The 112,517-nt window shown below is 45.6% G+C and overlaps 9 protein-coding genes across 21 annotated transcripts; 2 read left to right on the forward strand and 7 right to left on the reverse strand.

Moving 5' to 3' along the window:
- Positions 1-1,851: 1,851 nt before the first annotated feature.
- FUNDC2 (FUN14 domain containing 2) lies at positions 1,852-8,149 on the forward strand. The gene is made up of 5 exons (XM_067004788.1): positions 1,852-1,966; positions 2,120-2,270; positions 2,984-3,059; positions 4,318-4,452; positions 5,064-8,149. The coding sequence occupies exons 1-5, from the start codon at positions 1,948-1,950 to the stop codon at positions 5,139-5,141; spliced, it is 459 nt and encodes a 152-aa protein (XP_066860889.1). The 5' UTR covers positions 1,852-1,947; the 3' UTR covers positions 5,142-8,149.
- A 685-nt stretch (positions 8,150-8,834) lies between these two features.
- CMC4 (C-X9-C motif containing 4) lies at positions 8,835-19,593 on the reverse strand. Of its 3 annotated transcripts, XM_067004790.1 has the most exons (4): positions 19,536-19,588; positions 18,093-18,138; positions 13,858-13,925; positions 8,835-10,322 (listed from the first exon to the last, which is right to left on the reverse strand). In XM_067004790.1, exons 3-4 carry the CDS (start codon positions 13,913-13,915, stop codon positions 10,153-10,155), a joined length of 228 nt encoding a protein of 75 aa, XP_066860891.1. In that variant the 5' UTR covers positions 13,916-13,925; positions 18,093-18,138; positions 19,536-19,588; the 3' UTR covers positions 8,835-10,152. The 3 variants fall into 3 exon arrangements, with proteins under 3 accessions (XP_066860891.1, XP_066860890.1, XP_013039201.1); XM_067004789.1 differs by lacking the exon at positions 18,093-18,138 and having other exon boundaries at positions 19,536-19,593; XM_013183747.3 differs by lacking the exons at positions 18,093-18,138; positions 19,536-19,588 and adding an exon at positions 14,934-15,073.
- MTCP1 (mature T cell proliferation 1) lies at positions 10,183-15,806 on the reverse strand. Of its 3 annotated transcripts, none has more exons than XM_013183745.3 (4): positions 15,674-15,806; positions 15,402-15,572; positions 15,197-15,248; positions 10,183-10,322 (listed from the first exon to the last, which is right to left on the reverse strand). In XM_013183745.3, the coding sequence occupies exons 1-3, from the start codon at positions 15,779-15,781 to the stop codon at positions 15,201-15,203; spliced, it is 327 nt and encodes a 108-aa protein (XP_013039199.1). In that variant the 5' UTR covers positions 15,782-15,806; the 3' UTR covers positions 10,183-10,322; positions 15,197-15,200. The 3 variants fall into 3 exon arrangements, with proteins under 3 accessions (XP_013039199.1, XP_013039198.1, XP_013039197.1); XM_013183744.3 differs by lacking the exon at positions 10,183-10,322 and adding an exon at positions 13,858-13,925; XM_013183743.3 differs by lacking the exon at positions 10,183-10,322 and adding an exon at positions 15,033-15,115.
- Positions 19,594-19,796: 203 nt separating the features above from the next.
- Positions 19,797-24,948, forward strand: BRCC3 (BRCA1/BRCA2-containing complex subunit 3). Its single transcript, XM_067004786.1, has 8 exons — positions 19,797-19,955; positions 20,066-20,185; positions 20,671-20,758; positions 21,399-21,487; positions 22,129-22,184; positions 22,763-22,894; positions 23,460-23,503; positions 24,167-24,948. Exons 1-8 carry the CDS (start codon positions 19,851-19,853, stop codon positions 24,316-24,318), a joined length of 786 nt encoding a protein of 261 aa, XP_066860887.1. The 5' UTR covers positions 19,797-19,850; the 3' UTR covers positions 24,319-24,948.
- Positions 24,628-35,202, reverse strand: GCNA (germ cell nuclear acidic peptidase). The gene is made up of 10 exons (XM_048076868.2): positions 34,880-35,202; positions 33,840-33,886; positions 33,046-33,097; positions 32,559-32,656; positions 31,538-31,978; positions 31,031-31,202; positions 30,099-30,243; positions 27,876-28,014; positions 27,116-27,320; positions 24,628-26,357 (listed from the first exon to the last, which is right to left on the reverse strand). The coding sequence occupies exons 1-10, from the start codon at positions 35,185-35,187 to the stop codon at positions 26,105-26,107; spliced, it is 1,860 nt and encodes a 619-aa protein (XP_047932825.2). The 5' UTR covers positions 35,188-35,202; the 3' UTR covers positions 24,628-26,104.
- A 290-nt stretch (positions 35,203-35,492) lies between these two features.
- On the reverse strand, positions 35,493-59,192 carry OGT (O-linked N-acetylglucosamine (GlcNAc) transferase). Of its 2 annotated transcripts, none has more exons than XM_048077948.2 (22): positions 59,036-59,192; positions 55,332-55,482; positions 54,090-54,333; positions 52,869-52,937; positions 49,784-49,900; positions 48,288-48,367; positions 46,849-47,044; positions 46,520-46,660; positions 46,178-46,278; positions 45,830-45,983; positions 45,626-45,727; positions 45,219-45,398; positions 43,840-43,998; positions 42,406-42,495; positions 41,403-41,528; positions 40,348-40,518; positions 40,077-40,193; positions 39,830-39,997; positions 38,393-38,545; positions 37,432-37,684; positions 37,120-37,243; positions 35,493-36,534 (listed from the first exon to the last, which is right to left on the reverse strand). In XM_048077948.2, the coding sequence occupies exons 1-22, from the start codon at positions 59,070-59,072 to the stop codon at positions 36,360-36,362; spliced, it is 3,108 nt and encodes a 1,035-aa protein (XP_047933905.1). In that variant the 5' UTR covers positions 59,073-59,192; the 3' UTR covers positions 35,493-36,359. The 2 variants fall into 2 exon arrangements, with proteins under 2 accessions (XP_047933905.1, XP_047933897.1); XM_048077940.2 differs by having other exon boundaries at positions 55,332-55,512; positions 59,036-59,157.
- A 468-nt stretch (positions 59,193-59,660) lies between these two features.
- On the reverse strand, positions 59,661-92,326 carry TAF1 (TATA-box binding protein associated factor 1). 5 transcript variants are annotated; one of them, XM_067004775.1, is made up of 40 exons: positions 92,157-92,326; positions 91,853-91,970; positions 91,150-91,266; positions 90,065-90,184; positions 89,355-89,596; positions 87,067-87,285; positions 86,414-86,632; positions 86,029-86,230; positions 84,626-84,742; positions 84,217-84,384; positions 82,508-82,635; positions 82,262-82,369; positions 81,276-81,449; positions 80,999-81,172; positions 80,810-80,914; positions 79,452-79,652; positions 78,537-78,678; positions 77,890-78,020; positions 77,400-77,480; positions 76,848-76,997; positions 76,579-76,698; positions 76,228-76,403; positions 75,357-75,598; positions 74,259-74,466; positions 73,615-73,780; positions 73,234-73,445; positions 72,857-72,965; positions 72,574-72,672; positions 71,113-71,290; positions 69,597-69,664; positions 69,102-69,224; positions 67,920-68,012; positions 67,760-67,844; positions 67,177-67,244; positions 66,943-67,095; positions 64,459-64,587; positions 63,119-63,217; positions 62,690-62,840; positions 61,748-61,925; positions 59,661-60,621 (listed from the first exon to the last, which is right to left on the reverse strand). In XM_067004775.1, exons 1-40 carry the CDS (start codon positions 92,280-92,282, stop codon positions 60,405-60,407), a joined length of 5,916 nt encoding a protein of 1,971 aa, XP_066860876.1. In that variant the 5' UTR covers positions 92,283-92,326; the 3' UTR covers positions 59,661-60,404. The 5 variants fall into 5 exon arrangements, with proteins under 5 accessions (XP_066860876.1, XP_066860875.1, XP_066860873.1 ...); XM_067004774.1 differs by lacking the exon at positions 64,459-64,587 and having other exon boundaries at positions 66,979-67,095; positions 89,355-89,428; XM_067004772.1 differs by lacking the exon at positions 64,459-64,587 and having other exon boundaries at positions 66,979-67,095.
- A 427-nt stretch (positions 92,327-92,753) lies between these two features.
- Positions 92,754-105,966, reverse strand: LOC106037699 (rho-related GTP-binding protein RhoG-like). Of its 4 annotated transcripts, none has more exons than XM_067004967.1 (4): positions 105,829-105,966; positions 105,213-105,363; positions 98,973-99,043; positions 92,754-97,090 (listed from the first exon to the last, which is right to left on the reverse strand). In XM_067004967.1, the coding sequence occupies exon 4, from the start codon at positions 97,067-97,069 to the stop codon at positions 96,494-96,496; it is 576 nt and encodes a 191-aa protein (XP_066861068.1). In that variant the 5' UTR covers positions 97,070-97,090; positions 98,973-99,043; positions 105,213-105,363; positions 105,829-105,966; the 3' UTR covers positions 92,754-96,493. The 4 variants fall into 4 exon arrangements, with proteins under 4 accessions (XP_066861068.1, XP_066861069.1, XP_066861070.1 ...); XM_067004968.1 differs by lacking the exon at positions 105,829-105,966 and adding an exon at positions 105,463-105,645; XM_067004969.1 differs by lacking the exon at positions 98,973-99,043.
- A 173-nt stretch (positions 105,967-106,139) lies between these two features.
- ITGB1BP2 (integrin subunit beta 1 binding protein 2) lies at positions 106,140-111,966 on the reverse strand. Its single transcript, XM_013183698.3, has 11 exons — positions 111,612-111,966; positions 111,403-111,452; positions 111,260-111,316; positions 110,704-110,849; positions 110,444-110,556; positions 110,277-110,335; positions 109,616-109,686; positions 109,394-109,496; positions 108,190-108,309; positions 107,722-107,784; positions 106,140-106,506 (listed from the first exon to the last, which is right to left on the reverse strand). Exons 1-11 carry the CDS (start codon positions 111,673-111,675, stop codon positions 106,210-106,212), a joined length of 1,143 nt encoding a protein of 380 aa, XP_013039152.2. The 5' UTR covers positions 111,676-111,966; the 3' UTR covers positions 106,140-106,209.
- Between the last annotated feature and the right edge of the window lie 551 nt (positions 111,967-112,517).

Genomic DNA, 112,517 nt, shown 5'->3' on the forward strand with positions numbered 1-112,517 from the left:
GGAGCAACAGGACTTGGTCACCTGGACTACAGTGGCGAGTGGGAAGGAGAATGTCTGCATCGCCCAGGCGGCCACTTCGGTGCCATTTGCTGCGCTCCGGGCTGGCGGCACCCAAACCAGCACTTCTCCGCAGGAGGGATGGACCGAGGGGCGGCCGGGGCTCGCTGCGGCTCGGCACAATGCTCTGCTGTGCCCAGGCTGCTCAGCTCCCATCTGCAACCAGAGACCCCAGCTGCTGGCCGGAGGGATAACAAAGCCCCTTCCTCTGCGGTGTGGAAGTCAGGGAGGCTGGGGCAGAGCTGAAAAGTCCCCCTAGCATCTGGGGAAAGGAGAAGGGCTGTAGCCCCCACCCAAAGCAACCGAGTGGCACGAAAAGCTGGAGCCCATGGTTGGTTTCATTTCCAGAAAATGAGAAGAGAGAGAGAGGCATGGGCAGAGAGAGAAACCCCGCTGAAAATCCCCGCGCTCTTGCTTTGACGGGGCTGAGCTGCAAATTTCCTATCTGCGAGCTGCAGCGTGCCCCGGCCGGCCGCGGTGCCGGGGCTGTCCCTGTGCGTCTGCGTGACACCAGCGCGGATGTCCCAGCCAGGGGAAGGGGAATTCAGGCGTTGCTTCTCGCCGTACTAAAAGCAGAGGCTCCATCACAGCCTCGGCAGAGCGTGTGAACCGGGACCACGAGGCTGAAGGCACCTGGACGTCACCCCGAGACACCGGGGTAGCAGCCTGGGAGCTCCCCATGTCCCTGTGCGCTGGGGACATGTGCTTTCAGCGGGGGACCCTGGCATCTGGTGGAGACGGCCAGGTACAGTGCCTCTCTCAGTGGGTCTGAGCATTTTGGGGGGAATTGCTGGGAGCAGATGGGTTTGCTGGGTGCGTTATTGCCCGGTGCTGCTGCACATGGCCGCTGCAGAGCCCACGTGGGCTGGCGAGCAGGGGGGTCACCGGCCACGCTGGCTGGGAGGTGGTCACTGGGAGGGGTGGGAAGCATTTGAGATGGGGAAAGACTTTTGGGGCTTGCACCCCCTGAGCCAAACGGGACTGGTAACTTGTGGGGAGCCCCGATGGCTCGTGGGGTGCTCAGGTGCCAGTGCTGGGCTCTGCAGCTGCCCCCCAGCCCCTTAACGCCCTCCGTACCGAGCAGGAACACGGCGGCCCCCGGCCCCCGGCATCACAGCCCCTGCCCCGCCGCGGGAGGAAGCCGAGCGCCCGCAGGATGGTGCACGTGTGCCGGGAAGGACGGGGCCATGCGGCTGGAGCTGCGGGCGCCCTGGGACCCCGCGTGTGGGGCTGACCCAGCTGGCACCAGGCAGGGGGAAGGCGCGAGGACAACCCCGCCCGGTGCCAGGGCTGGGAGCCCACCACGTCCCAGCCACGCCGGGACCCGGCCGCCACATCTCGTTTTCCCGGGGGAAGCCGCTCCGCTCGCCGCCAGCCCTGCCCGGAGCCGAGGCCGGAGACACGGTGCCGTTGGCCGCCCAGTAGCCGGTGTAGGATCTGTCTGACCGTCCCGCTAACAGCTACATCTGATTACTGGGTCACCAACGGGCCGCCGCCACGCTGCGCCCGCGGGAGCTGCCCTCGGCGGGGACGGGGCGGCGGGGACGGCGGGGGGCTCGGTGAGGGGAGAGCCTGACTGACGCCACGGTGCTTTGGCGCTCGGCAGAGCAAACACAGGGGGGTTACGCTCGGCAGAGAGCAAATAAACGTTCAGAGAGCGCTGTTTCCTTCTCCACGTGCTTATGAAGAGCGAAAGCCGGCCGGCATCCCACCCACACGGGCACCGGGGGCGTGCACGGGGCTGCGCACCCCGCCCTCCGCGCCTCACGCTGAGGCGCCCCGGGGCCCCCCCTCAGCCCCCGGCGCCTCCCGAGGGGCGGGGCCACGGCGCGGGGCGGGCCGCGCTGGGGCGGGGCCGCGCGCAGGCGCAGTGGCGGGCGGAGCGGGAAGATGGCTGCGGCGGGCGGAGGTGGGCGGCGGGGCGCGGGGCGCGGGGCGGGCGCGTCGCCATGGCGACGGCGGGGCCGGGGTTGGGGGGGGGGGGGCCGAGGGTCGGGCCCGGCCCGGTCGGGCCCGGTCGGGCCCGGTCGGTGACGGCGCGCGGTGTGTTGGGTGCCCGCAGGCCGGCCGGAGGACGCGTTCACCGTGCTGGAGCTGTCCGAGTACGCCAAGAGCCGGCCGTGGTGGCGCAGGGTGTTCGCGCCCGCCTCGGGGTCGAGCGCGGAGAAGTACAACGTGGCCACGCAGCTCGTCATCGGCGGCGTCACCGGCTGGTGAGCGGCACCGGCACCGGGCACCGGGGGGCGGCAGGCGGGGGGGGAGCCCTCCCGGGGCCGGCCCCAGCCCCAGCCCCGGCCCCGGCCCCAGCCGCGGGCCGTTTGCTGACAGCCAACGCCAGCCCCCTGCCGCGGGGCTGAGCCGGGGCCGGTGGCTGCCGTGGGTGTCCTTCGTGCCGGGAAAGCGTCAGCCCTGCCAGGGGGGCGGCACGGCTTCAGGGCGCTCCTGCGTGCCCGCAGCAGGAACGAGAAGGAAAAGCGCCGCTTGTTTAGGCCGCGAGGAAGCCAGCCCTGTGACCGGCCTCCCGCGCTCCTCCGTGGGGGGACAGCGGGTGTGCTGCCGAATCTCCTTCTGGAGATGGTGATTAAAAATAATAAAAAAAAAAAGGTATCCCACCGAAATCACGTGCTGATTTTGGTTAAACCACGTGTTTCCGACTACGCTTTCGGGAGAACACGATGCTGAAGAGATAAGAATCAAAGCTGCGAAAGCCTGAAATGCCGTAGTGAGAAGTAAAGAGCTGCAAAGTGTCACGTCTGGCCAGGCACAAATTCTCCTTGTTTTTCTCCGCTTGCGTGTGGCCTTCTGCTGTCAGCCAGCCTGTCTCCAAGCCCCAAGCAATCAGCACCGAAGGCAGGCCTGTCTGTAGGATGCGTGATGTGCGTGCTTGGTGTCGCGTTCTCCTCACTGGATCCTGGTTGATTTGCAGGTGCACTGGCTTCATCTTCCAGAAAGTTGGAAAGCTGGCAGCAACGGCAGTGGGAGGTGGCTTCTTCCTGCTTCAGGTGTGTACGAAGAGCGGGCCAGGCTTTGCGAGAACGCTGCTGGTGGGGAGGAAGGGCTGTCTTAGTGCTCCTTACTTGTTGGGACGTGTGGGGTCAGCTCCCTGCTCTGCCAGAGGCCCTGTGTGCCTGCGGATGCCATGGGCGTATGTTCCCTGGCACAGGTCGATGCCCCACGTCCACAGGCAGCGTAAATAAAAGCGTGTTAGAACCAGAGACGTGCTCAAATGCTGCTCATGGAGTCACGTTAGAACATCATAGAAACACCCTAGATCACCTCAGGGGTGCTTCTCAGCTCTTAATAGCCAGGGCTGATCAAGTCTTGTCGGTCTGCAAAGACTTGTTAAAGTTTTGTGGGGGGGTTGCTGCTGACGTCTTGCAGGGCCAATTCAAATCCCTGAATAAATTTCCTCCCTGCTTTAGTAGCAGCAGAGCAGGAGCATAAGCTTCAGGATTGCTGAAAGGTGCTGTCTGCTTGGGGCTGGCTGACAAAGGCCAGGCCAAGGCACGTGGGTGCCGTTGCTGCAGAGGCACCTGAGTGAAGTGGAAGCAAGCTTCGGCCGCGGTGATCTGCACTGCTGCTGCAGGAGGGGCTGGTCAGAGCTGGCTGCTGTAGTTAGGCCGTTTCCTCCAGCCATTTCTTCTGGTTTCTAAGAACTCAGAAACCGAGGGGAGCCTCTCAGATGCTGAAATCGAGTCCGTATATCCTGCAGGAGGCAGAAAGCTCTCAGACCTCACGCAGCAGTCTTTGGTGGTTTGCTCCCAAGGCGCTCTATCTCGTGTGACTCGTTCTCACTCTTCTGGTTCCACTCGTTCTGCTGAAAGCCAAAGGCTCGCTCTGAGCAGGGAGAGTTTCACCCCGTTGAATCATCCTGACCAGACGAAATAGTCAGGGAGGAACAGGCTATTAATAGCAGCGTCCACCCGCAGCAGCAGGAGAGCTGCGGAGCGTCCCAGCGATGTGCATGGCAGTTGTGAGGGGGAAGGGGGGGGCAGCTTTACGCTGGAGAGGCTGACACAGCTAAGCTGCAGTGCGTGCCCTTCTGTTAGAGGATTACTGCGGGAGGCAGATGTTGCAGGACAAACGTAACCACGGGGATGGTGCTTTGTCCGGTTTCTGAGCTTGTGTGCTCATCTTCTCTCAGCCTGCTGGTCCAGGGTGTGGGGGCGGCGTTGGTCTGGGAAGGGGTGGGTGGGCACGGGGTTCTCTTTAGCCGGGATTTCACTCCAGGAGCTTTCTTTCCACCCCTCAATGTTCCAGATCGCAAACCACACGGGATACATCAAAGTGGACTGGAAGCTAGTAGAACGGGATGTGAACAAAGCCAAGCAGCAGCTGAAGTTTCACAGCAGCGGTAACAAAATGTCTCCAGAAGTGAAAAGCAGAGTGGATGAGGTGAGCCAGTTCTTCCAGGGTGTGAGCAGGTGCCCTGCTGGAGGCACGGCAGGAAACAGGATTGAATTCTGCGCTCCTGTGGATCCTCCACCATGCAAATACGAGGAGGGAGTGCTTGTGTAAAAGCAAAGCTACCTACATGAATTTGAGGCAGACAGGGCGTCTTCTAGGCGTGACGCCTACTCACCATTTGTTGTGGCAAAGTCCTTGGGGTTGGAAGAAAACGTGCTGGGATTGTGGGGAGCTCGAGAAGCATCTCTGCAGGCTGGGAAGGAGAGCTAAGCAGGTCTGGCGGCACAGTGGCCTGGTTATTCTGGGCTCTGCCATAGCATGATCTGACTCACATGTGCCATCAGCTGCCCTTCTGTCAGGCTCAGCTGCACAGCGCCCGTCAGAGGATCCGGGCTGCACTGGGATTGTTTCACAGTTCAGGTGCCACGGATACAGCAGGGAGGCCATTAGGGAGGATGCTGAGCTGGTGCTGAGCAGTGGCCGCTCTCCCAGTGTTGCCCACCTGAAAGAACAGCCCGAGAGGTGCCTTACTGTGGGGAGGGTGGGTGAGTGGCTGCTGCTGTTGGAGAACACTCTCGCCTCTTCTCTCCCATGCTTAGGTGATCATATTTCTGAAGAAGAACGTTATCCTGACTGGAGGGTTTGCTGGAGGATTTCTGCTTGGAATGGCTTCCTAGGAACTACAGTTGACTCTCCCTTCGTGCCCAGCCTCCCTTGCCCTCCTCTCCTTCCCGTTCCCTTTAACGTAAAAGTCAGTGGATGTTTCCAACAGGCTCAGCCCCCTGCTCACAGGTTCCAGCCCTTATTTCTTACAACGCTCCTCCAGACTTCCAGCTTTTACCTGTCTGGGCTGTCTGGGTGCTGGGACTGGCCTGAAATTTTTGACTCCCAATGCATCATTGTGATTTCTTTCCCCTCCAAATACACCCAGTCCCAAGTCCTCAGATGACTTGCAGCCTCATAAACGTGTAGTGGCAGAGAAATCTCTTAAACGTGCTTCTTTTCAGGTGTGCAGGACCTGTGCATTTGTCTGCCAGTACATGTGTACAACAGCTGCCAGCCGTTGACTGCTGTTTAGCTTGCACTTTCCCTGCTCCGGTGCCTGGAAAGCCTGTGCCTCCCTCTGTGCAGAGCTGGGTGTGAAATGCAGATATTCCTGCATGTCCTGGAGTGGCTGCAGAGGTGTCGGGGGCAGCTTGGGCTGTGTGGGTAAGGAGCACGTTCATGCTGTGTGTGGCGGTGGGGGTTCTGCCCTCCCCCTGCCCTGCACGTGGGTGGCTGTTTGGCTCCTCGCCTGCTGTTATTTATAGCCCTTACTGGAAGTGCAGCTCTGGCACTGCAGATGGAAACTGAGCACCACGGGTGGCTCCGGACTCTCTCCTTATCCTGCGTTCTGAAAGTAGAGCTCCTTTCTCGCTTGCTGGCTGTCGGCCTGGTGCTGAGGCGCTCTCGTGGTGAGCAGGCTCGCGGGGCGCTCGCCCTGTCCGTGTCAGCCTGCCTGCCGCGGGCGGCGTTTCAGCTGTGCCGCTCTCCGCAAAGCACCTTGGGGCTCAGAGTGGTGTTTGTAAGCCTGCTGGGGCCTTCTCTGGCCACCTTGGAGTTGGTGGTGCTCTTACAGCCACGTGGGACGGGATTGTAGGTGGCAAGTGTTCAGGGCCCGTTGTGCTGGTCCAGGATCCCCGTGGCCAGCTCCGTTGTGGTGTGTCTGGGGAGGAAAGAGAAGGTGAAACCTGGTTAGAACTACTTCGAGCACAGTCCCCTACCTGTTGCTGCAGGGTACAAACTCCAGCTCCCTGATCTCTTTAAGCAGCTGGACTCTTTAGTGCTTCCAGCATCTGTCTGCACCCTGGTGGCTGCCGTGGTCAGGGGGCCGGCTGCCTTCCTGCAGCAGCTCCTGGGACTCGCAGAATCCTTTGACTGCATTTGGCAACAACTCCCGTTTGTTTCTCCCCCAACCTGAGGCTGTGGTTACGAAGATGCTATGCGGAGCAGCTCAGCCTGCCTGCTTATCTGTCACTCTGCATACAAAAACAGGGTACTGTAAATAACAAAAAGGGTGGGGAAAAAATGGGTGTGCCCTTGTAGGAGTAGATCGTTTCCAAGCTCTTTGCCTTGGTTTTGTTTCTTCTTTGACTTTACCATTTCCACAAAAAAAAACCAACCTGCTTGCTTAATCCCCTTGCTTATTTCCAACGGCTGTAGCCCTTCTTCTGCAGGTAATGAGGCAGCCCAGATGCAGAGCTCAGGTGTTCGTGGGAGGTCTGGCCCGGTGCAGTTGTGTGCAGAGCAGAACTCTAACCTACAAGAAAAATGAAAAAAAAAAAGTTTAAAAAAAAAAAATCTTAGAGGTGTTCTGCACTGGCTGTGCTTGGTTGGCATTAGCACTTTGCAGAGCGTGGGGACTTGCACGGTGTAGGGTGATGTCCTCCAGCAGGTACACGCAGGTGTTCGTGCCCAGAACGTTGATGTGAAGCCCACCTTTCATGGGGAACGTGATAGAGAATGGTGATGCACGTGGGTGCCCAGGACACAGCGGTCAGCAGCTGCACCCCATCTCCCATGTCGTGTGATGCCGTTCTGAACATAGACTGTTGGCTCTCGGTATGGGTACAGGGGGGATCCTTCCTCAAAGAGCTGCTGGAAGGGCTGGAGCTGGGGGTTCTGCCACCAGAGGTTTTGGGCCGAGCACAAGGCACTTGTTCGTTTTCTTTCACTTCTGATTGAAGTGTCAGCATGGCAACACTTCGATTTAGCTGAGGTTTTCTCACCTTCTGGAGATGAATAGAGGCTGCAGGTAATCAGGAAACTTAAGTTGGTGTCTTTGCTCCTGTCCTACCAGGGAGAATAAAGGAGCAGCTGGGCTCACATCCTTTTAACGATGACTTTTAGGAAAGCCATCAAGGGCTGCAGGAGTGATGCGATGCAGCAAATAGGTCCTTGATAAATCGGTGTTTGGGAGTGGAGTGACAAAAGCGTTTTCTTTTTTTAGTAACCCTGCACAGCTGGATGTGGCTGAATTAATACGTTTGTATTGCAGAGTATCTCTTGTTCCGGTAGGGAAACAGCATTGCTTCCCCTCTGCCCGGTGTGCTGCATAACCCAGCTTCTACCGAGGTGCATCACAAATCTTACCCAACGGCAAAGTTCAAAGTAAATCCGAGCGGACCTTAGGGCTGTTTTTCGAGCTCAGATAAGTCGCTTTCTGCCCTTTGCAGGGAGGGGTGCACTGGATTCTGCTCCACAGGGTCCCGACTTGCTGCTATGGAGAGGAATGGCCCGGAGAGGGAGCCAGAACGTCTCAGTTCCTGCAGGAAGCGAGTGGTTGAGACAAATTCATGTTGAGTTTGGTGTGAGCACAGGCAGGGAGTGGACAAGGACATCAGCATCTGGCAAATCTTTCTGCTGTGCCAGTGTCGGGCTCACGGCTGGCACTGTTTGACGCTGCGTGCCCACACTGGAAGGTTTGATGCTCTGTGGGAATGCATTTTCATTGCTGCAGGTGCCAAGATGAGGTGTTCCCCCCCACACTCCCCAACACACTTGCTCCTTTTGGTCTCGTTTCAACAACTTCTGGCATCTGTACCAGTACGGGAAGGTTTAAAACACACTAGGCTTTTAAAGTCTTTTTATATATTGTATGTAAATGCTTGTTGAAGTGATATTTTATTAAACAGTTTTGCTCTAATTTCCGTGTGAGGTCTGTTGGCTTCTAGGGAACCAGCACGTTGTGTCTTCGCCTCGCCCTGCGTGTTGCATTTTATTCATGGGCGCAGTTGCAGTCGGTCTGGTGGCACAGGACGACCAGCCTCCCCTCCTCTGCAGGTGGCCCTGGCTGAGGGTGAGCTGCCTTAACAGATCCCTCTCCCTGGTGATCCTGGCACCCACTGCCCACGCTCCCAGAAGCTGGGATGCCTCCGGGGCAGGAGGTGATTCTGCTGCCAGCCTGGCCTCAGAGGTTTCTTGCTCATGGAGTTTGCTCTACCTGAATAGAAATGGGCGTGGATACAAAGATTTTGGTAGGTGCAACAGAAGCCTAAATATTTTTTTGATCATGTATTAGTGATTTTCTTTCTCTTGCTCAGATCGGGCAAGAGGGAAAAATGAGCTACTTGTTAAGTGTTTGAGCTGCTTCACATCGTTGGCATGATTTTCTACTGCTTTTCAAGAGCATTAGCCACCCTGCCACCCCTCTGTTTTGTTGTCCAGTAAGGCTAGCTCTGAATTATTCATAGCCCAGCCTGTGAAAATACCAAGCAGCTTCTATTTAAACATGATAATGTCACATGTAGCTCTGGACAGTGAACAGCAGCCAAGCTGCCCAGCTTACAGCCATGTTGGGTTCTCAATAAACAACCACACTGAGACTGCAATTTGTTCCAGTCATTTATTTTGTATTATGGTATTTCAGAGCAGTGAATACAGATGGTTTGCTCTTCTAGGCTTCAATACACTCATCTATTGTGCCTAGACTACAGTGGTCTGTTTATAGAAGCTGTATTTCATAATTAATTGTACTTGATCACAGCACAAAAGTCCTTACGGCTAGATCTAATGACAGAGTTAGTGGCCTAGTGGGTTCAAAGTCTGGTATGTGGGTGCCCTGGACTTGGCACCCACTGAGGTGCCTGGACTCCTGCTACAGTGGACGGAGAGACGTAGGCAGCTCTAAAGGGTGATGCAGGAACCTGTCTACCAAGCTCTTCCTACAGGTCACAGGAAATTCTGCTGCACAGGTGAGAGCTTCTGAAAAGCCATCTCTCCCTGGGGTCCAGACACAGACGGTTTGTGTGTGAGTCTGAAATGCTGTACCGAAAGTGGGTGCCTACAACTGCTTGTTCAGTAAGTGGCACCTAAGTCGGTTCTTGGATCTAGCCCAGGGCTTTGTGATAGGCCCCTGGGTACCAGCGCACTGAATTACGCTGGATTTATAACATATTGCTTAAAGGTCTTCAATTATACAGAAATTTATAAATTTTATATCAACAGTCAGATTTCCCAAATGAATATTGCTTTTTTTAAAAAAATCCTATTCCTGTAGCAATCCCTGAAATAATGTTCCTGTAACATCTTTATTGTCATGCAAATAGCAGCGTGTAGGCAATTCAAATATAGTAATCAAAACTCTGTCCAGTGGGAAAGTGAGGCACTTAGGCAAAGTGACGTGTAGTCACTCATGAGCTATGCAAAACCTAGGAACGAACCCCGGACCTGATTCCCGTTCTTGAGCTTGAACCACTGGACAGGTGAATGTTGTCTGGAACTACTGCATGATGGCAGCAATACCTCTGCGGTGTCAAGATGGACTTTGTTTTATGTGTCACGCTTAAACTCACTCTTATGAGCACATTTCCTGTACCTCCCACTCTAGAAGCCAGAGTAACTTGGTTCCAGCCCTCCATTTTGAGAGCAAGGATGGGTTAGAGTAAGGTGAGCATTCTAAAAACATCAAACCGATTTTTCACAGACACAGTTGCAATGCGAAGACAATGTAGATGATGTTTTGGTACAGAAAATACAGTCTGTTAACCAGGCCATCTCTTGGTACTGCGTTATACTTTTTGGTGCACGGGATGGTGTGTTCTAGGAGCCTTCTGGCTTTCCTGAAAGTCTAGAGAAGGCTCGAAAAAAAAACACACATGGGCTCTGCAGGTGAGTCCGTGCTCTCGCACCTGCTGGAGCTGCATTGTGTTACTGAGGTGGTGGAGGAATTCCTTCTGAAGTAGTCTTAAGCTTTTCTCTCTCTCTTTCTTCTCTCTCAAAACCTGAACAACAGATGGAGCGGCCCTTGGGGTACCGGGCGCAGCACTTCCGCATCTCCTGAAGCACAGCTGCACACTTAGACTCCACGTAGTTGTTCGCTGGAAAATAAAAAGGAGACACAAAGTCTACACAGGGGAACTGGTGCTGACCCCGAGGGGCTCTGTCTAGCCTTTGGATGCTGGGCAGTGTGCTGCTCTGGCAGGCAAGAACTGCTGACAGGCATTTTGTCACTTCCCTGCTCTACAAAAAAGGCTCTCCTTAGTGTCAGCTGTTTAACCCAATGCTAACGCAGCCTTGCTGGTCTGGACGGAGCACCTTCTGTCCCCCAGGTTTGGGGCTACCTCACCACTCCAGTAGGAACGAGGCTTCCCTAAGGCTGCCCTTTGCTCCCTACTTTCTTCAGCCTGTGTGCTTTCAAGCCGGATCGTGTGATCCCTGTTCTTCCACTCTGCTGCCTTGTCGTGACAAGGTTTATAGCATCTAAGGGCACCCCAAGAGGAGCTGGTATAAATGGGGACGAGTGGGCCCGCCATCCCTGTAGGGTTGGCAAAAGGAAGGGGTGGGGCGTGTGGCTGCAGCCCTCCTCCTGCGGGCTGCCAGGGGCAGGATGCGGTTAGCAGGGAGCGTAAGCCAGCCGGCTGCCGGGGGCAGGGAGGCAGCGACATGGCCCCCTTCCGCACAAGGGTCCCCCCTGCAGCTCGGGCAGCCCCTCAGCCACGTCGCTGGGACCTGTCCTCTCCCTGTCCCTTTCCTTCCTAGGCGCCTGCTCTCGGACACTGGCAGAGAGGGGACACGGGGCTAAACGGGCTGCTAGCCCTGCCGCGGGGTGACTGCGTGTACACAGCCACCTTCGCGCAAGCACCAGCCGGGCCCATCCGGCTCCGTATCGCCTCTGTTTCAGGCTCAGCGAGGTTCCCGCTGTGCCGGCGGCTCAGGTGCCTCGTCCAGCCCTAGCCCCTTGCCTGACACCGCTATCCTCGGCGGCGTGGCGGTGTGACGCTGTGCTTTGTGGGGCCGGCTCGGGAGGGGAGCCCTGGGCTACATGAGCAGGCCGCAGGTGGCTCGTGCGGCCCAGCGCCTGCCGGCCGGCCTGAGAGGCACAGAGACACCCGCCTCTGCCGCAAGGATGAGCAGCACAGACGCTGCACGGCCGCACTCAACCCCACTGCTGATTTTGGAGGACTAAAAGCAGCAGCAGCCCGCAGTGAGACACACGTAGTGCTGGCTGCAGTGGATGCCTCTTTCTGGGCTCTTTTAAGGGGCAAAGCAGCCCACGCTGAGCTCGGGGCTCTGAATTCCCTAGCCGGGTTGGTGAGGGACGTGTAATACAAGCACAGAGGTCAGCCCTGAGGAAAAGACTACAGTGATGTTACTGCTTTGTACGACAAAAGGCTTGAGCCTGCCCAGGGATCCCAAACGCGAGCCCTTTGCAGGCCTGGCCGGCCAGTGTCACCTCCAGATTGCTCTGAACTTACAGCGGAGGTGCTTTGGGCTCAGCGCCCACCCTCACCAGTGACTGGCCCTCATCAACTACCTGCAGCAGCTGGGGCTCAGGCCCAGCAGGGCTTCTGCCAGGCCTAGGAAACTAAGACTAATCAATCCAGGTGGCTTGGGAAGGATACCTGCAGCTCCATCCACCTGCTCAAAGCCCCTGCTGCTCTCCCTTGGGTTCAAGAGGAAGAAGCTGGCAACCTAGGTGTGGCAGGGCCTTGGAAAGGAAAGCTAATCTCTCTCTGTCATAACGTTCCTATGATGAGTGCTCCGAGGGCTCTCCTATCTGTTCCTGTGCCTGTGCAGGTTTGTTTCTAGCACTCCTGCTACGTTCAGGCACGCCCTGCTATCCGTCAGGGATGCATTCCTGTAAAGCACAATGGTTAGTCATACATCGGCCAGCAAAACACGAAAAAGATTTACAGTGGGCATTCAGTCTCACAGAGGAAGCAGGCAAGATCTTTTGAAACAATGACCCACTGCAAAACAGCAGGCTTGGAAAAGCCAGCATCTCCCAGTGCTCCTGCTCCTGCCCTCATCCTCCGCATGGCATACACTGTGGGTATTAGTCAGCTAATGTTCTGTGTACATCCTCTATTAAATTAATTCTTGCAGGAAAAATTGCTTCGCTGTCTGTCAACTCAGCTGCTTCATCTGTGCAGCTCAGACAATATCACAGCAGGGAAATGCACGCACAACAACAGCACTCCAGAACGTTAGCTAAAGAAGTGGAGGATGGGGGCGTGTGCGTAGCAGCGTCTAGAAGCTTCTCTGCTAACACTTAACCAGTCAGATCAAATCTGTACACAAACCTACGCAGGTAAAACGCTTGGAGTAACCTCCACGAGTGTTATGAAAATAACGTTGTCATAGCTGGGACCACAACACTGTTAAACATGAGCTTTTAAGTGCAGTTACTATGGGGAGAGAAGGCAGCTCTTCCCACCATAACGCTTCAAACTATCAGGACACTAAGAGCAAATCAGGCAATGTATTCACACAGGGAGGGGATTATTTGAGCCCTTGCTTTGAGCTGAACACAGCTTGCAAAAAACAATCCTGGGAAAAACAGACATCTACCTGGCTGACTTGCTTTTCCCTACTTTCTCCCAGATGCTTTCCCCCAGCCAGCAGGGGCTGTTGTGGCACCTGCACTGGTTGCGATCTCCGTGTTTGCAGCAGGCTGCAAAGCCATCCCTCAGCTTCCCCACAGGTCTCCTACCCAGCTCTCTGTATTTCAGCTAACCTGCTTGCAGTCTGCAAACAAACTAAAGGCAGAAATGAGCTGTCGTGGAACTGGCTTGGCTGCTTGAGCTGTGGCACCGCTAGCTTCTTGCCTGTCTGCCCTGGGCCACCGCAGTGAGTTCCTGAGAGGGGCTCAGCGCGCGCTAAGGGCTCTGCCAGGTGAGTGAGGAAGAACTCTTTCCCACGTGGCGGAGCTGCCTTGGCACACGGGAATGTTTTCTCTTACTCATTCTACGGGGCAAGTTGTTTTCCAAGAAGCAACCAAATTTTTTGAAGAAATATTTTTCTCCGCAACTAACAAAGCTGCTCTCCCCAACTCAGGCTCCCAAAGCACATTATCACATAATCTCCCCCTTCCCTACAAATATTTGGCAAAGCTATTACAAAACAGCTGTGAAAGGTCTCCAGAGGACACCGGTCCATCTCCTACCTTGAGGCCAGATCACATATACCACATCCCTTCCTGCCAGACATCTGTCTGACCTGCTCTTAAGATATGCCTCGAGCTAAACGCTCTGCAGTCTTCTGCAATCCACCCACTGCCTCACTACCCACTCTGCAAGAGAGCTTATTATAATGTCTAGCTCTCCCCGCCTACAGCTCGGTCCCAAGACTACACACAGGCTCTCACTACTGGCAAGGAGAACACGCCGTCAGAAATAAACACTTTGCTGTTACAAACGCTCCGTTTTGTACTAATGGTGTCTCGTTACTTACAACCAAGCACGAAGGAACTGTCTTAAAACCAGACATTATAATTTGGTTTGCTTTGCAATCAGGTCACGCTAATGTGCTTGCTTGCTTCCTCCTCAAGGTGAAAGGAGAGCAGGGTTAGGTTAAAAGAATCAAGTTCCACCAAAACTCAAGACACCAAAAAGACAAAATGACACTTGGTACCTTGCAAGCATTTCTGTATTTCACAGGCTTGTTTCTGGCAGGGATCCTTCTGGGACATGTTCAGAGAACTAAAATGATAGGAAAACGTTACTGTAGAAATAATGTCTGGGGGGTGGGAGGGAAAGACACTGTCTTAAAGCCAGGGCTTTAAAGAGTTCCCAATTTCCCTCTCTACCACAGACAGTTCAGAAAGCACCTACTGCTGCTGGCAGATGCCTGCCAACACAGACAGGGCTTCCCCAGCCTGCCCGTGAACACACAACGTTCACAGCACACCTCTCCCAGGGGCAGCTCGTTAGCGGCCTCCATATGTGACAGCTCTGTGTCTCGCTAAAGGATGTAGGCAGTGAGCACAGGGAGGTTTTACAGTGCTGTGCTTGGAGGCCTTTTCCTTTTCTCTGGTCAGAATGTGTCCTGCTCCACCTGGAAGCACAAAGATTCCAGCCACGACTGAAATGAACACGCCTGTCTTTTTTAACGGTTCTATGCCTCTAAACCTTATGCTAAAACATGTACTTGTGTAAAAGCCCTCTCTGTGAGCTCTACACGTCCAGGAGTTTGGTGTTACTCATATAACCGCATCTGGAGGAGGAGTTTAGGGAAAAAAAAAATACAAGAAAACAATATAGTTACGTATGTACTGTAAAAACAACAACAATGAAGGGGGATTTTTTTGTTGCAGGAGAAATCCTCTCAGAATTCCGCCCAAAAGAAACCACAATCAACCTCAATCACATCCCCGAAAAGCAGGATTTCACACAATCGATTGGACTTTCTGCAGCTGTGACACCTGTAACCACGATCTCTCGTGAGAAATCAAAAGAGAAGCAGAAGCTGGTGGGAGCAGCAGTTGGATGAGAGACCTCTAAGGGAAAGCATCGCTGTGGCTGAAAGTGGTGGTGGGACTTGCGCTCCCCCAGAGCCACAGTTCAGCTCTTGCCCCTGCCCAGAGCTAGGGAGGTGCTGCCTTTCAAACCTCTGGCCATTCACCATCCCACAGCACTTGGCAGTACCGCTAGGACATCACTTCCAGCATCCTGGCCAAACTCCACTTAGGGCAATTCCATTCTGCCTACCTAGAACTCCCCCTGACGTTTCAATTGGACACGATACTCCTCTTCACTGCCTGTCCTAACTCTTGTGTGATGTTGCTGTGTGTTGTTTAAGTGCCTCCACCCCAGGGGTGGCTGCATTTCAGTGGAGAGAGAATCATTTATTGTACAAAACATACAAGGACATCTTCCTAGAGCGACTGCTCCTGAAAGACAAAAATCGGTATTAAAGAATGACTGGGAATAAACAGAGCACAGTACAAAGCAGGGGTAATGTCTCCACGTACCAGATTAATCACCAGGCACGAGTTTAAGCAGCAGTTCTTCAACACCACCGAGCTGTAAGCGACAAGGAAAAGTTCAATACGTCTACAGTTACCGGGGCTGAGCTAACGGACTTCAATAAAACAACAGTCCTTTGCCGTCCCTCAAGGATCTCAAATGACTTCACAAACAGGAATGACTATGGTCTATTGTCGCCACCATCCTTACCATGAGATGGTGCTCTATCTCCCAAACGCGAGAGTTACTATCCCTGTACTGCTCACCCTGGGACAGCTGCCACATATGAGGCAGCCGGGATGGGGGGAGCTGGCTGGGTCGCAGCGCCTCACCCAGGGGAACCTGAACTCTTTGGATCCGAGCCCTCAGCATACCTTCCTCCTGGGGGAGAGCAACAAAGAGAGGAGGCAGTTACTGGCAATGCAGCAGAGGCACCTGCAACATCAAAGCCACAACCACGGCGAAGCCCAAAGCGCACTTGCCTCTTCCGCAGCCACGAGCCACGTTTTGCGGTGCTCATCGCAGTAAACACCTACGCGGCGCACCCAGAGGCGGACGGGAGGAGCGCCCGCGTGCCCTCCTTCTGCCATGCCCTCGGCCGCTCCTCGGCGCTCCGTCAGGTGTGCGGCATCGGCGCGCGGGCTCGTTAGCTCTGAGCGCGTTCGCGGAGAAAGCTCTCAGACCTGAAAGGCACCTCGGGGCGGCGTCTGACTTACTGGGTGGGATGCTATGTGCTGAAGGGTCCCTAGAAGGCAGCCTGGGGAACTAAGGTGATGCCTATGTGAGAGGAGGTTGCACGGCAAGTTGTACGCTGGGACGTGCGCACTATATGGCGTCTGTAAGGCATTCTGGGGCAAAAGGTGCTATAGGTACACGGTTAAACCCTGTGAATATTGGCTTTGCTTATTCCACTAACAGTCCTATTAACAGTCTTCGTGTAAAATAGGGGGAAAAAAAAAAAGAGGAAGATGAAAAGAAGAAAAAAAGTGATTTACGCAGGAGTTCCGTGGCTACTGATGGTCTAAATCCCAAAAGCAAAACTTGTGGCAACGGGTGAAATTAGCTTAACAAGAACGAGGATCACTCTGGATACAAAGCACGAGACTCCGTACGCTTGACTCTCATATTTGGATCTTGCAGAGCTGTCATTGTGCAGGGTCCTTCGTCTCATCTCTTAAGAGGGTAGCAGCATTGTCCATTCATACACAGGCTTCTCGTGAACAGCTCTTGTTACTCTGCGTAGTTCAGATTTTGGGTGCTTACCGAGAGCCAACGATAGCAGCAGGGGCAAAGGAATTTTGGACATGGAGGCGGTTCTTCCTACCAGAATGTTTGGTTAACGGCAAGTTTGTCTGTATGCCAGTTAGAGCAAGCTGAGCCATTAGCAAATGGAGGTCAGGGAAAATGGTTCTCTCTTTGAACCCTAGAAGAGGTAATCAAAACGGTACAGACAGTCTTCATCCTTTATCTAGGTTTAAAGTAGAACAGAATTAAGGTGCGATACATGTAACATCTTCCTGCTATGAAGCAGATGCAATACTCCTATCCCAGTGAAACACAGTGATCTTCCGAAAACTTGTGGAGTTATAAGGCATATTTCGGACAGAAGCAAGAAAATCTGGGTACAAAATAAAGCAGGGAAGGTCAGGGAGAGAAAAATATTGTTATACATTGGGGTACAAATACAACAGGAAACACACGTCCACGTTGCCTCCTCTACCTTACAGCAGCAGTTCCCTGCCTTTCCCAACCAAAGGGCCACCGAGCGTTTTTGAACACAAAACACCAACCACGGATCAGCCTGAACAGCACTCTCACAGTATTGCAATTTACACCAAGGAAAACTTTGAACGTTCTTTTATTATTTCTTTTTCTCCCATTCTGTTTGTTTCCTTGCTTGACGTGTGGCAATGTGTGTGTGTGTTACAGAAAGCTCTGAAGACCATCCCGTGGCGTGTTACAGCCATTCCAGGCAATGCCCCTGCAGCCAGCACTTAAAGGAATGTGACAGCAGACTGACAAGCCTCACGAGGCCTTCAGCAATGAGCTGTGAGGGTTGAAGTGACACCTCTGTAAGTCCTATTTGTTCTGCTTCATCCTAAGTTGCTTTACAAATTTAAGCCCACGTGTGGAAATCACTTTGCCCAACAGTGAAGTGCAGCAATCGCCACTGCTCACTTTCAGTCAGCAGAATGTAATTACCCAGGCTGGAATTTGGCCAGGACACTCTCCTACTCTGTGGAAAAATGCCAAAAGCTCCATCATGACCAAAAATGCTCACGAACTTGCTTTCATACCCCACTCAAAGTTGGAATTTCTACAGCTCATCATCCCCAGGACGAGAAGATGTTGTCAGCTCAATATTGATTCAGTTTTGGAAAAATATTGCTCCGTAAGTGAACACCACTGCTTCCTACAGCAAGTAAGCTCTCCCGGAAGGTCTCCTATCCAAATACTAACCTGGTTCAGCCTCGCTGAACTTCAGGCAGGAGGACTAAAGCACCACATGTATGTTTGTGTTTCCTGTGTATGAGCATGGTGGCAATGAGAGGTACAGGGCCGGCAGAACAAGGTCTGAGGACACCGTGCAGAATGGGCAGCAGTTAACAACATCGACTTTTCAGTCTTTGCCCCCAGTAATTTGACCCAAACTTCCTCCGAGCTCCACAGCTCTGAGTTCACAGGCTCGGTCTGGCCTCGCTTTTCTCCAGTCTCTAAGACTGTTACGAGGGTGCCCAGTTAGAGCCGCAAATAAAATCTCGAGGTCAGGCAAAACCGTCAATTGGGTTTGAAGTACGACAGGTCTGTCTTTGGAACTCAAACATACGAAAGGAACAGGAGCTTTGAAAAAGCATGCGCTTAGACATTTGTACCTAAAACGTCAAGACAGGAAAAACTTACACGATTCCTACTTTTTGCTGATTTTATCAGAAAGCAATAAAAGAGCCTGAAGGAAGACAGAGTTGAAAGAAGTAAGCTTACTTACATTTAAAACAAGTTGTAAAAACTCTTCCTTATATTGCTCGATTCGTTATCTATACCCCAAAAAACCCATCCAAAAAAAACCCAATCATCTTAAATTTGCAGGATTGCAGTGTCATCCTTTGACGCTGATTTCAGTGTTGCCATCAACATAATTGCATAAGACTGAGCAGTTTGAGGTTTGGGGCTGGGCAGATTTAAAGCCCAGCCCCACGGACATCCACAAGACTTGCAGGTATTCTGTCCATCTCGGTATTGGGCCTTGAAGTTTAGTGCTGCTCTGGGACCTGGGTGGCTTTCTGAGCCACACAACATGAACAAATGTGAAGATGGCCAGCAGGAGGACTGAACCTTGTGACGAAGATAATTTATTTGCTTTTAAAGTGGGTACATTAAATTATTTTAGCAAAACAACGAAAGAAATTGCTCCAGCTGCAGCTCGGACCATCCCCAGAGCTGGAGCTCGGCGTGCTGACCAGCCCCCCCTGTTCTGTTTTAGAGGGGGACGGGGTCGGACTGGTAGAGGAGCTGAGCTGCCATGTAGGCACCGAGGGAAGAAGCGATGGTGAAGCTCAGCGCACGGGGCACAGAGCTGTGCTAACGTGGCTACACGGCTCCAGACCAAAGCCGGCCAGTTCGGCCCCGCGTGCACGGCTCCTGGGGAGCTAAGTGGGAGCTGATCCTTCCCCAAAAAACAGCCTGTGTACATGACAGGGATCGGACGAGCTGCGTGCTGGGCTAAGGGCGCACTGACATGCGCTGGAACTTCTCTGTGGGGTTTGGACACTTCAGGGTTTGGACTCGCGGGGTCTGGACTCTTGGGGGCTTGGACGCTTTAGGGCTTGGACTTTTGGGGCTTTGGGGCTTGGACGCTTTGGGGCTTGGACTTTTGGGGTTTGGACTCTTTGGGGCTTGGACGCTTTGGGGCTTGGACTCTTGGGGGTTTGGACTCCTGGGGGGTTGGACGCTTTAGGGCTTGGACTTGTGGGCTTTGGGCTCTTGGGGTTTGGACCTGTGGGGTTTGGGCTCTTGGGGTTTGGGCTCATAGGGGGCTTGGCCGCTTTGGGGTTTGGGCTCTTGGGGGCTCGGACCCTGCCCTGCCCGTGGCGCTGCCCCCACCACGCGCCGCCAGCAGCCGGCTCCCGGCCCGCCCGCGGGGCAGCGGCGGCTGAGGGCCCGTGCGGGCTGCGCGGCGCTCAGGGCAGGGCGGGGGGGGCCGGGGCACGGCGGGGGGGGGGGGGGGGGGGGGGCACGGCGGGGTCCCGGTCCCGGTCCCGGTCCCGCCCGGGCAAACAGCGGGACCGCGGCCGGGGGTGTGAGGGGTGTGCGCAGCCCGCCCCGCGGCGACCGCCCGTGACCTACCTGCAGCCCTTGCCGCTGACAGCCCGCGCCGTGAGAGCCCAGCCAGGCCGGCCCCGCCCCCCCCCGCCCCCCCCCCCCCCCGCCGCCCGCCGGCCCCGCCCCGCCCCGCCCCGCCCCGCCCGGCCCCGGTGCGGGCGGCGGCGGCGGCAGCGCGGAACCCCGGGGCTTCGCCCGCGCGGGCGACACGGAACCTCCGCCGCGGCGCACCGCCCGGAAACCGCCCGCGCCGATTGGCCGGCGGAGGCGGCGAGCCGAGCAGCGATTGGCTCCGCGCCGGTTACTTCCGGCGTGGGGGGGGGGGGGTGAGGAGACAAGATGGCGGTGCAGGCGGTGCACCTGGAGGCCGACGCGTTCCTGGTGTGCCTGAACCACGCGCTGAGCACCGAGAAGGAGGAGGTGATGGGGCTCTGCATCGGGCAGGTACCGCGGGGCGGGGCGGGGAGCAGGGGCGAGGGCTAACGGGGCGCGGGGCGAGGCAACGGAGCGGGCAGCCAGCGCCGTGCCCCCCCCCCCCCCGCCGCACCCCGCAGGTGGACGCCGGCCGCGTCGTGCACGTGCACTCCGTCATCATCCTGCGGCGCTCCGACAAGAGGAAGGACCGCGTCGAGATCTCGCCCGAGCAGCTCTCGGCCGCCTCCACCGAGGCGGAGATATCCTTGGATGGCGGCGGGCCCGGCCCCGCCCGCCTCTTCTGGGCACCCCTCAGGGCTGCCCCCTGCCTGGGCCGGGCCGGGCCGTGCTGCGTCTCCTCTGTCGGTCACAGGGGGAGCGGGGCCGTGGGGTGGGCTCTGCCCGGCGAGGAGCCCGTAGTAGGGACGGCGAGCTCACGAGGCTCTGTGCCCGGGCGGTGCGCTGGAGGGCCGCTTCCCTGCGTCATCTTGGGCAGCTTTCTGACCCGTCCCCCGCTGCCGCGTGCAGACAAAATTCGCTTTGCTTCTGCAACGACAATATCCTGGTAGTGCTGGGGGAAGAGGCTTCCATCAGTTTCTTGCGCCTCGTCACCCCTCTGTGGGAATCTGACGTTGGGTCGGCCCGTGAGAAGCTTTTAACCTGTGCGTCGTGCTTGCTGGTTTTCGTGTACAAAGTTTTTCTTCCCTCCGCTCTGTTGCTTTGGAAAGCACCTTGACGCACACACAGGTTGGCTGAGATGACGGGGCGCCCCATGAGAGTGGTGGGCTGGTACCACTCCCACCCTCACATCACCGTCTGGCCCTCACACGTCGGTAAGAGCGGTCTTCGGTCTCGGTTCTGTGTGAAAGCTCACAGCTGGCTAATTATCTTTCTTAATAGTGGGCTTTAAGAGCTGCACAACCCAGCTATCGATGTTTGGTTTCCCAAATGTCCAGAGCACGGGGGTTGTGCTCTGGTACTCGAGCTGCCCGAGCCCCAGCAGCCCCAGAGTGGTGCCCAGTGGTGCCAGTGGTGCCCCCAGCTGGTGCTGGTGCCGCTGTTCTTCCAGACAGCAGAGCTGGACCTGGGGTTGGGTAACAGCAAAAAGCTGTGGGAATCCCAGTCCTGCTGTAGTTGTTCTTGACATCTCCAAGTGTTAATGCAAAAACTAACGCTTTTTGGAAAGAAGCATGGATCTTACACCTGTTGGACGCTGCGGTTGTATGGCTGGTGTGCAGCACCGGGCTGATGCTATGATCCTTCCTTGTTTCATTAACTCATCTCATGTTTTTAAGACTTGCATTTAACTATTTTTAAAGGGGATCGACATTTTTACTTAATATCCTCGAGTAAGTACTTCAAGATAAAGCACGGGGCTGTTACAAACTGCAGGGTCACCCTTCAGAAGCTGGAAAGTCTTTTTCCAGTCCTTCAGGTGACCAGTGCAGTTCTCGTGGTCTTATTTCTTTGTAGATGTCCGCACACAAGCCATGTATCAGATGATGGACCAGGGCTTCGTAGGGCTCATCTTCTCCTGCTTCATTGAAGACAAAAACACAAAGGTAGGCAACCTGAAAATGGCAATAAACCCTCCAAGCGCTCAGGAGAAACGTCAGCCCCAGGGCAAAGCTGAAATCCTGCGCTTGCCCTCTGACGCAGCCTGCAGCAAGGGCCGAGCTCTGCTTGGAGCACACTCAAAGCGGGGCTGAGTGGCAGCGTTTGGATCGTAATCCTGATGACAAAGGAACGTGTCGTTAATTATTGTGTGCTGATCCAGGGGGCGTTAATTATTGTGTGCTGATCCAGGGGGCGGCTCTCTGGCCAGCAGCCGTGCTGGTGTCAGGGCTCTGGGGCCGCATCGGATGGCCGCAGTGCGTGTGCGCGCCGAGATGTCCGAGTGCCCTTCAGGCCAGCAGGAGCAGCGTAGTGCAGCCTCCCGAGACGCTGCCGCAGCACGGGATGAGCTGATCACCGTGTCTTGGCCAGGCTTTCCTAGTAGCCCTGGTCTAAGATACTTTTTTTTCATGCTTAATGGGTCTGTCAATGCTCGCAAACGGTTCCAGCAGACCAATCCAAGTGTGAAGTGTGTACTTCTGCGAACTGTTAAATGCTGTGTGAACGCATGCTGTGCTCCCTGAAGGATTTTGGGGGTTCTAGGTGATGTTTTGGTACTCGCAGTCTGACTTCCTGCTGACTCTCTTAGACAGGCAGGATTCTCTACACCTGTTTCCAGTCCATTCAGGCCCAGAAGAGCTCGGAGTGAGTACAACAGAGGAATATTATGTTTAGTTTGGATTTCATTTCATTTCTCCTTTCTGGATTGTCTCGGATAAGTGGTTTCTGGGTTCACGGTGAGCAACAAATAGGTACAGAGATGCCTGAACAAGGTCTCCTTCTCTCTGCTAATGCAGGCTGCTTGAAGAGAATCTGAATTCAACTGATTTAGCTGAGATAATTTAGTAATTTAACTTAAAATCTGATGTAGAACATTGTAGTTTGCGTATGAGTCTGTGCTGTACTCTGTCGTGTGAAGGCCCACCCTTTCACTTTCAGCTCTAGAATTCAAAGCTCCAAGGTTGCATGGGGTCAGGCCTCTGCCAACAGTACACGTGCTGTGCAGCGTATTGGCCCTCCAGCTGCTGTAGTGTTTTTATCATTAGAATTTGAAGTAAGAGTGTGGCTGTAAAGGCTTCCCTTTTCTGTCAATTCTGGCACATTCTCAGAAGTAAACCTGCAGTGAGCCCATGAGCTAGGCAGCCCATTGTAGGTTTTCTAAAGGATTATTATTATTATTCCTTCTCTGCCGCTCTGCAGTTAATTGTCTGATACCCTTTTAGATACGAAAGGATTGAGATTCCTATTCACGTTGTCCCGCATGAAACCATTGGGAAGGTGTGTCTGGAGTCAGCTGTCGAGCTGCCCAAGATCCTGTGTCAAGAGGAGCAAGATGCCTACAGGAGGATTCACAGGTGAGAACACGGGGGCTGCAGCCCTCTGCGAGGCTCTTCGCTGACGCGTTCTGCTATTGCCGTGCCTCAAGTGCCTCAGCAGGGGTACAGAAATGAGAAGCCTCAGCACCTTGTGTGCCTCTGTAGGAGAGCTGAGGGAACACGTGTTAGATGTTACGGAGTTCAGGTGCTCCTGACCTTGTACTCCTGCGTGTGACTTGCACGTGAGCTAAGGGAACAACTCCTCTGATGCAGTGAGAGAGCTAAAGCACGTGTGAGCGAGTGGTGGTGCTTCACTGATGTGTCTGTGTGTGAGTAACTAGTGCTTAACCAGGGTGAGAGTGCGGAGAGGTCAGAAATGGGATTAAATGTCAGTTTTGTCTTTCTCCTGTCCCTGGTGCTCCCCACAGAGTGCTGTTTCTGTGCAGTAAGGTCTGTTAGCCTTGTGAAGGGACGGGGCTTCTACCAAACGATGAGGTTTAGAAGTACCTGTGCTGTCAGCTGTGGGTAGCTAGTTCTACAGCCTGGATGGGCCTGATAAGCCATTCGCTGCTTTGTCACTCATTTGCTTTGGTTGTTCTTTTAGCCTAACCCACCTGGACTCCGTGACCAAGATTCACAATGGCTCAGGTAAGGATTCAGCCCTTCTTTATTCAAGTGCAGGATGCGCTTCTGGGAGCTGGGACACTGGAGCCCTGAGCAGCGGTTGGATGGCGCTGCTTTCAGGGGACAGTAGGCCACAGTTGTGTAACAGCCCTTGTGCGCTCAGCGCTGCCTTTGCTATGAAGAGCAGTTGGAAATAACCATAAAAGCACCAACTTGTTTTTTATTTGCTGGGCAGCTCAGTTTCAACCACAGATGCTGTGTAACTAAGAGGATTCCCTGTTGCATTGCTTTTCCTCTGCTAGACTGTGTAATACTTCAAAGCAAAATACCAAGGGTTGTAAAATAACTTAATCCTGGGGTTTATAAATGCCATTCTGTCCTTGTGGATTCCTTAAGAACCCTCAAACAATCCGTTAAAATTGCAGTAATTTTTTTTTTCCTGCTAGAACAGCAAGGGGTATGTGTATGTAGTTGTGGTGAGTCTTCAAGTAGTGTGTCTGATCCATGCGTGCTTGTATCTCCTCCTGCACGTAACTTACAGGAAGCATACGGCCTCTTAGCTCTTGCCAGTGAGCTTGGGTGAATCCTAAGCCTCTTTCTGTTCCCTAGACCATACCCATACCCCCTTGTGCTTGTTGTAGCACACAGTCCTGCGTGTGCACTGACATGTGTTCTTGTTCTTTGCAGTGTTCACAAAGAACCTCTGCAGCCAGATGTCCGCCATCAGCGGGCCCCTCCTGCAGTGGCTGGAGGACAGGCTGGAGCAGAACAAGCAGCGGGTGCAGGAGCTGCAGCAGGAGAAGGAGCGGCTCCTGGAGGAACTCGCTGCTTTAGAGTGAAGGAGGAAACGCAGACCCTTCAGAAAAGACTTTAAAAAAACTCTACAGGACCTACCTGTGGCTGAAGGGCGGCCCCACACTGCCTTCCCATGAAGATATTAGGCTGTGCTTCCTGTCTTGCCCCACGCAGCAGAGAGCACTGCTGTGGGATAAAGGCTCCTGTCTGCCCCAGCTTAACGGGAAGCAGGGATCTTTAAGTGCTGCATGATGCAGTGTAATTCTAGCTCAGTGTTGGGGTTAGGCAGCATCTCTTGGTAGAAGAGACTTCAGTTCTGGAGGGTGTACACCCAGGGAACGGGTTGTTTCCCCCCCCTCCCCTATATTTTGACAGAAGGCTTTTTGCTTTACTTGTATTCCAGGAGCCTAGAACAGGAGGATTAGAGGGGGAAGGAGTTAGTGTCCCCACAGTCGTATCTGATGCTGCCAACTTCTGCCTTTCAGTAGCTTCAGTTGACCGTGATCTTGTATCTAATAATGTTCTGGATTACTGGTTATCCACCCAGGCAGGTAAGAGGTGGGAGGGAAACCTGGAGAGAGACCTGGAAGAGCTTTGACATAGGGTCTGTGCTCAGTGTACTTCAAACCAAATAAAAAATTCCAAAGTAAGAACTACTTGGAGTAGAAATGAAATGGATGCTATACTAAATTAAGTATCAATACCTGCACTTTATGGACACTTTTATTTCATGTGGTGCTGTTGCATATTCAGCACTGAGATTCCTTACAAAACGGACCCTGCAGCCTTCCTGGCAGCCAGGACTGAACCTCACAAGAGGCAGGCAGACCCGCAGGGTGACCCACTGTGTGTGAAACTCACAAAAAGAAGAAATCAGAAGCCTTCACGTACCGAAGGTACACAGCCGTGATTAAATTGCAACACAACCGCCTGTGTTTTGTTATGACAATTGGTATAAAAAATATTTATTGATTATTCAAAATGTAATAAGCACCTGAGCAAACTTGTTCACAGCAGTCAAACATGCATTGAATCACGTTCCACATGAAAAAAATACATCAGACTAGATCTTGTCATTCTGTGGTCCAAAAAAGTGATAGAAGTTCATTTTTTCTACCTGTCCTTTTGCATCTATTGTAGCTTCAATGAAATCTCAGCGACAGAAGCACAACTGCAGTCAAAAATTAATCAGGAAGAACTCTGATCTCACTAGGAGCCAGAGAGCTTTGCAAAAACTCACTATAACAGATTTGAGGCACTATTTACCTACCACTTTAAGAAAAACAGTCAGGGATCACTTGAGGAATGCCTGAATCTGTACCGAGGTCCTTCCTTAGGTCTGCCTCTTTGCCTGTCTGGAAGTGATCCAGACAGAATCAGAGGACTTTGCTCACGTGCCTGGATTTTTCTCAGAGCTGGCAGTCCCAGACAGACGTACACGTAGCACACACAGAAGGATGTACTGAGCAGATCAGCTCCTCAGAAGGAACAGTAAATTAATAGTTCACTGGAGTCACTGAACACATGCTACAAAGCACTGCGTGTAAATACAGATCAGAAAACTCCAGACACAGCAAGCCTAATCCCAGGAAGGGTCTAGAACTGCATCTTCTAAGAGGGATACCCTGGCTGACTGATTTGCCACAGCCCTTCTATCATCATCATTACTTTTGCTCACTTAGCCCTTAGGGTCTTCCTTATTAAAACTAAAGCATTAAAATTGTCTGGAATCCTCCAAAACACCTTCTCACAGATTCCATGTTAGGCCCACCTACTTTACCGCTACATACCAATGTTGAATGGCATCAAGAAACAAAGTGCATCAAGCCATTACAAGGAATCTTCAAGCCTAGTTTTTAAGGCAAAATCAGCACTGAGTTTCCGCATAACTTCTGCGTGGCTCAACCCATGCTGCTCTCTTTTAGTGAGTCCATAGTTTTCTTTCACATACTTTGCAAAGGGTGTGAGATGTGTCCTAGCAGGAGTGCCGTCCTTCTGGGCGGGCTGACTCAGGACCAGCCGCCCCCCGCAGAGTGCACACACGAAGCGTTCTGTGTCCAGAGACTTGGAATGACGTCCAATCCTGAAATGGAGAAATAATTTCTTTAATTTCACACTTGTGGTGGTCAGTACTTTTGGGAAAGGGCTCCCTTTCTGCCAGCCCCCTAGGTCAGAGTTTTAAGCTAGCATTACAGAACTGGAAACAGACTACGTCCTTCACAGAGTGAAATGATCAAATCTATATTAAGCATTTCTCTACCCTAGAACTTTCTCCACTTTTTAGCTTAGCTCCTTCCTCTGTCTCTTACTTTCAGCCTGGTAGTATGAAGTGCTACACCATTTAAACGCACCTCCACAGCCCATGAGTCAACTCACCTTGGAGTTTCTCCTCAAAGGCATCATATTTTCAGTGCTCTGTTGCATCTAAGCAATTAATGCATTACATAGCCAATGTAAATACTTCAGGAAGACTGTCATATGTGATTTTTTTTAACCTCTAATGTTCCTGGAAGCAGCACAGATGATCCTGAGAAAGAAATTCCTTTGATGTTTTCAGAGCATGCACTTACCCCCTTGTTACAAGGGGAAAAACTACCACTAATAATAATATAAATAAATTTATAAATAATAACAAACATAACTGGGAGGTGCCATCCTCTACCACAAAGCTTGTAATAGGATCAGTGTTGATCATGAGATTGGGGTAACTGGAAAAAAAAATTCCAAGTTCACTCAATATTAACACAGTTTAAGAGCCCCCTAACTTACAGAGACAGGAAACTGACAAATTAGAGATGAAAGTTAATACATAATAATGTACAAGATCAAAACATTACTCACGTGGTTTTGCACAGAACACACTCATAGATGAATTTGTATTTAATCTCATAGTTGTGGCATCGTGTTACCATTGGCAGCTCTGGATGAATCATAGCTGATTTTCTGGCATAGTATCTCCAGAATCGCCCATGCCCATCGCGAACACCATTGATCAGCCAGGTGGCTGCATGGCAAACCTCATGAATTAGCGTGTCTCGAAGACGATCTGCGGGCAAAACAAACAAAAGACATTAAGGTCAAACACATATGGGGAAGCACCAACCCCCACCCTTAGCTCGCTGCTTCACACCTCTGACGCTGCCTTTCTTATCTACCCCCAACCCCCCGATGAAAAAGACCAAAACTAGATTTGGTATGGAAAAACTGCAGGCACACCAGGGCCCTACACAGCAGCTTTTTGATGTTTAATTTGCAGACAGATGTCATCTAGTAGCTGCCAGGAGTAGTTAACAAGAATAAACCCAGAATAAGCTCTCTCTGAAATATAAGATGTCTTATAAGATGTCTTCAAATCAGTAATGTAAACAAAATAACGAGGTTGACACGAATAGACCTTTGTTCTCACATCTTGTGAAATTTGCCCAGCCTCTTAGAAGGGTTGTGAGGACAGGTGCTATAATCAATGGATTTATTTGTTTAAGGTAATGTGAAATTTCAGAGCAGGACCCAGCCCCAAATCTCTTACTCCTCCACTCCAAGCTTTTAACCTCTGGAACATGCTTTCTCATAGAAGAATCAACACAGATGTTCTTGTACCTACCTGCAGAATCACAGACTTTCTCAGAAAGCTCTATTCGAGCATAACGCTGTGCTTCAGGACCTTTTGTTTGCCCAGTTACACAGTATCCTGCTGTTTTTCTCATTTTCTTGTTCCAGATTATTACCATATTCTCTGGTAACTGAAAAACAAAACCGTACACGTAATCTACCCTCTCCTGTCTCTCCCTTGTGTTCCTCGGGCCTTCTGGCTTCCCTGGTAGGTACTGCAGTCAGTACCCTATGTCTCTATTTGTGCCTTTAACATTGCCATCACCAGAAAATCCTCTCCAGGGCTTCTTACTCCCAACCCCTGTATTTCTACAACCAACACATGGCGTTTCACAATGCAGGATGAGACAAAGAGTCCCTCAGGTCCTCTGTTCTGCCTCCAACAGTAGCTAACAGTGCTGCTTGAGAGGAAATACAAGGACAGGTGAGGAACACAACAGAACTGCCTCTTCAAAATACTCTTCCCAACTGCTAGCCATTTGCAAGACAATGCCTCGCTGAGACAGAGGTGACTTCTTTGCATAAAATAGCTTCCCAGTTTTTTTTATTGCCTTTTTAAATGCATTTAAATTTCTAGCATCCACAATAGTCTCTGATCAGAAGTTCTACAGCTTAATCGTTTACATGTCAAGTACCATCTGCTTTTGATTGTTCTGAACTTGCAATTTGCCATTTTTGCTTAATGTACCTTCACATCGTGAGAGGATGAATAATCACCTTCTGCTTATTCTCTGTGCTGCTCCTGATTTTATAAGCCTTCATCACATCTCAGTTGCCTTTTGTTCTTCTGCCAGTTTTATGTCATTTGAATTAGTTGAACGAGTTTAAGTAATTGTTCCAGCGGTATATTAAGTGCCAGCACATGTACAGGGCTGAAGCACCAGACTGCATGATCTTTCAGCCTGTTCAGCTCAGCTTTATGTGAAATCATGACCTTAGCCTGTCCTTGGTCAGCTCAACAACATTTTCCTCAGATAGAGAGGCTCTCCTTCCTGAAGGAAGTTCTGTTGGAATTACTGAGGGCAGCACCCTGCCTTTCATGGATGTTTCTCACAAGAGGAGGGCCTCCGGCATCCCAGAAGATGCAAAGATCGTGACAGTGGCTCTCTGAAATTGAATTTTCAATTTGAAACACAAATTAAAGCTAAAGTTCATCTGAAACTGTTATTAAAAGGATATGCAGCTTCTTAATCTGTTCAGGAATGGCAGACAGAAACATGCAATAGGAACGCATGAAGACTGCACGCAGCATGACTAAGCATGAGGCTACAGCTCCTGACACCAAAGGGAAGTGCTTTTACCCTTCAGCTCCCTGATCCCCAACGTACATTCCCCACCACTTGCCTTTTGCAGCTGCGAACAGGAAACAGCATTACCCCCCCTTTGGTGGCTGTGAACTGTTAGAACAAGGTTACACAAGAACAAAAAAAAAAAAAAAAGGCCACAGTTCTAAAGCAGTTTGAGCCAAGTGAAGCGTTGTCTGCTGTGGACATGTTTCCAGCTCACATTACTTTTTATGAGCAGATTGCAGCAACCCAGCTAAGCTCCTAAACTACTTGCAAGTACGTGACAAGAAACTGGGAACACAACAACCAGACCAGATACGACAGCCAGCAGATCTGCTTGTGCTACCGCAAGCAGCTTGTGGCAATGCTGCAGTCTGCTAGCACATGCTGCTTCCATAAGGGCTGGCTGAGCAGTGATGGTAAACAGCCTTGAGCTTCTTTCAGCGGCAGAAAACCATAGCTGCCTTTGCTGAGGCCTGCCACTGCACAGGCAGCTACAGAAACACTCACGGCTTGCTGAGTTCATGACCATGCAGGTGCTAGAAAATACACGAGGATAACTATCAGTCACCTCTTCAAAGATGAAACTGATCCAAGGCAACCTCATGTAGCAGTTTAATCTCATCAAGGACTCTGCTGGACACCATCCAAACTGCTCACTTAAGGATGGTACAGCATTACAGCTGGGAAAGCAAGCCAAGCTGAAAACTGCTGCATCACAGTGGTGAAAAATCCCTTTCAAAGAAGTCGCTTGAGCTACCAGAAACAGAAACCATTATTATAACATGTAACTTCTACTAACTGAAGAAAATAAAGAGGCAAAAACATCAAAAAGTGAGGAGCAACATATTAACTAGGTTTTTATAACTGTAAAAATGTAAGTTGCTTTGTGTTTGAGGGTTTTGTTTTGTTTTGTTTTTAAAGCCTACCTTCTGCTCAAAGATGGTGCTATTATAGAGAGAGTAGAGCTTCTGTGTCAGCTCCTCTTTACTTTTCTTAAAATACTTCACATACTTGGAAGCTGGATTTGAGAGATCTTGCAAGAAACAGCCAGGCACCGAGCACACGGTAAGCCTACAAGAAAAGACATAAAGCAGTTTACTGAAGTTCAGATAACTCATTGAAACATAACGGTCACTTTATAGCCAATAAAGATCTCCGGGATGCTGCCATTGGCATAAACCCCTCCTGACTATTTTCACTACCTTGGCCTCACGAGGCCACTGAGGTCCACATGCTTATACTGCCTCCTTGCCTCGTCAGGGGTGCGAAGGACAGAACTATTGCAATAGCCCTACAGTTATTCATGGATTCAGAAAACTAGCTTATGAGGCTCACAACTTCATTACACAATGAGCCACCGTCAAAGCAAAACTTCATTAATAGATGAACAGCCCTAACATCACCACCCACAATAAAAGTATCTTTTCAGAAACGTATCCAAAGATACTCTGGGAATCCTAAGAAAAGCTATTCATTCAGGGAAAGTAAATATTCCGCTAGGATGGTCACTCCTGCATTTGTGACAAAGCATCAGCTTTGAAGATGACATTTAAATGTTTTGTGTTGGTATAAACAACTACAAAGTGACTGGAAAAAAAACATCACATGGCTAGGAGGCAGGATACAGGCAGCTATTAGAAATGAAAAAGACATTCTTCTGAAAAGCTTATATTCTCCTTGTCATATGGGAGACTGAAAGCCCAGACTTCCAGCTACTTAACCATTAACAACTACTGAACTGGTAGCAGACCTTTCCAAGTACTAAAAAAATCAGAACACGACCCTAGACAAAACACTTAGCATCTCTTCATCTACCTATGATGGTCCTACAACACAGTAAAGATGGAGAAATACGTACTTTTTCTCTGTCTGTGCTGATTCTGAGCAACTGACTGACTCATTCCTAGGAATTCTCACAGAAGCCGTTATCCTGGAAGGCGTTTCTTGAAGTGAAATGGAGTTTGACGTTGGTGTCTTGATTCCGTTCCCTTTTGAGGACTGGGCACCTTCACAGGGTGGCTTGATGTTTTCTAGTTCAACAGAAAAAGTCACAAGATTAGATGCTGTCAAAGAATCAGGAGCATAGACATTAACAATCAGGTAACAGATGATGAAAAAAGTCTTATGTTCCATTTCAGCATACTCTTTTTGTACATACAAAGGCCTTTACAACTGATAGAAAGATAATTTGCTGTTACATACTATAAAAGTTACCACTCTGCTGACGGAGCAGCAGAGTCCAAAACTGCAAAATGCTGGGTGGCACTTCCAAAGCATATGCCACGCCCGTGAACAGAATTAGGTAATTAGCACTACCATTGCTTCCAAAAGATAATTTGCAAGTTAGCTAAGAACTATTTCTTACCTATTGTGCTCGGCTGGTAGACAGTTTTACTTGTGCTTAAGAGCGGTTTTCGGGGTACGCTTCGTTTCCTTACCCGTTCTATCAGTGATTCAAATTCACTGTCTGAGCTGTCTGATTCTAACCCTGCACTTGGTCGTAGTGGAATGGCTGGCGTTTTATTTTCTGTACTAGTTTCACAACTTCTTTCTTTCCTTCCAGTGAGGAAGTCTGGACTACCTGTGGCAATTGACTCTTTCAGATTTTGTGGAGGCGGGAGTTTCATGCACCTCTGACTCTCTTTCGAGTCTTTCACTCCCCCATTTCGGTAGTCTTGCCACGAACTTCCCACAAAGACGCAATCTTCACTGTCACTTAAAACCTCTGGATACTTAAATTTTGGGGAGCAAGCATTTTCCTTTCCAGGAGTCATCAACTTCTTTGGGGTTTGAAGATCCTTAAGTGCTGTAATTCAAAGGAAACAGCTTAAAGTTTTGGTAATTTCACTTAGGAGATTCAAATTCGTCTTAACACAAAACGATTCCTTGAAACAGGACAGGGAAACACGAAGGACAGAAAGGCATCTTCGCACTTTCTTTATTACACACTGCTCATTTACTGTCATACTGAATGGACGGTCACTGAAAGATGTACTATCATAAGCTTTATTCCTGGTAAGAAAAGCTACACACGTGTGGGAATATAGCTGAACATTTAATGTTAAAGTCTTATGAAATTAACAAGTGAAAGCTAACTGAAAAAACACTCAGCCTTAGCTGACTGGAACATAGTCTACAGCATAAAGCACGCACTTGCCAACAAGGCTTCTGACATCTGAGGTGTGATCTACTATGATCAACAGATCACGTCAGATCTAACAGTGATGACCGTTCACTTTTCTGGTCCATGTCGCTTCCCCCTACCTTCTCCCCCGCCCCGATAATTCCTCCAGAAATAATTTAATTAGCTTTTTGCAGTCTGCAGATGGCATTTATGAGGTCAGCAGTGAAGGCTAGCTTTTGACCCAAGAGAATATCTGCTTTACATTTGCTGTTGGATGATTCCTTGCCCTTCTTTGTTGTGCTCTTTCTCACTTCACGGTCCAAGAAGAAATCATCTGAGTCATCGATGAAGTCCTTTAAACTGCAAAACAAGCAATAAAACAAAGGCATAAGCAGGAAAATGGAGGAGTAAGATTGCCATATTAAAAAAATAACCTCCAAAAAAAATCTAGCGTAACACGTACCAGTTGCTCATAAGTGTTGCCAACTATATCCACTAATAGAAATGGCAATAGAATACGTACACCTCCAAACACGGCATTTCACGTGAGCTGAACATACACAGACCGAACACATACCAGTTCCTTCGTTCACACTCACTTCCATACACTATCAGCCTGATAGTGATCATTTCTGATCATTTTTCAGTATTCATTATAGTAGATACGATACTAATTGAAGCTAATACATACATTACTAGTTTGAAGGCTACTACATAAAGACTGAGAAGTCATTAGTTACAGCACCCACCTTGCATGCTCCTTTCTGGAGACTGGTTTGGGAGTTTTCATTCTAGATAAAACTGAATCAAAAAGAAGATTAAGAACAAAGTTCTAATGACCATTTTGTTACACTTTTTTTGAGGAAAAACTTGCAGCTGATAAAAAATTAATCCAGACTTAAAAAAAAAAAAACACAAGAATCTTTTAAAAGTAGCTCCAATTCTTGAATCCTCAAAGCTCACAATAGCACTTTTCCTTCAGTATTCAGTCCTTAGCTGTATCAGAAATGGGAAAGAAGTACAACTGTTTTGAACCTTGCAGAATCCAATATAATATATGTCAAAACACATCCCTCGCCAAAAACGTCCCTCCAACTGCTTAAGAGTAACAGAACAGAAGTTAAGAGACATGAGGGAATTCTGACCAGTTCCGATGTGTTTGGAACAGACACAGTTTAGAGAAAATGCTTACTGAAAGATACACGGTAGGCTGAGAAGGAAGTAGGGACCAGACAGAACTGCAGCAACAAGAAACTCTTCGTCCTGTCTGGAAGTGTTAACAGCAAACATAGCTGAGAAGAACAGAGAGAGCCTCACATACAATGCAAGGCAAAAGGTGTATCCAAGACCGAGATACGAAATTCAAGAGCTCTCAGCACGGCACATAGCTACCACCAGTGCACTGTACAGGAGCAATGTAGCAGAAACAATGTAAGACTAACACGATGGAAGAAAATCATGCTGAAAAACTACTTTATTATATGCAGATAAAAATATGACCTTCTTACATTCATTTAGAAAACAAATGTGCGCTATTACTTACACATTTCAAATTCATCATCACTGCTTGATGAAAAGTACAGGGCAAGGCTGGAAAAAAAAAGTGGAATATCATTAAGAACATTAGGTCAACAGCAAGCAGACCTGCATTGCTAGCGCCCTGAAATACCAAGTCTATAACGAAAACATACCAAATCTATACTGGAAAAAAACCACAGTGAACATCTCAATCAGGCTGCAAAGTTTTAAAGTGTTTAAAAAAAAACATTAAAACTTGTATATTTAAGTTTGTATCGATATGTTCGATACTCAAATAATAATCAATCGCTGTCAAAATCTGAGATTGAACCATTTGGTGACACTAGCTTAGGAGGTTATACCGGTTTAAGCTCAGATTGGGTAACAGAGCTCTAAAGGGACGGGAAGGTTGTTTCTTGTCTTGTACACGGTACGTAATCGGGCAGAGAACACTGAACAGAATTAAGTGTGAAACCTCTGAACACACAAAGGAGAAACGTTCATTTCATATAAAGCACACTTGAATGTGGTTGCCATGAATACTTAGTAACTGCAGTAGTTTTTAATAAAGATGTTTCAAAACACACAATGGACACGTTACTACTCAGACTGCAATTGCCATGCACACGTAGGCGCAAGCTGCAATACTCTGCTTCACCAAACGTCTTAAATCATTTTCAGACATAAAGCAAAAGCTAAGAACCTGAAAACACACAACGCGGCTTCTTAACAGACTGCTTAAAACCACGAAGACGGCTCATGTGAATCGCATTCAAGTTACTTACACCCTAAAAACTTTATACAGCACGCTCACGCCTACCGATCTGCACACAACGCGCGGCCGAAGCCGGGATTAGACATCACCGCTAAACCACCGTAACCCACCGGGTACGGCGAGCGCTTTCGGGCGGAGCCACCCGCCGAGGGGGCACACAGACGGGTCGGTGTCAGGACACCCCGCCGCTACCAGCGGAGCGCCGCACGCCGGGCCCGGGACGCGCCCGCCTTCCCCTGCCCCCCCCCGAGGCCGGTGCAGGCGGACCCCCCGACCCCCCCCCCCCTCACCTGCCGCCGGGGGAGCGGCGGCGGCCCCGGCCCGGCCGCAGCGGGGTGGCGGTGGACACGGAGCGCCCCGCCCGGCCCCCCCTGCCCGCGGGCCCCGCCATGGCGCCCGGCCCGGCCCGCGGCCCGCTTCCCTTCCGGGGCACGGCGCCCGGCCGCATGCGCGCCGCCGGCCCCAGCCCGGCGCCCGGCCGCCATCTCCCGGCCCCCGGCAGCTGCTGCAGCTTGGGGCCGCGGCCCTCGTCCCGTCCTCGGCGGGGCTCAGTGGGGAGGGACCGGTCACGGCCCGCGTTCAGCGCGCACCTTGTCATTCGCCCGCGGGCCGTGCCCTGCGGTGTGACCAGGGATGGAGGCACCATGAAAAGCACAGAGCTGCTGCACGGGGCCAGAACGCTTCAGGAATGCGTACACAGCCCTTCAGAGCTTCCGCATTGTTGGGTTTAGTCTAACACAGTGGCGATAAAGATATCTATACTTACCTCGAATTACTTCTGCTGAAATAAACAGCATTATTCACAACAAAACTGCAGAAATGAACATAAAAGGCCAGAAACCCAGGATACTTTCCTGACAGCAGCGCAGGAAGGGTAGCAGAAAATGCAAAACGCTGGTCAAATCAGTCAAACTGGCAAACCAAAGCTTTATTTTTTGTTTAAAGTCTTTGCTACAGTACCTAGGACTGCGCCTCTATACATAATTAAACATCATTCCTGAAAGATCTGTATTTGGCACCAGTTTGTGTTTACCTCAAACACTTGTGGGGAGGATTAATTTTAAATCGAATTTGGTTTTCAAACAGAACAGGAGCTGCCATCATGAAGCCAATTAGCTGAGTTATTGGAGAAGCTTAAAAACAAAACAAAAAACCCGAAGTCCTTATCTAAACCAACACATTACAGAGAGCTCCAAAACAGAGGTCAAACATTAAAAGGCTGATATAGGCTCAAGTGGTTTATAAAACCTATAAAAAAAGACTACACCAGCAAATATGCCCTTTCAGTCCGCACAGTTTAGAATTTAACGCAGGGAGCAACACTCGCTAGCTGGAAATCTTGTCATGGGAGAACCACACGTATACCAACAGGAGTACCCCAAAATCAAATGTTAAAAAGCTCCAATTCCCAATCCGCGTAAGAGGAGAGATTCATCAGAAGATTGAATCAATCCCTGAAATCATAACTGGTTGGGCAGTTCAAGCTTCCCCACCAATCACTACATCTCTCATCCATACAGGTTCACATGTACACGGCTCAATCCCATTCAAATTCCTCATGGAATAAAAGGATCCCAGGCTCTATAGAGTCTTTCCCTATCATGCAAGAAGTAAGTCTGGCTGTGCTCTAATCACCATCATGTATCACTTCAGCCACAGAGTACCAGGCAGATTAAGTAGAAATGCACAGTTTTTAGCTCATCATCTCTGCAGAAGTGTTTGAGAGGCTCAGTTCCTGGAGAGTTCTGGGTGGGTGTACGGACAGTCTCTTCATGCAGATTCACTGGCCTCTACTGGCTTAATCATGTGGTCTGGTTTGTTGCCGGCAGCATAGTGATCCCACATCTGAAGATAAAGTCGCTCCAGGTCCATTGTGTACTGCTTGGTGTTGAACAAAGGACTGGATATTCTCTGCTTCCAGACTTTGCCACGTATTTTTTTCAGGCTACAAAAAGAGTTAAAGCCAGTCATGAGCAGTTTCAAACACTATTTTTATATCTATTTCAGCAAACCCAGAACTGCCAGTACAACTGTTTCAAAAATACCTACTCTCCAACTCCCACCAAGTTCATACCGCCGTTTCATCCCCTAATTGCCTCTGATACATACTGGCATTACCACTTCAAAAGAGCTGCGACATTAATAGATTAACTTGTCGCATTATCTATACTGCAGGAACTTTTTACTGCACAGTTTTAACTTTAAATGACAAACTGACTAATCTTCAGACTGCCTGATCTTCAATTTAAAAAGAACAATAAGTGAACTCTTGCACTTTTTAACAGGTAAGAGCCTGCACTTGAGCAATTTCTTCAGAGTAGGCAGCACTGTTACTCAGCCTAATTGGAGCACTATTGAATTTACTGTAACAGCAGAAGCAGAGTTAACTGCACAACAAGAGACCTCTAGATGAGAATTGCCTTCTTATTTTAAAGTACCTGCAAGATTATTAATAAGGCTCAGCGCTGTGCCCAACAACAGCGCTTTATATTCCTGATGTTACCACGTTACATGGTACAAGTTCACTTACTATTCCAGATCAGTTCCCAGTTTCACAGCAATATCTTCATATTCCTGCCTACTTTTTGCAATGAGCTCAAGACAGCCAAGACAAGTAAGCTGGGAGGCAGCAACTCGGGACGCAAGCGTTTCACCTGTAAAAACAAACAAAAAAGATGACAGGAATCAGCTTATCAAGTAACACACTACCAAGTATGAAGTTACTTTCCTTCTGCCTCCACAAGAGGAAGTAAGAAAATCCATTAAGCCAGCTAGCTGTTATTGTTACGGCATAAATCATCATCAAATTTACCTGCTCTGTCTAGGTTCCCCATCACGTTACCTGGCATAGTGACCATAGGAGTCCCAGCCCACAGTACATCCATCCCAGTTGTGTGCCCGTTGCAAAGCGGAGTGTCTAGACAAACATCAGCCAATTGCCCTCTCCTCACATGTTCTTCTTTGGGAGCAACAGGAGAAAAGATGATTCGGTTTTGGGAAAGACCCAAGTTTTGTGCATACTGCTGAATATTGGGTTCTCCTACAGCTGGGAAACGTAGCAGCCACAGCACACTGTTTGGAACTCTTTTTAGGATCTGTAAAAATAACCAAGAAGAAAATACAAACAGTTCTGTCAGAAACGTTTCTTTTTCTGGGTAATGGCAATAAACTGCCATGTATCAAGACGAAGCAAAAGACACAATCATTCAATATTTGAATCTTCTGAGATAATAGAGCAAGGAAAAAACAGATTACAGTTCGTAGTGGAATGATATTCTATTCTGAATACTGCTGCAAGATACAGCAACTCTGAGCAATACTTCACAAAATAGTACTTAAAGAGTAAGTCTCGAAATTGGTGATACCATTTATTCATAGGCTCACACTCTGGAATATAAAATAATACCCCTCAAAGAACTCTGCAATGTACTTACACGCTCAAATCTATCAATATAGCAATTGTCAAGACCAGCTATAACTTAAGCGTGCAGGCTAGAAAAGACTAAGCTTATTTCTCAATGGAGTACCAGCACATTTAAGCTGTCCAAGATTTAATTCTCACTGACTAGAAGCACAGATGTGATTTTAAATCTTTAAACTTTAAAAAAAAAACAAACCTATATCCTATTAATGCCAAGCCCTGTAATATGAGCATTGTAAGGATTCAAATGGCTCAAGGTCAGTATTTTCCACAGAACAGTTGAACTTTTAACTTGCATGACATTTCTCTTGATTTAAACAGTAGAACTGCTGTGTTCCAGAGGTCCAACCTCAGTCTCCATATCAGACACACAGACACTTACGTTAGCCCACATCTGTAAAGTGGAAGGGTCAATCTTATACAGCTGATTAAAGTTGCAGTATACAACAGCATCCTCTGGCAAGCCATATTGAGAACGGGTAGTAACAATTATAGTTCGTGGAACTTCTTCTCCAGTTGCTGCTTTGTTGTTAATCTAAATGGGGAAAAAAAAGCTACTTGAACACTGAAATCACAAGAAACAAGCTTATGCTCTACGGAATGTTCCTGAGGCACAGTGCAACGTGTTGGCATCATTAACTTAAAGCATGTCTTTGGCTTCTTCTATGAAAACAAAATTGTCTACTTACCCAGAACAAGAATTTAACTGGTACATGTAACATGCTTGTGACTGTCATGATGTTGCAACCACCAAGGAATAAAACGCTTGGCATTTTCACGCCCTGGCTATGTCTCTCTGAAATTCCAAGTAATTGGAAAGAACCAGCACATAAAGAGGCATTACACATGGACTCTTCCCCTCCTTAAGGTCCCTTCACTGCCTTGAGACTAAAAATGAAATTAAGACTTCAAGGAAGAAGAAGAAAACAGTATTTAAGAAGCAAAAGATTTTTTGTTTTGATTTGAATAAAAGACAATAGGCACAATAGAACAGATAGCAAAAAGACAAGATAAAAGATGCAGGCATGTATCTAACTGTGAGACTGTAAGGAACTTACTGACAGGGAAACAACCAACTCCTTCTGACTTAGTTCTGATTAGCCAGGATGGATGAAAGGTGCATTTTACCACAAAAACATAGAAGGAGTCACATTTCAGCTGTATGCTTATATAGAACACTTGTGACTGCACTAGGAAGCCTATAGCTCATTCCTTCCTGTACCAAAAGACTAAACTGAAGGAAATGTCAATGTCAACATTTGTTGTTTTTTTTTTTTAAAAAAAGGAAGAACTGCTCTACAAGGGAAGAAATTTTGAACAAAAATAACAACTGTCACTCTCACTCAAATCCCAGGAGCTGTAAGCACAGAGATGGTGGCATAGTGCATAGTTGAGAACGATATAAAAAGAAGCTGAATAAGCATTGTTGAAATACAGTGAAAGAACTTGGCCTGTATAACTAACAAAATCTTTTGATAGGAAAAAGAAAACTGAACAACAGCTTGTAAACATCCTTTAAGCTGAAGGGAATGATCACATCTTGCCTTCAAATTCTAAATAACTGACAATCTTTTCTGTGCAACAAAATTAAATTTCTTTGAACTTCAGATACCTGTTGACATAACCCCTCTATCTTTGGGCAAAGACCATCTTCCAGAACATCTGTGGCTTACAACACATCTGGACTTTCCTTCAGTATGAGAACTAAACAAATCGACATGACAGAAGACAGGCATTTGCTTGGAGGTTTTTGTTCCTTGTTATGTTAAAATACGCATATGTATTATAAAACCAAGAGGAATGTCTTCAAGTGCCTCACCTGAGTAGTTGCTAGTCCATTACTAATGTTGAATCCATTGATAGTTATCTGAATTTGTCCACGATTAATCATCTCAATCACAGCTTCCGCAATTGTATTCATAGGAATGACTGGCATACTGAGGGCAGCATTGCTGTCTGCATTGTCTCCACTATCAGGACACTTCATCTATGAGAAATCCCGTAAGTATCAGAGAAAGTAATAGCTTCAGTATCTAATATAGAACACACAAAGGCATCGCTCTCACCTTAACAATCTTGACATCAGGGAGGCTGTCAAGGAAAGCCTTCAAGTCAATACCATTCAAAACAATTCTGTTATCATAAATGTGACCATTGGACTTGAAATCAATGACCGCTTTTTTCTGTTGAAAACAAAAAAAAAAAAACAAATAAAACCCCAACAGTTACAAGATCCCTTACCAAATATGTACTAAGAGTCATTTTTATCACAACAGCTGATGGAAAACAACAGCTATCAACACCAGCTTTTCTTGCCCTCTCTACTTTCCTACATACCTTCAGATGGGGAAACATGTTGGCATGGTCTCCAATAAAGAAAGTGTTTGGCATGTAAGCTAGTTTCTCTGAATACTGCTCAGCCACCTCAACTGGAGAAGTTTCTTTATCCGTAATGATGTAATCCATGAACAATGCCCCACTGGTTCCAGGATACCCTAACCACATTGCCTAAAGAAAACAAACAAAAAAGCAAGACTTCAGTCTTTTCCTTGTTTTCACCAATACAAGAAAGCAGTAAACAGGAACCTTACAGAATTAGAGCTCTCTTTCAGGACACAGTAAACTGCACGTGAAGCACGGGGAAGAAAAAATTACAGCGCTTCAACAGAAACAATCCTATTTGTCTCACATCTGCTAATCCTCAAAAAGTCCCTCTCCTTTAATAACGTGATATTCAAATTATTAATATTCAAGAGGTCTAGCTAAGAATTTTATCCTAACTAAAAGAACACTTCTTTCAACTAGAAAACTAACAGTCTGTGATTGACTCCCAACTCCCCTCTTACTCCTTTATACTCCCAAGAGACATCTCTCGGTATTGTCACATTCAGTATTTGAATCCTTTTTGGAACTGTGGTGATTAGCAAGCTACTTAAGGAGACCATCCTGAAGTCCATCCCGTAACACCTGGGAGGGATGAATACCTGGCCTTGTTAACATTTGATTCAACATTAACATTCAACTTGACATCAAAATATTAACATTTTTCAGGGAAAAAAAAGTGAGGAAAGAATATAAAGGTTGCATTTCTGCATTCACTTTGTAGAGAACAAGGAAACAGAAGGGGTAGATGCTGTCTGAATATTCGCTCACTGTGATCACAATTAACAAAGCTTCTGTCTGACCTGTTCTAAATTGTACTTGCATATTACACACTTGAGAGTCCCCAGATCTCTGACAGTGATCGAACATGAGCTTTCATTTTTTTTTCCACTCTGCCAGAGAGGAGAGAAATGAAGGAAGAAAAAAAAAAGAGAGAGAGAGACACTCCTCCTACTAAGAACTGGTGTTTGGTTTTTTTTTGGAGATACAGTCCTCTTCAACTTAGTTACCTGAATAGGTGCTGGTCTCAAAGCAAATAATTCATTTCGGGCTCCTTTAGTGTAGCCATTCATGTTAATGAGAATGTGTATCCCATCCTGATGGATGCGATCTGCTGCTTTTCCATTACATGGTATCTGAAAAATAAATAAATAAAACTTATTTGTGCTTTCAGTAACAAATGCAATTAGTCATTGGTGTACCAACGGACAAATGTCAAATGCGTAATTTGGTGAGACGTAATTTTTGTCACTCTTGGTTTTACAGAGGTGTAAATCCTCAACTCATTCTAAAAAAAAACAACACCAAAACTGTTGTAACAAGGCAAAACATGATTTTGCTATAGACAAAAACAACAGGAAAATCTCAGCTCTGCCAAACCCATCTCAAAAAATGGTTCTGCTAACATCAGTTTAACATTTTTACTTATGAGAGCAGATCCTGAACAACATGAAGCATTTAAAAACTACGTACAGGTTTTATCTATCATCTAATTTATATATATTATTCCATATACACAAATCCCAAGTTGCTTTAGGTTCTTGTCAGTTATCTTGAGGTAATGTAACACCTTCTGTGTATACTGAAGTCCCTACCACATTTTTCACAAAAAATTAAAAAAAACAAAAAAAACAGATACAAGCTTTTGATACAGGGGGAAAAAAATCCCTCCACCAAGCAAGCCTCTACCCCACTTCACTTGGGTAAAGTAACCTTAAGCAAGCTTAAATATATTTGCAGCTGTGGTGTCTTGATTTATCCATGACATTCAGGTATGACCATTATCTTAAGACCTAATGTAAAAGCTACTCAATATTGTTTTAATATTAATTTTTAATAGTATCACAGAGGTGACACAACAGCCACTGTATCCCAGGTTAGGCATAACACCAATACATCTACAAACCCCCAAATTCTTAAAATTATCGTCGGCCTAATTCAAGAAGTCCTTGCTGCGAAAATCTTAACCTGTAGGCTGATCTCTCTTCCTTCTGGTTTGCTAAGAAAGCTCACCTGAGATAAGTCAATGAAGTGATTTGCTTCAGCCATCACTTTTACACGGAAGTTTGTACCATCATCAGGACTCAGGGCATAACAGAATACCTAGAAGAGAAGGCACCACAAATTGAGTACCTGCAATAATTTATACCTTTACTATAAAGCTCCTATTGCAAAGTTATTTCGCAACAAAATAATTTTGCTATAAATATATGGTATTGTAATTTTTAATTACATAAGTAAAATTGTATCTAGTTCCAGACGAACTACATTATATTTGTGTGGCAGTTACTGGTTGAGAAAGAAGTAAAGAAAAAAGGACATTGAACACATTAGCACCAGGCCCCAGATCTACCTAGTTCTGGGACAAGTATAATGCACTACATCTTGCATAAACAAAGATAAAAAGTTCTCATCAATGCCGAGTTAAGCAATTTTAACAAATGAATTTGAGTGTTTAATTCTGTAAAAATGCCTTTTACAAGACACCTTTGAATTTGTAACCAGTGAGAATCACGTAATTATGACTCAGTTTGAACAGATAAGTCGTGGGAAAGCTTTCTAACAGATTCTTTAAAAAGTGACTAGTCCTCTCCATTTAAGAAACTGCAAATGTATCCGAGAAATGTAAAATCTTTAATCTTAACTCTTTAGCTAATTGAGCACAGATAAGCTATAGACAAAACAGAACCAACATGCAGAGAACTGGTTACCTTGAAGGACAAAAGCATGGTTTTAGTAAGACAGCAGATTAATTTTTATTATTTAAATTAAGGTCTGCAGAGCTTTATAAATCTAGAACAAGAAAGGCTGCTCTCAGGCTAATTGAAGGGGAAGTGGTACACTCCCTCCACCCCATAGGTAACTCAGACCGCTAATTTGATTGTTTCATGAAAGAAAACTGCTTCATAGTGACACTTCTGATAAATCAAGCATGCGGCTTCATCACAAGGATCTCAGACTACAAGGACTGCGTGACCAGGAAAAAGTAGAGAGGACACAGGGGAGAGGGAAAAGAAGAAGAGAAAAAATAAGGCTTGTAAAGGGCTTGTTTTGTGTTCACTCTGCAATGCAGAGTAAACACAAAATGGATGCGTGTCTGTAAGTCTGAAGTAACAAGGCAGCAGCCTGATGTTGAAACACATCTATTAAAAGAACAGTAGATGAAGCTTAAATAAAAAGAAAAAAAAATATTTTCCCATAGTCTTTGAATCCTACCTGCAGTAATTCTAAGGACAGGTAATTCCTACCATCTAAATAACACATTGTACTGGTAAAAAGAAGAATTCTTAGGCTGCAGAACTCTCCCATCCCATAAAAATAAAGATCACTAACCAACACATACTAGCAACAGAAGATTTGCCCTTCCCTAATTTATCTGCCTGCACCAAGGAAAAGAAAGTGCCTATTACAGCTGTATTTTAAAAGCTTCAGCATTTAGATTTTTACCTCAAATTTGTCTGGGTTATGCATGCCTGGGATTGACTGCATTAGGTGTGATGTTGGATGGTTTCCGAAATCAGAGCTCACATAGCCAATACGAAGTCGACCTTCACTGGCCTTCAGATCCTTCGGATGCTCATATGGCGGCTTGTGAAGAACATTAATCTGTCAAGAAAATGTAACACAAATGTTTATAAACTCAGGATCGAAACCCAAATGCTAAACATAGACCAAAAAAAACACATGATTTTTTAGAATTAGCCTTATCCAGCATTTAAGTGGGCTATGAGCATCTGCTATTTCAAACCTGCATTACATATATTCCACTGCAGCCAAGTGCAATTTTCACAAACTGGGTTACAAGATGTCATGTGCCTACGTTTAGACAAATAAAGACAGACATGACTGCCGAAAATTATTAACATTTCTGCCTTTCTATCCCCTGCATATTCTGAAGTATTCCATCCCTGATTATTAAACATAATGATGCCACACCACGACTATCACATAGCTCTTGAACTACAAACCACTTGTAACCAGAACAGTGTTCCTGTGAAACATCACAGCAAGCTTTCTGCTATGCTCACCGTCTTCCCCAGGCATCAGCTTGTAACCACTATCATCGGCAAGATTACAAGGCCGCAGAGACCCTAAATTCAAGCCAGTTTAAAGGCACATGTTATCTTCTAAAAGTTTCATATCCATACATTTCTCATGCTAACTAGACCCTTCCACTGGCTGACAGAGCATTTTCAATTATAACTGGCAACCTGCTCACGTAGTCTGTTTCAACATTCACAACTGCCAACAGCTGTGACCCTCTGATTCAAAGGGAAAACAAGCTACGTTATTTTAGTCAAAGAATTTGCCATCAACTGCAACGACACTCTAGGCAGCTTGAGATGCTGTGCAGTTTCGTGGAAATAGCACAGTTAAGTCATTAAAAGAAAAGAAGACACCTTTAGTGAATGAAACTTTGGAAGAAAATACGTTACTGTACACAAAGTACCCCAGAGCAGAATAAAAAATGAAAAATCTAATACTTCCTATTGAGATACATCCATCCTGGAACACTGCTGCCACCACGGAGGTGAGTGCATTTGGAAATCCCAGAGCCAAGCAAACACAAAGCTTGCACGTTCCAGCAAGGAACATATGAGGCAAGGTCATGTACCAAGTAGTATTGATGCTGGACAGGTGCAGATTTCAGGAAATACTACCACACAGCTGCCTGGATCTATTTTACTGTTAGGGAAAGAATCATTTACTCACTCTGCATCTCCACAGGTCAGTGACTAGTAAGCCTTACAAAGGCTAATACTAACCATGTGAGTATCAGATTTTTGATAAGAACAGTCACAACAGGGCTTTATAAAACCTCATACCTTATCCAAGCACAGATTTCCATGTCTCTCAGCAATAGCCTTCCTAAAACTGTGAGAAAGGGGATACAGCATGCTGTGATGAGGGTGGACGGAAGGCAGTCTGTTTTTCTCCAGCTGATCAGCCACAATGCTAACCAGCTTCTTCATTCTTTCATCATAATCTGTCCAGTCACAGACGATCTAGAAAAGGTAAAATTAAAAAAGATTAATTCAAGAAGCCGAGACCAATGCTTCTCCCAAAAATGGAAGCAAAACCTTCAGTAATTACTGTTGATAACTACAGTCTTCTAATTTAAGACTTGTTTACTCTTTCACTACGCTTATGTAGTCTTTGGTTAAGGTGATCAAACTTCGTATTTGATACAGAGGAATCTTGAGAATTACATCCAATATCTCCCCCTTCTCACCTGCAAACAGTGGGCTAAGTTACAGTAGGCATCAGGGAAGTCAGGTTTCAGTTTCAGAGCAGTGCGGTAGGAGGCAATGGCTTCTGGTATATTCCCTGAATCCTGTAAAGACAAAGGAATGAGTCAGTAGATACCAACATATTCAGGGTAAGTACCCACAATGCCCCCACCATATTCTAAGAGTGATTCATTCACATGTGTTACCTTGTGAATAGATGCCAGGTTGCTATGGGCATCAGCAAAAGCTGGGTTTATCTGAATGGCACGGGTATAGCACTGTAGAGCTCCTTGAACATCCTGCATTTCCTTCAAAGTATTTCCCATATTAGAATAAGCATCTGCAAATGTGGGGCTGATTCTGAGAAATCAAGATAACGTATGTTATGAATAAAAGCTTCTCCTCCATTCAGGAAACATACTCATAGCCACGCTTTCGTGTTTGCAAAGCAACTATCTGAATTTAAATATGCTACTGTAAGCCACATCCTGTACAGGTCTATGGCACTTTCCTGTTATGGAACACTGGGACTATTACAAGTAGTATCCATTTACCTAATAGCCTCTTTGTAATGCATCAGAGCTTCCTGTAACTTTCCTTGCTGTTGCAGAACACTCGCTAAATTTGAATGTGCAGCAGCAAACTCTGGAAACACCTGGAGGGGAAAAAAAAATAAAAGCATAATCAGTCTCTCAAATTCCCAAATTCTACCATAACAGAGGAAATTCCTGCGCATTTCTTACTCTTCATTTTAGGACTCAGGTCTCTGAGCAGAATTTCCTCTGCTTATGATTAAGAGATGGAAAAAAACAAACAAAAAAAACACCTAAAAACTGTATGTCATATTACATGTTCTCAGCTTTAATTCCCCACCTCCTGGCAGCATTCAACTGTACCTCAAGAGCCTTCCGGTAAAGGCGGACAGCTTCCTCGATGTTCCCCTGCTCCCGTTTGATGTTTGCTAGATTGTTGAGAGAATCTGCATGAGTGGGACAAAGTCGAAGAGCTGTATTGTAGCATTCTTCTGCTTCAGCCACCTTTGAAAAGGAAAAAAAAAAAAAAAAAGAATAAAAAAGGAACTGTTGATACGGTAAAATTTCTTGTAACAGCACTGTTTCTGAGAAGTTATTATACAATCAGTTTAACAGTTTCAAGGTGGATATTTCCTGGAGGATATTAAATAACTTTAAAAAAAATGTAAGGCAAAAAAAAAAGCACTCCTTACACTGCCTTTCTCCTTCAAGGCATTGGCCAAGTTACAATAGGCATCAGGGAAGTGGGGTTGTAGTTCAATAGCCCTCCTGTAGGTGTCTATTGCTAGGTCTATCAGTCCTTGCTCATAATACACACAAGCAAGGTTGCCGTGCACAACTGCATGATTTGGACTCAAACTCAAGGCTCGTAGGTAAGCTGCTACAGCTCTGTAACAAGAAAAAGAAGGTAAACAATCATCCACAGAGCAGCAGTCATATTTATCTTGTCATAAAAACACACACAAAGAAAACCTTCAAGGGATATATACCACCACATACACAAAACCCACACCCCTGTTCTGTAAGATGTTACTGGAAACACAGAAGTACTGCCTGAATCAAAAAGCCAATAAAGGAACACATTATTATGCATGACATTTTAAAACTATGCTCAATTTTGTAATGACTGGCAGGCTAGAAGACAGACTTTGTTCTTTTCAGTTAAACAACCTGAGTTCCAAAACTGCATTAATAATCAGCGTTCACTGCTCCACACGAGATAGCTACTGTCTGAAACAGACTTCAGCTGAAGAGATGTGCAGTACTCCTGTTCAGAACTATTTTAATATGGCTTGTATTACTAGAACATTTGTGACAGTGCAAGACCTTTTCTTCATTTGCAAAATTAAAGTTTTATTCAAAAAATATTCTGCAATTATTTAATCTATAGAGGAACTTGAAAAGCAAGAATTTCATGTGTTTACAATGCTTTTCTGGAGTAGTCCAAGGAACTGGTGCCATGCTTTTCCCAGGCTGCTACTCCTGTTACAAACCACAGTTACCAGAAATTACAACCAAATCAACAGATGCAATGCTGTACACTGCATGGAAACAACACAGCCTGGATCTTCTTCCAGAAACAAAAGTAAGATTGACTGAACAGATTAGAGGTCTCGAAACAAGTTAGTCCAAACGACAGCAAATGTACTACTACAACCACATGCAGTAACACAACGTGGACACAACAAATACAGAATATTCAGCCAGATGCTAAACTGGAATTCAGCATTTTAGCTCGTCCTACATAAAGGGAAGCTTTAGATATACCTGTAGATCAGAGGTCTAGAAACACATAATGAAAATGGTAGTTTCATGCCTTTCTCACATACCTTCTCCTCACCCTTTTCCTGACTTAATTTCAAATCTATTTTTGTCTACACCTTCAGTAGTAAAATGTTAAAAATGAGAATTAAGTACAGGAGAATAACTAAGGGATACATTCCACATGATTTATTTATTTTTAGTTCCAGTATCCAGCTTTCCGAAGCCATTTACTTTCTCAGCTCATGGCACACGTTTTCACTATGTCTGCCCAAAGAGATTTTACATCAGGAACTTAATTTGTATCTTGGTATGTATGATACGTATGATATGTACACCACTGACAGAGTGATTCTACTTATCTGCTTACCTGTCAAATATCCTTGCTTCCTTCAGGACATTTCCCAAATTGATATAAGCATCCAAAAAGTTTGGGTCAAGCGTTACAGCCTGGAAGTATTTTTAAAGTTTTGAGCATTAGCACAAAAGCTTTCTCTATGATACCTGAAGTTAATTTTTGTTTATATATGTATAGACATGATTTATTTTTAAAGTCTCTCAAACTTAATCTGTAAGCATCTAAGACTATCAACAACCTAGTAAGGAAAACTTAAGTTATACAAATCAATCATAGAACACTGAAGTTACTTATCTGAAGAAGGGACAAAATATACTACCTTCAGATCGTTCATTTGCTTACCTAAGCCATGACCTAGTTCCCTCCAAATTCATGCGTATTAGAATAGATAGTAACTGACATCAGTTGTGACTACTGCAGAATAAAATGTTAAAAATTTATTTCATGTTAGGTAGATCATACTCAAGTCTCCTGCCCACTCTTGCTATGCTGTAATTTATTTTTAGGGAAGAAAAACCTTAAAAATAAAAACCCACAAAACTGATCTACGTCCTTTATCTACTGCAAAATGAGACCTATTTTAAAAATTTAGGAAAGAGATCCTAAAGGAAAAATAGAGCCAATTGCACAGGAGCAAGAAAGCAAATACATCATGTGTATAGGGAAAAAGAACCGTAGCCATTTGACTAACAAAAAACATTTTCACTTTGCAGTAATAAGCTACAGATGTGTATTTGGAAAGCCACACTCTTACAGTCTTTCCCATGGGAACCATTATTTCTAAATTAAAATACTTTTTAATTATCATTTACTAGATACAGGAACAAAAACAAGGAGTTAAAATTACTTTTGTAGATCCGAGTCAAAAATACCAGGAAGAAACTGTCCACCGCATCTTAAATCTGGTTTTAGGTCATGTTAGAGACTTGAGAGGAATACAAATCGAATTCAGATGCTAACTAAAAGGTATGAGACAACGATTTAGAGTAAGAGCTAATGACAAAGATCTAGAAAAGTCTGAAACAATAGTGGTGAAAAACAATCCTGGAGAAGAATGAGCGTCACTTAAAACTGTTCTCCTCAGTTACTCATAGGAAAGTTAAGGACACCTGAAATAAAAACTGCTACAAAAAAAATGGTTTTAAGCGGAATTGTTTCTCCTTTTTACGTACAAAAAAAAAAAACAACACAGAAAACATTATTCCCAAACTATACTTGTAAAAATTCTATTCCGGTAAAGGACTGTAAAACAACTTAATGAATTTCTTATCTTTGACATGTGTGTGAAGTCCTTAGGCGCAATTCTAAACATATCTCTTTAGTAGCATACAGGCAGTCTGAAACATCAGGAAGTAAACAAATTATTAACACAGGACGTCAACAGGATTATAAGAAATTCTGCTGATCAAAATATTTTTATCACCTACCAAAGTACTCATCCATAAGCAGACAATTAATTGCCTGTGCATTAAAATCTAGCAGCGAAGCTGACTGGCTTAGACAGTTACCTTTTCAAAGTGATGAATTGCAAGCCAGATTTCTCCTTGGGCATTGAAAACACAGCCAAGATTACTCCATGCCACTGCAAAGTTTGGTTGAGTCTCAATTGCTTTTAAGTAACAGGCCTTGGAACAGTTAAAGAAGAGAGATACAAGGGAAGGGGAATATTTGTAAAAAGAAAAAAATGAGAGAAAACAATTGTTAGTATGCCTTCTCTAACCAGCCAAAAGTGACCCTGCAGTATAGGCTAGCTTGCGCCAAAACTAATGCGCTGCAAACTGCTGTTGATCCTGCGCCAGCGCAAACCAAAACCCAGGTGCAAGCCCACCATTTTTCAGTTATGCTGATAACAAGTTAACATGCCTTTAGACACCAGGTCAGCACAGAAATCATCTTCAAAATAATTCATGTAGTTCAGAGGAAGTATCTGCCTCTCTCGATGTGCATAAAAACAAAAAACTGCTATGCAAAAACTACTTAGCTATGAAATAAAATTATTAAATTGTGACGTACCCTAAACAGGATAGAAATCACTCTGAAAATCAGAAAGGCTACTGAAAAAGATGTAGCTTATCTTCACTTTTAGTCGTCCTTGTTAAGTGAGATGGCACACCCCACCCCAGGTTCTCCGAAGACATTCCATCAGCTACAGCTTCAAAACCTCAAATGACAGGATTGCATGAAGGTTTAGGTCCCTGTAATGCAAGCGCGAGAAGTCGCTGCGCATCCTAACCAGCACGGCGCCACGCTATCGCTGCGAACTGCTTTGCTATATTCATTGCCCTAGGTGCAGCGAACGGCCAACCAGAATCATTAATCTACCAGACAGGCCCACACAAAAACTTGCACGTTAAATTTGATGTCTGGAGTCTAAAAGCGTTACAACCCAATTGTGTCCAAAAGGCCAGCGCCTGGAGCTTGGGCAGGCACCCAACCCGAGATTAATCATCCAGTCAACCGTTCGCGAGGGCTTAATCGCACGCAATGCGCGTTACCGCTGCGCAGCCTTTGCGCTACTGCAGGATCACAGCGCATCATCAGAAGAGCAGAACGCTGCAATCCAAACAAAGAAGAAAAAAGGAAAAAAATGAACAACCAGAAGAGTTAGAAGCTTTTACTATTAACTATCTCCAATTACTTCTTTAAAAAAATATTTTAATTTACTTTTACTTTATTTCTTTGAAAGAATTTGTGGCTACTAGTATAAAACATTCTTACATTACTTGCTTGTAATTAAATATTTTAAGCTGTTTCTGAAGCCACAAGACAGAAGATTCAGGCATGGAGGCAAATGGTTTTGCTGTGGCAGTTACAAACCCGTTACCATATTTCTCATCATGTGACTTTTCGGTGCGTTCCTTGCTGGAAGAGGAGGAGGAGGTGTGTGTCTGCCCTAGATCCAGGCCTCGAGCTCCCTTCAGCGAGGCACCTTACGCATGGAATAGGAGGTTTCACCCACCTGAAACCTTCTAAATACAATATCAGTGGTGAAAAACCAAAAACAAGAGAGAAAATAAAACAAGATCATTAGTAAAAGTTCAACAAAGCAATTGCAATTTTTTTGGATATGTCTTAACACATGGGAATGAGGACAATCTGTCTGTAACAAGGGAGACATGCAGAAGGGAGAGGGTTAATCAGGGCAATTGCATACAGCAGGGACTTTTTTTTTTTTTGGAAGAAAGGCTCTGAAGTATCTACAAAGAAATTAAATTTTAGTTCAAACTGTAAGGAACTTGCTGGCTTGATCTTTCAAATGGACTGATAACCAAAGAAACACATTGCAATTTACTCAAGATGTTTTTCCTCGTTTATTAAGTTCTCACAAAACGGAATAACACTTTCAAACTAGGTGTCTCCAGAGCTCTGAAACAAAGAAGTCAGCAACCTAAGGCAGGCGCAGTGTCTTGGCCTATACCAGTCACACTAAAGCTGCAGTGAAGTGCAATTCATGTTAGCTGTCCGCTTGGTGGGCTGAGAACCAAGTGTCTCAAAGACTGTTCAAACTGTTAGCGCTACTACGAAACATTTTCAACCTGGATCTGACCAAATCGATTACGCTGTCCTAGGATGGTACGCGCATCCAAGTTGTTAGGAGAAATCCAAAAAAACAATGAACTTTGAAAACTACGCGCCCCTTACCCCACAAAGACCCTAACCCTCCCCGATGGTGCTGCAGCCAAACAGACAGCTACGCTGTTCATACACTCCACTTTTTAGCATGCGCGTGGGGCTTGGAGCGACAGACGTGGAGTCCAGAGTGTTTCTGATCTCTCCACACTCCTCACCCCTGCAGCGCGGACGCGTAAGGTGGCTTGTAACAAGACAATTTCTTTGTGCAATCCAAGTTTTAACATGCCAAGAATTTTAAACTCATCTTGGTGTTCAAATTCTCAGTTTAGGAAACACAAGACTGCTAGAAGCCACCTTTCCACTACAGCAAGTTTTCTTTCGATCAGTTCATTTCCAAACAAACCAGCTTTGTCCTTCTGATTTCTTTATTTTAGGGAGGGGAGAAGGGAAGACATAAAGAAAAGTTATTCGGGGGTTCGCATACTGCAGCTATTGATCATTTACTAGCCTTTCTTCCACTATCAAGGGAAGGGAAAAGTTAAAAAGAATAAAAATCTTTAAAAGCCAATATTACAAGGTAACATTTGGATAAGTTTCTTCTCCACTTACAAGCCACAAAGGACTTTAGAAGAGCAGCATTTTCAATAGCACCTGCATCGTACAGGGATCTCGAGCTAACCACAGGCTCTCTGCTTGGCACCAGCAGGCAAGCCTCAGATTTGAAGGACTGTTACTTATTTCCACATAAGAGCATGGTGGAGCCCCTGCCCAATACTTCAGAATGGTATCAGATAGTCTAGTTCAGCAGAAAGGCTTGGTAATGTTCCATTTCTTGACTTAAATCAACTTTTAAACATGGACATGCCATATCTTGCCCTGCAACTACTCTGGGGTGTTTCAGTGCCTTCAGTTTTCAGCAGTTTCTCAGACTGTCTGTAGATCAACGCAGATTTGAAGACTTGGTGCAAAGTTCAAGTTTTCAAAACACTGGCGTTTACATGTATTCTACTCAACACCTACCTTGGCTTCTTCCAAGCGACCCAGGGCTTTGAGCAGGTTCCCCAGGTCACTACGAACACAGTACAAGTCCTGAAAAAATCAAAGTCACACCGTCAGCTTCGGGACTTCACCGATGTCCCCATGGTCTTCACATAGGCCCTGCAATGGAACTCCCCAGTTCTCTACAGCTCAGTGTAAATTCCCAGTAAATACATTACAAACTCAAAATATTTTTTCATGACCTAACATTACTAAAATCAGTCAGATCTGTTGGCTATACTGTAAAAATACAACAATAAGAAAAAAAGAAATTAGGAACCAGTTCATACAATTTCTGTTTGTACGGAGATATGAAAGAACAGAAAGTTCAAGTGACCCTAAAAGCAACTTAAGTTTTTTTACCACATAAAAGTATTTGAAGCCTTTTTTAATCATTGCTGGTTTTTTTTTGTTTGTTTGTGGTTTTTTTTTTGGGGGGGGGGGGGGTGCGTGTTTTTTTTTTTTTTTTTTTTTTTTTAAAAAAAAAAAGCACTACTATTAACCTGTATTCTTAAATTACACAGTTACCATTATGGCTTTTACCTAGATCTCAAATTATATATAATGACCTTGCTTCCTGCATTCTCAACAGTTTTACCCCTGTTTTTCCCCATGAATCCATAAGCCACTTGCTCTTTTTCTTTCATTTGTAGCCACAGCATATACTGCTGGATACTCCAGTTGCAGTCTATTGTAAGACCACAGAGAATGAGAACAGCTGTGTCAACATTAACAAAGAAAGTTTCTAACCTAAGTAAAACTCAACTTTTGTAATAAAAACCATCTTGCAGTACTCCTAACCGATGCACATTCTACTAGTCACACTGCTTAAGGTGAATTTGACAAGTTCACATAGGCTGAAGAACACAGCAAAAGATTCCAAGCTCTTGTTGGACTGGTTTTGCATTTGCTTTTGCAAAGGAAAAAGGATGCACACACCGGACCAGTGCTGCATTTTAAAGATTTTTGACAAAACAGGCACTCGTGACACAATTGCAAGCAGACACCTTCATCATGCTGCACAGCACTACATAGACCATTTGCACAATGCAAAATAATCAGAAGATAGCACTCTAACATAATTTTTACTAAAAAATTAGTTTTAAACGAGTTATAACCCCAAATCTGAACAGCAGATGATTTTATAGCAGTCACTTATAGACATAAAAGTGACACAGCAGCAAAGTAAAACGTGCTACTTACAGGGTTGTACTGAAGGGCAGACACATATGCCTGTACTGCTCCTTCCATATCTCCTGCGGCTACCAGCGCGGCAGCCAGATTAATATATCCATCAATGAAGTCTGGTTTGAGGCGTAGTGCATGTCTGTAATGTTCGATAGCTTCTTGTAGCTGTCCACGTTCCTTGTACACATTGCCCAGATTCGAGTAGGCTTCGGCCAACAGCGGATTCTGTTTAATAGCCAAAGTGCTGAAGTGAGCAGACCTGGAAAAAATTAAACAAGTTAACAAAACACCTGACTTTCAGTGTTTGCCTGTTTGCTTTATTATTCAGTCAACATTCATGCTTAAGCAAGCCAAACCCACAGCCAACAAATCTGGATTTACAGATTTAGCTTCTCCTAGTTTCAACTATCCTCTCTCCTACTCCTGTTTTAGATTCTATTGAAGAAAGACAAGTCAGTTGCAATCGGTAGGCTTCAAGCCTCCTCACCAGCCTGAACTCAATGCAGCTGGAGAAAGCACTGCAGATACTCTGTTACACCCCTTCCAACAGTTGTATGCTACTTTTCTAGGCAATGTTTCACTTGACAGTCTTTTCAAGAAACAGGATATAACAGACAGATCAGAAGTAAAACTCTGTCCTGTCCTCCTCCATTTTATTATCCCCTATCTGAATTGTTATTACAATCTCATCCAGAAACCTATATAGAATAAATCCTGATTTCAAGTTTTGACTTCCTTCACCAGCACACACAGATTTACAGCTAGAACAGTTACACTTCAAAATGCAAGATCAGCAACAGGCAGGAAGAAAGAGCACAGAGACAACCTTCACAAGACAGAATCCTTATCTAAGCAATGCCATTCTGCTGCAAACAATCAGTCTTAGAATTAAGAAAAAAATAAACAAACCCCACACTGCAAGTGGCATAAAGACTTTTGTTTACTTGTGCAAATAACTCTGGTACATACAAGTGTGGCTGATACTCTGATATTAAAGCGTACGATACGAAAAAACAAGAGTAACAGCAAGATCTGTCGTTTGTTGCAAAGCTAGCAATTCCCATTTGTATTCCTCTTACCCTGAAGAATTCAAAAAACACGTTACTTTTGACGAGTCCTTACGGCTACCATGAAGTTAGTCAGTATTTGCATTCAGAGATAAAGCCAATGTTAGATGAGTATTTTTTCAGCTGCGCTCAATACTATTGCAGGCACAAACTCAAAAGAAAACTTGACAGAACCCCTCAGTTCTCCTACCTGTCCAATCTGCGGCACTGGAAGTGAATAGATGATAGTAATAAAAGCACACCAGTATTATCAGGCTCTTGTCTCCAAAGCTGCATGCAGTGTCTCTCTGCTGCTTCAAAGTCTCCTGCCTGATATTCACGATGAGCCAACTCCGCTAACCCTTGGAAGGAAAGCATACGTTTCGTTGGTTCTGGAGAATCACCAAAACATTTAAGGGGGGAAAACAAAAAGTTAGATAATGGAAACAAAACCAAAGAAAGAAAACAAAAAAAAACAAAACAAATGTGAAAAAAAAAAGGTGTTTAGAACTAAAGGATGAAGATGTCTGAAGTTACATAAACACTACAGCAAGCGACAGTTTGAGCTCTCAGATCTTCAGGCTCCCACCTACTGCTATGGTATTTCTAACATTGTGTGTACAAGCGCGTGACTTCATCAGTTAGTATCTGGAAACACAAATATTCACAGCTATTACAAGACAGCAATCGACCGCTCTCCATGAACCTGAAAAATATTTGAAGATATTCCTGACCTAAGATTTTACTTTGGTTCATAACAGTAGCAGCGTCAGCAACAGAACAATGAATTTCCTTACCCTCCCCCCAAGACTGTAAATCTAGTGCTTTATAACATTGAAAGTTCTGAAAAATTAACAGGAAAACGAAGGACAGCAGACAAAGACTTCAAAGGACTTGAACAAAAGGAAGTTTTGCTATGCCAGTAGATCGGTATCGTGTAAAAGCCCTTAAAGAAAAATGCGTAATGCACAACATTCCTTTAAACCTCTATGCTGCCTGGGTTATCTACAACAAATAACAATTCCTCCACCGAATAAAGTGCTGGCCTGAGAACGGTATCAGATGAGAGACAAACACAAGCTTCAGTGGTTACGCTGTTGGCTTACAGAAGGAACCGCAAGAAGGAGAGGGTACAGGAAAGCAGTTCCTACTTCGGGAGGCTTAGCTGGAATGGGAGGGACAAAACGTTTTTAATATTTAAGATACATTCATGAAGAACAAAGTACTTCAATAAAACACCACATTTTAGTTACAGCAACCTTCTCTGTGAAAAGCGAGTTAACTGTCTTACAAAGGCAGCTCTGTATTAGAATACAGACAACTGCAGCTAGGAAAAAAACCCTCAACTGTTCATCCTAGAAAGTGCCTTCAATTTCTGCCTTTATACCACTTATTCTTGCTATTAAAAGCTTTTATTACTGCAAGTATTTCTCATTTTTCCTTCTGAAGTCCAGCATTTCCAGTACTCTGCAGTCACTTAATTCCGTTTCCTCAATACTTCCCACCTGCACCTGGGGAGTTCTGCATTTCTGATGCAATGAAACAAATAAATCCTACCAAATAAAAGCAAATACCTCAATATCTGAGTGCACAATTTTGCAGTTACATACTACAAGAATCTTCTGAAACTATTTTACGAGAATTTTTAAAGATGGCAAAACAATCACAAAGACATTAGGTTCAGAGTTGTTATCTAGCGTTCGTTTTATGAGCTCGGTCGGGGTCGATGGCAATTATTTCCACTATTTTCATGATTTTCTTTTAGCGCTATCTGGTTTTGAGAATAAAAAAATTGACGTGACCCAACTGAAGTTGTTTTTCCAGATAATATTGTCTCTGTGCTATAAACTAAAGGTTCATTTTAAGCTGGAACCATCAAAACTACTGACTGTCAGCTACTTGAGACATTACTAACCAAGCGCCTGCAAACAGGTTAACCCCTGTTTTCTAGGACCCTGCTTCACAGCTTTCTGAACCGCAGACTAAGGGAAAAGCGGACTTCAGTGCCTGGTTAACCTTCGGGGCAACGGACGGACGTAACTGTTACTGAGCGTGGAAGCGACAGCAGCACTGCGAAGGCCGCAGGCGGCTGACAGCAGAAGCCCAGCGCACAGCCGTGCTGCTCCTGCTCCCTCCTGCGGCAGCAGCCACACAGGCTCAGTGCGCTTCAGGCGCTGCTCACAGCACAGACACGGCGAGGCTGGACAGGGGAAGCACGTGGCCCACGGGCAGGAGTAATTTCTCCTTTAAGTACCAATAGTGGGATTAAATTTCAGTGCTAAAGCAAAAAAAAAGAAAATAAAATAATAAAATCCATAGAGGTTTAGACTGGGAGTCTCGTGAACACTTGGGGAGAAACTTCCAGCTGCTACCTGAACAGGACACCTGGCCTGCTCAAGCATGGAGCGAAACTGAAGTTGCAACTCCTCAGGCAACAGAGAAAGGACGCTGCCGAAATCCTGTATTTAATGTAACAGCACTGGGGAATAACAATCCCTAGCTAAAGTGACAAAATGAGGGCACTGAAATTTTCTCTCATTTATCAATATCTTCCCAAAACAATCCCCGCTTGCTCCCCTGAGCAGAGATAAAGCGAGTCAATCCCTCGGCATAAAATACCCAGTCATCTACCTCCAAGTAAACATTTTAGCAGAAATCCCCTCGAGAAGCACAGTCGGTGCTGGGAAGCAGACAGCTGTAATCCCAACGTTCCAAATGAGCCGAACTTCCAATTACACTGCTGCAGAACAGAAGTCACGCTACCCAACGAACCCATAATGTGGCCGCTCACCAAACCCATTTCTAAAGAAAGCAACAGCAGCAAGGAGCCACAGGCAGAAAAATCCCTTATCAAGACGTACTCGCATGAATTCCTGCACCTGTGCTAGCCTGCACTACGCGCTTTGACTATGACCTTGGCAAAGCCCGGTGCGTGCCACAACCTCCCCTGCAAGCTGTAGAGAACGCAAGCAGATTAAACACCCGCACAGAAGCGCCACGAACCCACACGAGCCCTTTTCTCCCCCCACAAACAACCAGCTGAGCGCTTAACTCCTGCTCAGCCTCGCAGTTCGACGAAAGCTGGAGGCAGGCAGAGCAGCAGGTGCGGGTGACGAGGAGCAGGTGACAGCGCCGGGCCGGCGCTCGTCCTTCTCAGCTCCTCCAGGAGCTCGGGGCTCCCAGACGCTGCGGCCTCGCTGTCCGGAGGAGCGGTCCCGGCCGAGGTAGCACCGTACCGCAGCGCTCGGCCTCCCCTGGGCCGTCCGTCCGCCCCAGCCGCCGCCCCGCTGCCCTCTCCTCTCCTCACTCCGCTCCCCCGTCTCGCCCCACACATCCTGTTCCCCCCCCCCCCCCCTCACGTTTTTCCTGAGGCATTGTCTCAGATTTTCACGCTCTTCCTTCCCTTCTGCTCAGAGGAGACCCTAAAAATCCGGAGGGTGAAGCCGCGCTTCCCTTTCACCAAGAAAACACACACATGTATATATACGCATATATATTTTGTTGTGCGGGGGAGAAAGCGAGCTCGCTCCCCTCGCGGGCAGGGCAGCTCCGGCAGCAGGAGCACGCGTGGGGCCCGCAGGTGCCCGGCCCGCAGCCCCCGGCGGAGCGGCTCGGTGCGGGTCACGCCGCCCTGCTCCCCGCCGCGATCAGCAGCACCCGAGGAGCCCCCCCGCGGCTGCCCAGCCCGGGCCGCCCCCGCCGGGCCGAGCCGGGCACAAAGGCGGCGGGGGCCGGCCGGGAACCGCCGCGGCGAGGCGGCCGCTTCTGGAAAGTTCCGCCGGGAGCGGCCCCCGCGGGCAGGGAGCGCCGCGTTCCGGCCGAGGCAGGCGCGGCCCCCGGCGGCGGAGGGCCCCCGGCGGCGCCCGGTGAGGGCAGAGCCCGGCCCGGCGGGGCGACCCCGAGCGCGGCCCGTACCTGTGCTGTCCGCCACGTTCCCCACGGAGGTCGCCATGGCGGCGGGCGGGCGGCGAGGCGCTGGCGGAGGCGGCGGGGGTGGGGGGGGACGCGGTCGCGGCGGGCCGGGGCGGGCGGAGCGGGCCCGGGCTGCCCTCGGCGCGAGCGGCGCGGTGAGGCGGCGGCTCCCGAAATGGCGCTGGCGGCGGCGGCGAGCCGAATGGCGGCCGCCGGACCTAGCTCCCCGCGCCAAAGAGTCCGCGCGCGGCGCCGCGGAAGGATCCCGCAGGAACCGCCTCCGTCTCCTTCCGCCCAGCGCCCCTCAGGCGGGAGGGAGGGCGGGGAGAGCGCCGCACGGGAGGCGTTGTCACTCGGGTATCCTTCCGCGCGGAGCCATTGCGACAAACGCGGCCGCACTGCGCGTGCGCGCGGGCGGGGCACGCCGGGAAAGCGAGGCTGGGCTGGGCTGGGCTGGGCGCCTCAGGGCCGCCGCCCGCTCTGAGGGGAGCCCCTGAGGCGGCCGGGGGGCTCCGAGCCCCCGCCCGGGCTGCACAGCGCCCAGCCTGCGCCTCAGCCCTCCTCTGCCCCGGCCCCAACAGCCCCAGGAGGCGTGGGGGGTGAAGCAGCAATAAAAGGAGCAACGCTCGACAGCTTCTGGAGTTTTATTTACACGGCTCGAGCCGGCAGTGCAACAGCGGGGCTCTGTACACAGTCTTTGTTTTCGGAGGGCTAAAAATAAAGAGGCTCGCTCCCGGGAATAATGAGAGCTATTTTTAGAACACAAGTAGCCTGAGAATTGCTGAAGACTCAAATTAGCAAAGTCTGATTTTCTGGGGCTAATTGCAACTTAGGAAAAAAAAATAGGGCAGCTGTTCACTGAAGTACTCAAGGCGGTTAAGCAATTACCAAAACCAGCCTGGGATAAGTTGTTAGCGCATTCATATTGTGATCCCAAACAAAAGCTTTCCCTTTAAGATATAAGAAATGTTTTGTAATTGTTTATCAAAACAACAGCATGAATTTTACTCAGAGCAACCATTTTTTGCCTCTGATGAACAATGCATGAATTCACCAGGGCAGTATTTACGATAAATTATTCTACATCTATTAAAAATGAAGAACAAATTCATGAAGTCTTCATCTGGATTCTAGAACTACGAAAGGGCACAGCAACCCAATACTTCAGCAGGCCATGCTTGTCTAAAGATCATTCTTCACCACGTACTTACTCAGCCTCACGTTCTGTAACTGATTAAAATACATAAAAAGGCTACTTCTTGTTAACAGTCTGCACCACATTGTTCCTTGTACCAAACCGGGACAATAGAAACACTGGAGCCAAGAGCAGCCCGAGATGACCTTCATCTCAGGGAAAAGGATTTTCCTTAGGTTATTCATCTGAGTCCAGGTCACTGTCTCCTGCAATGGAATGAAAATCTTCACTGTCTTCCTCATCCTCAGACAGATGGACCTGACTTAATACGCTTGGTCCACAACGCTGTTCCTCTTCTTCTTCCTCTTCTTCAGAGATCTCGTATCCTCCAATACTGCTGAAACTAGTATCTCTTGTGTTGGATTTTGGGTCTGGTTCTTCATAGCTGCCATAGCTAGAAGAAATGATATACTCTTATTACACCATAATTTCAAATCAGCTATTGATGTCAGCAATTCTCCATTTAACTTCTATCTAACTTCTGTAAAAGGTCCCTGGCCTCAGGTCCTTGTGGAACACTTGGAACCACTGTGTACTTTAATTCTGTCCATGGCCAGTTTTTTAAAAATAAAAAACAGTTCTGATGAACAATTCTCTACCGGCATCCTCACCCCCCTCTGATATACTCAGGGTAGGAAAAGCAACTGATTGCTCCAAAACCTTCCATCTGTCACCGTTACTGGAGACAAAAAAGGCAGACAGCATAACAATCACCACCAGAGCAGAGCCCCTTCACATCCTCTCCAGCCTCTTCTGCTGGCTGTTGTCAAGGTACTGGGCTGGACAGATCATTTGCCTGACCCAGCATAACTAGTCTTAAGAGCAGGTCTTGATCATCTCTGTTACGACAGAGCTTGTCCATATAATTATCTTAGGCAAATATCAGTAACAGCATTAAGGTACTGAATTCCATGAGTAAAAAACAAACAGAGAATCTAATGCTAATATGTTACAGAACAGCCAAACAGGGAAAAGTAAGTCAGTACTTTCTCAAGACAATGCAGAAAATAAAGCTGTCCTTGTCATTTTCTAAGAATGGAACTCCTTCCAAAATACAGAATATGCATATTTCTATTATTTTGGACATGCATATTCCTTTCAAGGAAGGAAATACTTAATTCTTAGAGGAAAAAAACAGACAAACATGAAGTTAATCAGTTAATCGGCTAAATCACCTTTTAACTTCAAAGGCATCTCAGTTTCCGAGACAATCTATAAAAAGCTTTATTTGCATTGCTTTTAAAAAACACTATGGAAGTTATTTAACTTACAAGAAAAAAAAAACCAATTATTTTACTTTTAATTTAAACTAAGTTTTTTTCATTAGAGTCTAACAGCAAAACCAAAGTTCTGTCAATAAGTGGTAAATTGCAATTATGGCTGCAACATTAAAACCAGTGACAGAATAACTTAAAAAACAAGATATTCTTCAGCTTTTCATGATAAACACTTCAGAAACTTTTAAGAGAACAGATTTTGTTTTGAAGAATTACTGTAACAAGATTCTCAGCTCTAATTACCTGATATTACTGTCTTCCATAACCTGAGATGTCTCCCCACCATCACCTTCGTAAGACATCATGCTTTCTTCATTGTCCATGCCCATGCGCGTGTTCTCTTGAAGAACGTGAGGTTGTTTAGGTCTCACTGGATTGGTCTCCACATCTGAATCACTGCCACTCTCACTCAGTTGGATAGCTGTGTAATAAACAGACATTTGGTCATAAATCAACAGGTTTGTTCTGTCAGTTACATACCCATTGTCTTTCTGGAAAGGATACAATATTGACTGTAAGGAATGTATGCAAAGCAGTTTATTGAAAATGTACTAGAAATGGTATCTGGGAGGTCATACCCATTTCTGACATTCAGAAACAAACTAATTACCCCCACTACTCAAAAGGCCTGGTCTACTTGTCAGTTCTGAACAATTCTCCACCACCATCCCCTAATAATTTTCAGAAGCCACCTCAAAATACTACCATATGCTATCCTGCATGGCAACTTCTTTGGTAGAACAGGGAAACAATGTGAAGAACCTTCACACTCCTCTTCCAGTTCTCGATAACTTTGTCCCACGCTGTTTCATACCAAAATAAGTGTTGCACTTTAACTAAACTCTGCCCAATTCTATTGTGCACACCAAAGCATTGTCCCGCCTTTTCTGAACCATGTGCAAATTCACCATGAGATACATTTGACCCGATCTTTACTCTTTCTTCTGTATCCATACTCAAAACACTGCCGTTCCACTTTCTTTTGAGTTCCATTTATGTGTTTTTTTGTTTCATCTTGCCCTTTCACTCTTCCTTTATGACTACTAGACCACATGGCCTACATATCCCTGTTTTGCTTTCTGCTCTCTGCTGTGTGTCTTTGTGATGGTAAGGAAAGAAGATTAGCTGGGTTTGTGAATGACCGGTTCCTATTCAACTTTTTTTTATATAACAAAGGAAACATACACGAGAAAGGATTATCTCCTTCTTCATCACTCCCATCATCATCATCCTCTCCATCTGACATGAGCAAGTCTTCATAGAGGACGCTGGCCTGAGGCTGCTGGGCTGATCCTTCCTCTTCATCAGCAAGGTCACCATCTGCATCTTCAACTTCCTAGGTCATACAGGACAGGGACAGTGAAGATCAAACAACATATAAACTACTGCCACTTCCAGCACATGCCTACTCTTTATCATACAGTTCCCTCCGAAGTATTCTCTCGCTTCATAATGCTAACATTTAACACTACATTTAAGCGTCTAGCTATTGCTATGAATACTGCTGTCTTTCAGGGTGCCAGACACGGAAGACAACCCTTATTCTATGGAGCCTTCCACCACAAGGACACAAGTCAACACATAGACTGGCTGGGTTTCTGGAAATATACTCACTGGGGCTGGAGTCTTAGGTTTCCCATCATCATCCTCATCAAACCCTTCAATATCTACGTCAGAGTCTTCCTCGCCCAGCCTACCTCGCCCCTGGCGCATCTGAATGGGGAACACAAATAGCAATACCATTGAGGAAGGTGCTATTCGACACAAGCCAAAGGGTATGACGGACGTCCAGACCACAATGATGGGTAGGGAAACAAGGGAGGTGGGAGGGTAGGGGGAAGTATATATTTAGCTCACTCTCAGAGCAAGGATCCTCTCTCTTTATTCCAAGATCAGAGAGCACACAGTCTCCACACACTTTTACCTGATGTGCTCATCTGTGAAAAGGAAATTTCCAGCCTTAAAAGTGTCCAAGTTCTTTGTTTACCTAGCCTATTTCTGGAAAGGATCACTACATCTTAAAAAGTGAATATTTTCGTGGGATATTTTCAAAACGGACAGCAGTTTCCAACACATTTTCTCCTGCCCTTCTCTTCCATTAGAGAGGTAGAGAGGACATGCAGATTCTGTCCTAAAGACTTTAAACTGGAAATCTATAGAAAACTTGAAGAACTTCCAAATCTAGAAGGCATTCTCAAAGCCACAGACAACCAAAATAATAAATGGAACCATTCATATTCAATCTCTATTGGTCTGGATTGCTCTGAATAGCTCCCCATGTCTTTACGGTAACAACTTCAAACTCATGGCCCTCCTCACCTCCTTTCTCCTCCTTATCATTAATTTTCATGCCTTTATTACTTTATCTCCTTCTGCTAGTCCTTCTCCTCTAACCTACCTTTTTTTTCTTGTTTAATACAGAGTAAACACTGAGAAAAATATTCTATGGTTATTGTAACCAGTTCATTTGTAGCGATTTAATACCTCTAACCTGTCAGCTTTTTTTTTTTTCAATGAGAATGTATCTACAGTGGCAGCCTAGACCTATCTCTTCCCAGGTGTTTGTACAGATTCTAATCATCACTGGATGAAACCACAGTAAGCTAATTATCATCCTCCAGAACCGTAGGATATACTTCACCATTTCCCTATTCAGAATCAATAAGGGATTGCATATTAGCACTCTGCATTGTGAGTCACCAGGTTTCTACTCCCAGAAGTAGTGAAGCAAACAAATACCTGGCCTCAGGCAGATTCTTTTGCAGCATCAAATTTCCCAGTGCTCTTTACATATTTGCTTTCCCATCAGAGCACTCAAAATGAAGGAAATTACATAGCTTTTGAAACAGGTTCCCTTTTCTGCTTGGGAAGCCTGCTGATTTTCATCACCTGTTTCCTACCAAGTAGTTGCCTCCTTTCAGTAATTTGCTTATACAACCCAACTCTCCAAGCACATGAAAAAATGGAGGATTCTGAGTTCCTCGTTTCTCTGGGGTTGTTAAAGGAGTGTCCATAGCAGGCAAATTGCTCTCATCTTGACAGACTAAAGCATCATGTGTCATACTGAGGGAAGGGTTGGTATCCTACAAATGAGGTGGCCAACACGTGGAAACAGGACATATAATGTTCTCGGGCACTGAAGTGGCATTAAAATAATATCTAGAGAGGCAAGACTGGGATTTCAGAACCAAATGCAAAATGAATTTGTTTGGCACAGTGTTTATATTACTAAACACTGGTTCAACAAAATAAACATTTATCCTTAAAAGATCAAAGATGATAAAACGCAATGGCTTTCAACCTCAGGTTTGAAGTTTGCCAAATAGCAGATTTTAAAATGGAAGGCAGTACTTCTATGCGGTGCAGTCCGGCAGAGACCAAAATTGTAAATGGACTCCAAAAGGATTAAATAGGTTTATAGAGAATAGGCCTCTCTGCAGCTCATAAAGACAATGGTCCAGACGCAACTCCAGTTTAAGGTGCCTGAGCTGCCAATTGCCAGGAAGGCTTCACTGTAAGAAGAATCACCACCGTACCTTTGCATCCACTTACTTCTGGTCCCTGCCAGGCACAGAAGACTTGATTACATCAACCTTTGGTTTGACTCAGTATGGCCCTTTTTATGTTTCTACAATGGAAGTGGTGTAACCACAAACACTGCTATCGGAACTGGAAGAAAAATACTTCATCACATATTGAAATAGCAGAGCTTCAACTTTCAGTCAATTCTGTGTAAATCACTGTCTCAAGACTCCCTAAAACTAACACAAGAGATAAACAGGGGTTTGGATAAAGTGCTCTAAAAGCCTATAGTTTGCATTCAATTTGACCTTTGGACAGTTAATGAGGAACTACAGATTAGGATTTTGATGAAATGCCCATTTAAATACACAGTTTAAATATCATGACATTCCTAGAAGTGTTAAGAGCAGAAGTAATACCATTTAAATTAGGCAAAACAGGTTTCCTAAGAATTTAAACAGACATGTAAACCATAGACAGCTCTCTACTTGCTGTATTTGCTTTTTATATCCTGGACTCCAGCTCCTGAAGACACATATGGGGAGATAAGTATTAGTCATCACAACTACATTTGAACGAAAGCCAAGCAACCATCAGCAGACCTGCCATCTGTGACAAGTTTGGGAGTGTAGGAAGCAGGAATGCACCTTCAGCCAAGAAGCACGGGGAAAGGGTGGCCATCAGATGACAAGTTCAGGGGAGGCGCTTGCTTCAGCAAGCAGAGAGAAGGAGATCTCAGAGAAGGAGCAGGAGAAAAGACAACTAATAAGCAATTCACTGCTCAGGCCTCTCTTCCTCTCCTGATCACCAGCTTGGAAAAAAATCAGAACAGATAACACTGCTCATGGGAAGGAAACCATCAGACAGAGAGAAGAATGATATTTTAGTCCCCTTTTCTCCGAGGCATTGGGATAGTTCTCCATTCCATTTAATCTTGGTTGAAATGCATCAGTATTGTTTCAACAACTAATCTCCAAAGACTCCATTGCTGCCTGGCACTTCCCATTGTCAAGGTGGTCTCTTTCTGTGTCACTCAGTTTCAGTACTCCCACCCCATTAAACGAACTCATCATTTCTAGCAATTTCTTTCTAGCTTATTGAATAGCATTTGTTTTGTTTGTTTTTGTTGGTGACAGTGGGTTGTGTTTGTTTTTTTTTGTGTGTGTTTGTTTGTTTTGGTGGGAAAGGATAGTTACATTAAATATTGCCCACAAATTTTAGACTGCTATCCCGGCTCCAGCCATGTAACGTTTGTATACGTATTGCCTATACAAATTTTAAACTTGTTTTTCTTAAAACTAATCTTCATAGGTCCTTAAATTGTTCTTGAACATCAAGACCTTCATTTTTGCTCTGACTTAACTAAAATTAAATGCAGCTTTCCAGATGTAATCACACCAGACGTGCACAGAACAGAAAAATTAGTCATCCACAGTTGGTATGTACAGAATAACTACAAAGAAAGCTTTGCTCTGTCTTCCTACACTGGGTATACAACATTCAGATTTTCATCATTCAGATATTAGCAGACCAATCTTTCAGGGCTTGTGAACTTCAACAGTTTTTCTGAAGAAAAAAAGGACACGCCTCAGACACTAGGATGACATTCCCTGAACTGTTTCCTAATTTATCAGGCAAATTCCAAATAAAAGAAGCGATAAACTTTTTCAGCAATAAGAATTTAAGTTCCCCTTGATACTGCAAAGGCAATTTTGTTTTTCAGGAACGAGTCGGTCATTCCAAGAGAAAGAAAATTTTTACTGATGTTTTTAAAAAACAGCCAAACAGCCCAAGTCAAGAATAAGAACTAAAGAAAAAAAAAAGCCTAAAAGATAAACTTCAGACTTTGAGAAGAGTAAACAAGAAGCACCTCGAGATCAAATATCCAGGAAACCGAAACTTAAAAACAAAGAAACAAACAAAAAAAAAGAAAACTTTGCATGGTCACTTGCCTGTGGAGTGTAGGGACCAGGGGTCATAGGATCAAGACTTTCCAGATCTGCCTCCTCTAGCGCTGCTTCCTTAGCAGTAGAGATGTCTCTCTCAAGTTGAGTCAGGTGCTCATCGTACTAAGAACAACGAAGTTTGCTAAGGTTACAGAACAGAAAACTCAAACATACAAAAATATTACAGTAGGCTTGTCCACATACCTCAGCTAAAGTCTGATAACAGATGTTTACGATCTCCTGGGCTGTTTTTGTGTACTGACTGTCTGGCCCTGTAGTAATAAACAAATCTCTTTATGCATTCTGACATTTGCTCAGCGCCAGCTGGTGAGACAGAAAGACTGTTTTTGGTTACACAGCTCTGATAAGACAGGTCCCCAAATCCCACCACTTTCTGATTTAAGGAGAAACATAAGGCAGGGTTCAAATTCCGCTAACAAAGAGCAACCAGTTTGTTCCAGCATTAAAAATATTATTTGGGAAAGTTGTACCATGTCAGCTTCAAGTAAATTCCCAGAAACAAATCACTGAAAGAGAAATGTGTAGTGCACAAGTGGGAAATCCTTCCGAAATGTAACTGCCCCAAATCCACAGAGCAAAATAGTAAATAAGGCACCACGTGACAGCAAAAATGTTACTGTTTAAGCATCTCCTTCCTCAGCAAGAAAGGAAAGCAACAATCAAACTCAGGATTCATAGCTTCAGGCTTTGACAACACTACAGAAAGGTGCTCAGATGTATTCATTTAAGGACAGAAGAAGGCTGGAGCCTTATTTTCACCACCTACCATTGTACTTAATGCTGTTGGCAAGGATGAGGTTAACATCATCCAGGAAAGTCTCTCTGTTCTGGTACTTGTGTTTGGAGATATTCTGCAAGAGATTGTCAGCCAGTAAGTAATCAAGTCTAAACATTTCTCAAGCGCCTGCTCAGTTCAAGCTACACACCTTGCAGATGGTCTCTAGATCCATTGGATTGGCAATGACCTTGTAATAATCAGGAACAAACTTTTTATTAACTGGATGATGAAACGGCCAAGACTGAAAGAAAGAAAAAAGACAAGGTTAGAGAGCTTCCATGTAAATTTTATTACAGCTTGAGCTACGAATTTCATAAAGCAAGTCTCCAGAACAGATTAACATTCAAAATGTACAGGAAGTATTTATCACATGGCATCTTGAATCCAGAAATTTAACTTCAGGGGGGACACAGAATAAAAATATACTAGTTGTAACTAGTAACTAGTTTAACTAGGCCTGTTGATACCTGTTTGATATTGTAATACATAATACAAAATAATAATAATACAAAAGATTTTTCTATTTACTATCACTGTTTCTTCCACAATATAACTAGAGTGCTCAGCAAGAACAATCACTGTACAGTAAACAAACAAACTTAGATCTAATCTCACAACGGGGGGCCATAAATAGTTTGTACAGCTCAGTATGGTATGATGGCACATGAAAACTCTAAAATCTTTTTCTAAACATCAGAAATGAAATGAACAGAGAATGGAACCAACAAAATATTAAAGGGAACTGGCATTCAGGCTAACCACTACAGTCTCTTGCTTTTTACTCCATTCATACAGAGTATACATCATAGATAAATCAGTTTTATTGGTTAAAGTGTTTTTTTTTTTTCTTTTTCTTTTTTTTTCTTTTTTACTAACAAACTAGTACAACACTGGGTGGAGTTGATCAATGAGAAATCAGCTTGTGTTTGGTTTGCACCTGAAAACTGCACAGAGTGCTTTGCAACCTACAAAGCAAGTGCTCCAATCAGTAGAGAAAAATGTGTTTTACAGTGAAAACTGTTAATGAAAGACAGTGACTTTCTACTAATGAGAGGTCGACATAGGCATTATTAAGGAGTAAGAGCAGCAGGAAAAAGGAGAGGAACCCAGATTTCACTTCTGGTCCGTTACTCCAGTGAATGGGGTCAGTACAGGAATGTCTGCCAGTCAGAAAATCACACGCCAGCACCCTGACACAGCTTTTTTTTTTTTTTTCTTTTACAGCGCATTAACAGCCACAAGATGTATATTCCACTGCGATACACAGCCACTAGACTATAATTATAATATTTTGCATATCACACACACACATTCTACTTAAGCTACATACATCTGGAACTGCCATCATCTTTTGAGTGACAATGTTATCCAAAATGAAGGAAAAGGCCACTTGGTCATCATCATCCAGGAGGGGATTAATTGCTTTTTCTAATCGAGCCAGTTTATCTTCCTTCTGCAATAGAAATACAGAATGCCAATGACTCACCCTAGATTAATAACTCTCAATATCAGAACACTGTTACAAAGAGATTCTCGTTCACCTTTTTATGAAGACCCTTGTAATTAAGAGAGGGTAACAACCTAGATATAAGCCTGCACACAAGATAAAGTAACTAGAGTAACGAATGAACAACTATTTTTTGAGAGAGACTCCAACAAGAACTGTTTAAAATTGTAAAAATTCAAATATGCCTTATGAAAAACAAAGTTCCCTTATTGTCTCCTTTTTAAAGCCCCATTATTTGCCCACTCATGTCCTCTATCCTCAACCACACTGACCACCCCTCCCTCTCCACTCTGATCTCAGCTCATTCACAGGACTTGCCTCTTTTAGCTTTTCATCGCACAGGTCCAGCATGGACTGAGATATTTGAGTCAGCGAGTGCTTTGGCCCTGCAAACACACAGCAAGTCCAGTGAGACAACTCTGGCCCTGATGGAAGCTTTTAAAACCCAAAAGGAGAAAAATAAGAAATAAAACACCAAACCACATCAATGAATACATTCTGATAATGTAATATTTCAAAGTATTAGACAGACCAACAGTAAGAATTAACCAGTAACGCTTAGGAGTAAAGGTTATATTTCTATTGCAGTTAGGAGTCAAATCTTAAATATATTCTCAATATGCATAATTACTGAAGTTTAGAATAGGTTTTATGGCAGGAAACAGTTATTTGTAGCAAATATTTACACTTCTGGTATACATTTTATTAAGTTTTAGAAACCATATGGGAAAGCGGCTGCGGCTATGGAAGACCGGCCACTAAGCCCTTCAACTCTTCTGAGCTTTCAGAGTATAAACCTTAAGATGTCTGTTTGTTTCATTAAAACCAGTCAGTAGAGCAGAACTGTTGAGGAACGCAAGATGGACATTCAAGGAATACTCAGAAAACCACAGATACTAAAATAATTTAATGATTCCTCAGACAAAAAAAAAAAAGTATTTGCAACAGAACTATGAAAAAATCTCTGTAATTAGGATAAAACAGGGACTTAGCTGTCAAAAATAATGACAAGGAAGCAGTAAAGGCACAAAACCAACGCTGTCAGTATCACCCTGACTGCTGTGCAGCCCAGAGAGAGACTCAACACAGCTGGGAGATTTTTAGCTGCCAAATGAATACTTTTTGGACAAAGACTTTTCTATCAGCAGTTAGAATACAGTTGATCTATAGTTGCTCAATGAATCAGCACTTTTTCCCAGCAGCTGCATGCTCTACTGCAGAATCTACACTTCTAATTTTTTAAGCTAGTTTTCTGACCTTCCCAAATAGGGAAAAATTGCAACTAAGAACCAAAAAATGCAAAATCATTACAGTAAGCTCTACTCAGAGCTGCATGTTCTAAGGCAATGGCTCCAAAAGGCATGAATTTCTACTCAAAGATTCAGTGTTTGCTTTACTAAAGCATAATACTGAGAAAATAAATTCACAAGTGTCTCCCCACCAATCCACGTCTCGAAAGAAGGATGCTCATAACAGTCTACTGAAAATGATGTTTTGTTTAGCTTCACCCTATATTAAGGGGGTATGCAGAACCTTGCTTCAGTGCAGTCTGACTTAACGCATGCACCGATTTCTTCAGTCATTGGTAGGTCTATTAACTGAACTTCAATTACTACATTAGTCATAATTTAGATTTTTTTTCAGTGACGGAGTCCACTTTCTTATTTATGAATTAGTCCATTGACATTTATGAAGTCCTTCAGGTATATCTGGAAAACGTTATTTACTGTTGTCATCTGACAGTTACCTTATTCTGCTTTTCTCTTGCTCTCATTATTTCTAAAAGTAAAAGCGTTAGCAGAAACAGACTTCCCCTGCATTGTTAACAGCCTACCATTGTATGTCGCACTGTTCTTCACAATTAGTTCCAGGTGTTCTCTGAACTCTTCCCGTGATGGGTATTGCCGCTTACGAACATTTTCACGCAATGTCTGCAAATCCATAGGCCGAGTAATAATCTTATAATAATCTTTGACAACTTTTGGATTTACTGGCGTGTGGAAGGGATATGTCTGAGGATGAAAAGAGAAAAAGGAACGCTTATTAACATAGTACTAGCACAGTTAATCTCAGTTTAACTTGCATAGTTGAACATGTACTAACATATAAAGCTTTTACACAATCACTTCTTTAATTGCACCAAGGAAAATATGATGAGCTCAGCTCCATGGTGGCTATCATTTTTTTCTACAAAATGTTCTTTAATACCATTAAAATAAGTATTCTGGGATGAAATTTTTGGTTAGGCATAACAGTATTCAAGAACCCAAACCTTTAAATTCTCATTTCAACACAAATCTTCACTTTAACCTTTTGATTTTGCAAATTTCTGGTAAAATCTGAAGTAAGAAACAGAGAAGCACTCTTAAGAGCTTTTGCCAGTGCCACACACACAAAAAGCAGTCCGTATTGCTACAAAGAGTGCTGCACATTTTTTTCTAGTTTTGTTGAAAAAGCACATCCCAGGTTTTGAATATGTATCCATACGGAACTATTCAACATTATTTTCTGATATGGACATTTGCATCTCAAAAAGATTCTGAGGTGAACTAAATTATAAAGTAACACAAGAGAACTGGAATAAAGTTGTCCTCCAATAAACAGACATAAAGATGCATTAGTTTTTTAGCAATTTGTTTTCATTGATTATGCTACCTTAATGTGAATTGCTCATACGTAAGCAAGCTTTATTCTTGTATTTTTAAAGAATTTGCTTGTCCTTATAAATGAAAACTTAATTCCCTTAATGTGAAACAAATGTAAGCCCATCTACTGACATTCAAAAATCAGTGTTTTTTCTGTAGGTGGAAGACTGCAACATGAGTTGCATTTATCAACAAGATTTACAGTGTTCCTGTTAAGCATACGTGGTAAATCAACACTGAGAACTACTTTCTGTCGACTGCAGGATAAATCAACATGCTCATAATAGCAGAGAGCAATCTGAAAAACGTACAAAGTTCCGAGGAAAAGCTATTTCCCAAATCTTCTAATGACGCAGAAAGATAAAGCAAATACATGATTCTTTCTGTGCTAAAACACCACAATCACTTTCACAAAGCTCAAAGGCCTTACCTAGTAAACAACTGAGACAACCTACATGATTCAGTTTTCCCAAATACCACTTGCAATAGAGTAACACAGAAAACTGGGAATAAAAACATCAAGGAATACTGGTTTAGTCTTCCCATAGGAAGCACTCATCTGAGGAAAGGCTAACATAAGTTTGGTGTCATATAACCCATTTCAGCTGTGCTGCTTAAGGCAGGTTTTTGGTCTCTTAGCTTAAACTCACATTAGGAAGATCCCTCATATCATTGATGATGCCCTCTAAGATGGATGACAGCGTCACCATGGGATCTGTTCGCCGTCGGTGGATGGATTTATGAGGACGCTAAAGAAATCAGAGACAGAACTGTTAGGGCAGCTCTAAACTGCAAAACATTAATATAAAGAAATCTTAGGCAATTTAGTAGGTGTCTGTAGTTGCATGCTGAGGACACACAGGAGTAGTAAAGGAACTGACCAGCTGATACAAACAGAAATGCTGCAATCAGCTCAGTAACACCTTCACTCACATTCAGATAGTCGCAGTGAACGGTTGTTCCTACTCGCCGCTTCTTCTTTGGAGGAAGCTGCTGTTTAGGAAACTTCAGAACCAGTGATTTCCTGCGAACCTCATCCGCACTAGATAAAAACAAAACAGCATAAAACTTTCTCTAGCCCTGCTGTGAATCAAGCCCATGTGTCCCCTCTTTAGTATTGGCCATGGTCCCACCTGCCATAACATCAAAAACACAACCAAAATAACACCAAATCCATAACCAAAATCCCACCTGCTGCAACACCAAAAATACAATCAAAATACCGTAATTAATATACACGTGTATATTCTGCACTAAGCTCTAAATTGTTTTTTCTCACTACCTATCTGTAACTCTCTTTCTTCCCTTACCTCTCAATCAGTTGCTTTCCAAGGACGATTTTTGTTCCTTCTACTTTGATGAGTTCTTCATTATCATTGTGAATGACTGTTTTTTCCAGCTCTTCCTCCTGCTCTTCTGTCATTGCAACAGGATTAGAAGGTGGGGCATTTGTTTGGTAGTAAAGAGGGCAGAACTTATTAGTCCTCATATGGCCAATTGCACCACACGCTCCACATTTCAGCTACAAAGATATAGGAAAGATGACAGATCAGAATTCATTCACAGACTCCCAGTCTAGAGGCAGAGAGGATCATTAAAATCCCCTAGTCAGAACTTTTGTATATCACAGAGCAAAACACTTCTCCAATACCCAGGATTCGTTAGCATGCTTAACATATGGATACGCTTACTTTTAGGTCTGGACGCTCTTTCATTTTCTTGGGCTTCTTTTCTGGAGGGCCCTTCAGTTTCTCTTTTTCTTGGTTCCGTTTTAACCGTCTTAATTGTTCCTGGATCCTACGCCGCTCCTTCCGCATCTCCTCACGGTGCTGTTCATCAAATAGAGCAAACTTTCGTCTGAGGAAAAACAAAAACCAAAAATAAACAGAAGATTTTCAATTGAGTTGATGATTTACCAAGTGTTTTCCTTTTACCTGGTACTGAATTTTCCTGGGACTTGAATCTCTATCACAAAAACTCTGGAGGAGCCAGGGTATCTAAGGTTAAGTTCTTTAGCTTCCAACATCATTCAAGTTGTTCAGAACTTCAATAAAACACAGTTTTCTAGCATAAACATACTACAAATAACATTAAGGTTATAAAATAAGCTACTCATTTCGTCTATTCAATCTTTAACCAAAATTGCATGGCTTTAGATGCCACAGAAATAGAATGCCTAGTGCCACTCTGTACAGCGTTTTGAATTTCGTATCTCAAAAGTGCAAACTCCAAGGACTTCAGACACAGAAGAATGTGCTTCTAAATCAGACTTCCAGTATTTTAAAACTTAGACATAGAAAAGTGAGGCAAAGAGAAAAAATCTTAGAGGTCTTACATGAACTCTTCATCCTTTGTAGTCCGTATTCGGCAGTAGGCATCAATAACAGAGGGCTTTCGAACTGTCTCACACCTCACATATTCCTTCCCATCCTCATCTCTAAACGTGCGATAGATTTTGAGGCGGCGGCCAGTGGCAGAGGAATTAAGGCTGGTTACAGAGGCAGTGTCATCATCTTTGTGAGAGTTTGCTGAAGCTCCTGAAGCTGATGTTAAAAAAGAGTGTTTTATTTGCTTTTAATTTCTTCCATGCTTTAGAAACACTATTGAGTAAAGATGGTAGACAGTTCTAGCTTAAAAACTTCCAAGACACAAATTCAAGAAAACCTAAGGCAAGCCTGTGTGTTTCAATCTTCCACAAATCACAATTTCCAATCTGGGTTTTCAATGGCACGAATAACATTGACCCAGGTTCAGCAGAGCTCCGCTTTGCTCTCACACATGCAAAGAAGGAACAGACATTATGAGCACCCTCATACAGATAGCTCACTCACGGGTCACTTCTACCTGCCAGCTAGGGACATGTCAAGTTGTCTCTCAGAATGCACTTAAAATACACAAGTCTACAGCAGATCCAAGTCTGGCAGCTGCCCAACTACCTCATTTACCACCAATTAACAAATTACAAACTGCTACAGCACACAGTATTACAGACACTGCTATCAGCCTATGTACTGTGCCTATCTGTTTCACATATACAGCTGTGTATACACAAGATCCAATTAGAGTACCACAAACTGGTTACAAGAACACTCTTCTACTTGTGAACCTCTCTTGGGAAAATTACTTCAAAAATAAGTGTTGCGGGGGGAGGAAACGAGGGACACACACAACAGCAAGCAGAAGTAAATACCTAAAGAAATACCAGAGTGAGCTTATACTTTAAAATAACCAAATATCAGGCAAGGACAACACTTCAAATATATATTCAGACAGTAACTGCTCAGGAGAAGGAAAAAGACCTAGATATGCATGTCTGTACATTCACACTGTGAGGAATCCACGCCTTTCTCTGACAGGCAGGACCAGCACCCATTGCAGCCTGACAGCGTCCTACACCCTTTACAGACATATTCTGGTTGCTGCAGTTACTTACACAGCCCCTTTTTGTCTCTCCTGTCCTTTTTGCCCCTCTCTTTGTCATTCCCACTGTCTTCTCCCAAAAGCATCCTCTGCAATTCCTTTCGTTCCTGCTCTTCTCTTTCCCGAGAGAGCTGAGAACTAGTTTTCTTGTTCTGTAACATATTCTCAATATTCTTTCCCATCTCTTCAAAGTCACTGTCTTCAGCTGAGCTGCTGTCTGTGTCCGTTGAGAGGATCTCAGTGGATTCCAGAACCCTGAAACAGGAGGCACCTTGAAAGTCAGTTACTCCAGAAAAATCAGTGACACAAAGTAAAAGTGACACGAAGGTTTCAAAGTTAATGTTGCAAATCACTAATAAGCATAATATATTCCCCTCTCAGTCCTCTTGTAATTTCCATGTCCAAATGATCAATTGTTCCAACCCAATCTCTTTATCAAGAGTACTATATTCTCTCTCCAATCTTAACTTGCCAGAACAAGGAATAATGCATGAATTGTCTGGCAGTTCTAAGGTATAGGACATAAAATTGGTATTGTTACTCAACAGAGCTATCGCAAAAAGAAAGGGGAAAAAAAAAAGTAAGGAAGAAAGAAAGGAAATTGATTGGTGAACTGATCTGTGGAACATCTCATGCTAATTTATGTGGCAGGCTGTGCAACTCATTCTACCTTCCAAAAAGGTCTGTAACAGCAAAACACTACAGCTAATTCTTAAGTTAACAGTAACAACCAAAGCCCTCTTTCTCTGTATTTTCTGAACCCAACCAGATGAATCAACATCTATACGACTACATATCAGAGAGCCCCAGGCATTCATAGTTCTGGACTTTTAAGGTGGGGACAGGGTGGGGTTCAAGGCTGTAAACATCAGATAAGAACTTACTTATTTTGCAAATCAAAAATGCGCTGACACTCCTCTTTGTATCTCTCTTGATGTTCTGCTACAGAAAACCGAGATCCACGTGCAAATTTGCTCATAGGACCTTCCCCTGAACGAGCCTGCTCTGTAGACATTGTGCGTACCACATCAATCACTTCCCACCGGGACAGCTTCTTTATCTGTAAAGAGGAAGACACAACAGAAATGGCTTTAGAAGCATACATCTGAGGTAACTGACTGTGGATTTCAACTCCTTCCCACGTGAGTAGAAAAGTATATGTCCCTTCCACCATCTACTGCTGAATCCAGCAATGAAGAGAACTCTGTGTTTATTTACTACTGGGTCATGCTCACCTCCTCTTCAGGCACTCCAAATTTACGCAGAAGCTGTTTAGCATTCTTCAGCGAAAGTCGACGCAGATCAGCATCTGTCCCAGTCACTGTCTTTTTCACTGGCTGGGGTTCCTTGTCATCCTGTTCAGAGAAAGGTACAGCCTATGAACGTCTTCACATAATCTTTCCTAAGATCATTTTCAGACATTTTCTCCTCCCAATACCCCATATTTATCTTGCACAACTTCCCACTTACTGCTTCTTGTCCAACCCAACCTTGGGAACAATACCTTCTGCTGCGTTGGTTTGTTTGGAATCTTCACATAAGAAAATCCTTCACCACAGCCAGTAGGATCTGCTACACCAGTCACTTCCAGAAGACACTTGCCCTTCATAGCAGCAATGAAGGCTCGTGTGGTGTTCCACGGGGCTGTGCGCACCTGCCAGCAAGAACAGAAACATGCTCTCACAATCCTACCACCGAGCATAATTCCTAATTTTTTACTTCAGATTCCTCCAATCACACTGAGAAGTTTTCAGCTGATGTAAGGAGAGCGAATTCCACGTCTTCATCTTTCAGCTGCCTTTATGGAGAACCAAAGTGCTAGATAACTCCTAACAGACATTTAAAGCAAAAAGCCTACTCCTAAAAGGATATGGCAAGAAGGATACCCAAGCAAAGGTGAACTCACGTAAATATGAGTTCCCAGGAAAGTTGCAAGACCATTTGATCTACCGAATCCTACATGAAATCTGTTCTTTATATTTAAAGACCTCATTTCTCTACTGCCATGCAGACTGATGTATGAGCACACATGCCAATTATATTGCTCTGACAGTACCTCATCATCAATCTTCATTTGGAAATCCTCTTCATTCTCTTCTTCTGGTGCAAAGAAGGATTTCTCCCCATAACCTGCATCCTACAGAAAAATATTAGAAAAAAAAAAAAAGAGAACCTGAAGTCTTAAAAAGGTTACTGGAGAAAGAAATTTATTACACTTCAAAAAACAAACCCAATTTTTTTCCCAATCCCATCACACATTGTTTACTTTCTGCTGTAGAGATAGAAACATAAGCCCATGCTCCCAACTTCTTTTTCCTACCTTTAAGCATAGCTAACACAACATCAAAATAATAGGCATAAAAGCATAGTGGCTCTCTGAGAACTGTCTTTTTACGCAGCAGAAAATTTAGCAAGTTGCACAGTCGTACAGGGCCTAATTTGCCTACTGTATAGCAAAAATTAGCTTTAGGTAGGTGTTTCCTAGCAGCATCCTTCACAGAACTGCTTGTCAGTAACTTGCCTTATAGCCTACAAGGAATGTTTACCTTCAAGCGCTGCTCAGCCGCGATCATGCTGTAATAAGCACAGCACTGCTCTGGGGATACCATTGCTCTGATCTCTTCCTCTGTTGGCAATCTGAAATCTGGCTTTAAAACCCACCAGTTTGAGTCCATCCCTGAAAAGATGCAGAGATCAAACAGAATAGTTTACTATAAGTGTTAAATGCCATCATAATCCTTACTGTATTTCAAGATTTGGTATCTTGTTGCAATGCTGGCAAAAGGAGCAAGTATGACAAATCTGTGACATTTAAACCACAAAAAGTGCTGGGTTTATTTGTTCTGCATTTGTCTAAATCAACACCCCCCTAACTCAGCAGCTGTTACCCCAAACTCTCATACATTCATGTTCATTCAACGCATACATCATTACCCAAGGGGTTATAAAAACTGTCCAAGCTGTAGTCATTTCTTACCATCAAGCACACTTGTGCCAAAAGAAAGGGCACTTTTATAAACTGGAACAACAACAAAAAAAAATCAGATGACATTTTAGATCTTCAAACAGGTATTTTCATAAATGGTTTATCATGACATGTTGCCCCCTCCTGCTTTGTTTGAAACTCCAAGATCAGCAAAGAATGGCTTTGCTGAGAAGCAATTAGCAACATCCACATGAAATCTTGAAATACCTGTGCGTTTGAAATCAGCACAAAGCTTTAGCCGCTTTCGGATACTACTCTCCGAGTGTGAGGGAAAGGCTTTCTTGATATCCTCCATGCGAATTCTCCGAGGACGGTCTCTACTTTTCCAAAAGAGGCGATAAATAAAAACCTACAAAACAAAACTTAAGTCTGAAGAAAGAAGACAATAAAGCTGCAAAGACAATAATGTTTCTACAGTGACTACTTCAGAATTCCTGCTTAAAACCCATTGTTTCCTATAAGTTTACCTAGTAAAGTCTTCCAAGCCACATATTTGTCTTGAAATTTTCTGTATTATCACATTAGGAATGTTCGTGCTTTGGCACAGAAGCTTGAACTCTGAGAATGGCAGGGATTTTCCAGCTCTGCAAATACCTCCTGTGTTGTAATTTTTAATTAAATTAACTCTAAATGACTAGATTTTTTTTTCAACATCTAAATTTGGGGATACTTATTTGGATGGTCACTGACAGTCTCAAAGCTTAACTGCCTGAAGATCCAGGAAATTAACAAAGGCTGACAAAGCAATTTTAGTTCTGTGCTGATAGTACTGCGATAATTTTTCATAATCGCCTCTTAGTAAAATCCATGTAATTGTCGTTTTATACAGCATAACCATTTCAAAGTTTATTCTAATTTCTTCACTTCCCTATGCTTTGATATAATTTTATCAGCTTTTATCTTGGCTAATAAAAGGCCTCTACCATGTGTTTCACAAACACAAACAGAAGTATGCTATAAATTGTTAGTTAAAAGACAATGAAAATTCTCTGTACAGTTAACATCTCTCACCTCAGAAAAAAAGCAGCCATACCAGGCTGAGCTTCTGAAACAAAGGCTGTCCAAGTAAGGCCTATGCTATGGGCTTTCTTCAAAGACCCCCAAACTGTCCTTGTCACATACCTGCAGAAAATCTCTGATATGGGTGTTGGCTCGTTTAGAGTTTGGACCAGGTACTTCATAAAGTGGGCACTCCTGGCCAACTACAAAAATATCCACTAATTCTCGAACATAATAGCCTTGCCGTGTCCGGATAATCAGGAAATCTGTTTCAGGCATCTTATGTAGGTAGATAGGGGCCCGGAAAAGGTTGTTTTCAAATGCCTAACAAGAGAAACACATCAAAGTTTGAAAGTCAGGTTTTGATCAAATTTTCTTTAACGCAGTCTATGAAAAAGATCTCAAAAACAAACACAATCACTCTATTCATTTTAATGGTAGACCATCATTTATAACACAATATACAGAGATGTGCGGTCAGAACATTCCTTGCTTATTCAACAAATAACCAAAGATGAAGCAAGAAAGCATAATAAAACCTAGAACAAACGCAGAAAGAGCTTGAAGGGCTCTTTGGATTGACCTTTTAAAAAGGACAGAAAGAACACACATGCAGAAGAATGTTATAACCAAGGAATATATCCCAGGGCGCACTCTCAACCTGGGAACAGGAGAAGGCAATACAATAGAAGCAAAACTGAAGAGTATGCTCAGAAACCAAGGTTGTAAGAACCTAACCAGAAAAGCAGAGAGCAGCAGATTTCTGCCTTTGAAGATAAGAAAGTTTAACAGGCACCAAGAAGGCACCGGACTGAGGCTTCAAGAACTCCTGGTTTATCTGCAATGAAGTCCTCTTAGGCTTGAACAATTAACATTGTCAGTTCTGTGATGAATCTCTACCACCGACTTTCACATTATTCTTTTTTTCCTGTGGTACAGTGTGGACAGAATTATTCCTGCAGCAATAACAACTATTAACTTGATTAACACTGATTTATTTTCACATTCATCATGGATTTTGTAACCACGTGGTCCTTACAACATTTTTATCTCCCCATCTCAACTGTATGCATTTCAACAACATAGAAGGGCCCGTAATAGCAGAATTCTCACCTGATTTGTATCCAACTGGCATCAAGTAGAAAATTAACAGTGCAGTTCTCAGAAAGAACACAAGGTTTCGCTTACACATCCTTGACCATGATAAACCCATGTTTTCTGTCCCCTCTAAGACTTACTTAACTGAGTTCCCTGACATTCAAACAGTTTTGGCCTACTATGAAGACCTCTCTGACAACAGCATTTCTAATTCCATTCTAGAGAAAAACAGGAAAGACTCATTTCTTGCAATTCCTATCATTCCTATAAAATTTTGAAAACCATACAACAGAAAGACATAAAAAATAGAAGAGAAGAACTGCATGTAAACAAGGAGACTTAAACAGGAAATGAAATTCAATTGGCATGCCTGTATTTCTCACCTGCAGTAGCTGGCCTGGATGCAGAGAACCCAGGAATGGAGAAGTGTGACAATAAACAGTCTCTCCATATTTACAGTCTGGAGCTCCCGGATCTTTGCCAGGTTTCTGCAACATGCAGTGAAAGTGCATTTACTGCTCAGTAAGAAGCAGAAGAAAATCAGTGTCCAACAGCAAAACTTACATACTTACCCTTTTGTAGTAATTTTTAATCTTTGTTGCCATGCCAACCTGCATCATTAAAGGAGCGTTTTCCTCGCTGTATTCAGCAAGGATAAGATCTCCATCCTTGCCAGTTAGGTCCTGTGGTGTGCGCATGAAGAACATTTCACCCCCGCCAGAAGCCTGACGCTCCTGCTCTCTCATCTATGCCAGTGAAAACACAGCATTAGGAAAACAGCACGTTCGCTAGATCTGCTGTGCAAACGGAGCCACAGCAGACATCACATACAAAGAGCAATAATCGTACCTTAGCTTTCTTTTTTATATGCTTCAGCAGAGGTTGCACAGCATGGGGTCCTGGTTGGGACAGGGCACCAAAAGAGTATTTCTTCAGGGGAGGCCGATGAAATTGTCGGAGCTTCATAGGACCCATATGGGTCGGAAAGAACGGCTGGCGAAGTTCCACTGCTGGGATAGAGTGCTGACACAGGAACAAAGTAGATATTAAGAATGACACATATCATCTCAAAACCAAGATCACCTTCCAATCCTGTTGACCCTTATAACAGAACCTAGCAATACTTGTAGGCCTGCTGGTAGTAATAGTAGTAATACTAGCGCACTCAAATTCACTTGAAATCACGTTACCCTTTGACAGAAAGTGCTTAGGCCCATATATTCAACTTCTTCTTTCAGGGCAGAGACTATTTTCCTTTTATTGTTTTAAAGGGTACTCAGCGAGAGGATTGCAAACCATTATCTGTATCAGTGGCAAAGAAGCCCATTTGGAATTACATCCATTTTTTTCCATTACAGAAGAGCCTCCCTGAATACCATAATTAAGGAGGAAAATATCATGACCTCTTCACCAAAGGCTAGTGAGCAGTAGCTGAAACTCATCATTATCTGAATTATTTTTATAATATCCAGATTAAAAAACACACTAGAAGAAGCACAGCTTCACCTCTTGACTATCTGCATCACTTCTCTCCCTCTCACAAAGGCTTCGGAAAGAATAGTGTAGAAAGAAACGCTAAACAGAAGTATGGTAAGTATGATAAAGCAAGATATAGCATATATACCTCAGTTTGATGGGGTAGTCCAGAAAAGTTTGAACTAACTCCTTTCTAAAAATTTTGATTAACATTAAAAAGTATCTCGCATGAACACTTAACTGACCCGCTGTAATCTAAAGCCTGTTTTTTCTACAAATCCTCAATCCCACTTTCAGCTAGGAACTTCCTTACCAAGACATTCCCTCTCTCACTCTATATCCAGTAATACTGTGATTACCTGTATGATGTTGCCTCCAAAGGTTCCTCGAAGCCCCTGCTGTTTGGGGTAGTAAAACTCATCATTGGAGAGGTTCCAGGGATCCTTCACCTCTGGCTGAGACATGTTCTAATTCAATATTAAACAGAGAGAGAGAGAGAAAAAAAAAAAAAAAAAAAAAAAACACATACAGAACAACTCCAAAACAAAAAAACACACTCCTTCCAGGTCATTCCCAACCTGCAAAATGCTAAAGCTTATGCTGACCTGCTGTGGTTCTTCCTTGATGACACCAGTTTTTCCCAACAGGATTCGACTCTTCTTTAGAGAAGATTCTTTCTTGTTCTCCTTGGATGGAGAGTTCAAAGTCATTTCTTCCTTTTCATCAGGAATTTCTAAAAAGACAAGCAAACACACTGTAGGGCGCTCTTCCTAGGGTTCTCTTTTTGGCACCACGACTTCATACTAAGCTGGAACTTGGTCAAGGCCTGTCAGCCTTTCTGTTCAACTTCTGGGGTGACTATCCTCCTCCTACACTCCTCCCCCTTTTCGTCCCCAGCCCCTGTTTCTGCACTGTAAGAAACTGTCCTCATTGAGAGGAGGAACCTGCAATACAGCTGCAGAGAAATTTTTGTCAAATGAATGTTGTTTCAGAGAAGATCCACAGTTCCACTGCTAAACATGATTTACTAATAATCTAATGAAATACAAGAAAAAGAGTTTGTTCTGCCAAACCTATTCTATAGAGCTGAGAGTCAAGGGCAAAGGAGTACCAGTATTGTTCCCCAAATACAAGTACTAATAAACCTTTTCTTTCCCACACACATACAAGTTGAAAGTGAATCTGAATCCAAAGATAATATAGACCTGAATCCATACAGGATTCCTGAAAAATTCTAGCAAAATAGTATGAATTTAAAAGCTCTCAGTTTGTGAAAATTGGATTCTCTAATAAGATTTTCACATGAGAAGCAGGGGCTAGTGACACATGCTTGGTAAACACATCATCATCTTCATGCAGAGATCTCGTGTTACTCTATATAAAATTAGAACTCATCTTTGTCATCCATTTATATAAACATCTGCAACTTTGCTGTGTAATTCACACAGTGAAAAAAAATACCTTGAGGGGTGTTTTGTTGGCTTTTTTCCTTAACCAAGCTCAAATTAAGAGTGATTTTCAAGGTTGCTGGCTAATACCAAAACATTCCAATCAATACATACAGAAATTCTTGTCACTGTCCTGAGTAAGGAAATGCAATCCAGACCATATAAAAGTGTAGCAAGACAGGCCTATCCTCAGATTACGTAAGGCTCCTTAAAGATTCCAACACACAGAGATCTAAGAGAAAGTGATGATTTTGTGAGTTGAAATCAGAAAAAATCTCTCTCTCCAATTCGTAGCAATGTAAGCATGGAATACATTCAAATCAAACTCCAGGAGTACTGAGTAAGTTTGTAGTAGTAGTGAAAACGCTGACAGGTATTACACAAAATCCCCAGCTCCTCTGTGCCATTACTGTAGCCTGAAATACGCTTAAGCAATCTGTTTCTTCAGGCTTTCATTACAACCCATACAGAGAATGGCACGGACTAGTTTGTGGTTTACTTCTCTCCCCTCCGTCTTCAAACCAACATGTCTGCAAGTAAAATTATGACAGTCATGTCTAAAACACACCGTGAGTCAGATTACTTCTGTTAAAACTAAGTTTGAGGGCATCAATTTTTATTCTTCTGCTATTGCTTTTAACTTTGGTGTTGAAAGTGTTTACCACACCATTGGAGTCATCAGTGTTGCCGCCTTCCACTTAGGCCTAGGATCACTCGCAAATTAATTTTCAAAAGTCGGGACAAATAGAGGCCATAAGCATTGACCAACACCATTTATTTCCATTACAGTGTGACTATAAATCTTTGCTTCCGTTTCCACTTGCATTTTCCCATTTGAGTCAAATTTCTGGATGCCATAGACATACCTAGAATTATGTTTTCATCGTTTGGATCAAGTGTCAAGACAGGGGGATCCAAGTAGGTTTCCATTGCCTGATCATCCCAGATGATATTATCTTCCCAACGGCCATATACTAACTCTTCATTATCAATTGGGAAAATAGAGTACCAGGGTTTGTCTTCATCCAGGGAAACTGCAACAACCATAAGTCACGGTTTTAGACACTACAATATTTAGAGATTTTGCTCCACTGAAACACAGAATCTCTAAGAATGAAATAGCAGGGCCTCTACCAAGTTTTAGAGCAAACATGCAACCCGTTTTATCTACAGCTTGTTACCAAAAAAGTACCCCACTATTGCATGAAACACAGCTCTATAGAGAAGTATGTTACATGCACCTATTCATAGGGTGAAGATGAACATCTTCATTACCTTGCTGCTCAGGGGCCTGCTTCTCTTTGCCCTTTGCTATACCTAGAACTCCTGCTACGCTTGGTTTCTGTGCTAGTGGAATAGGTGGATTGAGCAAAGAGCCACTGCGGTTCAACCCTAGAGAAGAGGAAAAAAAAAGTAACATTAGCTTGAATCAGAGTGTTAGAGGGGTGTCGCATCGCCTTAAATCAGAACTTAAGAGTTGCATGGAGAATGATTTCCCATCTGAAGCAGCATGTGCCTATGCATATCACAAAGAATATCACATATCGTTAGTATGGGTAAGACTAACAACCTACAAAAAGAAGTTCACCCACAGCTTACTGGTGGACTATGCAGACTCTTCAAAGTTATGTTCGGCTCACTCTGCACATGCTGCATAACAATGCATAAAAGTGCATTTCTATGTGGTCCCTATAAAAGAGAGAGGCCTTGTGCTGACAGCTACCGCTAACAGAACACTTGGTCCAGCCTTCTTGTCTGATCTCAAACTGTCTTGGAAAAAGGATGGCCAGGCAGACCTTAAAGAATTGTTCTGCGGAGTCTGCTTGCCCCCATCCTTCTCCCAGGGCAGACCAACTCACATATGTACACATCATGTATGTCACTTAAGTTTATGCTTATGGAAGGCATAAGATAACAGATATGAATGGACTACCCGTGTTTAGCATGTACTGGAGCTTTTGATGGGAGCCACACAGTGAGCTCAGCCCTGGATAGGTCAGGCACAACTGTGCTAAAATGAAAGATGAAAGCTGTAATAAAAAGCTATCTCCAGTACTCCTCCCCAGCTCCTCAGTGTTTTGTACCAATAACCAAACAGTAAAGGATTGATGTTAGCACGCACTAAAGATGTGTGTGACGTAAACTGATGTTCCCATTAGTCTTTCTTTGTAGAAGCAGGATAAGATACAAGAAACAAGCAAAACCCATTCATTCTACATGAGCAATTTAAATTTGAAAAGCATCTGTATCTGAGAGAAGCCTGAGGATTGTAAGAACTGAGACTTCCTACCTAAAAGGAAAACAAATACCATTATTAGTTCATGAAAAATTTAAATAGACCTTTACACAAATCTTTGGATTAAGAAAAAAAAAAAAAAAAAAAAAGAGAAAATTCCATTGGCCTATGAAGAGCAAACATCCTAAGCATAGCATTGCTTGATACTAATTCAGGTGAATCTAGCATCTTGTATTCCAAATGGAGAGAAGAAAGCCAGAGTTAGTATTTTCTTTAACAGAAGGGACCTACTCTGTTTTTGGAAAAAAAGAGAGAGACCCAGAATTCTGAGCAGAGCTGTGCTTTTGTCAAAAATGTTTCCTGATAGAATTATATTCTGTACTCGAGAGGAAAGCACGCAATGAGACAGCTCAATTACAATTCACATCAGATCATCGTTTACCTTGTTGGGCATTGTATGCAGTGGCATTTCTAGTCATGCTTGATGGCAGCCAGCCTGCCAGACTTGCCCGCTGTGTTTTAGTTCCTTTGTGTTTGACATCTTCTCCATTCCAGATAACATCATCCTCCCACTGGAGCTGTGTCACCATAAGGAAGTGCTCATCAGCTAACAGATCATCCTTCTCATCCATCAACTCTCCGTCCTGCAAGAAAAGAATATTTGAAGACCTGCATTGCCTTTATATTTTCAAGCTGAAGGAGAAAACATAGAAGTCTCATATTGTATGCTGCACAGCCATCCACCAGCCCATCACCAAGCTCTGACCGCACAGCAGTCCTCAGAGCCACACACATCTCCCCTCCTTCCCTCACAGTTCCCCTCTTACCCTCTCATCTGCCTGTCCTTTAACCTCCTGCTCTGTCTTCTCTTTCAGCTTGAAACCATAATCAAATCCACTGCCATCCTCAGGGATTCCCAGCATGTCATACCAGAGCTGTGCGGGGCCATAGCGCCATTCTGCCACTTTAGGCTTCGTATCTGTCACTTTGTCTGTATCACCAGTTGACTGGGAAAATTTTGATTCCACAGGTGCCATCATGGTGATCTGAAGCACAGCAAAGGAGAGAGCGGTTACACTGATGGTCTATCTAAGTATCAGTTACAGGTTTTATCCTTCCAAGTTTCCCAGCTCATTCTCAGCGGAGAAAAGTAGTTCTAAGAAGTGCTTTTCCATACTTACTAGCTGCCTTAAGAACGTTCTGCAATTAGACTTCCAAGAACACAGATTTCTTCTCGATACAAAGAGGATAAGCTCTCCTACTGATCCTTTACCATGGACGCGGCCTTCTCAGTAAGAAGCAATCACCTGAAGTCACTGACTAGTATCTGGAGAGGAGCTTCTGCATAGCTGGAATACAAGCCAACCCTGTCCTCCAGTTTTATTTCGGAGGAAAAGCTCTTTATGCTAGAAGTTGCTGTCCAATCCACTACTACCCCCAGTGCTAGCTGGCGACCCTCCCTAAGTCTCAGATATCCCACCTCATCATCTGAAAGGCACTGCTCAGGAGGGGGAGGAGCAGCAAACTCATATTCCCAGGGAGATTTTCCTTCCATTCCACTCTCAACTACAACTTCACCCTCCTGTATCTGCACTTCTTGTGCCAACTCCCGATGCTTCTTCTTGCGCTTCCTTCGGGCGCTACGCCAAACCGATGGAACATTCTTTCCAGGGCCAAAGAGACGGAGGAAACGCAGCACCTAGAACAGGAAAAAAACACAAGGGGGTCAGAGGAAAAAAAAAAAAAAAACAATACAACAGTGTGGAACGTTTTTCTTTCTTTCCCCCACCTGAAAAAGCAATAATGAAGGAAAGCACTCAAATTCAGAAGCCTGGCCTGTTTTACAATTCCAGCTCCTACTGCAATCAACAACCTCATTGTCATACTTGAAAATAAGTTTCTGATCCATCTCTTTGACATTAAGAACAATTACTTTTGAAAATGAAGGTAATTTCAGACACAAAGGAACTTAACACAGTGAAGAAAGATTGCCTTTACATATTGGAAGTGTGGTAAGGTACCACCTGGAAATTATGATTTTCATCTTGAACAATCACAACCTTCAGAAAGACATATGGAGATTGAAGAAGACATGATAAAATGATTAGCAAAACAGATAAAGCTAGAAGGCAGTTACATAAAGCAGAGATTTCTTAAGCAACCAGATACACACAGATACACCAGAAAAAATGCATTTATTTTTATTTCCACCACTATGCAGCTTCCCTGTATACATACAGGAACCTCCATAAACCACACTAATGATAATGAAAACTCTTTTTTTTTTTTCCTTTTATGATTATGACTGCTGGGTTTTAAGCACCATTAATTTTTTCTTCAGAGCGCTCTTGTAAAGAGGGAAAGCATTATTACCAAATCAACTGACAGATTTAGGAAACGGGAATTAGAACCAAAGATTTATAAAAACACATCCTATTAATTATGTTTCTATGACCGCTCTGTCCATCTCTGCCCACATCTTTGTTATCTGTCTTCCCAAGACTCCCCCAGATTACTACTTTACCCTCTGGCCAGTTTCAAGGAGCCAAGGGCTAACATCTCAGAGACAGGTAAGCCGCTAACAGTTCAATGAAACAAAGTGCGCTTCTCCATCCACATGCTCTTTTAAGTGGTTTCATCAAGAAAAACAGTGCTACATTAACACACACCTTCTCATACATCAACCGATCCTCACAGACAAATGTGTAGGATTTCAAGCTTTGCTAGTCCTAGTAGTGATCAAGAATTAAGTACGAAAATTTTGAAACACTTACAGCTTGAACTGTTTTGTGCACCAACTGGGCATGTTCAGCATTGAATCAGTCCCTGGCATTACATGCTGAGCACCAAAGAAACGAATATACAAATGACTGATTTTAAAAAAAAGGTAACAGAAAACACCAAATATGCTAAAGCTAAGGCAGCATCAAGCGCTTCAGAGAAAGATAAGGTCTAACTTCTGTGTTATAGATTCACATGGATTTCTAATAGACAGAGGTTAGCTAACATGTTAAAACATGATATTTAAATATGTAAGTTGCTTGTCTTATACAAAGACTACAATGGAGGCATGCATAAATCCAAGTTATCCCAGCTGACAACCATCTGTTTGGCAACCATAAGCTTGTCTTTACTCTCCTTCCCCTTCCACATTTCTTCTCCTCTTGACAGCTTTAAAAGTTTCAAAAATAATTATTGAAATACATCAACGACATTTGCTATTTGAGAGCATTTTTAGAAGTATTGAAATAAATTTGCTTAGTAATGAAAGGAAAGAGCTAAGATTTTGCAAAGAGTTGAGAGTTAAAATTATTCTTTCAACCAACTTGATATTGTTCTCATCTCTGTTCCATACTCAGAGTGGTTCTGAGGGAGAATTAAGTGAAGGACACAGACTTTGCAAATTTTTTTCAAGAAGTCCACAAGTTCAGAACAGCACTAAGGGAGGCACATACATGGCAGAAATGCCAGAAAGCAGAAAAACAGTTTTCACAAACAGGTCTGCACTGTGGTCTTAGAGAGCAGCAAACATTATTTCACACCCTGATTTATTTGACACTTTTTAAGAGGCTCTTTCAGATGTCAGGAAAAGCATTACGTGTTAAGCAGCCTGGAAACAGCACAACACAGAAACTGAAACAGAAACTATCAAGATGAGCAAGACCATCTAAGCAATTTCCTACTACATACCCTTAATACTATATGATTTATTCTTAGAGGGCTCATATGATAGAGTTGCTGTCACTTTCACATATTTTTTTACAATACCTTGCCTGGCCGAAATTCCGGGAAGAGCTCTGTAACACTTGGCAACAGTTTGGTAGCATCTCGCTGCATGATTCCTGCAAGAGGAAGTGTGAGTTTGCCTTCCTTGGATTCTGCCTGCCTGGCTTCTTGAGGTCCCATCTCTGACTCAGAATCAGAGCTGCTGCTGAAATCCACCTTGTCGGAGGCAGCAGAGGAAGGAGCAATGATGGAGGGCAAAATGATACCGTCTCCATCTTCAGATACTACAATAGAACAAGCACCTTATAAACAAACAGGTTTCCTCCCTGTCCCCTAGTACAAACCCATAATGCCACATCTACTTTTTATACCAAGTTATGCAAAAATCAAGCCTCTGTAGGTGTTACGAGTACCATTCTGGTATAACCTTTCATTTTATCCTAAGCGTTCCAGGTGAATTTCCCAGCCACAACTGAGAGGATGAGATAAAAAAAAAAGCAATTTGATTGTGAAAAATCAGTATTTTAACAGTCATTAGAAATATAATACTTTACCCTGTATTTTATACATGAGCTCATCTCAGACAGTCCTATAACACTGTGTAACAGGACAAAGACCCACCTTCAGATGCAGTCTGCAGACAGAATTTTGAAGACGAGTGGGTCCTTGCCACAGAATGAACTGCTACACAGCAACGTTTGCTTCCTTCAGACATTCACATTGCCAGAGGGAAGAAGAAAGTCCTCACTCACCAGTGGAAGCTGCATCCTTTTCATCTTCTTTCTTTCCAGGTACTGGAGGTGGTGGTGGTGGCGGCATCAGCTTGGAATCAATATCTTCACAGTCGGCATCATAATCATCCTCATCTTCATCTAACCAGTCAGAAGACAAGACTGCACATTAAGCTGACAATAAAAGGGAACCAGACAACCTTCCCACCTGTACTATCTAATACCTGTCCCAACCTGCTGAGAAGGCCACGTCCCCTCATTAGCTTAGCGAGGGGACCATTCTTATTTCATAACTAGATGCAAACCTCTTACCAGTTCAGCTTCCTGCACATTCATTTGTAATATTGGAACTTAAGAAAGAGTGGGATGGGGGAGAAAAAGGTAAGTTGACAGAAAGCAGACTGCAGCACTTAAAATACATATGTGTATATATTCTGCTATTCACATTTTGTAGAGAGAATAAAGCTGCTAAAGATGTAAGAAAAATGCGGTCAACTTTACATCCAACCCGCCACAATATGACAACAGAAAGGTTAAATGTAAAGCAGCTTTCAGGAAAAACAAAGATTTAGCATTTGCACTTGCAGCTCCTAAAAGGGAAAAGCCTGTTTCTGTTAGACAGAGGTCTCTGGGACCAACAACAGAACTGAAGTGCCTTTTGGAGAAAGTCATTTTAGAAAAAGCAACCGGGGTAAAAGGGGAGAGAGAGGTTACAGTTGAAGTTACTCTCCAAGGGATCAGGACCTCAACTCTATCTTTGATTATCTCTGAGAAACACCTGACCTCCCACATAACTCTTTTCCTAAGAACACAGGTTAAAGAAATATCAGCAGGTATCAGTGTTCTCTGCAGGAGACCCCACGGCAAAAGGTTGCTGGTTTGTCTTCAGAGTGTAGTTTAACTCTGATGAAGAACTCATTTCTTAAAAAAGGAAGGTATTAAGCAGTAGCTTTATCCAGTGAATATGGTTTCACCAAAGCTTATATCGGATTCTTGAAACAATGAGCAAAAAGGCACAACAACACACATTTAACAGAACCCGTGTTTAAGGCAATTGCTCCAAAACGCATCCTACTAGCTAGAGCTGTAATGCTAAAGCCATTTACCTGGTCTTCGAACTGGCTGCAGGCTGCCCATTGCCTGCTTATACCTACGGCTTTCATCTTCTGCCACTTCATTAATATCTGAATAATCAACAGCATCTTCTGTGCTCTTAACCCAACCTACAAAGAAAAATATCTAGTCACACAAAGTTTTATCTTGATGGATATTACTAACATCTGACTTTGCTACGTACTTATGAATCCTTCCCCTATACTTCTTTTTCTTAGAGGAATAAAAACATTTGATTAACTTTTCCCAAGAGAACATTTTCCCTTTATTCCAACCAAAATCTCCGAGAGCTCTGAATTTAATCTAAAATTTGATAAGTAACCAGCTTTTGAAAGGAAACACTTTCCGATTACTCAATGAAACTGTTTAACAAAATCTGAAATAAAAGAATCATAATAAGAGACTGTGCATCACATAGGCTTGTAAGAGTTTAATGCAGGGAAAAACAATAAATGTATTTATGAGCAAGAAGAGACAAAGAGCAGTGAAAAATATTAATTATCAAAGAGAGCGTGTGCACAAGGGGCCGGGAGGGGAGGTGGGAATCACTGTGGCAAGAGGAAGGCCAGGCCTTTGGCAGAGGACCCGTGAGCAGCGCCGGTCGCAGCGCAGACCACCTCGGTGCACTTCTCCCCCCCCTGAGCGGGGCCGTGACCCTGCAGCCCCCCGCCAGGCTCCCGGTGCCCGGTGCCTAACCTTCCTCGTCCAGGTGGGCTCCGTCCGCCTCCGGGCTGTCGTCCTCGCTGGCGGTGATCTCGGTGATGAGGTTGCCCAGCCCCAGGGCCCCCAGCCCGGCCAGGTGCTTCTTGGACTCCTGGGGACACCAGAGCCGCGGCCCAGCTCGGAGGGGCCCCTCCGCCGCCCCGAGCGCCCCGGCCCCTGCTCGGCACCCGCCGCCCCGCCGCCGCCGCCCGCCCCGGCCCGGGGCCGCCCCTCAGCTCAGCCCCGCCGCCGGGCTCCCGGTGCCGCCGCTCCCCTCAGGCGCCCCGGCCCGCCGCACCTTGTCGAGGACGCTGTCCCCCTCCAGCTGCCCCGCCTCGTTGATGTTGCCGAAGAGGAAGCCGGCCAGCGAGAAGGGCTCGGCGCGGCCGCCATCCGCCTCCTCCTCGCTCTCCGAGTCCGACATCGCGGCGGCGGCGGCGGCGGCGGCGGCGGCGCCGGGACGGAAACGGAAACCGGGGCCCGGGCGGCGCAGGGAGCCGGCGGCACAGCGGCCCCGCGCGGCCCCAGCGGGAGCGCGCACACCTCAGGCACAGACCCACACACCCCACAAAAAGCCCTCCACACACCCCCAACCCCACACACCGCCCCCCCCCCAAAAAAAAACCCCACACACACCCCCCCACACTGCCCCACATACACCCCCAACCCCACACACAACCCCCCCCCACACACAAAACCCCCCACACACCCCCACACACCCCACCCCACACACACACCCGACCCCACACACAACCCCACACACGCCCCCGACCCCACACACCGCCGCCCCCAGTCCCGTACCCCCTCCAGGCAGCGGAGGCCGAGGAGGAGAGAGCCGCCTCCACACCAGCCCCGTTACGAAGCAGGGAATGAGCTAACAGCAGAGCCACGGAGATGAGGAGAGGTTTTATTACAATTTAATTTCGCATAATTTAAAAAAAAAAAAAATCTTTTAAAACTGTTAGCTGTAATACAAATTCTTTTATAGTATAAAATCAAGTCGCCAGTGTATGTATCAGTACCACACTTAGTCTTGGGCTCCCGCCGGGACGGGCAGCGCCAGGGCGAACCCTTCTTCCAGACATCCTCCGCTCCTCCAGGCGAGCCCAAGCAGCACCAAGGTTCCTACAGAGCAAGGTTTAGCACTCGACAAAGCACGGTGAGGCTTCTCTAGTTTAAATTCCATATAAATAGCGACAGCTGTAAACTGAAGAAAGCACTTACACACCTAAACACGCCTCGCAGCATCCTTCGGACGCAGAATTCCTGAACTGCTCGATGCCGTGTGGATGGCCACAACTGCGTTTTCAAAATGCTTACGTATTTGAGAAATGATTCATAAGCTGAAAGATTAAAACCAGTCTCTTCACAGAGAGCCTCTTCTGTGAATTATGACATACGTGCTGCCATTTCCACTAAGTAAACAAATGAAAGAATGTTGAACAGTTCGGGAAACCCTCACGACTTAACTCTGGGGTACCCTGATCTTCTGAACAGACAAAATCCAGCCACGTGATTGTGTGAAGCATTTGTTACCTGTCCACAGGAAAAAAAAATGGGAAGAAGGGGATGGATTGCAGACTGAAGCACTGGGCTACTTACAATGAAATGCACCAGAAATTGTAGGAAAAAAAGAAGATCATAAACTGAGAATGCCAACCGCATGGAAAAGCTCATTGGATTTGTGCGCTCCTGAAGGTCATTCTCACGAAAAACAGACACTGGAATAAATCAGCTGTCAACCAGCAGGATTTTTGCTCCTGACAGAAAGATACAAATACAAGGCACCTAAATGACTATTGATGAGGTACTCTGAAATCAGTAAAAAGCTGCTGAAATTGTTCAAAGTTCACTTTCTGTTCATTTTCCTCACTATTGTGTTAATATCCTCAGTACTGCTGTGCAATCTATTTATTAAGTAATCTAGATGGGGATAAAGTGTTCTAGTATCATGTAAGCAATAATGTAATCAATTCAAATAAATTGATTTAGTAGAATTTTATCTCACCATACCCTCTTCCAGTTAACACCAGGACAGCTGCTCTGTGAGCCTACAGAAACAGGGTGTGTGCAACAATACTTGCTCACAGGACTTCATCTGCAAAATTATTGTCATCCAGTTAGGAATAGCCACAAAAGATGCAGAACTACAAGATTTCAGTATGTAAAGAAGTAAAAACTTTTAAAAACAGTAGTAGCTTCAGTACAAAATTGCAAGTTTGTGTAGCAAAAAAAAAAAAAAGAAAAAAAGAGGTGCCTGTTGTTGACATCAAAAGCCTATTTAAGAGCAGTTCAAATATATCACAAAGTTTTTAAAGTACATCTCAATTAAGCAGAGGTTATGGGCTTGCACCAGGGTAACCAGACTGTTGATTTAAGCCTGACCTGCATTATAAAAACATGTGCACTGGCTTAAATAAATATATCTTAAACATGATAAATTCTATTTACTCAGTTACTGAAATTTACCTACAGAAAATAATCTTGCATTACAAGGCACAGGATTAATTGCTGCCAGCAAGTCAAGCCCACAGTAAAGGCATATTACTGAAGAAAAGGCAGAGCATGGTGAGCAGAGGTTTCCTCACTGAAATACTCCTACTCCCTCACAGCCTGCGGGGCATTACGGTAGGAGCCACATCCGGACCAGCACTTCTTCTACAAGTGCAAAAAATGCAACGACACTCCAGACAATGGCACTTGGTGAAGAAAAATATGCAGAAGTCTCCAGGTTTCTGCAAACATCATGTGCTACGGGCGTTTTGGTGTTGCCTGCCATCAGGCAATGTATGAAACTCGGTACTGTTTTACTAGCCGCTTACACCAATACCTGAATTAACTGCGGTTTACATCTATGGGCTGCAGCTTGCTAAAGCAGTACCTGTACGAGCATACATCCAATACACAAAAATTGCGGTTAGTGTCAGCAACAGTTAAAACAGCTGAAGAAAGGCACATCCTCTTCAAAGAGGGGAATAAGGGCACAAATACGAATGTGTTTATCTACCTGTATTATTTTTTTTGTATCAGATAAAGCAAGGTCAAATTAACACAAATTAACCTTGTTGATATATTTTGTCCTCTTGCTAAAATAAGGCTTTTTTTTTTTTTCTGACCAGGGTATACACAGTGCAGTTTTGCATGTGTGGGAATCACAAGAAAGCAAGTTCTGAATTACCAATCGAGGCTGCATCTGGACAAAGACAGTACTGTCAACCTCAGACAACAAAGCCCAGTCCAGCACCATTGGTTTCATACAAAGCATCTTTGAAGCATGCTGCTTTCATACTACCAAGCTGGAAGGTTAAGACTAAGGAAGGTTTCATGCGCTCACTCCTCAGCTGGTCCCAGAATCACACACAAAAAACAGTGAACATCCTGAAAATAAAAGCCAGCTGTCACTCACTAGAGCTGCTAGAGAAAGTTTAAAAAAAAAAAAGTACATAAATAGAACTTCAGTTACAACAGTCTATAATAACTGATCACCTTGCAGAGGGGAGAAAATTGCCCAGGTAAATCTATCCAGTGACTGGCTAACCATTACAAACTTAACTGAAACCATCAGAAGAAATAAGCGTTTCTGTTTCCTGTAAACAGAACATACAAATTTTCTGTTGATGATCTCCCAGAAAAACAACAAAGGAATTGCTGTAAAATCTCAGGTGGTCGCTCCAAGAACATTAAAAAGTGAAGCAATGAATTCTTCAAGAGAAAATGAGCTTCTACCAAGTCTTTCGGATTCATCAAAGGGACAGTGGGATTACACTGAAAAGCTCACCTCGAGACTAAGTGTGATCCCAACTATCTCAGTCGGCCCAAGAAGATCATTAAGTTTATTCCCAGGGTGTTAAGTCTCTTTGGAGAGTGAAGTAAAACCTTATCTTGGTTTAGAAGATTATGGAAGACTTGCATCTAAACTACTCTTCCGCCTCTCCATTTTGACAGCGTAAAAATCACTCGTTCAAGGGATTCATCGTTATTACCCTAAGTTCCTTAGGTTAGGAGAAATCATCTCCTGCTTCTATTAACAAAATAACTGCAGGTGTTCCCTGGGTCCTGCTTATTGGGTTAAACATGCCTTATGTTAACTCTTCATATAAATGGTCACAGTTCACTTTAAGGTGAGTCTCGGTAATATTTCAGGCATTTCTGCATGTAAACAAATTGTTTTCAAGCTCTGACTTGGCAAACAACTGGACAGCCAGATGTGTGTAAAAACCAGTTTGATCTGTACATAAGGGATGGGAAAAGCAGCAGCTATGCTTAAAGCAAAGTTATCAGAATTTGTGCTTTTCAGCAAGTCTAGTAACTGATGGGTATCTAGTAAAGGCGTCTGGCTTCAATGACATCCCTTCTTTTCTTTTCCTCCACTAAGTAAGAACAGAAGCCAAATGATCCCTGGAGAAGCTGGAGACTGGAACTTTAAAATTAAGTATATATTTGACCTCTCAGTTGGAAAAAAAAACTATTTTGTTTCAGTTTCCCTGAAGCAATAAGACTGCAAGAATATTCTCTGCATAATCCATTTCTGCTTAGAGCTGTTAGTGCAAGATGCAAATCTTCAATTTAACGCATTAAAAAGCCCTCCAAAACTCTAGTCACTATTCAACTTTGAACATCCACCACCCGAGGTAATTACAATAAGACACATTTTCTTGTGTTCTTCTTTGTCACAGGATACAGAACTGCACGAACAGCTTCAGCAAACACCTCCCGAACGCCCTCCTGATTCAACGCTGAGCACTCCAAATATTTGACTGCTCCAATTTGTTTAGCCAGTGAAGTCCCCTGTTGCGGGGTAGTGGGAGCCAAGCTTTGCTCTTTCAACTTTTTAACTGTTTCCAGGTCATTTCTCAAGTCTCTCTTCGTGCCCACCAAAAGAATGGGAACATTAGGACAGTGGTGAGAAACTTCAGGGTGCCATTTGTGCCTCACATTTGCATAGGAAGAGGGGCTACCAATGGAGAAACAGATGACAAATACATTGGTTTGAGGATACGAGAGTGTGCGCAGACGGTCGTATTCCTCCTGGCCTGCAGTGTCCCAGAGATTCAGGCTAACCGTCCGGCCATCAACAGTCATTTGGGCACTATAGTTGTCAAACACAGTAGGGATGTACTCTTCGGGGAAGGCATTGGTGGTATAGCTGATGAGAAGACAAGTTTTTCCCACAGCGCCATCTCCAACAACTACGCACTTTATAGTCTGCATTCTTTACCCAGAAACAAAGTCCTGCACAAAGCAAGAGAACAAGTTAGAAAAAGCACGCTCAACGACAATCATTTTTAAGAGATGCTTTTGCAAGTGTTTTTAATATTGCTAACAATTTCTTATCACAGCCAGACATATTCAGTGTCTCAGAAGCCATTATGAAGAGCTCAGAGGCTAGAAAGACAATAGTGAAACAGAGATGCAACAAGTTGAAAGCTCAGTGACAACTGGCTGCTCTCCAACCACATAAGTGCAAATTAGCCAAATTCCCACAGTCTTGCCTTACGGCCAGACAGTTTCCCACAGGCAAGAGGGACAAGTCCTTAGGAAATACCTGCAAGCGGAAAAGGATCGTGGTCTCACGCTCAGTAACAAGATACTCTGTCATCTTTAAGTCCACACACACTCTGAATTGACACTTCTTGCCTATGTATTCTACTGCCTAGGAAGTTTAGCACAAAGAAAGGTCCGAAAAGTATGCAATAAGCCAAGATATCAATTGCTGGGTTGCACTGCTACTGTTTACTACAGTAATTCACTCAACTCACAATCAGACCTCAAGTACCTACGTTATTCAGAAAACACGAGACAAAAGGTTCAGACAGCAGCACATACAAGAAAAGCTGTTCTCTGAAATAAAACTAGAAATGGTATCCAGATTAGAATACATAAAGAATTTTTCTAAAGAGGTCAAGAACAGATTATTCTCACTAATTGGTGACAGAACAAGCAAAACTTAATAGGCTTGAAGTAAAATAAAGCAAGCTTATAACAAGCATTAGAAAAAACACACGATGTAAGAGATCAGCAATCAAACAGCCTTCCTGGGCAGGCTGTGGAAATGTTACCAGAGATATGTGATGCTTAAAGGCCTTCTTATCCCTTTCTTGAAATGTAAGGAGTAGGTTTGATAATGAAGTGGATATAGACTAAAACTCGGTTCATTCTAACCTTTTATTACATGAACAGGAACTTTCATGTTCCTGTTCATAAACAGTATGGAACAACTACAAGCACAGTCATTTGTTGCTCATTTCTGTGCTAGAGCTTCCACTGCTAGCCTGAGCAAGAAGGAACATGCATCTGCCTTCTCACCCAAATGCCTTTGAGGTACTATCAGTAATCCCCAACTCGCAACCAGCACCAAATATGCTGCTTCAAACAGAAGAAACAACTAGTAGGAGGGACTACATTGCACATTCCAGAAAAATCACAACTCCAACAGCATCAAAATTGCAAAGGAAATATAAAAACAAGCAACGGTGAAGTACTTCGCTAATAAGAAGTCACGAAATCCCTTTCCTCCAAATTCCCCTTCAAGACCATTCAAACAAATAAACAGCTTGTTACTATTAAGTCTAGCTCTGTCCTTTTTGACAAAGTCTGTATCTATATCTATATCCTATTATCATTCTCCTGGGAGCATACATGATTCTTCTGTACTAGGTGAAAATAAACTACCTTAAGCTTTGGCATTGCAGCAGGCTACTCAAGTGACCGATATTGCTTTCGGTCACTACAACGTACAGTGCTTAAGGAAATATAAATATATGTACGCACTCGCTATTAAAAAGCGGTCTGTTGTGGGAAGCAGTGCTGAAACCTTGCACCAGAAAGACTCAGCAGGATGTGTGAGGGGAGGAATTTGGAAGAAAGAAGCAGCAGAGAGATGCAGAAGCAGTTTATCCTTTTTGAAAAGGGCAGGGATTAAATTGCTTAAACATCATGAATCACCTGAAATGAGATCTGACAGGTACTTTTGAGCTTTGGCAGAAAAGCATACGTGTGCATTTCATCATACATCAGAAACATCAGTCATCCTTCAAGGCTAGAGTCAAATGTAAAGAGAGAGGCATGCCACTGGAAATCATAAAGGTAATCAATAAAAAAGAAGAGCACTGACCAGCAATAACCAACAGCAGGACTGCATATATTATTCCAGAGCAGTTGCACCAAGATTTTCATTTAAGGGGGCTAGAAGAAAAACAAAACAAAAAAACAAAACAAAGGTAAAAATCTAACAAATTAGAGGCTTAGAAACATTCGTTGCATTTTGCAAAACCAAGAGTTGAAATTTTCTTTAATATAAAACTACCAAAATCGTTACAAATTAAACATTTTCAGCATTTTATTATCAAGGGGTTGAACACTGCTCCTAACAGCATACAAGACAAGGCAGCGTTTCTGAACGCAGAGGGTCTAAGGGTCACAAAACAGTGACAGAAGAGGGGACGTCTCCCAGCGCCATAGCACTGCTGCATCCACAGGGGCAGCTGTAACTCGCTGTCCCAGGCTCGCCCCCTGCCCTCCCTGCGGCTCTGGCACGCTCCCCTCAGCGCCAAGCCTGCCTTCAGATGATGAGGCTGCCTTCAGACCTTCCCAAGCACCGTGTTCCTTCCCCGGCCAGGCAGCAGCCCACCTTCTCAGCCGCGACCGCACGCTAAAACAGGCTGAGGAGTCCTTTCACCCAGTTGCCTGAGCATCAGCGCTTGGTGCAGCCAAGCCACTGGTCCGACACGGTGGGAGTGGATCGCGGAGGAGGGGAGCACCGGCAGCTGCCAAGGGCAGCAGCACTGAACTGCAGCAGAGAGCAGGTTTTAGGGTTAATTCCTACGTTTCCTGCGTTTACTTCAAACCACTGAATTAAGTCCTGCGTCGCAAACTTTAGCGGTGACCGGCAATTTCAGAGCAGAAGATGATTTCCAAACGAAGTACCTGTGCAACAGCCAGCTGTTCTGACCACTTGGTGAAAGGCGCCATCACGGAGATGGCAGAGCTAAGTTGGACACGTGCATTCAAAACCCGTAAGAGAAGTCTCACGGAAAATGAGACACACAAAGCCTTTTATATGCCCAGTTCCTAGTTTCTAAAATAGATAAATTGCAAAGCCTTGGAAACAGCTCTCTCTTTAAAACACAAACCACGAGCTCCCCCAAGGGCTCACATAGCTATTCATTTCTGCACAGGATTTTTCACAGAAAGGCAAGATAACCCAGAATTGCATCACCACCCACACCTACCAGGCACCAGTACTGTAACACAACGCAGGCAGTTTCTCATATTGGCACACTGCAATGCCACACGTTCCCTGTACCATGGGAGAACATAATAGCTTGATTCAATCTCGTTAAAATTTTCTAAAGAAAGCGTGTTATTCGGAGATTATTTTGGCTGGGTTTTTATTTAAGAGGTCTTTGCAGCTTTCGGTTTGGAACACAGTAGTAAGGTAACAACAAAAAAAAAAAAAGCCTGGAATATGAATAACGCTCTTACAGCATTAAGATCTTGAATTACCTGGCCGCAGCTTCACTTTTAGAAGAGCAACAGTTGCAATAGGAAGTAACTCCATGCAAAAATGCCAAAGCATCAGGCTAAGTATGAACTATTCAAATATGATTAAAGAGCCTGTGGGCTCTTAAGTATGCTTCCCTGCAGGGCTCCTTTAAAGTAGGTTCTCTTAGCTGAAAGGATTCGTGTGTGGCATATGCAGACTAGAAAAACAAACAGACCAGGATACAAAATTTAGTACTAAAACAAAGCATTTAGAAAATTAATCAAAAGAAAGAGTAGAAAGATGCTCCCACTCTCCAGAAACCTGTAGGCTGTGAGCAGGTGTAGCTTGGTTAAAGATTTACATGTGGAAGACAAAGGATTTTTTAATTTAAGCCACAGCCAAACAAACAGTATTACCTCCATCTAGCCTTTTATATTAAATCCACAATCTCTGCTCAACATGTACAGAGTCTCTATTTATTTCTGCTTGTAAACAATTTGCATAACAACAAAACTCATAAGAAAGCAAGAAGCTGAGGTCCAAATTTGAGAGGAAAATTCTTTTTTCTCAAGCACCTTGGAACTTGGCACTGCGTGCTACATGAATATATGCTAGCAATAAAAAACACCATACTCCCCGATCAATCATCACCAACAAACGTTACAAAGAGCAGGAAAATTAGTGTAGGGTTTGCTTTTTTTAAAAAAAAAAAAGCTTTAAAAGAATTCTGGGGGAAAAAATTCAGGGAGTAAAACATATACAACAGGTAGAAAGGAGAACTGAAAAAAGAGAAAAATACAGACGACCACATCAACGCATCAAAAGCAAGACTCGGAATTTAGAAACAGAAAGCTAGGCACGAGCTTCAAAGTGAAGTTTAAAGGTTACTTGGCAAGAGAAAGGAGTCAACAGAAAGTCCAAAGTAGTGAGAGGTAATTCTGGTTGCTGAGTCCTGCCAGAGAAAGCACTTTGATTACAGTTAAGGCAGAAGATCATCACAACGTGAAGAGTTCTAACAGTTACAGCAGAATGGGAATAATTTTCAAGGAATTAAAAAAAAAAAAAAAAACACACATTACCCCCCAGAGAAGTGTTGTACAAAAATACATAGAGAAGTTATTTCTATCTTATCCATCAATGCCTCTGAATGACCAAACTGGCATTCCAGCTGGGGTTAGTTTCCTCCTCAGAGGATGCTGCAAAGTCTGCTTTCACTGTCTGCACACCTGGCGTTTCCTTTGGAATGTGCAAGATCTCAATCGACATGTCGAGACATCGTCTGGAGAGCTGCTCCCGTTCTGACCTAATTACATATTTTTGGGTATCGCTAACACGGCCAGCTTGCTCTCCTGTAACCCAGCAGGACTTCTGCAGGAGAAATTCACTGTTTGGGTTTCACCCCCAGCATCCCCCCAAAGCTATCCTAAGTGAAATCGAGTAACTTCATATTACCTCAAAATATTTTTGAGGGAGAGAGAAAATGTTCTCTTCAATATGTCTGAAGGAAAGTTCCCAATTGAGAGAAGGGAGAAAACAGTGAGAGAAAACAGAGAGGAAACACAACTGAATTCTTCTGGGGCTTTTTAGATTGATACTTTTTTATACTTCCTGCACTTTGAAAAGTTCTTGGCAGAGGAACTATTTCTTAGCAGGATATGTCTCTGCCCTCGCTCCATTAACACTAGACGCCTCTGTTAGGTGGATTTTAGCTTTGATACTGCTCTTTGATAACCTTGTTTTCAAAGAGTTTGTCAGGTTTTCTACATCTCTCTCTCTCCGGTTTGGATAGGGCCACATTTTGGCCAAACATGAGCAGAAAAAGCACCAGGAGTTCAGCAGAAGTCACCTGTACTAAGCTGTATTGTTCTATTCACCACCTTTGATCAATCCCTCCCAGTTTTGCAGACTCAGAAGTTTGATACTGCTTTATCTGGAGCAAGCAGAAGTTCAGAAATCTAAACGACATAATTGCTCATTTTCCAGTAACAAAAACTTCAGAGATGATTCACGCCGTCCATACATAAAATCAGGCAGAACCTTTCAACGACAAACTGCAGCTCTAACTATATCCTAACATCCTCACCCATACAAAGGAGCCTAAAAGATTTTTGATTTGTGCAACTTAGCCGCCAGATCTAACAGGGAAGATAAAAGGGGCTTTCAGTAGTCTAATCGAGACTGTGTTACTATTCCATAACAGCTCAGCTTACTCTCCATTGTTTTAGGCAAGCGCTAAACGAATGGACAAGTGCCAAACTTGAGCATGCATGCCAAGAAAGAGTAAAAAAAGCTAAATAGGAGACCTCTTCCCTAATACCCTGACTACTCCTTCAGCAATGAATGACCTACTTGGACTTCTGAATGCCTTTCAAAGTTTTCACACCGCTTTCTGTCCTGCCATTTACCTGTAGGGCAAGAGAAACAAAAGATCCAACAGCCCCAGTGGCAGCAGAGGGGAAAGAAATTAACGAGCCCTGCCAGATTTCAGCAGCACAGCAGAACCACCAGCCCACGACCCAGAGCTCCAAGTGCTGCGAACAGCAGAACCAAGGGAGCTCGCTTCTGTGGAGCTTCAAGTCCAGCTTCCACACACACTGCTGATGTCTAACAAGAGCACAATTCTCACGTCTCAGTGCGGACACGATAAAGACCTTCCTATTTTTCACCAAATAAATAAACAAATAAAGAATTGTTTCTAAGCTAAAGGAAACTTCCCAAAACCTTTCAAATAATGTTTTTAAGACCTATATCCCTAGCAAATTAGGCTGAAATTGGCTTACCCATTTACTTAAAAAAAAAAAAAAAAAAGGAAGAAACACAAACTTCACCATATAATCAGTATTTCTTAGGGAACCACGGAGAAAACAGCGTTCTGCATGAGCTATTCAGGCACCTCACCCACACAAACCTCAATGCTTCAATACTCTTACTACAGGCACTCATACCCCAGATTTTATAGGAGAGTAGTGATATGAGTGACCAAATAGCAATGAACTTAAGTTGTATGAATCCAAGATTACAACGTGTTAGAAACAAGCCAATGAAACAGCTGCACAACCGTAAAATAAGACTACACCAAAGTGCAGCTGTACAGGAACTAAAAACTAGAACATCAGTAGGTATCCAAATCCGCACAGGATACGAAAATGAAATGTATCCTGCCATAATCAGAAGCTGCAGAGTACTAAACTTGATGTCCTTGCAACCACATGCAAAAGCATGGACTTGTCACGATGGTACCCTTCAGAACTTGTTTAAACAAAACGCCCCTAATGTGCTTCAAGGGTGGTCACAGTAAAGGCGTAAGACCAGGAGCTGGGACGGCAGGGTTCCACACCCAGATCCACTGCACTCCTCCTGGGAGATGCAGGCAACTTGCAGAGGTCCTGGCTATCGCATACACCGACCACTTTTTATAGGTCCTTCCTAGCTTCTACAGATTTATTCAGTACTGACTGCTAAAGGAAAAAAGACAGTACCTCAGTGACTAAGTTCTGCTAGGAGAACTAAGCACATTACAGGATGAATGACAAATCCAGTTAAAGCCACCCTGGTTTTGATTTGAGGTGGGGGAAAAAAAAAAAAAAAAAAAAAAACAGCTGTTAGTCTACCTTCCTATCACCTTGTCAACCGGCATTCCTTGGGAGTATAAACACTGTTTTTAAGAGAAGTTGGAAGAGAGCCACTGTTGTATCTGAGGGGTACCATGTATACTGAGAAAATCTGGACTTCTTCCTCAAAAATAAAAGCCCCCACACTTTTTTGATTCGCTTTTGAATCACTTTTGATTTCTCCTCTTCTACCCCCAAATTTCACTGGGAAGTAAAACAAACAAAAAAATGCCCTTGGTCAATCAATAACAGTTTTCAAAAGTCTCTTTAAATAGTTTTGATACAATTAAAACACAAGTTCAAGCATGCATTCAGTGGGTATTTTATCATGGCTTCTGTGCTACAGTATTGCCCTATTTGCCAGTCTTATTTGTATCAAGTATTGCAGTTCTGAAAAGAGAGCAGAAGGTACCAGTGAGAAAGGAGTGCCTCAGCAGTCCACCAGATTTACCACACGGACATAGGAATGTAAAGTAAATAAATAAAATACTCCTTTTAACGATACAAAACCTCTATAATAAATGACACCAAATTGTGTCAAAACATTAGGACAGAAAAATCACAACCTCATCATGAAAGCAAATCAAACTGTGCATTCCCCTACCAATGGCAAACCACATATTTCATTGTTTTTCCAACATGTCTGTAAAGTTCCTCCTATGAACACTTAAAAGCTTCTTTTTTATGGAAACAGCTCAAAAGCCAAAATGACAAATAATGCCTCATAGCTGTCAGTTCCCTATAGAGACCCGAGTGCAACCGTACGCTGGCAAACTGGCCAAACACAGTCTTCACGCCAGATGTAAATTACATAGCATAGAAGAGAACTTAAAGTTTTTAAAAGCAAAAAACAGGCTTGGGACAAGCAGGACACACCTAATGAAGCAGGCACAAGGAGCGCCGCACTCCAGTGCGAGACACGTGCTATAAGCACAGGGTACACACAACGAACAAAAGCATTTAAAGTTTTTTTTTTTCTAACTCAGAGTAAATACGGTGGAAATCACAAGTGCTTATAAAGAGTAAATAGACACTGACTATTCACCGGCTCTTTTAAAGGAAAGAACAAAGGGATGCCAAATTAAATCAGAAGGAGGGAGGCTCAGAACAAATAAAAGGTAGCGTGTCTTCTGGCAGCCCGAGGTGAAGCTAGGAATTCCTCGCTGCAGGACGTTACAGATACCGAGTTTACAGAACTCAGGCGGAGAGCCATTAAGCTCGTGGAAGATCTGCACAGCAGGCCTGACCGAGACAATACCTGTGCCTCCCGAAATCACTTGTCGAAGGCTGCGAGAACGTTTTCGGACAGCGTTTTCGGCCAGCGTTTTCCTCCAGCCTTGTGCTCCTCTCGAGCCAGGAATGCGGCGGGGATTTTCGGGTAGATCACGTACGACCACTCCTCTGCGTCCCTGTAAAGGGAGAAAACGCTTAGCATTGGAGCCAGAGAAACCTCTGCAAGAAGGGAACGCACCCCCCGCCCACCTACTACCGCCGGCCCGGCTGCGTACCCGCCTGGCCGCGAGCTGCCCTGCGGAAGAGGAAAGCCGAGGACCTGCCGGCGGGGCCGCCGCACTTCCTGCACATCTCCCCGCAGGAAACCGGCCGGGGGACGAGCTCAGCCCGAGCCGTCGCCGTGCCCTCCCCGCACCTCCGAATTCCCCTTCGGAGACTCCCCCGGGCCCTGCCCCAGCACCCCCGCCGGCTGCTCCTCGCTGCCCTGAGGGAAGCCGCCCCCCCCCGGTGCCCCCCTTCCCCTTCCTGCCCTTCCTGCCCCCCCTCCCCGCTCCTCCTTCCCCTCAGCGGCCAGGTAAACCCCGCCGGCGCCCCGCCTCCCCTCCCCTCAGGGCCCGGCGCGGGGCAGGGGCCGCGCTCACCTCAGGGCCGCCCGGTGCCCGCTGCTCCCGGGACGGCGGCGGCGGCGAACCCGGGAGCCGGCCGCACCCCGCCGCGCGCAGGCGCCGGGCGCAGGCGCAGTCATGGCGGCGGCTGCGGCTCCGCGAGGGGGCGCCGCTGTGGGGAGCCGCCATCTTTCGACGGCTCCCCCCCCCCCCCCCCCCCAGCCTCTTCCCCCCCCCGGGCCCGCGTTACGCGGGCCCGGGGGGGGGCAGAGGCTGAGGGGGGGGAGCCGTCGGGGTGGTTAAAAGGAATCTGCGTTGCCTGTCCCAGCTTTGTACACGGAGATATCTCAAGTTTTGCATCCTTTGCTCTGTGTTTTTTATTGCTTGCCCCTTGTGACCCAAGGCGGGGGGGGGGCGTTACATGCTGCTCTGGGTTTGGGCTGCTAATCCAGAGCTGGCGTCAAAGCCCCTCGGCAGCGCCGTGCTGTTAGGTGCCTCCGTCTCCTCGTCGTCCTCCTCTGACCAGCTCAGGCTGTCGTCAGAGTCCTCCTCCGGCTCCTCCGTGCTGGCAGCCGCCTTCTCCGGCTCCCCCTGGGAGCACGCCCTGCTCTGGGGGTGCTCCAGCCTGGCCCAGGGCCCCGGGCTGGCTTTGCAGAGCGTGATCTCCACCTTGGTAGGGACCATGCTCACAAAGCTCTTCTCCGTTTCGATGACCTGGAGAGAGAGCAGGGCACGTTAAGATGAGCAGGAGCGGGCTAGCAGCACGTGCTCGTCCTTCCCACCATCGGTAGAGCCGTGACGGAGGGGAAAAGATGAGAGTCCTCCCCTCCTCAGGGCAGAGCAGGATGAGTCCCGGCGTCCAGCTGAGCTTGGTGTTACACCTCAGCAGCATGTTGGTGCTGGCGCTGGGCTCCGTTACAGCCCTCTCCACACAGCTACAAGGCACGGTGCCTCCACGGCCAGCAGCACGCTCTGCTGCAGGCGGGCGCAGGCAGCACACAAGAGGAATAAAGGCAAGAAGGACGCATGCAAATTGCTGAGTCTCGCTGCTCCTCTGCAGCTGGCAAGTGGCTGAGGAATTGGAGAGCGAGTCTTGCCCCTTGCGCTGCTTCCAAAAGCACGGGGACTGAGCCAGGTTCAGGGAGAGCCAAATCCAGAAGGCCTGCAGAGCCAGCAGCGACACCCAGCTCTGCTCTCAGTCAGGGATCAGCGCAGCCACCACCAAGGCCCTCCTCACAACCCCTGTGGTATTTCCTACATAGCCAGTGGAGATGGCTATAAATGCCAGCATCTGGGTGACCCGGCTCCCAGGCAGTCCCAAAAACAAGCCAGCACCGTGGCAATATTTAAAAGAAAGCAGCCAGGGCGCTTCAGGTAGAACGGAGCAGCCAGGCACAGAGCCCAGGCAGTCCAGACACGGCTCATGCAGGGTGCTACCCATACAGGATCAATAGAGAAAAACATAATTTCCCCATCAGCATTTGCTGCTCTAGAAAACAGGAGCTCTGAAGATAAACCAGTCCCCTCTGCTGTGACAGCCGCGATGGAGCTGTGATCTCTGCAGGTCCTCAGGAGCTGGCAGTGAATAACACCGAGAGAGGGACTGTGAAATGGCTGTTTGTTCCACAGACACGCCAGCCTGTTCTCGGGAAACAGCAGAGTCCCGTGGGCCACACTGTTTTTGCGTGATAATGCAATTAAAGACTCCCTCGTGCTGCATGCACAGGAAGGACTGTGCAGAAATTGTAGCAGCAACTGCTTTGCTGCTTTTTCAAAAGTCTGAGACCATAAAGGGAGTAATTTTCCTTACTGGGAGCCTGTACTTGGGGCTGCAAATGCTTCTCTAACAGCTCGGGCTGCTCTACAGCGTTGCAGCCCGTCCCCATGCAGATTTCTGGAACAGGGAAATCAAAGTAAACAGGATCTTACCCCCCAGAGATCGAGTTCTGCCTGGAAAATCTTATTCCCTTCAAAGATGACGTGAACCTCAAGCTGAAAGATCAACAGAAAATTATCTTAGTGGGGCAGCACAGCACTTCCAGCGCTGTTCCCTGGACAGCGCAGCTGCCTTCCTGCGCTGTACTGCATCCCACATCCCAGCTGCAGTGTAACTGCCGATCCCTCAGCAGCTGACTCTCACCCCTTCCCCATGCTGCAGCTCCACCTCTGCCACCAGCTGAAGGTCTTGGAGGCCGACAAAGCCCCACGCTGAGGCCGAAAGCCACTGAGCCAGCGTGGCTGGGCAGCTGCAGCCGCAAAGCCACCGGGCTCTCAGCTCAGGAAGCGCCAACCCCAAAGAGGGGCTGAAGAGCACCGGCAACCCGGCCGGCTTGTGGCTGTCGGCTCACCGACATGGGGTGCCGTGAAAGCCCCAGCCAGCTTGCCAGCCCCACTCACCACGGTGCGGTTGGCCTTCACGCTGCTGAGGGCGGGCAGGGGGTTCTTGGCGTAGATTGTCACCACCACTTGGCTGCTGGTTTGGTGCCAGTCCTGTCGGCACGACACCGCCTTCTTGTCCTGCCGGGGAGAAACACCCGTCACGGCGTGGCGTCCCCCAAGGCAGCAGAGGGGACGTTTGTGCCAGAGGATGCTCTTTGTGTGTCTCTCCTTCGCAGAGTGCCAGCTAAGGACAGCGTCAGCTGAGTGAGAGCAAACCCTGCATCTTGTTTTTGAGGGGAGGTGGTTTGTGTGGAGGTGGGCAGCCCCTGCCGGACTGCCCCATGCGACACAGGACATCTGTGCTGTGCTCCAGAAGGACGTGTTAAGAGCAGAGACATCCCCTTGTTCCAGGGCCGCTCTGCTGTGCCCAGGCTCACACCAGGAGCAGGCCCAAAGCATTTGCAGCACAACGTCACAGTTCATTCACTCTGCAGGGACAGCAGAAGATGCCCTCTCAAAGCAGTCTCCCTTACACCCCCTGCATGTTTTCAGCCCAGGACAAAGAACATCCTGAGCTCAGAGAGGGCTGCTCAGGCAGTCTGGCAGTGCTGACTCAGAAGAACATGATGCACTTCCAGAGATATCCTGGGCTGCTTTGTTGCAACTTTCCCAGCTCCAGCCTGCTGCCAGCTAAGAGAAACTCACACACACACACACAGTCGTGAATTGGCATCTTCCCCTCGTGGCCCTGCCACAACAGCCAGTGCGGATGAGGTCCCTCCTGAGAAGCAGCTGCAGCGAGAAAGCTTCATGAAAACAACCTCAGTCATTTGCAGACATCCGCCAAAACTTTTGGGGGATTTTTGCAGGGCTTTTCCTGTGCTCAACTGCCTGTTCCTGTGCGGCAGCCTGCAGCACCAGCCACACCGAGCTCCTGGAGCAGAGGGCAGAGGCAGCCCTCCTTCAGCTTGCCATTGCACCCGTGCCACAGGCGTGAGAGCTGCCAGGTTTTGTGAATGCAGAGGCAGGGTTTTAAACAACAGATGGGTGAGGATTCAGCATTCAAACCCTGATACAATCATCTGTGAGCAATTATGAAAGTTAAGGGAATTAAATATGGAAATCCATGTTAATGCAGAGCAAGGGAAAACGCATCCTCGGGTGCCAGTAGAGGTTTTCCCGGAGGCACTTTGCTCAGTCACCTCCCCAAGGGCTCCCTTACCGCCTTCCCCGTCCAGCAGTGCCGCCCGGTGCTGCAGCCCGGCTGCTCCAGGAAGGCGCTGAAGTCCGTGGTTCTGACCCCGCAGCAGCTCCAGTACTTCATCCTGCGGGGAGCGGGGCCGCCTGAGCGGGCAGCAGGACCCCCGCAGGGGCAGGACCCCACGGGACCGCTTTCAGCCCACAGCGAGGTCAGTGTACTCCCCAGTAAAGGGAGGTTTCTTACCCCTCGTGGAAGACAGGAACACCAGGGTGGAAAGTACAGACCTCCGCGTTGCTCTCTGCACCCTGGTAGACCTGCGGGGCAAGAAGCAGAGGGAAGGCTTGGCTGTGCCTCCGGCACGGCATGGCATGGCCAGGCATCAGGGCTCATTCCCACAATGGTCACAGCATGTTGCCCGTCGTCACCCTTTTGCCAGGGTCCAGCATCTGAGAAGACTTTTTGGGGGCAGCCCCAGGCCCTGCTCCCTGCTGGCAGCACCCGGCCGTGGCAGGACACCGGTGCATGCCCACAGCACCACCCCGCCGAGCCCCTCTCCCCAGCACAGCACGGGGCTGGGCAGCAATGGCATGGTTTGGGCACTGCAGAAACTTCCTTAGGGATGCTCGGGACCCTCAGCTGCCCTGTCCCTTCCCCTCCTTCCCAGAGTGTGTCAGTCCTGTGTCCGCATCCACCTCCCTCCTGCTTCTTCCCAAGCGTGCTGGCCTCCCTCCGGCGCATGCCTTGCCGCAGTCAGGCCGTCCTGCACTAGGCAGCCTTGGGGCGAGGCAGAAAGTGTGCTGCACGGCAGGAGTGAGAAGCAGGCAGCAATTATTCTATTCCATGCCCGTTTTACCCAGGTAAACCGCGGAGCGGCGCAGAGCGTGCGGGGACGCCGGGTACTCACCGCCTTGCAGGCTGCGTTCTTGCAGGTGGTGCCGGCTCTCACCTGCACGGCCACCTCCCCTGCAAGGACAGCACAGCTTGGCTCGGGGACACGCACCGCCTGTCCCCAGCCCTCCCACAGCCCCCGCTCCGGGCTTGCCAGACCCTCAGCTGCGGACTCACAACTACCTGTGCAGCCGCCCTCGGGCACCTTGGCATTGGGGGACAGGCTCAGTTTCTCCAGCGCCTGCTCCAGAGACCTGGATACTTTAATTGGCAGCAGTTGTCGTGGCTCATCAGAGCTGGAAAACAACAGCAACAAAGGCCGAGTGTTGTTTTTTTTTTTTGCAATTTAAGTGTTGCTGCTCCTTCCCAGGAGGCAGGCAGGGCAAGGCACGTGCACAAGCAGCAGCGTGGCCAGGCGATGCCACCAGCTGAGCCTCTCTCACCTTGGTCTTTCCCGCTGCATCTTCTCAGCTGATTTTGGTCCTTGGATGATGAATTCCGCCACTGGCTTGGCCTTCGGCTTGTCTGAGCTCTCCTCTTGGAGAGGCTCAGGGGGCTTCTCCTTGCAGTGGAACCCCTTTGTGCATCCCTGAGCAGCAGAGACGAGCCCGGTGCCTGCTTTGCCCTTTCTGCCCTGGAGGCTGCTCCCAGCCCCGGTGAGTTCCTGCGACCTGGTGGCTCTGCATCCTGCAGGGCCGGGCTCCCACCCTACGCCAGCGCAGGGACCGTGTCCCCAGGGATTCCCGAGGCCAATCCCAGGTGCAGATCCCGTCGGGAAGGCCTCAGCTCTGTCCCACCCCAGCCTGGCGGCAGAGGGACAGCAAAGAGCCTCCCCACCTCCCCGGCTCTGCTGCCTCCTCCCGCCCCCGGGGCTGCTCGGACACCCCATGGCGCTGGGGGCCCGAGCCGCGCGGGGGTCCCAGCCGCTTTGGCACCCTCCTGCGAGAGGCAGCAGCCAAGAACCCCCTGGCTGGGGGCCGGCCGGTGCGAGTCGCTCACCTTAATGGAGAGGAACTCGGAGAAGTCCGTCGTGCGCTTCTTGCAGCAGGACCAGCCCTAGGCACCAGGAGAGGACAAGAGGGTCGGGGCGGATGTCCCCGCTGGGCACAAGGTCCCACCTTGTGGGCTGCGGCCCCTCTTACCTTCAGGGCGTCGTGGAAGATGGGGACGCCCGGGTGGTACAGGCAGGAATCTGAAGAGGGAAAAGCATTCGGAGCCTTCCAGGAAGGGCGATCCTGCCCGTGCCTCCCAGCCGCTCCCCCGAGCTGCCTGCTGGCAGGCGCGGGGCTGGCACGCTGCGGCAGCTGAGGCCCCAGACCAGGAGAGCATCGGGGGGCAGGAGCCCGCTTACCCTCGGCGTTGTGCTCGGGATCAAACCTCTGCCCGCAGCCCTTGTTGTAGCACAGCGACGCCATGGCTCAGGCGGACACGCGGCGCCCTTCACTCCTTCAACAGAAATCCCATCAATCTCATCCCTGCCCGCGATCCCCCCTCTGTTTCCCCGCGGTTTCCAGCGCAGGCGCCGCGAGGTGACTTTGCCTGTCTTTGGAGGCAGCTGGAGGAGGCGGCTGGTAACCGGAGAGCCGGCCAAAGATGGACATGGCAGCTGGCGGGACCCGCGTTATCTCCAGAGGCATATTTCTGTCCTGCCCCATGCTCCGGCACACGCAGGCGCCCGGCGGAGGGGACGCGCGCTGCGGGGTGCCCTGGGGTGGGCAGAGGGCTGCCAGCGCCTGCATCCCGCCCGCATCGGCACGGGGCATCTGCATCACCACGGTGCTTGCGCTCGGATCCGTGCAGCCACGACAACTCCTGACCAGCTGCTGGGAGAGCTCCCAATTTATTTATCAGCCAAATAAATGGCTGAAAGTTTACTGCAAAGGGAAGGAAGAGGCTTTGCAGGGTGCCAGGGCAAAACCTGTGCCGGTCTCCGCAAGGCCACCTGCTGGACACAGGCACCGGAGGACCAGAGCAGGGACTGTGCCCAGACATCCCTCATCCCCAGGGCCTTGTGCAGCCCAGGGATGAAACCTGTCCCCGGCAGCTTTCCCTGCTTCCACCATCATCACAGAAGTGTGCCAAGTGATACGGGGGCTTCCAGTGAGCAGGACGGGCTTGCTCAAGCTCCCTGCTCCCATCCCGGCACCCAGGGTTTTTCTTCCTACAAACAGGAAGCCCTCTCGAGATCAAAGATTTTACTTAGTTCCTACAAATATCTAAAACAAAAGTTTGTTTCTGTTGTTCCCGTTTGCAGAGA

This window comes from Anser cygnoides, chromosome 13 (assembly GCF_040182565.1).
Source record: "Anser cygnoides isolate HZ-2024a breed goose chromosome 13, Taihu_goose_T2T_genome, whole genome shotgun sequence".
Lineage (NCBI taxonomy): Eukaryota > Metazoa > Chordata > Aves > Anseriformes > Anatidae > Anser > Anser cygnoides.

What these genes read in the sequence shown, in the direction of transcription:
- FUNDC2 (XM_067004788.1), top strand. An exon ending in ATCGGCGGCGTCACCGGCTG is followed by an intron (nt 2,271 to 2,983) that starts GTGAGCGGCACC and finishes GTTGATTTGCAG; the next exon opens with GTGCACTGGCTTCATCTTCC. An exon ending in TGAAAAGCAGAGTGGATGAG is followed by an intron (nt 4,453 to 5,063) that starts GTGAGCCAGTTC and finishes TCCCATGCTTAG; the next exon opens with GTGATCATATTTCTGAAGAA.
- CMC4 (XM_067004789.1), bottom strand. Translation starts at nt 13,915, where the DNA reads ATGTCCCAGAAGGATCCCTGCCAGAAACAAGCCTGTGAAATACAGAAA. An exon ending in AATACAGAAATGCTTGCAAG is followed by an intron (nt 10,323 to 13,857) that starts GTACCAAGTGTC and finishes TTTATTTTCCAG; the next exon opens with CGAACAACTACGTGGAGTCT.
- MTCP1 (XM_013183745.3), bottom strand. Translation starts at nt 15,781, where the DNA reads ATGGCAGAAGGAGGGCACGCGGGCGCTCCTCCCGTCCGCCTCTGGGTG. An exon ending in GGCTCGTGGCTGCGGAAGAG is followed by an intron (nt 15,573 to 15,673) that starts GCAAGTGCGCTT and finishes GCTCTCCCCCAG; the next exon opens with GAGGAAGGTATGCTGAGGGC. An exon ending in AGATAGAGCACCATCTCATG is followed by an intron (nt 15,249 to 15,401) that starts GTAAGGATGGTG and finishes TGTCGCTTACAG; the next exon opens with CTCGGTGGTGTTGAAGAACT.
- BRCC3 (XM_067004786.1), top strand. Translation starts at nt 19,851, where the DNA reads ATGGCGGTGCAGGCGGTGCACCTGGAGGCCGACGCGTTCCTGGTGTGC. An exon ending in CCGCCTCCACCGAGGCGGAG is followed by an intron (nt 20,186 to 20,670) that starts ATATCCTTGGAT and finishes TGACGCACACAC; the next exon opens with AGGTTGGCTGAGATGACGGG. An exon ending in CAAGATTCACAATGGCTCAG is followed by an intron (nt 23,504 to 24,166) that starts GTAAGGATTCAG and finishes TGTTCTTTGCAG; the next exon opens with TGTTCACAAAGAACCTCTGC.
- GCNA (XM_048076868.2), bottom strand. Translation starts at nt 35,187, where the DNA reads ATGACAAGGTGCGCGCTGAACGCGGGCCGTGACCGGTCCCTCCCCACT. An exon ending in GCACCATCTTTGAGCAGAAG is followed by an intron (nt 28,015 to 30,098) that starts GTAGGCTTTAAA and finishes TTTGTTTTTCAG; the next exon opens with TTACCAGAGAATATGGTAAT. An exon ending in GAAAGTCTGTGATTCTGCAG is followed by an intron (nt 27,321 to 27,875) that starts GTAGGTACAAGA and finishes TTTTGCCCGCAG; the next exon opens with ATCGTCTTCGAGACACGCTA.
- OGT (XM_048077940.2), bottom strand. Translation starts at nt 59,072, where the DNA reads ATGGCGACCTCCGTGGGGAACGTGGCGGACAGCACAG. An exon ending in GAAGCAAGGATATTTGACAG is followed by an intron (nt 47,045 to 48,287) that starts GTAAGCAGATAA and finishes TTCTTGTTACAG; the next exon opens with AGCTGTAGCAGCTTACCTAC. An exon ending in ATGGACTAGCAACTACTCAG is followed by an intron (nt 38,546 to 39,829) that starts GTGAGGCACTTG and finishes TTCCCCATTTAG; the next exon opens with ATTAACAACAAAGCAGCAAC.
- TAF1 (XM_067004775.1), bottom strand. Translation starts at nt 92,282, where the DNA reads ATGTCGGACTCGGAGAGCGAGGAGGAGGCGGATGGCGGCCGCGCCGAG. An exon ending in CGATGAAAACATAATTCTAG is followed by an intron (nt 82,636 to 84,216) that starts GTATGTCTATGG and finishes TTGTCTTTTTAG; the next exon opens with AAATTCCTGATGAAAAGGAA. An exon ending in ACAAAGGATGAAGAGTTCAT is followed by an intron (nt 73,781 to 74,258) that starts GTAAGACCTCTA and finishes GTTTTTCCTCAG; the next exon opens with ACGAAAGTTTGCTCTATTTG.
- LOC106037699 (XM_067004969.1), bottom strand. Translation starts at nt 97,069, where the DNA reads ATGCAGACTATAAAGTGCGTAGTTGTTGGAGATGGCGCTGTGGGAAAA.
- ITGB1BP2 (XM_013183698.3), bottom strand. Translation starts at nt 111,675, where the DNA reads ATGGCGTCGCTGTGCTACAACAAGGGCTGCGGGCAGAGGTTTGATCCC. An exon ending in TCTTCCACGACGCCCTGAAG is followed by an intron (nt 111,317 to 111,402) that starts GTAAGAGGGGCC and finishes CCTGGTGCCTAG; the next exon opens with GGCTGGTCCTGCTGCAAGAA. An exon ending in CCGAGTTCCTCTCCATTAAG is followed by an intron (nt 110,850 to 111,259) that starts GTGAGCGACTCG and finishes TCTGCTGCTCAG; the next exon opens with GGATGCACAAAGGGGTTCCA.